The sequence below is a fragment of the Carcharhinus amblyrhynchos genome, unplaced genomic scaffold (genome assembly GCF_965287045.1).
Source record: "Carcharhinus amblyrhynchos unplaced genomic scaffold, sCarAmb.v2.hapA scaffold_474, whole genome shotgun sequence".
NCBI lineage: Eukaryota > Metazoa > Chordata > Chondrichthyes > Carcharhiniformes > Carcharhinidae > Carcharhinus > Carcharhinus amblyrhynchos.
The window spans coordinates 1-135493 of record NW_027650214.1 but is presented as its reverse complement, the minus strand read 5'-3'; the positions used below and the strand labels follow the sequence as shown (position 1 = coordinate 135493).

General features: G+C 48.5%; 3 protein-coding genes and 1 non-coding gene across 4 annotated transcripts; 3 read left to right on the top strand and 1 right to left on the bottom strand.

Moving 5' to 3' along the window:
* The first annotated feature begins 497 nt into the window (after positions 1–497).
* pex19 (peroxisomal biogenesis factor 19) lies at positions 498–11890 on the top strand. The gene is made up of 8 exons (XM_080183926.1): positions 498–592; positions 2927–3015; positions 3143–3308; positions 3496–3581; positions 3845–4024; positions 4997–5173; positions 7369–7410; positions 11361–11890. The coding sequence occupies exons 1-8, from the start codon at positions 541–543 to the stop codon at positions 11442–11444; spliced, it is 876 nt and encodes a 291-aa protein (XP_080040052.1). The 5' UTR covers positions 498–540; the 3' UTR covers positions 11445–11890.
* Positions 11891–18410: 6520 nt separating this feature from the next.
* On the top strand, positions 18411–49887 carry dcaf8 (DDB1 and CUL4 associated factor 8). Its single transcript, XM_080183927.1, has 15 exons — positions 18411–18662; positions 19133–19157; positions 19939–19962; positions 23436–23524; positions 23745–24445; positions 27550–27690; positions 27860–27954; positions 40592–40702; positions 40850–40922; positions 41110–41167; positions 41313–41420; positions 43364–43494; positions 44704–44823; positions 48370–48486; positions 49397–49887. Exons 4-15 carry the CDS (start codon positions 23476–23478, stop codon positions 49511–49513), a joined length of 1821 nt encoding a protein of 606 aa, XP_080040053.1. The 5' UTR covers positions 18411–18662; positions 19133–19157; positions 19939–19962; positions 23436–23475; the 3' UTR covers positions 49514–49887.
* Positions 49888–55984: 6097 nt separating this feature from the next.
* Positions 55985–132529, bottom strand: LOC145339458 (sodium/potassium-transporting ATPase subunit alpha-2). Its single transcript, XM_080183928.1, has 23 exons — positions 132510–132529; positions 127739–127834; positions 126933–126992; positions 103774–103977; positions 96505–96618; positions 95230–95364; positions 85761–85878; positions 84116–84384; positions 83821–84019; positions 80103–80212; positions 79132–79266; positions 77989–78181; positions 76973–77148; positions 76755–76891; positions 70959–71109; positions 70199–70367; positions 69514–69668; positions 63549–63672; positions 58519–58664; positions 58016–58146; positions 57404–57505; positions 56576–56667; positions 55985–56262 (listed from the first exon to the last, which is right to left on the bottom strand). Exons 2-23 carry the CDS (start codon positions 127766–127768, stop codon positions 56234–56236), a joined length of 2979 nt encoding a protein of 992 aa, XP_080040054.1. The 5' UTR covers positions 127769–127834; positions 132510–132529; the 3' UTR covers positions 55985–56233.
* On the top strand, positions 88184–88271 carry trnay-gua (transfer RNA tyrosine (anticodon GUA)). The gene is given in 2 exon segments: positions 88184–88220; positions 88236–88271. It is a non-coding gene; the product is annotated as a tRNA-Tyr (tRNA).
* Positions 132530–135493: the final 2964 nt, after the last annotated feature.

Sequence of the window (135493 nt, the reverse complement as noted above, 5' to 3'; positions counted from 1 at the left end):
ACAGCTAACCAGCACATCTTTTGGACTGTGGGCCACCCCGAGGAAACCCATGTAGACACGGGGGAGAATGTGCCGACTGCACAGACAGTAACCCAAACCAGGAATCAAAATCGGATTCCTGGTGCTGTGAGGCAGCAGTGCGAACCACTACGCCCACCTTCGGCAGTTATTCAAGTCAGGAGGAGGCCATTCAGTCCATCGAATCTGCACCCACAATGATTCCACCCAGGCCCTATCCCCATAACCCCACATATTAACCCTGCAGTGCTAACCGCCGTCATCGATATACCCTATGTCAATATACATAAATTGAGTAATTTGGTCCTGCAATTTGAGTCCATTTAAATTGAGGTGTGAAGTTCCTTTAAGAGACAGCAGAAAGTGCGGCGTTAACCTTTGATCCCCGCCCAAGATGCCGGCGTCGTCGTCGTCGGGTCGCAGTGAGGCTCGAAGCGGAAGTGAAGGCCGCAGGCGGCCCGGAAGCGGACCATCGCGGTAGGTCACAGTGGATGTGGTGACGTTTGTGGAGAAGGGGCGAAGATGGCGGCAGGAGGAGGGGAGGAAGATGAGGAACTGAGGGAGCTGCTGGAGAGTAAGAGCAGGAGAGGGTGTAGGGAGTGATCGACCCAGTCTGGCCCTCCATTTACAGCCCAGGGAAACCCCAATTATACTCTGCGACAGATGGGCGAGGCTATCAAAGGGCAGAGGTCAAGGGGAGAGATTGGGCCATGGTGATTGGTCAGTGTAGGTGATCAATATGGGGGTGGAAAATGTGATTGTTCAATGAGGGATTGGTTATTTTGAGAATGGTTAATGATAATTTGTCAATATGGGATTAGGGGAGCGGCGGGGATTGGGGGGGCGGGCATGGGGTTAGGGGGGTGGGGGTGGGGGTTAGGGGGGGGCGGGGCATGGGGTTAGGGGGGGTGGGGGTGGGGGTTAGGGGGGGTGGGGGTGGGGTTAGGGGGGGTGGGGGTTAGGGGGGGGGGGTGGGTTAGGGGGGGGTGGGGGGTGGGGTTAGGGGGGGTGGGGGTGGGGGGGCGGGCTTGGGGTTAGGGGGGTGGGGGGTGGGGGGGTAGGGGGGGGTGGGGGGGTGGGGGGTAGGGGGTTGGTGGGGGGATAAGGGACGGCGGGGTGGGGGGGATGGGGGCGGTGGGCATGTGGGGCGGCGGGGGTGGGGGGATAGTGGGCGGCGAGCATGGGGTTGGGGGGATAGTGGGCGGCGGCATGGGGGTGGGGGCATAGGGGTTGGGGGTCGGCGGGCATGGGGTGGGAGGGAAGGGGGCGGTGGGCATGGGGGTGGGAGGGAAGGGGGCGGCGGGCATGGGGTGGGAGGGAGGGGGCGCGGGCTGGGGGTGGAGGGAAGGGGGCGGCGGGCATGGGGGGTGGGAGGGAAGGGGCGGCGTTGGGGGTAGGGGGGACGCGGGGCGGCGGGGATAGGGGTGGGGGGACGCGGGGGTGGGGGATGGGAGGGCGGCGGGCATGGGGGTGGGGGGGATGGGAGGGGGCGGGCATGGGGGTGGGGGGGATGGGGCAGCAGGGGATGGAACAGCGGCGTGCATGGGGGGGCATGGGTGGTGGGGGGGATAGGGGGCGGGCTGTGTGTGCAGGAGATGGGAATAGAGGGCGGGGGGTTGGGGGGATGGGAATAGAGGCGGGGGTTGGGGGGGATGGGAATAGAGGGCGGGGGTTGGGGGGGATGGGAATAGAGAGCAAGGGTTGGGGGGATGGGTGTGTTGGGGGGGTGTTAGAAGGCGGGGTTTGGGGAGGGGAATCGCGGCGGGGTTGGAGGGATCGCGGCGGGGTTGGGGAGGGGAATCGCGGCGGGGTTGGGGAGGGGAATCGCGGCGGGGTTGGGGAGGGAATCGCGGCGGGGTTGGGGAGGGGGAATCGCGGCGGGGTTGGGGAGGGGGAAACGGGGGTGGAGCGGGGAGGGGAGGGGAAACGGGGGTGTGGAGCGGGGAGGGGAGGGGAAACCGGGGGTGGAGCGGGGAGGGGAGGGGAAACGGGGGTGGAGCGGGAGGGGAAACGGGGGGTGGAGCGGGGAGGGGAAACGGGGGTGGAGCGGGGAGGGGAAACGGGGTAGAGCGGGGAGGGGAAACGGGGGTGGAGCGGGGAGGGGAAGGGAAACGGGTGGGGTTGAGCAGGGTATGGGGGCAGTGGGGCGACGGGGGAGTGGGAGGGTCGGCCGTTGGAGGGTTTACGGGGGCAGTGGGGTCGGCCGGGGAGTTTACGGGGTTGGGGTGGTGGTGTCGGCCAGGAGGTGTATGGAGGTGGGGGGTTCAGCCGGGGAGGTGGATGGCGGGGGGGGGAGGTGGACGAGAGGGTGGGGGCGGTGACTGTTCAGTGGGTTGGGGGGGTTTCGGTGCTTTGTGGTGGTGTATCTATGAGGATTGTGGGGAGGGGGGTCAGTGTGGAAGTTGTGGGGGGTGGGATCGATGCGGAGATTGTTCAGTTTGGGTTGGGAGCTGATTAGCATGAGAAGGATTGAGTCTGTTTGGTGTTTGGGCCGTTGGGGGTCTATCTTGGGGGTGGGTGTTAGAGTTTTTCCGGGGGAGGCTGGATTTGGTCCGGGGAGGGGGTGGGGATGGGGTCAGTGTTTGCCTTTGGGGGGGGGGGGGGGGGTGGGGGGCGGATGGGGTAGAATTCGTCTGGAAGGGAGGGTGGTGGGCGGGAAGGGGAAGGAGCGGGCTAGAGATTGTCCAGATTAGATGTTGTCTGGGAAGCGGGGTAGAGAGGTCAACCAGAATGATTGGGGTGGGTGGTGGGAGTTAGAGGTCACCTAATAGCAAAGCAGTGAGAGCTATGGGAGATAGGAGGGGATGGAAGGGAGGATAAGGAGGGTTTGTTGACAGAGTGGGGGAGGGGGAATGGGGCAGAGTGACCAGTGTCTCTGTGTTGTAAACATCCGTTTTTCTTCTGCCAGGTGCCCTTGATGACTTTGACAAAACAAAACCAACGCCACAGCCCCCCAAGGCACCTGAGTCAGAGAAAGTTTCTGGAAAAACTTCTACGGTGTGTGTGCAAAATAATTGCCGTACCTGTCCAGGGAGTGTTTGATGGGGACAGTACAAAATGAGCTTTACTGTGTATCGAACCCCGTGTGGCAGATTTTAACATTACCTTCTCTCATGCCCCACAGGAACCACTGTTCGCTGCCCAGGATCGTTTTTTTCATGAGCTTTTTGACAGCGAGCTTGCAGCAGAAGCAACAAAGGAGTTTGACAAAGCCATGCAGGAGCTTGCTGAGCAGGAGCCACAGCTGGTTGAGCAGTTCCACAAACTGTCTGAGATTGCTGGCAAGGTCGGTGAGTACGACTGGGGCTGGCCGCACTCCAGGGGGGTTGCTGGGGTTTGTGGGGAATGGGTGGGAGCCAGTAAGACCTAACCTAAAACCCCTGCTGGGGGAGAAGGTTGGTGGGGGTGGTGGGAGTGGGGAGAGGGGTGTGAAAGGCTGGTGACTTTCCCCTCTCTGAACTCTGCTGTTCCTTCCAGGAAGTGACCCGGCCTCGAAGCAGGAGTTTACATCCTGTTTACAGCAGACGCTGTCGGGATTGGCCAAGAATGCAAGTGACCTTCAGGTAATGTAGGGTCAGAGGATTCAACACTCAAACAACTCTGCCTGACCTTATTCTCCACCCCCCTCACCTTGGTCTGTGCCACTATCTCCCCCCCACCCAAGTCCTTGCCCCTCTCTTCCCGCCCCGCCCCTTCCCCCCCCACCCCCGCCCCACCCCTTCCCCCCTTCCAGCAGTTTCCCCCGCACCCTTTCTTTCTCCCTCCACTGAACAGGAAGGAAGCGTGTCTAATTGCAGTCTGATCTCTATCACTCTCTCTGAGGTAGGGTACTGACACTACAGAGGAAGAGCTGAGCCAGGCAATGGGCAGCCTGGGAGTGGATCTGGGACTCAATGAGGCAGCTACAGAGACAGAGGGAGGCTTCCTCCCCATCATGCAGAGCATCATGCAGAACTTGTTATCCAAGGACATCCTGTACCCATCGCTGAAGGAGATCACCGAAAAGGTGAGTCACTAAAAGAGAAAGATTTGCCACAGCGGGGATGTGTTACCAGAATTAGGGACTGACTCGCTCACTTGCACTGGGACTCATGCGCTCACAGTCAGACACATTCCCCTTCACACAATTCCCCCTCACACTCTGCCCAATACACTCGCAAATTCACACTTTCACGCACATCTCACACACATGTACATGTGCACAGCCACTGCAGAGCGTATTGGGGAGGAGGAAGACCTCCTTGAGGCTCTGCTTGCAGGCCTGGCCAATCTGGCCATTAATAGATCCCAGGCAACTGGCAGTCCCAACACTCTGCCCCCTCTATCATGGCTGCATTCGCTGCCAGGTGTCCTTGGAGGCAGCTATGCTATACACACGTGCACATGCACACACTGTCAGACACAGACACTCTCAAACAGTACCTGAACAGACCCGGAGTGCAGTGACAAGGGGAATTTCACAGTAACTTCATTGCAGTGTTAATGTAAGCCTACTTGTGACACTAATAAATAAACTTTAAAGTCTGTCTCACTCTCACTCTTCCACACACACATGCACACTCACGCAGACACACACATTCATGCTTAAACTCACACTCATATATACACATGCACACATAAATTCTCTTTCACCCATGCACAGTTATACACATTCTATTACACACATTCTCACACACTTGTACACTCGCACAAATTCTCTTGTGCACACACTTACACACAAGCTATCTCACATCCTCATTCACACACTCATACATACAAAATGTCATATACACTCTCAAACACCATATCTCACTATTATGCTCGTGTACCTGCGCTTGCACACTCGCTCGGGTATGCACACTCACTTTCTCGTGTCTGTGCTCTTTTACACACACACACATTATCTGGTGAATCTGTAGTGGAGCAGGAAGATGGAGAATTTTCAAGCGCTGGTTTAATGAAATAATTTCTCCCCACCCTCTCCTCATTTCTGTCCCAGTACCCTGAATGGCTGGCAGCCCACCGCGATTCACTACCCGGGGAGCAGGTGCGGAGGTACGAACGGCAGCACCTCATCATGGGGCAGATCTGCGAGGAATTTGAAGCAGAGACCGCGGGCGAGCCTGAGCAGCGACAGCAAATCCGCTTTGAGACCATCCTGGACCTCATGCAGCAGGTAGGTGGAGGGAGAGGAGACATTCTGACCAGACTATGATGCCTCCTGCAGTCCAATAGCTGGCAGGGAGAGCGGTGGAAATGCAGGGTGTAATTGAACCAGGGGCATTGAATAATCACGGGTTTAATCCATTTGCGAGTGGAACTGCTTTGTGTGTTACAGAAAATGAGAAACTGCGCTTGTTAAACCGAGAGCCCCGGAGGAAGTAATTCAGCCCATTATATCTGCGCTGGCCATCTGAGAGCAACTCCGTCAGTCTCACTTTTTTCCTGCAATTTTTCATCGCACAAATCCATTGGAAAGCCTTGCTCAAACTGACCTCAGCCACACTCCCCACAGCCAAACCACTCACTGGGAGAAAGTTTCTCTCTTGTGTCTCTGTTACTTCTTTCACCTTCGGTCTCCACCCCTCTCGTCTCGATTCTTCCACCAACAGTTCGTCCCCATCTGTTTTGCCCAGACGCTTGATCCAGATCTCCTCTTGGCCTCCGCTTCTCCAAGGACAACAGGTCCCAACTTTTCCAATCTATCTCTGGAACTGAACCTTCCCACACTGGGACCTATTCTCCTGAATGGTTTTGGCACTCTCCCTAATGTCATCACATGTTTCCTCAATTGCGGCGCCCAGAACTGCACTCAGTACTCCAGCTGAGGCTGAACCGGTGTCATACACAAGCTTGGCACTGTCTGCCTCTATTGATAAAGATCAGAATACTGTACACTTTCCCCTTTCTCCAAAAGCTTTGCATAGAGTCTGGTCCTTCGGTCCAACCGGTCCATGCTGACCATAGTGCCCTCCTAGCCAGCCTCAATTACCCGCGTTTGACCCATATCCCTCTAATTCTTTCCCATCCATGTACTTAAATGTTGCTTTCATACCTACTTCTACCAATTTCACTGGCAGCTCAGTCCACATACACACCACCCTGTGCGTGAAGTTGCCCCTCAGGTCCCTTTTAAATCTTTCCCCTCTCACCTTAAACCTATACCATCTAGTTTCCAATTCCCCTTCCCTGGGAAAAAGACTATGCATACCCCTTGTGATTTTATACAGCTCAATAAGGTCACCCACTTTCTCTTATGTGACAAGGAATAATCCTAGCCTGGTCAACTTCTCCCTATAACTCAGGCCTACTAGTTCTGGCAACATCCTCATAAATCTTCTTTGCACTCTTTCCAGTTTATCAATGTCTTTCCTATAAAAGGGTGATCAAAACTGTACACAATATTCCAAGTGCCATCTCACTAATGACTGATACAATTGTAACAATATCCCAACTCCAATAGTCTGCCCTGAAAGATGAAGGCCAGTGCACTAAACGCCTTCTTCACCACTCTATCTGCTTCTTGCATTTACAAATGTACAGATCCACTTTTATTGATTTGTAGTGGGCAGCCTTATTTTGCAGAGATGCTTCTGAATGCAATAGGACATCACTTGCTTTGGATGTTTTCTCACTGACCAGCTCTTTGCAGTTGCATTCACTCATGTTTAACCTATTTCCAGATATTTCACAGGAGGTGCAGTTATTAACTTTATTTGTAATGATCTGAACACATCTCTCTCTCCCACTCTGACACCCTTATACATCTCCCTCCCCCTTTTGTCCCCACCCCCCCTTGCCTCCCTCGCTGCTGGCTGTCCAACACTCCCCCCCCCCCCACTGCTGTGTGCCCCCCTGCCCCCCGCTGCATGCCACCCTCCCTCTTCACCCTGCTGCATGCGCCCCCCCCCCCCACTGCATGCTGCACCGCCAATGCTGCGTCCCACCCTCACCCCCTCCCCCCACGCTGCGTGCTGCCGCCCCCCCCCCCCCCTGCCCCCGGCCTGCTCTCCCTCCCCCCACCCCTGACCTGATCTCCCTCTCTCCCCCCACCTGCTCTCCCCACCCCGCCCCACCTCGCTCTCCCCCTCCCCCCACCCTCGCTCTCCCCCTCCCCGGTCCCGGCCCGCTCTGCCCCACCTCGCTCTCCCCCTCGCCCTCCCCGGCCCGCTCTCCCCCTCGCCCTCCCCGGCCCGCTCTCCCCCTCGCCCTCCCCGGCCCGCTCTCCCCCTCGCCCTCCCCGGCCCGCTCTCCCCCTCACCCTCGTCCTCCCCGGCCCATTCTCCCTACCCTAACCCCGCTCTCTCCCCACCCTGCTCTCTCTCTCTCTCTGTCCTCTGCCCCTTCCCACCCATCCCCACCTCTCCTCAGCTCCAAGATCTCGGCGAACCACCAAAGGAGCTGGCAGACGTGGTGAGTACAAATTTCCAAATTCTGACGTTGATGGAGATTGTTTTTAAGAAAAGGGGCCTCTCTTGGAAGATTCTTTTATTCATTCACTGGATGTGGGTGTCTCTGGCTTGTCTGTTTACTGCTCATTCCAGACTGCCCTTAACCTGAGTGGCTCACTCGGTCATTTTGGAGTGAACCTTTTTGCTGTGGGTCTTGAGTCACATGTAGATCAGAACACGTAAAGATGGCAGATTTCCTTCCATAATGGACACGAGTGAACCAGATCGGTTTTTACAATAATTGGTGATCGAGTGCTGATTGGGTCAGTGTAGCGAGAGCGTTACTTGTGTCTAACTCCTGTACCTTTCATAGAATAATACAGTGCAGAACAAACCCTGCAGCACGTCAAGTCTGCACCAACATCTGAAAAACATCTGAACTCCTTCCTAATCCCATCTGCCAGCACTTGTCCCATAACCCTGAATGTTATGATGTGCCAAGTGCTCATCCAGGTACTTTTTAAAGGATGTGAGGAAACCCACTTCTACCACCCTTCCAGGAAAGTGCATTCCAAAGTATCATTACTCTCTGGGTAAGAATGTTTTTCCTCACCTACCTCTAAACCTCTTGCTCCTCACCTTGAACCTATGTCCCCTCGTGACTGACGAAGGGCAAACTATCCACTCTGTCGATAGGAACGTAAAAATTAGGAGTAAAAGTAGGCAAATTCAGCCCTTTCAGCCTTCTATTCAATCACATCATGGCTGATCTCTCCATGGTCTCAAATCCATCTCCCTACACTAATTCTTTGAGGAGGTAACTAAGTGTATGGACGAAGGTAGAGCAGTTGATGTCATATACATGGATTTTAGTAAGGCTTTTGATAAGGTTCCCCATGGTAGGCTCATGAAGATAGGGAGGTGTGGGATAGAAGGAAATTTGGCCGATTGGATAAGTAACTGGCTGTATCGTAGAAGATAGAGGATGGTGGTGGAAGGAAAATTTTCAGACTGGAGGCCAGTTACCAGCGGTGTACCACAGGGATCAGTGCTGGGTCCTCTGCTATTTGTGATTTTTATCAATGACTTGGAAGCGGGGGCTGAAATGTGGGTTAGTAAATTTGCTGACGACACCAAGATTGGTGGAGTAGTGGATGAGGTGGAAGGCTCTTGTAGGCTGCAAAGAGACATTGATAGGATGCAGAGCTGGGCCGAAAAGTGGCAGGTGGAGTTTAATCCTGATAAATGTGAGGATTCATTTTGGTAGGACAAACTTGAATGCGGATTACAGGGTCAATGTCAGGGTTCTGAGGAATGTGGAGGAACAGAGAGATCTTGGGGTTCATATCCACAGATCTCTGAACATTGCCACTCAAGTGGATAGAGCCATGAAGAAGTGTTTATTAACAGGGAGCTTGAGTTTAAGAGCTGTGGGGTTATGCTGTAACTATACCGGATGTTGGTGAGACCACATTTGGAATATTGTGTTCATTTCTGGTCACCTCACTATAAGAAGGATGTGGAAGCACTGGAGAGAGTTTAGAGGAGATTTACCAAGACGCTGCCTGGTTTGGAGGTTAGGTTTTATGAGGAAAGATTGAGGGAGCTGGGGCTTTTCTCTTTGGAGCGGAGGAGGATGAGAGGTGACTTAATAGAAGTTTATAAGATGGTGAGAGGGATTGATAGAGTGGATGTGCAGAGACTATTTCCTCAGGTGAATGTAGCTGTTACTAGGGGGCATAACTATAAGGTTCATGGTGGGAGATATAGGAGGGATATCCGAGGTAGATTCTTTACTCAGAAAGTGATTAGGGTGTGGAATACACTGCCTGCTGCGACAGTGGAGTCGGACACTTTAGGAGCTTTCAAGCAGTCATTGGATAGGCACATGGAGCACAACAGAATGATAGGGAGGGGATAGCTTGATCTTGGGATTGGACAAAGCTCGGCACAACATTGAGGGCCGAAGGGCCTGTACTGTGCCATAATGTTCTATGTTCTACCTATTCACCATATCCCCCTTTCTCTTTTTTTTATTATAAATACGTTGTTATTTCTTTCTTGGAATCATTCAACGATTCAGACTCCTCCACGCTATGGGACAGCATGTTCCACAAATTCACCACCCTCTGCAAGAAGCAGTCCCTCCTTATTTCAGGCAACACGGTAGCACAGTGGTTAGCACTGCTGCTTCATAGTGCCAGGGACCCGGGTTCAATTCCCAGCTTGGGTCACTGTCTATGGAGTTTGCACATTCTCCCCGTGTCTGCATGGGTTTCTTCCAGTTTCTCCGGTTCTCTCCCACAGTCCGAAGTTACACGGGTTAGGTTGATTGGCTGTGATAAATTGCACTTTAATGTTGGGGGCCAGCGGAATAAGTATGTGGGGTTAGCGCCTGGGTCGGTGCAGACTTGATGGGCCAAATGTCTGCCTTCTACACTGTTTAAATTCTATGAATTATCAACCCCTTTTAAAATGTTTTATACCGTTTTCAGATCCCCTCTCATCTTTTTGAACTCCAGCAAATCCATTCTCCTCAATCTTGTACAACTCAATTAGGTTGGCCCTTAGTCTTCTCTGCTCCAACAAAAACAACGCAAGCTTATCTAACTCTTTTTATAACTTAAATGTTCCCCCTCAGGTAGCATCTTGGTGAATCTCCTCTGCACCCTTCCGGTCCAATCACATTCTTCTTACAATGTCGTGACCAGAACTCCACACACAGTACTCTAGCTGTGGCCTCACCAAAGTTCTATGCAATCCCAACATCCCTGCTTTTTTAATTTATGCCGTGATTGATAAAGTGTCCCATATGCCTTTTTCACCACCCTACTAACATGCCCTCTGCCTTCAGAGATCTGTGGACAAACACACCAAGGTCCCTTCGTTCCACAGAACTTCCTGTGTCCTACCATTCATTGAGTATTTTCTTGTCAAATTACTCCTTCGTATATGTATTACCTCATACTTTTCAGGGTTAAATTCCATCTGCCGCTTATTTGCATATTTGACTATTCCATCTATATGTTCTTGTAGCCCAAGACACTCCACCACACTGTTAACCATCTGGCCAATCTTTGTGTCAACGCAAACTTACTAATCCTACCGCCCACATAGTCATCAATGTCATTTATATAAATGATGAATAATAGCGCACCCAAAACAGATCCCTATGGTACACCACTGGACATTGGCTTCCAGTCACCCAAGCATCTGTCATCACCTTCTGTCTCCTACAACTGAGCCAATTTTGAATCCACTTTATCAAATTAACCTTTATCCCATGTGAATTTACCTTCTTTATAAGTCTCCCATGTATCGACGTCAAAGGTTTTGCTGAAATCCATATAAACTGCATCAAGCCTCATCTACGCACCTGATCACCTCCTCAAAAAATTCAACCAAATTTGTTAAGGCAAGGCCTCCCTCGGATGAAGCCACGCTGACTATCCCTGATCAAGTTTTGCCTCTCCAAGTGGAAATAAATGGTCTCCTTCAGAAGTTTCTACAATAGTTTCTCTACCACTAACCTGAGACTCAGTGGTCTGTAGTTCCCAGGTTTATCTCTACAACCCTTCTTAAATAACAGAACCACATTAACTACTCTCCAGTCCTCTGGCATCTCCTGCAGAGGGGAATTAAAAATTTGGGTCAGAACCCCTAGCCTCCCACAGTAACCCGGGACAATAGTCATCCAAACCTAGAGATTTATGCACATATAAGTCTGCCACCACCTCCAATGCCTCGTCCTTCCCTATGTCAATTTGCTCAAGAACCTCACAGTCTCTCTCTTTGAATTCTATACCTTATTTCTCAACCTCTTGAGAGTTTTTGATGGGGACAGTGTAAAGGGAGCTTTACTCTATATCTAACACCATGCTGTGCTTGTCCTGGGAGTGTTTGATGGGGACAGTGCAGAAGGAACCAGAGTGTTGAAAACCAGTGTTTCATTTTCCTCTCTCCTCCCAACAGCCTCCTGGATTGAACTTTGACCTGGATGGGATGAATGCTCCAGAGAATGCAGCACTGGGTGGTGAGCAGTGTGCGGTCATGTGATGGAGCCTGGCAAATTCTGTTTTGGAATCTGACTCCCTCCCTCCCTTCCTTCCTTCCCTCTTTGAAATCTGCCCCAAAGCTGGATGAGAGGGGCAGTTCTGTTTCCGAGCAGGGTAATGGAGGGGCCCTGCTTTCCGTTTGCTGAGAGGGCTGTTGGACTTTGGTGGGAGAGTGGGGAGTGAGTGTGGTGTATGGATTGCAGCTGCACTGGACTCCTCTTTGCTCCTCACATTGGCGGTGGTGGGAGCCGGCTGCGTTGTCAGAGTTTGGGGGAGAGCTGGGCTTTCTGGGCACGGGGTGAGTGTTTTCTGCCTCCTCCTGTTCCTGCGTTACTCCAGCAACCTCACCTGTGTCTCTGTGATGGATTTTGTCACTTCTCCCCCACTCCTCCCTATATCATGGATGGCTGCTGTAATTAACTGATAAACATTAAAATGGAAATTTGATTTGGGGTCTTTCTTTTTTTTAAACATTCTGTTTAACCTGCCCTTAGCGCACCCAAAAAAATATACAAAATCCAGGCTTGAGCTGACAAGTGGCAAGTAACATCTCCAACAAGAAAGGATCTAACCATCTTCCCATGACATTCAATGGCATTGCCATCTCTGAATCCCCCACTATCGACACCCTGGGGTTACCATTGACCAGAAACTGAACTGGACTAGCCATATAAATATTGTGACTACAAGAGCAGATGAGAGCTAGGAATCCTATGGTATGGAACTCACCTGTGTCTCCAAAGCCTATTCACCATCTACAAGGCACAAGTCAGGAGTGTAATGAGATACTCTCCACTTATCTGGATGAGTGCAACTCCAGTAACACTCAAAAAGCTTCACACGGTGGTTAGCACTGCTGCCTCACAGTGCCAGGGACCTAGGTTCAGTACCAGTCATGGGCGACGGTAGAGTTTGAGTTTTCTCCCTGTGTCCATGTGGGTTTCCTCCGGGTGATCTGGTTTCCTCCCACAGTCGAAAGATGTACAGGTTAGGTGGATTGGCCATGATAAACTTCCCCTTAGTGTCCCAAGGTGAGTAGGTTGGATGTTTAGCGACATAAATGTGAGGAGTTACAGGGGTGGGGTGGGCATGGGTATGAAGCTCTATCTGAGAGTTGGTGCATAGTCAATGGACTGAATGGCCTCCTCCTGTGTGGATTCTACCATCCAGAACAAAACAGCCCACTTGATTGACACTCCCTCCATCACTGACACACAGTGGCAACCATGTACCATCTATAGTAACTTAGGCAGCACCTTCCAAATCATGACCCACTACCATTTACAGGACAAGGCAGCAGCTACCTGGGAACATCGACACCTGGAGGTTCTCATCCCAGTCACTCACCAGCCTGACTTGGAAATAATATTGCCATTCCTTCACTTCCTCTGGGTCACAATCCTAGAACTTCCTCCCTATCTGTGCGGTGGGTGTACTTACACCTCAGGGATGGCAGTGGTTCAAGAAGGCAGCTCAACACTACCTTCTCAATGGGCAATTAGCAATGGGCAATAAATGCTGACTTAGCCAGTGATCCCCCCCCCCCATCCTATTGATAAATTACACCCAAACTACTGTGAAAGATAAGGCTGAAGAATTTGCAGCAATCTTCAGCCACAAGGGCTGAGTGGATGATTCATCTTGTCCTCTTCCATAGGTCATCGTATCACAGATATTAGTCTTCAGCCAATTTGGTTCAGTCCATGAGATACAGAATCATAGAATCTCTACAGTGCAGAAGGAGGCCACTTGACTCATTGAGCCTGCATTGACATCAATCCTACCCAGGCCCAATTCCCGAAACCTTACATATTTACCCTGCTTATTCCCCTACTAATGTGCAATTTAACTTGGCAATCAACCTAACCTGCACATCTTTGGATATCAATAAACTGTTGAAGGTACAGAATATTGCATAGGCTATGAGTGTTGACAATATTCTGGCAATAGCCAAAGAATCCCTACAGTCAGAAGGAGGCCATTCAGCCCAAGCAGTCTGCATTGACGACAATCCCACCCAGGCACTATCCCCGTAACCCCACTTATTTACCCCACTAATCCCTCTAACCCTACGCATCCTGGGACACTGAAGTGCAATTTAGCATATCCAATCCACCTGACCCACACATCTTTGGACAGTGGGAGGAAACCGGAACACCCAGAGGAAACCCACGCAGCTATAAGGAGAACGTGCAGACTCTGCAAAGTGACCCAAGCCAAGAATTGAACCCTGGAGCTATGAGGCAGCAGTGCTAGCCACTTTGCCACCCCTAAAGAATTGTGTTGCAGATGATCCTGTCATTCAAGACTGGCGCTCTCCTAGTTGAGCTCTTCCAGTACAGTTACAACACTGGCATCTGCCCAGCAATGTGGAAAATTGCCCAGGTATGTCCTGTACACAAGACGCAGGAAAAATTACACCTTATCATAGAATCCCTACAGTGCAGAATCTACTCTTGATATCAGTAAAATAACGGAAGGTGTCATCAACAGTGCTATCAAGCGACACACATACTTAGCAATAACCTGCTCACGGATGCTCAGTTTGGGTTCTGCCAGTCATTCAGCTCCTGACCTCATTACGGAATTGGTTTAAAGATGGACAAAAGAGTAACTCCCGAGGTGAGGCGAGAGTGACTGCTTTTGATAGCAAAGCAGCATTTAACCAGGCATAGCATCAAGGAGCCCTAGTAAAACTATAGTCATGAAATCATACATGCAGAAGAACCCTTTGGTCCATTGAGTTGGCACCGATACTTCAGAAACATCAGAACTCCCACCTATTCCCTTCTACCAGCACTTGGCCCATAGCCCTGAATGTTACGATGTGCTAAGTGCTCATCCAGATCATTTTTAAAGGATGTGAAGCAACCCACCTCTACCACCCTCCCAGGTAACACATTATAGACTATAACCACTCTTCACATCCCTCTTACCTGCTCCTCACCTTGAACCAATGCCCCCTCCCTTAAACTAAGGAATAGCTGCTCCTTATCCACTCTGTTCATGTTTCTTACAATCTTATACACCTCAATCCGGGGGGGGGCGGGGGGCGGATGCTCCACTTGTGGGATTGATATCTGGCACAAAGGAAGACGGTTGCAATTGTTGGACGTCAATCATCTCCGCTCCAGGACATTATTGCAGGAGTTCCTCAGGATAGTATCCTAGGCCCAGCCATCTTGAGCTACTTTATCAATGACCTTCCTTCCATCATAAAGTTAGAAGTGGGGATGTTTGCTGATGACTGCATAATGTTCGGTATTATTTGCTACTCCTCAGATACTGAAGCAGTCCATGTCCAAATGCAGCAAGATTGGACAATATCCAGGCTTGGGTTTACAAGTGGCAGGCAATGACAATTTCCAACAAAAGAGGATCTAACCTTCATCCCTTAACATTACTGAGACTGAAGGCCCCCTCCCGCTATCAATATTCCTGGGGTTACCATTGATCAGAAACTGAACTGGACCAGCTGTACAAATACTGTGGCCACCAGAACAGATCAAAGGCTTGAAATCTGGCAGTGAGTAACTCACCTCCTGACTTCTCAAAGCCTTTCCACCTTCTAAAAGGTAGAAGTCAGGAGTGTGATGGAATACTCTCCACTTTTACAGGATGAGTGCAGCTCCATCACAATAGTTGAGAAAGCCCCCCAACGCCTCTACTTTCTCAGAAGACAGGAAATTTGGCATGTCAGTTCCGATTCTCACCAATTTTTACAGATGCACCATGGAAAGCATTATTTCAGGTTGTATCATAGCTTGGTATGGTTCCTGCTCTGCCCAAGACCGCAAGAAACTATAAAAGATAATGAATGTAGCCCAATCCATTATGTAAACCAGCTTTCTACCCATTCACTCTGTCTATACTTCCCACTGCCTCGGAAAAGCAGCCAGCATAATTAAGGACCCCGCTCCCCATGGACATTCTCTCTTCCATTGGCAAAAAGATTCAAATGTCTGAGGTCATGTACCAACCGCTGCCATCAGACTTTTGAATGGACCTACCTTGCATTAAGTTGATCTTTCTCCACACCCTAGCTATGACTGTAACACTACATTCTGCACTCTTGTTTCCTTCTCTATGAACAGTATGCTTTGTATAGCGTGCAAGAAACAATATTTTTCACTGTATGCTAATACATGTGACAATAATAAATAAAATCAAATCAACAACACTCAAGAAGCTCAACGCCATCCAGGACAAAGTAGCCTGCTTGATAGCTACTCCTTCCACAACCATTCAATGCCTTCACCACCAGTGCAAAGTGGCAGCAGTATGTACCATTTTCAAGATGCACTCAGGAACTCACCAAGGCTCCTTTAGCAGTACCTTCAAAATCCATGACCATCACCATTTAGAAGGGCAAATGCAGCAGATACATGGGAACACCTATCACATGTATGTTGTTAAGTACCACCCTCTTCACAATCTCTTCCCTACACTGTGAAAGGATGGGAATTGACAGGATTCATAGGGGAGGAGAGAAGGTGGTACGTGGGGGTGGGGAGGAAGGACTGCAGGTAGCAGGCAAGACAGGATGCAAGAGGCTGGAATGTGGAGAGGGCAGAATGGCAAGGGGGATGGGTAGATGGTGATCGTGGGCAGGTGGGTGAGAGAAGGAACAGGGGACAGAAGGTGCCATAGCCAAATCTGCAGATGACATTCAAATAGGTGGGATAGTAAGTTGCAATAAGGAAATAAGAAATTTACAAATGGATATTGATATGGGTATATTTGGAGAGTGTCCAAAATTTGGCAGATTGAATTTAATATGGATAAGTGTGAGGTTATCTATTTTGGTCAGAGACATAAAAAGGCAATTTATTAGCTAAATGGAGAGAAACTTCATTGCTTTGGCATAGTGTGGTCTGGGTATCCTTGTGCATAAGTCACCAAAAATGAGGGTGCAGGTACAGCAGGTAATAAAGAAGGCAAATTGTATTTTTGTGTTTATAGCTAAAGGAATAGAATATAGGTATAGGGAGCTGCTGTTGTAACTGCATAGGGCATTGGTGAGACTGCATCTGGATTACTGCACAATTTTGGTCCCGTTATTTGAAGATGTAGTTGCATTACAGGTGGTTCAGACAACGTTCACTAGATTGATTCCAGAGATGAGAGATTTGTCTACAAAGAAAGTTGTATATAGAGTTTAGAAGAATGGAAGTCCTAATTGAGACACATAAGCTGCTAAACGAGATTGACAAGGTAGATGTAGAGTGAATGTTTTCCCTTGTTGGACATTCTAGAACAATGGCCATAGTTTTAGGCTAAGGGGCAGCAGATTTAAAACAGAAATGAGGAGGAATTACTTCAAAGGGTTATGAATCTATGAAATTCTCTATCCCAGAGTGCAGTGGATGAAGACTCAAGAGGCTGAATGGCCTGCTCCTCATTCTTACGGGAGGGTTGCACAGTGACAAACTGTTGGCATGGGAGGCGGGGGGGAGATATTAGGGGAAAGAGAGGGTGAACAAAATCTAGAACAGTATCAAGGATGGTTGGCACTCATTACCTCCCCCTTAGTAGCAGAGAGAATGGGCTAGAGAGAGGGAGAGAGCCCAAACCTGAGCGGAAAGTCAGATTCATCCCTCACCAACTGTGCAACGAGCCTAGTAATAAAACATTGTTTGCAGTTTTGTTGCACTGGGGTCAGTTGCACACTTTGTTTGGAAGGAGAGAAAGTCAGGTGACAGTGAACCAATCACTTTGGGGTGAATGAATCTGCTCTCTGCTTAATTACCTTGAAGTTAAGACTGCAAGTCTGATGATAGTGTAAGCAGTGAATACGTAAGTGTTGAATTGTTTTGTCAGTTCTCTCCAACTTCCTTTGTCCCTATGAGCAGTAAGGATGTAATTCTCTGTACTTGGGACCTGGGATAGTTTTTTTTGCTTAATATAGGAGGTGTACTTTAATGGTCCCATTCTCAGACTCCTCACCCCCCACTCGAAATGGGAACAAGTGGGAGAACATCCAGGCTTTCGAGTCTAACATGTGCAACAGAAGTTGCCATTCGGCCCCTCTACAGTTTATATCATTGGGCACAGGACGGGGGATGGCGGTCATTCAGCCCTACTACGTGGCAACGTTTGCATTTATTTGGTCCTGGAAGAGGCTATTCAGCCCCTTAAAACCCAGTCTAATAATGTCTTACCCAATTCAATTGGACAATCAAAGATGGTGGAGTCCTGGCAGACAGGAAGTGACGTCAACTGGCAAGTGCTCTATCTGCCGTACGATTTAATTTCTGAATTCATGTGACAGCTGCAGAGAGTTTGAAAAGCCATTAGTTAGAAACAGTGTGTAAAGTGGTACGATTTGAACATCAATAATTTGAAAAAGGAATGGGATTTGTTTGTGTAAATAAAGTTGATTGATGATTGATGCTAGCCAAGATGGCGGCGACCAGTTGCCCTCAGCCAAGATGGCGGCGGGCTGTAGCCGCAGGATGTGACGCCAACACCGATTCCCTGGCAACAACACCGGGCTCGATTGCTATTAACATCAGAGCTTTGAAAACGACTTGTAATCTGCTGCGGTATTGAACACCGCGGGTCCGATTGCCATTTAAAAAAAATTAAAGAAAAAAATTAAAAGTGAAAATTGTGACCGGAAGTTCACGGAATGTTGGCTGAGGAGGGAGGGTGGGGGAAAAAGTTAAAGGATCTCTTTGCTATCCCCGCTTCCTCCCACCAATGGAACCGGTACAGAGTTTTTTTTTATTTTCGCTTGTGAGGCGGCATTCGGGAGGTGTCCAGAAATTCTATGTGTAAAAAAACTCAGGCGCACACCAGATGTGACGCAATGGTGACCATCTTAGTGCGGGGCAATTGCCCCGCGCCGCCTATGTTGCTGTTGGTCGCCGTCACTCAGCTTTATTGACAGCGCCGGTGGCGGTGGGCGGGGCCTACCCGTGCGGACCGGAGAGAGAAGGCGGTGGGGGAGGGTAGGGGGAAGAAGACGGGGCCCCAAAGCAAGATGGCGGCGGAGGGCAGGCAGACAACAACAAAAACAATAACAAGAGCTGCTGCTGGCCAGCCCTGAGGAACCTTCCAGAAACCAAACATAGCATTTAAATATCTATATCTATCTATATATATATACTATAACATATCTAACCTAACCTAGTCTGATTAACTTTAATTGGAGAAGTGGGGGAAAACAAGTAATTTCAAAACACAAAATGGGGCCATATCCACTTTAACAGGCTTGGTAAGTATTTTCTTTGGAGGTGGAGTGGTGTGGGGGGATTTGTCCTCAGCATTTTGGGTTGGGGGGATGTCAGTTGACATCTTTGGCAGAGGGTGATGCCTCCTACCTCCCCCTGAGAGTGTTGTCAGGAGATGGAACTGGCAGGAGTTGGATGTTTGCCCCCTTCTTGTCCTTATCCTGCCCCCAGCTGCTGTTCCAATCTCCTTGGGCTCCACCAGCTCAAGGATACTTTGCTGTCGCTGGGCAGAAGATGTTTGACTGGTATCTCTGAAATTCGGGCCTGACAGGATTGGGATGGAGAGAAGTGGTAGGAGGTTGGTGTGCTATTGATAGGGACACACTGATGGGAGTTGGAGGGGCAGCACAGAAGTGACCTTGGGCATAGGTGATTACTGTTTGAGCCTGTTGTATCTCGGAACTGTCTTTATTCTTTGCCCCTCTCGATAGTAACTTTTGTTTGTTTTTCTCAGGGAGAAGAATCCGCCAGAGTAACAGGTAAACATGGACCATTAAACCTGGCCCCTCCGTCTTGAATTTGCTTTTTTTTGCCAATTGCTGATCTGCATTGTGCTGTTTCTCCTTTCGCGCAAAGCCTTTATACCTGCTGGGCCAGTGTTTTTGTTTGTTGCTATGCCCATGACCAAACCCTTGGCTCTCTGTCCCATGATATCTTTTATAGTTTGAGAATAACGGGTAACCTTTTTAGAATTGAGGTGAGGAGAATTTTCTTCATCCAGAGGATGGTGAATCTCTAGAATTCACTACCACAGAAAATAGTTGAGACCAAAACATTGTCTGATTTCAAGAAGAAATTAGATTTAGCTCTTGGAGCTAAAGGGGCCAACAGATATGAGGGGAAAGAGGGATTAGGATATTTAACTTGACCTGCATGATCATAATGGCAGACCAAGCTTGAAGGGTCAACTGGCTTGCTCCTGCTTCTAGTTTCTATGATTTGATGTGTGCTACCCTCCAACTGATACCAAACCTACCCTTTTTTAATAATGCCCCCCTTTCAACAGCAAAACAAAATCAGATTTCCACCTTTCAGTTTTAAACAGCAGTCATACCTGACTCAAAATGTTATTTCTGTCTGTCTATTGTTTCTTTCCAGAACTTTCTGCTTATATTTAAAATTGTGAACACCCACAGCATTTTATCCTCATTACTATGTACTGTGATTTATTATATGCCCTGATGTGTGTTGCTTTTGCACAGAATGCCTTGAGCTTATTGCAACTCTTGGTAAATTCAACGCTTTCTGTTTATTTTGCAGGGAGAGGAGTCAGCGCAAGAGCAGGTAAATATTTGACTTCAGTGCGAGAAGACTGCGTACGTACCTTATTAAATTACTGAAGATTAAAGACATTGGATGGAAGGGCATTCAGGCTGAGGAAGTGGTTTGTAGTGGATTATGGTAAATTGTGTGTAGAACTTTCTAAGTTACAGTTGCAGTGATGTGGACAACTCTGCGAAAAAATGTGAAGTTTCTTGGGCAAGGTTACAGAGAAGCTTTACTGGAGATTTGGCAATGTCCGTTGGGATTCAGTGCTGTGCCTGTCCTGGGAGTGTTTGATGGGGACAATGTAGAGGGAACTTTACCTAGTATCTAACCCCATGCTGTACCTGTCCTGGGAGTGTTTGATGCAGACAGATTTATTCTCTCTAGTCCCCTGTTTCTACCCAGGAGCAGGAATGCGTGATACGTATTAAATTCATGCCTAATGGTGCAAAATGAGCATCAGATAATTTATCAGTTAGAGAAAATCATAGTTTTGGAGTGGTGACTCCTCCACCAAGTCTCCTTAGAGGCCCACTTTTTTCGAGCTGTTTATTCTCTATAGAGCACCTCTTTTTTAAAAATTAATACTTTTTAATATATTAAACCATTATCAAATTCCTCAAGCAACTTGGATGTCTTTTGTAATGAACTGTTGTGTCACACAAAATGGCGATCATGTTGCAGTCATTATATTGGAACTCGCCACGACCTCCCCTCATGATGAATGAGTGGGATATGGAGTCAGATTTCTTGCTGATGGTGCCAAGTTTGGAGTGGCAAACGGGACGTACGAGGGATTACGTCACGGTGATTTTTGGAAGGGGGTTGGATTGTGTCACAGTGACCCGAGTCTGGATGCTTTGGGACTTGGGAGGGGACCTTGCTGGTGGTGGCGTCCCCATGCAGGAGATCACGGCACAGAGTTAAAGTGATTAGTAAACGAGCAGTGGTGAGATGTAAAAAATCGTTTCAATGCAGCAAGTGGTTAGGATCTGGCATCCACTGTCTGAGAGTGAGGGGGAGGCAGTTTAATCATGGCTTCCAAATGGGAATTGACTTGATGTTGGAAAAAGAAAAATCTACAGTCAGAAAACATCAGAAAATGAGCAATTCGTTCAGTCCCACCTGGAGACCTGGTGTGGGCAGGATGAGCCAAAGAGCCTGGGATCTGCTTCCTAACAATTCTGTGATTCATTTGCATCTGTTTCCGGTCATCACATTTTAGGGAGGACAAGGATCTTTGTGAGGGGTGCAGAGGAGATTTACCAGTGAGGCTGCATTTAGAATGCTGTGTACAGTTTTGGCTCCCATATTTGAGGAAAGGTAGAATCATAGAATTCTGACAGTGCACAAGGAGGCCATTTGGCCCATCACATCTGCAGCAACTGTCCAAAAGGGTTGTGGAAAGAAGGCAAGAAAATAGATTGGTGAAGCAGGCTCAAAAGGACCTAATCCTGTTCCTATTTCTTACGGAATGGTTTGAACGATGAGTGGGATTTGGTACATGCTCAGTTTTGAAGAAGCTGGGATCTTTTTCCTTGGTGCCAGAGAGATTGAGGGGGGATTTTACCGAGTGGCACCAGGTTTGGTTAGGGGGTAGTGAGGGACAGCTGCTCCCATAGGCTGATGGTACAGGAAATAAGGGGATGGATGGGGCGTGAGGGCGAAGGGCACACATTGAAGAGTTTGGGTAAGAGATCTGACAAAGGGTCATCTAGACTTACAACATTGGCTCAATTCTCTCCCCACAGATGCTGTCAGATCTGCTCAGATTTTCCAGCATTTTCTGTTCTGTTTTGGATGAGGGGTAGAGGGCACAATATGAGAAAGTACCCTTTTAAAGCAATGAGCACTGACAAGCTGGAACCTGCTGCCCATGAACGGGGTTGGAAGCAGTGTGTGTCAACAATTTTAAAAGAAAATTGGAAAAGGTCACGAGGGGAATAAATGTGCCAGGCTACAGGGATGGAGCAGAAGGAATGGATTGGAACTGATTGGCTGCTTGACAAAGAGATAGAAGGGCAGAGTGTCCACCTCCTGTGTGCCACAACTGCAGTCTCACAATAAGGGCTGGACCATTTAGATTAAGATGAAGAGGGATTACGTCGCTGAGGGTAGTGACTCTCATGAAAGTCTTTACCCGAGAAGGCTGTGGAGTATCAGTCCCCGAACGCATTTGAGACTGAGGTTGATAGATTCCTGATGGGAAGGATTGCTTGGGATTGAGCAGAAATGGAAATATTACAAACTTCTATCCAAAGAAAAAGATTTATTCAAAAAAAGTTAGGCGAAAATTTGACATGCTGCAAACATACAGTGAGTTTTATTTTTCAACATGAAGTTTTTGGTTATAAGCATGAACTGTTGAAAAACCCAAGGCTAATTCCTTTAGAAATGGGATAGTTTCCCGGGGCGGGGGGGGGGGGGGGGGGGGTCGTTTGCGGTACAATTACAGAATATAAAGTTTGGATCAGGTCACTAATTTCTGATTAGCTATGAGGAGAGGTTGAGGGGTGACCTGATAGAGGTCTACTGTTGGCGGCATGGTAGCACAGTGGTTAGCAATGCTGCTTCACAGCTCCAGGGTTCTGGGTTCAATTCCCGGCTCGGGTCACTGTATGGAGTTTGTATATTCTCCTTGTGTCTGCTTGGGTTTCCTCCAGGTGCTCTGGTTTCCTCCCACAGCCCAAAGATGTGCGGGTTAGGTTGATTGGCCGTGCTAAGAAATTGCCCTTCAGTGTCCAGGGATGTGTAGGCTAGAGGGATTAGTGGGTAAAGTATGGGGATATTGGGGTAAGGCCTGGGTGGGATTGTGTTTGGTGCAGACTCGATGGGCTGAAGGGCCTCTCTGCATTGTAGGGCTCTGTGATTCTATGATAAGATTATGAGTGGCGTGGACAGAGTGGATAGTCAAATGCTTTTTCCTAGGATGGAAAAGTCAAGTACTAGGGAACATAGGTTAAAGGTGCATGGGGAAGAGTTTAGAGGAAGTGTGCGAGGCAATTTTTTTTTATATGCAGAAGGTGGTGAATGTCTGGAATACACTGTCCAGGGAGGTGGTGGGAACAGGTGTGATAATGGCATTTAAGGGGCATGTAGTCAAATACATGGATAGGATGAGAATGCAATGATAAGTACATACAGCTTTAGTTTAGGCTGGCACCATGATCAGCGCACGATTTGAAGGCCGAAGGGCTTCCTGTGCTGTGCTGTTCTTTAGAAACGTAGAAACATTTGTTCCTTGTTTTCTTTGCGCTCTCTTGCGGGATGTCTCAAAGGTGCACCTGACAGAGGGAGTGGAAGGTTGCAGTTAGGAACATTGGCTTAACTGTATGACTGTCAGTTTCGGAGGAGCCGTCACTTTGAACACTTGTTATTGGAAAGTTTGGGCCTTCTACAAGTAGTTTTAGAATGGGTGAGTGCAGAGGTGGGGCTGAATGGCTTCTTCCTGTTCTGCAGCACTTTGACTCTATACTGTTTTTGACTTTCAGACACTGATCAGCTGTGGATCATCTTCAAACACTTGACAAGATGGGGGATAGGAGTGGAGAGCTGGATCTGAAACCTGACTTTAGGAATGGTAAGTGATGTTTCTCCTTTTCCCCTGCCCCTTTCTCGGAGGGTCAGTACTGTGGGAGTGCTGCACTGTCTGGGGTCAATACAAAGGGAAGGCTGCGCTGTCAGATGGTCGGTACTGAGGAACCGCTGCACTGTCGAAGGCTTGGTACTGAGGGGATGCTGCACTGTCGGAGGGTCAGTACTGGGGGACTGCTGCACTACTTAACTTTCGCCTTTTACAGGCAGCCTAACCAGCAGTCCCGACGATACAGAGGAGGCTCGTGAGACGTCATCTGGCATTGAGGTGGAAGCGTCAGATTTGAGTTTGAGCCTGACAGGGGACGAACACATGGCGGAGGATGAGGAGGAGGTGGATCGTCGAGGCACTGGGGATGGAGGCAGACATGCTCCGGAGAAGGAGAGCTCAGACGAGCGAGACTCTGACTCGCTGGAGGACACTGGCACGTATTCCATTGTGGATGAGGAGGATGAGGAGGAGGATGAAGAGGAGGAGGACGATAGCAAGATGGAAGACGGTCGCCCAGAGACACCTGCTCGCCGGAGACGGGGGCCTAAGAGGGCCAGCGAGCCTGAGCGCGACTCATCAGAGGAGGAGGCGGCACTGGAACGCTGGGTCCACTCGGAGGTGGCAGCGTTGCCCCCGCCCACCTGGTGTGCTGCCCCCGCTTTGGGAGGCCGGGAGATTGGTCGTGATCCTCGTGCCTTCATGTATCGGGCATGCGGCGCCCGCACCTTCGTGGAACGCTTGCGGCTGCAGCATGGCCTGGAGCGTCACATTGGCTGTGTCAACACTCTCCACTTCAACCGCCGTGGTACGTGGCTCGCCAGCGGCAGCGATGACCTCAAGGTGGTTATCTGGGACTGGGCCCGTCGGAAGCCTGCCCTCGAGTTTGAAAGCGGGCACAAGAGCAACGTATTTCAGGTGAGGTGGACAGCTGTGTGGGCACAGTTCTGACTTCCCGCCATATGGCGGTACTGCAGAGACCCTGTTTTGTGGTGTGGAAGAGTATAGATAGTATAGATCACTCACTGTGTGACTGCACAGAGCCAGTGTTTATTCAGCAGGGTAAGGATCACTCACTGTGTAACTGCACAGAGCCAGTGTTTATTCAGCAGGGTAAGGATCACTGACTGTGTAACTGTACAGATATGGAGATGCCGGTATTGGACTGGGGTAAGCATAGTAAGAAGTCTCACAACACCAGGTTAAAGTCCAACAGATTTATTTGGTAGCAAAAGCCACTAGCTTTCAGAGTGCTGCCCCTTCGTGAGTGGAGAGAGCATTAAGCACAGGCTAAAGAAATGTGTTTTGTATCCAGATAGGACAGTTAGTGAGATTTTGCAAGCCCAGGCATGTCGTCGGGGTTACAAATAGTGTGACATGAACCCAAGATCCTGGTTGAGGCTGTCCTCGTGTGCGGAACTTGGCTATCAGTCTCTGCTCAGCAACTCTGCAGGAAAGGATGTCTTGCGGCATGGTATGTTGGGGAGACCATGCAGACACTACGACAACAGATGAATGAACACCGCCTGACAATCACAAGGCAAGAGTGTTCTCTTCCTATTGGGGAACACTTCAGCGGTCATGGCATTCGGCCTCTGTTCTTTGGGTAAATGTTCTCCAAGGCAAACTTCACGACACACAGTGCAGAGTTGCTGAGCAGAGACTGATAGTCAAATTCCGCACACATGAGGATGGCCTCAACCGAGATCTTGTGTTCATGTCACACTATCTGTAACCCCCACGACTTGCCTGGAGTTGCAGAATCCCACGAACTGTCCTGTCTGAAGATAATACACATTTCTTTAGACTGTGCTTAACGCTGTCTCCACTCACATTGTCTGTCCCTTTAAGACTTGATTTACTTGAGTAAAGACTCGCATTCCAATCATTATTTTGTAAATTGAGTTTGTGTCTTTATATGTCCTGTTTGTGAATAGAACTCCCACTCACTTGACAAAGGGGCAGCGCTCTGAAAGCTAGTGGCTTTTGCTACCAAATAAACCTGTTGGACTTTAACCTGATGTTGTGAGACTTCTAACTGTACAGAGTCAGTGTTTATTCAGCAAGGTAAAGATCACTTATTATGTGACTGTACAGAGTCAGTGTTTATTCAGCAGGCTGAGGATCAATCACTGGATGAGGGGGCCTGGGCAGAGGGATGGAATAGGGAGGGACAAAAGGGGAGTGAGAATTTGGATTGGAGAGTGGAAACGGAAGGGGGAGGTCGAAGTGTTACAGAAGGTGAGAGGAGAGATGACGCAGGATGTGTAGGAAGGGTAAGGGAGTACAAGGGAGTGAATGGGGCGGCACGGTAGCACAGTGGTTAGCACCGCTGCTTCACAGCTCCAGGGACCTGGGTTCGATTCCTGGCTTGGGTCACTATCTGTGTGGAGTTTGCACATTCTCCTCATGTCTGCGTGGGTTTCCTCTGGGTGCTTCGATTTCCTCCCACAGTCCAATGATGTGAAGGTTAGGTTGATTGGCCATGCTAAAATTGCCCTTGGTGTTCTGAGATGTGTAGGTTAGAGGGATTAGTGGGTAAATATATAGGGATATGGGGGTAGTTCCTGGTTGGGATTGTGGTTGGTGCAGACTCGATGAGCTGAATGGCCTCTCTCTGTACTGTAGTAATTCAATGATATTCTACTCTGTATGAGTTGGGAAGGGAGGATGGGGGGAGGGCAGGAAGAGTGAGGGAGGGTGGGGTGAGGACTGGGAGGCAGGGGGGGATGAGGATGGGAGGTGGGGAGAGAGAGGGAGGACTGGGAAGGGTTTGAGGAGGGGAAGGCAAATGATGGGGAGGGTGGTTTGAGGAGGGGGGAGGGAGGTAGGGATGGAGGATAGAAGAAGGAGAGAGAGAGTGAGAATTCCACAACTTACGACTTGGCGAGCTGAAGACACAGTGGTGGAGCGATGGGAAAGAGACTGCTCTTGGACACATGCAGAGAGTGTTATAGAGACTGTGGGAGGATTTGAGGTCTCAGTGGAATTGGGAAAGAAGTTGAGAATTCTGAATTTGAGATGTTGTTTAAGTGGGAGCTGGTGTAGGTCAGCGAGTGAATGGGACTCGCTGTGAGTTCAGGCACAGGCAGCAGAGGTTAAAGACCTCCAGCTCACAGCGGGTAGAATTTGGGACAGCAGCCAGGAGCCTGTTGGAAAGGTCAAATCTGGAGGCAATCAGCAGCAGAGAAGCAGCAGGTACCAAGCCTAGCAAAGGCTCCACACAGGGGAGGAGGGACAGGTTATCTTTGTCCCAGTCACTGAGAACCTCCAGTGAGGAGTTTGAACATTACAATAGGGATGATTGGAGAGATTCAGTAAAGAAAATCACAACACCAGGTTAAAGTCCAACAGGTTTATTTGGCAGCACTAGCTTTTGAAGCCTCAGGCTCCTTCATCAGGTCAGTGAAGATCTGTGTTTACAAACAGGGCATGTACAAACTCAATTCACAAGATAATGGTTGGAATGCGAGACTTTACAGGTGATCAAGTCTTAAAGTACAGACAATGTGAGTGGAGAGAGGGCCAAGCACATGTTAAAGAGATGTGTATTGTCTCCAGACAGGACAGTTAGTGAGATTTTGCAAGCCCAGGCAAGTTGTGGGGATTACAAATAGTGTGACATGAACATGTATGTTTAAGACTTGATTACCCGTAAGGACTCGCATTCCAACCATTATCTTGTAAATCGAGTATGTGTCTGTATATGCCCCGTTTGTGATCACAGCTCTTCACTCACCTGATGAAGGAGCCTGAGACTCCAAAAGCTAGTGCTGCTGAAGAAACCCGTTGGACTTTAACCAGGTGTTGTGAGACTTCTTACTATGCTTACCCCAGTCCAACGCTGGCATCTCCACATCATGGAGAGATTCATACGTGGGACTCCCAGGAAAGGTCCAGAGTCCAGGAGGGAGGGAGTTTGGAGGCTGGGTTGGTCATTTTGCCCCTCTGCTGGGTAGCATTCACTTGCTGTAACTGTGATTGATCTCGATTTTTCTCACTCTCTTGCCTGCCTACTCCAGGCCAAGTTCCTACCAAACAGCGGGGACTCCACGCTGGCGATGTGTGCCCGTGATGGCCAGATCCGGATTGCTGAGCTGTCAGCGACAGAGTGCTGCAAGTCAACCAAGAGGGTGGCTCAACACAAGGGTTCAGCTCACAAGGTAGGTGGTCAGACCTCGGTAGGGAAATGCTCGTGTCTCTCCATCCTTGCCGTTATGTTTTTCACTTCGCTTGTGCTCAGTGGCAATTTGGATGAGCTGTTAGACCACAGGAGGCATCGCGGTCCAATCCTCCGTGCCCCAGTTTCAATTCCTGCTCCTTTATTTGCAGCTGGCGCTGGAGCCTGACTCTCCCTGCACCTTCCTGTCTGCCGGTGAAGATGCCGTTGTTTTCGCCATTGACTTGCGACAGGAGAGACCAGCCTCGTGAGTATTTGAGCTGGGGAGGAGGAGGGAGGTCAGTGCCAAAGGAGAGTCGGGCTGATGGAGGGTCTGTGCCAAGGATGTACTGTGTTGTAGGAGGGAGTGCAGTTGGCATGCCGTGCTGTTGGAAGGAGGGCTGATGCCAAAAGTGCATCGCAGTCAGAGGGAATGCAACGCTGTGCAGTAGAACAATAGGTAGTGACTTTATTGAGACATATCAAATTCTCTGGGGGTTTGATAGGGTAGATGCTGAGAGGCTATTTCTTCCTGGGAGAGAGTCTAGGCCCAAAAGGCTTAATCTGAGTAAGGGGTCACCCATTTAAGACAGATGAGGAGGAATTTCATCCCTCTGAGAGTAGTGAATCTGTAGAATTCTTTACAGCAGAGTGCTGGACAGGCTGTGTTAAGTATGTTCAAGGCTGAGGGATAGACAGATATTTAATCAGTAAGGAAATCAAGGGTTATGAGAAAAAGGTGGGAAAGTGGAGATGAGGATTATCACATCAGATCAATCATGATCTCATTGAATGTCGGAGCAGACTCGACGGGCTCCTATGTCCTGTTCTTACGATGAGTAACTTAGGGACACTTGCAGTTGGCAATGTTCCCAAGTATCTGTTGCTCTTGTCTCTCTAGATGTGAAGGTGATGCCTAACGGGCCTTGATGAGTTCTGTAGTTGTTACACAAGGCTGCCTCTGTGCATCAGTGGTAGAGGGAATGAATGTTTGTGGGAGGGTTAGCAATCAAGTAGGGCTGCTTTGTCTTGGATTGTGTTGAGCTTCTTGAGTGTTGTTGAAGCTGCACTCATCCTGGCAAGTGGAGAATATTCCATTGAAACTAGTAGCAGAAATAGGCCATTCAGCCCTTTGAGTCTGCTCTGCCATTCATTTTGATGATCATGACTAATTATCAAATTCAATATACTGATTTTCACCCCCCCCATTCCCACATCCCTTGATCTTTTTACCCCCCAGGGCTATATCTAATTTCTTCTTGTAATCAGTTAACTATTTTCTATGTTAGTGAATTCCACACTTTCACCACCCTCTGGGTGAAGAAATTTTTCCTCACCTCAGTTCTAAAAGGTTTACCCCTTCTCAAACTATGACTCCTAGTTCTGGACTCCCCCACCAGCAGGAACATTCTTTCTGAATCTACTCTGTCTAACACTGGAATTTTATAAGTTTCTATGAGATCCATCTCACTCTTCTAAGTTCCAGTGACGATAATCCTAACTGAATTGGTCTCTCCTGATGTGACAGTCGTGCCATCCCAGGATTCAGCATAGTAAACCTTCACTGTACTCCCTGTATAGCAAGGACATCTTTCCTCAGATAAGGACACCAATACTGCACACGATACACCAATACAACCTCACCAATGCCCTACACAATTGCAGCAAAACATCCCTATCCCTATAATCAAATCCTCTTGCTATGAAGGCCTGCGTACCATTTGCCTTTTTTTGCTGCCTGCTGTACATGTGTGCACGCTTTCAGCAATGCAAAAGGACACCAAGGTCCTGCTGAGTGTCCGCCTCTCAATTTGCACCATTCAAGTAGTAATCTGTCTTCGTATTATTGCTACTAAAGTGGATAATCTCATGTTTATCCACATTTATTCTGCATCTGCCATGCACATGCCCACAGTCAGCCTGTCCAAATCACACTGAAGCATTTCTCCACCCTCCTCACAACTCACCTTCCCACCCAACTTTGTATCATCTGCAGATTTGGACATAATACATTCAACCCCCTCTTCCAAATCTTTAATATATAATGTGAACAGTTGGGTTCTTAGCACAGATCCCTGTGGAACTCCACTAGTCACTGAGTGCCAATCAGGAAAAGATCCATTTATGCCAACTCTTTGCTTCCTATCTGCTAACCAGCTTTCTATCCATCTCAAGACATTACTTGCAATCCCACGTGCTTTAACTTTACTGGTCGGTGCAACATCGAGGGCCGAAGAGCCTGTACTGCGCTGTAACGTTCTATGTTCTATAATAGTCTGTTATGCAAGACCTTGTCGAAAGCCTTCTGAAAATCTAAATAAACCAGGTCCACTCATTCTGATCGATCAATTCTACTAGTTACATTCTCAAAAGACTTCCGCAGGGCCTGTTCCTGTGCTATAACTTTTTGTTCTTTAGATTTGTCAAGGATGATTTCCCTTTTGTAATTCTGATTTATACTACACCTACCAAATGCTGTTATAAAATCTTTGATGATGGACTCCAGCAACTTCCCCAGTACGGACATTAGGTTCACTGGTCTATAGTTCCCTGTTTTCTCTCTACCTCCTTTTTTGAATAGTGGGCTTACATTAGCTACCCTTCAAGCTGTAGAAACCAGTCCAGAGTTCAAAAAATTTGAAAAATAACCGCCAATGGACCAACTATTTTCAGGGCCAGTTTCTTAAGTACTCTATTGCATTCTTGGGGGAGTCAGAAGATGAGTTATCCACCACAGGGTTCCCAGCCTCTGACCTGCTCTGAAAGACACGATGTTTATATGGCTAGCCCAGTTCAGTTTCTGGTCAATCGTAACCCCCAGGGATGTTGATAATGGGAGGAATTCAGTGATGGTAATGCCATTATTGAATGTCATGAGATGGTTAGATTCTCTCTCTTTTGAGATGGTCATTGCCTGGCGCTTGCGCGGCGTGAATGTTGCTTGCCACATTTTTAAATATATAGATGCCGACAGCATAACTAGGGAAAGAGTAGGGCTAATTAGGGACAATGTTGATAATCTGTGTATATGGACCTGACACAGGTTGTTAGTCCTTGATGAATACTTTGGAAACGGACGAAGCAGGGAGGAGGTCTGCGAAATATTAGAGGAATACAAAACAGATGGAGAGGAAGTAAAAGTAGATAAATAAACAGGCCCAGGTGTGATGTATCCCAGGCTTGAAGGAGGCAACGGAGGAGACATCATCAGGGGCACTGGCAGTAATTTTCAAATCCTCTCTGACCATGTGAGCTGGTAGACTGCTAACAATGGACTGCTAGCATTGTCCCATTATTAGAAAAACAGCTATAGGGATAGAACAGAAAATTATAGGCTAGTCAGTCTAATCTCAGTGATAGGGAAGTTACTAGAAAGAATTGTGAGGGGTAGAATGCATCTTCACTTGGATCAACACTGCTTAATCAGGGATAGTCAGCATGGATTTGTTAATGAGAAGTCATGTTTGACAAATCTCTTCCCTAATATTTTGAAGAGGATAAACAGGAGTGTTAATGGGGGTAATGCATATGATATGATCTATATGAACTTTAGCCAGGCTTTTGATAAGGTCCCTTATGGCAAACTGGTCAAGAAAGTATTGGCCTATGGGATCCAAGGCAAAGTGACACATTGGATCCAAACTGGCTGAGAGGCAGAAAGATAGGGTGATGGTAGAGGGATGTTTCTGTGGCCGGAAGTCTGTTTTTAGTAGAGTTTCACAGGGCTCGTTGCTGGGGCCCTCGCTATTTGTGGTATACATTAATGATTTGGATTTACTCCCTACATTTATGTTCAAGAAGTTTGCAGATGACCGAAAGTTGTTAAGAGTGGTAAATAGAAAGGAGGATATCAATGGACTAATCAGGTGGGCAGAGCAGCAGCAAATGGAATTAACCTGGAAAAGTGTGAGGTAATGAACTTGGGGGGGTTAACAAGGCAAAAGCTTACATCATGAATGTAACCCTGGAAAGTATTGAGGATCAGAGTGCATATCCACAGATCCCTGAAGACAACAGGATAGATTGATAAGGTGGTTAAGGCAGCAAAGGGCATACTTTTATTACCCACTGCATAGAATACAGAGCAAGGGAGGTCGTGATGGAGTTGTATAAAACACTGGTTAGGCCACAGCTGGAGTACTGTGTGCAGTTCTGGTCACCACATTATTTTGAAGGATGTGATTGCACTGGAGAGGGTACAGAGGAGATTCACCAGGATATTGGACTGGAGGGTCTGAGCTTTGAGGAAAGATTGCTTCGACTGGGGCTGTTTTCCTTGGAACAGCAAAGGTTGAAAGGGGACCTGAAAGAACTGTATAAAGTTATGAGGGGTGTGGACAGGAAGGCATGTTTTTCATTAATGAAAGGGTCAATAACCAAAGAGCATAGATTTAAGGTAAACTTAAAAATTGGCAAGTCATGTTGCAAGGTTTATAGAACCTTAGTTAGGCTGAACTTGGAACAAAGTGTTCCATTCTAGTCACCACTCTACCGGAAAGATGTGGAGGCTTTGGAGAAGGTACAGAAAAGATCTACCAGGATGTTGCATGGTATAAAGGACATTAGCTATGACGAGAAGTTGGAGAAACCCGATTTGTTCTTGCTGGAATGATGGAGATTGAGGGGTGACCTGATAGAAATCTACAGGATTATGAAGGGCATGGACAGAGAGGATAGTCAGAAACTTTTTCCCAGGGTGGAAGAGACAATTACTATGGGATATAGGTTTCAAGTGTGAGGGGCATGGTTTAAAGGAGATGTGTGAGGCAAGTTTTTTTTTACGTCAAGGATGTTGGGTGTCTGGAACACTCTGCTGGGGAGGTAATGGAAGCAGATACAATAGTGACTTTTAAGGGCATCCAGACAAATACATGAATAGGATGGAAATGGAAGGATGTGGTCCCCAGAAGAGTAGGGGATTTTAGTTCACATAGGTAGTAGTATGGTCGTTTCAGGCTTAAAGGGCTGAAGGGCCTGTTCCTGTGCTGTAATTTTCTTTAGCCTTTTACTTCTTGTAAAGAATAATCTTAGAATCCCCACAGTGCAGAATGAGGCCAATCGACCCATTGAGCCTGTACTGACAACAATCCCACCCTATAACCCCATGCTAATCCCCTGACAGTAAGGGGCAATTTAACATGACCAATCAACCTAATCTGCACATATCTGGACTGAGGAAACCAGAGCATTTGGAGGAAACCCACACACATGGGAAGAATGTGCAGACTCCGCACAGTCACCCAAGGTTGGAATCGAACCCGAGTCCCTGACGTTGTGAGGCAACAGTGCCACTGTGCTGCCCATAAAAGCGGAGTTGGGGGGAAACCTTTACACCCAGTGGGCAGTGGGAATCTGGACCTCGCTGTCTGAAAGCATGGTGGAGGTGGCAACCTTCATAACATTAAAGGAGCATTTAGATATTCACATGTGCTGCCATGACCATCAAGATCTATGGGCCAAGTGCTAGAAGTTGATATTAGTGTAATCAGATTTTTGTCAACCAGGTTGGTCATAATGGGCCGAGTGCTGGCGATGTCAGAATCTATGAAAAACTTTATCCAAAGGTACTGGATATGTAGGAAGAGCAGGCAAAAGGAAAATGAAGTGGGGCAACCTTGTCAGTACAGAATCATACAGTGCAGAAGAGGCCCTTTGGCCCATTGAGTCTGCACCAACACGCAAGTAGCATCTGAACTCTCACCTAATCCCATTTACCAGCACTTGACCATATCCTTGACTGCTATGATATGCCGAGTGCTTTTTCAGGTATTTCTTAGGCATGACCTCCCTCAGATGAAGCCATACTGACTATCCCTGATCAAATCTTGTCTCTCCAAGTGGAGACAGATGGTTTCTCCAGAAGTTTCTCCAATAGTTTCTCTACCACTGACACAAGATTCACGTGTTTGTAGTTTGCTGGGTTATTTTTTCCTATCTTATAAAAACGCTGACATTCTAATGGTAGCATTAAACTGAAATATGAGATTCAGTAACGAGGTTGTTACGGTAATCATGGTGATTTTAATTTACATATAGATGTGACAAATCAGATTGAACTTTGTACTGTGGCAGATAAATTCCTGAGAGTGAGTGAGTTTTTTTTTAAAACTACTATGGTATTTTAAGGTCAACTAGGCAGCGCTATTCTATATTTCGTATTGTGCAATGAGAAGGGGCTAATTACCTTGGTGGTGCAGGGTTTTTTAGAAAGCAGTAGCCATAACATAGAATTTTTCGATAGGGTGGAAATTGAGGAAGTCCGATCAGAAGCTAGTGTCCTATACCTAAACAAAGGAAACTACAAAAAAGAACGACATGGTGGTTAGCACTGCTGCTTCACGGCACCAGGGACCCGGGTTCAATTCCTGGCTTGGGTGACTGCCTGTGAGGAGTTTGCACGTTTTCCCCGTGTATGCATGTGTTTTGTCTAGGTGCTCTGGTTTCATCCCACATTCTGAAAGACATGCTGGTTAGATGCATTGACCCGAACAGGCGACGGATTGTGGCAACTAGGGGAATTTCACAGTAACATCATTGTAGTATTAATGTAATCCTTACTTGTGACTAATAAACTTTGAGTGTACGAAGTGTTTGCTGTGTAAAATCAGGTTCAAAATTCAGTGAAGGAAGATTAAGAGATTGAGTATCAGAGTAAACTTGCAAGTAACACAATCAGCCTGTAAAAGCTGAAAAAGTGATAAAAGTTGTTTCCTTTTCATTATTAAGTATTGTTCAACTGTTAATAGTTGAGCTGTTTCATTTGTTAGTTAGTTTTAAACTGTTATTAAATAAAGTTTGCTTTGCTATAAAAGATCCCTAATTTGTCAGTGAAACTACTGCTGGAGCAAAGCATCCTATCCTCTCATTTATGCCAAAATAGAAAAATTGTTGGGGTCTAGCCTGGCATCCTAAGGTAACTTGGGGTTCTGGTCCAGCACCCTAACTCTAGAAACATAGACAATAGGAGGAATGGATCTTCTGGCACCTCAGACCTGCTCTGTCATTCAATATGATTCAGGTTGATCCAGTACCTCAAAATCATACTACAGCTACTACTACCATTTCCCTTACTCCTTGACACCTCTAACTTCTAGAAATTTGTTTCCTCCTCAAATATATTCAGTGCCTTGACCAAAGCACAGTCCGAAAGACGTGCCGGTTCGATGCATTAGCCATGCTGAATGCTCCCTTAGTTTAACCGAACAGGCGCCAGAGTGTAGTAACAAGGGGATTTTCACACTAACTTTATTGCCATGTTAATATAAGCCTGCTTGTGACACTAATAAATAAACTTCAAAAACAAAAATATTACTGAGTCCGAATCCTATAAGTTTACAATAGGGAGCAAGGAAATGGCAGAGCAATTAAACAACTACTTTAGTTCCGTCTTCACAGAGGAAGACACAAATAACTTCCCGGAAATGCTAGATAACTAACAGTTTAATACGAAGGAGGAATTGAAGGAAATTAGTATTAATAGAAAAATAGTGCTGGAGAAGTTAATGGAACTGAAAGCCACTAAATACCCAAGAACTGGTAATCTATATCCCAGGGTACTAAAGGAATGGCTATGGAATTAGGCAAAATTAAAGTTGTCATAGTCCAAGATGATTAGAGATTGCATTCTACTTTGAGAGGAGAGCTGACAGTGATTTAGAGCATAGAGGTTTACAGCATGGAAACAGGCCCTTTAGCCCAACTTGTCCATGCCTCCCCCTTTTTTCAACCCCTAAGCTAGTCCCAACTGCCTGCGAGGGGCCCATATCCCTCTATACCCACCTTACCCATGTAACTGCTTAAACACTTTTTTTAAAAGACAAAATTGTACCTGCCTCTACTACTGCCTCTGGTAGCTCATTGCAGACATTCACCATCCTCTGAGTGAAAAAATTGCTCCTCTGGACCCTCTTGTATGTCTCCCTTCTCACCTTAAACCGAGCTTTAGACTCCCCTACTTTTGGAAAAAGTTGTTATCTACGCCCCTCATTATTTTATAGACCTCTATAAGATCCCCCCTAAGCCTCCTATGCTTTAGAGAGAAAAGTTCTAGTCTATTCGGCCTCTTCTTATAACTCAAACCATCAAGTACCGGTAGCATCCTAGTAAATCTTTTCTGCACTCTCTCTAGTTTAATAATTTTTTTCTATAAAAGGGTGACCAGAGCTGTACACAATGTCCCAGGTGCGGCCTTACACAACTTCAACAAGTCGTCCCAACTCCTGTATTCAATGTTCTGACCAATGAAACCAAGCATGCTGAATGCCTTTTTCACCACTCTGTCCACTTGTGACTCCGCTTTCAAGGAACTATGAACGTGTGCCCCTAGATCTCTTTGTTCTATAACTCTCCCCAGTGTCCTATCATTAACTGAGTAAGCCCTGCCCTGGTTCGATACACCAAAATGCATCACCTCACATTTATCTAAATAAAACTCCATCTGCCATTTGTCAACCCACTGGCCTAATTGGGCAAGATCCCGTTGCAATTGGACATGACCTTTTTTACTGTTCACTAAGCTATCAATCTTGGTGTCATCAGCAAACTTACTAACCATACCTACTAATTTGCATCCAAATCAATAATATAAATGACAAATAACAGTGGACCCAGCATTGATCCCTGAGGCACACCATGAATCACAGGTCTCCAGTTTGAAAAACAACCCTCTACGACGACCTCTATCTTCTGTCTTCAAGCCAATTTTGTATCCATTTTTCTATATCACTCTGGATCCTGTGAGATTTAGCTTTATGCAACAACCTACCATGCGGTACCTTGTCAAATGCCTTGCTAAAGGCCATGTCGACAACATCAATTACACTGCCCTCATCTAAGTTCTTGGTTACCCCTTCAAAATACTTGATCAAATTTGTGAGACGTGATTTTCCACTCTCAAAGCCCTAATCAGTCCTTGCGTCTCTAAATGCTTGGAGATCCTGTCTCTCAAAATACCTTCTAACAATTTATCCATTAGAGATGTGAAGTCACTGGCCTGTAGTTCCCAGGCTTTTTCCTGCAGCCCTTCTTAAACTAAGACACAACATTTGCCACCCTCCAATTTTCAGGCAACTCGCCCGTGACTATTGAAGATTCAAGTATCTCTGCTAAGGGACCCGTAATTTCCTCCCTAACATCCCACAACGTCTTGGTGTATACTTCACTGAGTCCTGGGGATTTATCTACTTTGATGCACTTAAGACTTCCAGCACCACTTCCTCTGTTATATGTACACTCCTCAAGACATCACTATTTATTTCTCTTAGTTCCCTAACATCCATGCTTTTCTCAACAGTGAATACTGATGAGAAATATTCATTTAGGACCTTACTCATCTCTTGTGGCTCTGCATATACATAGATGACCTTGTTGATCTTTAAGACGTCCTATTCTCTCCCTAGTTACTCTTTTGCCCTTTATGTATTTGTAGAAGCTCTTTGGATTCTCCTTTGCCTTATCTGCCAAAACAATCTTGCGCCCCCTTTTTGCCCTTTTGATTTCTCTCTCAACTCTGCTGCTACACCCTCTGTATTCTTCAAGGGATCCGCTTGATCCCAGTTGCCTATGCATGTCATGTGCCTCTTTCTTCATGACCAGGGCCTCAATATCCCAGGTCATCTAGGGTTCCCAACTTCTACCAGTCTTGCCCTTTACTCTTAAGATGAATGTGCTTGCCCTGAACACTGGTTAACACACTTTTGAAACCTCCCACTTACCATACGCCCCTTTGCCTTCCCACAGACTCCTCCAATTAACTGTTGAAAGTTCCTGCTTGATACCATCAAAATTGGCCTTGCCCCAATTTAGAATTCTAAGTTTTGGGCCAGACCTACCACTCTCCATAGCTATCTTAAAACTAATAGAATTATGGTCACTGGTTCCAAAGTGATCCCTCACTAACACTTCTGTCACCTGCCCTTATTTTCCAAAAGGAGGTCAAGTTTTGCCTCTGTCTAATTGGGCCATCCACATACTGAATGAGACATTTTTCCTGAATACAGTAATCAAATTTTTGACCATCCAAGCCTCCAATACTATGGCTGTCCCAGTCAATGTTGGGAAAGTTAAACTCCCGTACTGTTACCACCCTATTTTTCTTGGAGCTATTTGTAATCTCCTTGCATATTTGCTCCTCAATTTCTTGCCCACTATTTGGAAACCTATAGTACAACCATATCAGTGATTTCCCCCATCTAATTTCTCAGTTTTATCCATATAGACTCAGTGGGCAAACTCTTGGATATATCTCCCCTCAACACTGCTGTGCTGTTTTCCTTAATCGAAAGTGCAACTTCCCCTCCTCTCTTACCTCTGGTTCTATCTTTTCTATAGCATTTGTACCTTGGAACATTGAGCTGCCAGTCCTGTTCTTCCCTTAGTCATGTTTCAGTAATTGATATAATATCCCAGTAACATTTACCCCTCCATGCCCTGAGTTCATCTGCCTTGCCTGTCAGGCTTCTCGCACTGAAATAAATGCAGTTTATCTGGACTTAGTCTCTGTCTTGCTTTTGCCTGATCTGTCTGGCACGAGAATTACTGACACTGCCTTAACTATTTAATGTGCTGTCTTTAACTTCTGTGCTGTCCTCAACCTCCTCTTCTGTCTCCCTACTGCTTTGGTTCCCACCCCATTTAACCTGAGGATCACCTCAGGTGAGAAAAGAGGTTGACAATGCAGTGCCTTTGTGGATACCTGAAAGCACTGTTGGCATTACTTTGTGCTATTAACCAGCTGTCCAGTCAAATGAGCTAAACAGACACCCCCATGGGAATAGTGGATGTGTTGCAAAGGGATTAGCTGTCCAAGCCTGCAGTTGGGAAGGAAAATGGTATGTTGTCCTTCATTGAAAGAGGACCTGTGTATAGAAGCAGGGATGCCCTCCTGCAGCTATACAGGGCCTGGTGAGATCACGCTTAGAGTATTGTGTGTAGTTTGGGTCTCCTTATCTAAGAAAGGATATATCCTTGCCATAGAGGAAATGCAGTGAAAGTCCACCAGACTTGATTCCTGGAATGGCAGAATTGTTATGTGAGAAGAGGTTGGGTTGACTGAGCCCGTGTTCACCAGAATGAGAGGGGATCTCAAACACAAAGTTCTGATGGCGTTGAACGACCAGATGCTGGGATGTTGTTTCTGCTGGCTGGAGGGTCCAGATCAGGCTCACAGCACTGGTTAGACAGAGGAATAATACAATTCCTAAGTGGAAAAGGAGGCCATTCAGCCGGTGAGCCTGCACCGACTCCAAACAGAGCATCTTGTCAGTTCCATTACTCTCCTTATCCCCATAATCCCATTATCCCCCTAACCGGCAAATCTTTGGACTACATACATAGAACACTACAACACAAACAGGCCCTTCAGCCCACTAGTTGCGCCAATCACACCCCTACCTACCAGGCCTATCTATAGCCCTCAATCCCATTAAATCCCATGTACTCGTCCAGAAGTCTCTTAAAAGACCCCAACGATTTCGCCTCCACCACCACCGACGGCAGCCGATTCCACTCACCCACCACCCTCTGAGTAAAAAACTTATCCCTGACATCTCCCCTGTACCTCCTCCCCAGTACCTTTAGACCTGTGTTCTCTCGTAGTGACCATTTCAGCCCTGAGAAATAGCCTCCAAGAATGCACCCTATCTGTACCTCTCAACATCTTATAAACTTCTGTCAGATCGCCTCTCATCCTTCATCTGTCCAGGGAGAAAAGACCTAGCTCCCTCAACCTATCCTCATAAGGCATGCCACCCAATCCAGGCAACATCCTTGTAAATCTTCTCTGCACCCTTTCAATAGCTTCCACATCCTTGTAGTAAGGCGACCAGAACTGCGCACAGTACTCCAAGTGGGGTCTGACCAGGGTCTTATAAAGTTGCAGCATTATCTCCCGACTCCTAAACTCAATCCCTCGATTAATGAAGGCTAGTACACCATACGCCTTCTTGACCACATCCTCCACCTGCGAGGCTGATTTCAGAGTCCTGTGGACCCAGACCCCAATGTCCTTCTGTTCCTCTACACTTCTAAAAGTCCTACCCTTGATATTGTACTCCTTCATCCCATTGGACCTGCCAAAATGGACCACTACACATTTATCCGCGTTGAAGTCCATCTGCCGCTTCTCCGCCCAGTCTTGCATCCTATCTATGTCTCGCTGCAATTTCTGACATCCCTCCAGACTATCCACAACACCACCAACCTTCGTGTCATCAGTGAACTTACCAACCTATCCCTCCACTTCCTCATCCAGGCCATTTATGAAAATGACAAACAGCAATTGGGACAATGGGAGGAAACTGGAGCACCTGGAGGAAACCCACAGACACGGGGAGAATGTGCAAACTCCACACAGACACCCAAGGCTGGAATTGGACCCAGGTTCCTGGAGCTGTGAGGCAGCAGTGCTAACCACTGTGCTGCCCTCTGGAAATCAGAGGCTGTAGAGGTCAAGCTATTTAAGAAGGAAATAGATTTCTGGACATTAGAGATGTCAAAAGTAGTGGTAGTAGTAGCTGTATATTTATTTTGAGATAGATGATCAGCCATGATCAAATTGAATGGTGGAGCAGGCTTGAAGGGGAGCACTCTGAGTGGAAGCACTGAGGACGCTATGTTGTCGGGTGGCGAGCACTGGGGAGAGTTCAACACTGGGTGGTGTGCTGCACTACCAAAGGGCAAGCGTTTGGCAGCGGAGGGGGGAAGCACTGAGGGAATGCCATGTCGGAGGCTGCGGACCGTGGGAGGGTGAGCACTGAAAAAACGCTACATGGTCTAGGTCAATGTTGCTCTGCTGTCTGTGGGATCTCGCTGTGCATCAATGGTCTGCTCCACAGCTGTGAAACACTTCTGGGCTTCTTGTCCTGTTGGAGAGCTGTGTTTAGGATCCTCTGTCTTTCTTTCTCTAGGAAACTGGTTGTCACAAAGGAAAAGGACAAAAAGGTTGGCCTGTACACAATCTACATGAACCCCTCCAATACCCACCAGTTTGCTGTCGGAGGGAGAGATCAGTTTGTGAGGTGAGAGGCTCTCTTTCTTTTGCTGTGGGGCTGGGAGGAAGGCCCAATTATTATACCGCCAGACTGGTTGTTATAATCCAGACACGCGTCAACCATGCTCTGCTGCACTAGCGGGCATTAGTAAAAAGTCTGACTTTTTTATTGCAGAGTCTACGACCAACGGAAGATCAATGAGAATGAGAACAATGGTGTTCTGAAGAAATTCTGTCCACATCACTTGGTACGACAGAGGCACATGGGCTGAGCTTGGCTATGAATGTGTTTGCGCACTGTCTCGCTCCCCTCACTGCCCTCGCGCGTGCCACCCCCTCGCTGCCCTCGCACGCACCACCCTCCCCCCACAGTGTGTGTTTCTATGCATGAATGACCATTTCCAGCACTAATAGGGCTATCTTTCACTCTGGCAGATCAACAGTGAATCCAAAGCCAACATCACATGTCTGGTCTACAGCCATGATGGCTCAGGTGAGTGGAGTTGTGGGAATGGGATTCATGAGCTGGTGAGGCGAGAGCTTTAAGTGATGGCTCAGGGAGGCTGGTGTGAGACAGAATTTAATCTGCTTGCCACTCGGGTTTTTGTCTCAGTTTTCCCCCTCTGTCTCCAATGCAGACCTCTTAGCGAGTTACAATGATGAGGATATCTACCTGTTCAACTCGTCCCACAGCGATGGTGCCGATTATGTCAAGCGTTACAAGGGGCACCGCAACAATGCCACAGGTCAGCCTTCCCTGTATAATCCCTTTCCCTGTATAATCCCCTTCCCTGGTCACGAGGGGTGGGGGAATCTGTAGTCTGTAGAGATTCGGGGATGAGGATGGTTATAAACTAGCTCTAAATATAAAAAATGATAGCAAAAGTTTTTACAAATATATAAAGAAGAGACGGGCTAGAGTGAATGTTGGACCCTTGGAGGTCAAGAGGGGGGATTTAGCGGTGGGCGATGAGGAAATGGCTGAGGCTTTAAATAAGTTTTTTGTGTCGGTCTTCACGGAGGAGGACGCAAATAGCTTGCTGGATGTTAAAGATAGAAGGATGGTAGGAGATGAGGTCCTTAATGTGATTACTGTCACTAGAGAGGTAGTGCTTGATAGACTAACGGGACTGAAGGTAGACAAGTCCCCAGGGTTCTGAAAGAAATGGCAGAGGTGATGGTGGATGCCTTAGTAATTATTTACCAAAATTCGCTGGATTCCAGGGAAGTGCTGGAAGATTGGAAAATGGCTAATGTTATGCCGCTGTTTAAAAAAGGTAGCAGACAAAAGGCAGGGAATTATAGGCTGGTTAGTTTAACGTCTGTAGTTGGAAAAATGCTAGAATCCATCATCAAAGAAGAAATAGTGAGGCATCTAGAAAAGAATGGTTTGATCAAGCAGACGCAGCACGGATTCGTTAAGGGGAAGTCATGTTTAACGAATTTATTGGATTTCTATGAGGATGTGTCAGAGGGGAACCGGTGGATGTGGTGTTTTTAGATTTCCAGAAGGCAATTGATAAGGTGCCTCACAAAAGGTCAGGGTGCACGGAGATGGGGGTAAGATGTTAGCGTGGATAGAGGATTGGTTGCCTAATAGGAAGCAGAGAGTTGGAATCAAAGGGTGCTATTCTGGTTGGCAGTTGGTGATTAGTGGAGTGCTGCAGGGGTGCTGGGGCCTCAACTGTTTACATAGATGATCTGGAGGAGGGGGCTGAGTGTAGGGCAACAAAATTTGCTGATGACACAAAGATGAGTGGAAAAGCAAATTGCGTGGAGGGTGTGGAAAGTCTGCAGAGAGATCTGGATAGACTGAGTGTGTGGGCGAGGACCTGGCAGATGGAGTATAATGTTAGCAAATGTGAGGTTATCCACTTTGGTAGAAATAATAGTAGGAGGGATTATTATTTAAAAGGTGAAAAGCTGCAGCATGCTACGGTGCGGAGGGACCTGGGGGTCCTTGTTCACAAGTCGCAAAAATCCAGTCTGCAGGTGCAGCAGGTGATCAAGAAGGCGAATGGAATGCTGGCCTTTATAGTGAGGGGGATAGAATATAAAAGTAGGGGGGTCTTGCTGCAACTGTACAGGGTACTGGTGAGGCCGCAACTGGAGTACTGTGTGCAGTTTTGGTCACCGCATTTGCAGAAGGATACATTGGCCTTGGAGGGAGTGCAGAGAAGGTTCACTAGGCTGATACTGGAGATGAGGAGAGATTGAATAGACTGGGTCTGTACTCGTTGGAGTTTAGAAGGCTGATGGGGGATCTTATAGAGACATATAAGATGATGAAGGGGATGGATAGGGTAGAGGTAAAGAGATTCTTCCTGCTTAGAAAGGATAGCCGGACTAGAGGGCACAGCCTCAAAATAAGGTGGGGGGTGGTGCAATTTAAATCAGAGTTGAGGAGGAACTTCTTCACTCAAAGGGTGGTGAGTCTTTGGAATTTTCTGCCTGTTGAAGTGGTGGAGGCTACCTCGCTGAATATATTGAAATCACGGGTAGATACGTTTCTGATAGACAGGGGAATTAAGGGTTATGGGGAGAAAGCGGGAAAGTGAAACTGATCCACTTCAGATCAGCCATGATCTTGTTGAATGGCGGGGCAGGCTCGAAGGGCTAGATGGCCTACTCCTGCTCCTATTTCTTATGTTCTTATTGATCACTAGTTCCTTTCATTTTTTTTCCCTAGTTAAAGGGGTGAATTTCTATGGCCCCAAGAGTGAGTTTGTGGTGAGTGGCAGCGATTGCGGACACATCTTTCTCTGGGAGAAATCATCTTGTCAAATTGTTCAGTATATGGAGGGTGATAAAGGGGGAGTGGTGAGTATAAAACTGTTCCTGCAGTCATGAGAGTGTGTTATAGATTGTCGGCAGACATCCCTGATATGTGGGGTAGTACCCTTCCCAATGCAGCACAGGACAAGGAGACAGATTAACTAGGGTAGGCCTTAAATACAAACCTTTAGTGACAGGTGATGGCCAATTGCACAGGGAAGGGCAGTCAGTCCAGTGTACCTGTCTCAATGTTTTGAAAGGACTATCCACTTAATCCCATTCCCTGTTCCCTGGAAATATCTGCCCCTGTTTTAGTATTAACGTGATCCCTGAAAGTTGCGATTGAACCTGCAGCCACAGGTCCTGTGGCCTGGTTGATTCCAGATTTAATAGCTTGCCCTCTCTAAAGCCGTTCTCCACACCTTCCTGCAACAAGAAGTGAGATGGCTGAGGAGACATTACCTGACCGGGATCTATTATAACCCTGGCTAGATGCAGAGAGATTATAGGTGCATAAAATCGCAAAATTGCAGAAGGAAGCTGTTCGGCCCGTACAGTCACACTATCCTTTTCGCCCAACCTATCCCCGTAACCCCGTCCATTTACCATGGCTAACCCCTCTAACCTATACTTCTTTGGATACTAAGGGGCAATTTAGTATGGCCAATTCACCTAACCCACACATCTTTGGACTGTGGGAGCAAACCGGAGCACCTAGAGGAAACCCACACAGACGTGGAGAGAACGTGCAAACTCCACACGGCCAGTGACCCGAGCTGGGAATTGAACTCAAGTCTCTGGTGCTGTGAGGCAGCAGTGCTAAACACTGTGTCACTGCGCTTCCCTGTTTATCTTTCCACCCGCGAGAGAGTTTGGGTAATTGGAAAGAATGCAGAGTGTGTTGAGAATGTGAATTTGCTTCCTGCAGGGACTTGCTGAATGAATAGTGTCAAGGTATTTAAGGGGTGTTAAATAAAAGGCATTGCTTTTGAATTTCTGTAAATCATTACACTACCTCAGGATATCCCAAATTGATTTGCAGACCATATATTTTGAGATCCCAGCTGTAGAGTAGGAGCTTCAGCAGCTAATGAGTGTACAGCATTGAAATTGATCAGATCATCACCTGTTTCACTGATATTCCTTAAAGAATGAATATTCCCCGTCTGTTCTGAATCTGGTAATTCTGGATGATTATCCTGACACTGCTTTTCAATCTCTCTTCATTGCTCCTTCAATTTGCTTTGCACTCAGGTTAATTGTCTTGAACCACATCCTCATCTCCCTGTCCTAGCGACCAGCGGGCTAGATCACGATGTGAAGATCTGGACCCCAACCTCAGAAGCAGTCAATGGATTATCAGGATTAACAGAGGTGAGTTCCTAATGCATTCTGTGATCCCCATGTTCTGTTATTTCGGGTCTTCAATCAAAATAACTTTCCCATTTGTTAATTCATGGGAAGTTGTATCGTTGGCTAGGCCCAGCATTTATTACCAATCCTTAATTGAACATAAGAACATAAGAAATAGGAGCAGGAGTAGGCCATCCAGCCCTTCGAGCCTGCCCCGCCATTCAATAAGATCATGGCTGATCTGTCGCTGCTCAGTTCCACTTTCCCGCCCTCTCCCCATAACCCTTAATCCCCTCTCCTATCAAAAACCCATCAACCCGCGTCTTAAAAATATTTAGCGAGGCAGCCTCCACCACTTCAACGGGCAGAGAATTCCAGAGATTCACCACCCTTTGAGTGAAGAAGTTCCTCCTCAACTCCGTTCTAAACCGCCCCCCTTTTATCTTGAGGCTGTGCCCCCTAGTCCTACTGTCTTTTTTGAGCGGGAAGAGTCTTTCCACCTCTATCCTATCCATCCCATTCATCATCTTATACGTCTCAATGAGATCTCCCCTCATTCTTCTAAACTCCAATGAGTACAAGCCCAGTTTATTCAGCCTCTCCTCATAGCTCAACCCCCTCAACTCCGGTATCAGCCTAGTAAACCTCCTCTGCACTCCCTCCAAGGCCAAAATATCTTTGCGCAGGTGCGGCGCCCAAAAATGCACACAGTACTCCAGTTGCGGCCTCACCAATGCCCTATACAGCTGCAGCAAGACCTCCCTACTTTTTATATTCAATCCCCCTCGCTATGAAGGCCAGCATCCCATTCGCCTTCCTGACCACCTGTTGCACCTGCAAGCTGGGTTTTTGCGACTCATGCACAAGGACCCCGAGGTCCCTCTGCACCGTCGCCTGCTGCAGTTTTTCGCCCCGTAAGTAATAGTCCTTCCTACCATTCTTCCTACCAAAGTGGACCACCTCACACTTGCCAACATTAAATTCCATTTGCCATTTCCTGGCCCATTCGCCCAGCCTATCTAGATCCTTCTGCAGACTCTCCACACCCTCCGCACAATTTGCCTTTCCCCCAATCTTGGTGTCATCAGCAAATTTCGACACTCTACACTCGGTTCCCTTCTCCAGATCATCTATATAAATGGTAAAAATCTGAGGCCCCAGCACCGACCCCTGGGGCACTCCACTAGTCACCATCCGCCAATCCGAATAGCACCCGTTGACCCCCACTCTCTGCCTCCTATTTGACAACCAATCCTCTATCCACGCTAACACCCTACCCCCAACTCCATGTCCCTCGACCTTCTGCAATAACCTCTTGTGAGGCACTTTGTCAAACGCCTTCTGAAAATCTAGAAAGACCACATCCACCGGCTCTCCTCTATCCACCGCCCTAGACACATCCTCATAGAACTCCAGTAAATTTGTCAGACACAACTTCCCTTTAATGAAACCGTGCTGCGTCTGCTCTATCAAGCAATTCCCTTCAAGATGCCTCGCAATTTCCTCCTTAATGACAGATTCTAACATTTTACCTACCACAGACGTTAAACTAACCGGCCTATAATTCCCCGCCTTTTGCCTGGCACCCTTCTTAAACAACGGCGTAACATTAGCCGTTTTCCAATCATCCGGCACTTCCCCGGAATCCAGCGACGTTTGGAAAATAACCACCAAGGCATCCACTATCACCTCCGCCATTTCTTTCAGAACCCTCGGATGCATTCCATCTGGTCCTGGGGACTTGTCCACAATCAGCCCCTCCAGTCTGTCGAGCACCGCCTTTCTAGTAACAGTAATGTCATTAAGACCCTCCAGTCCTACCACCTTTCCATCGCTAACACCCGGCAAATTATTCACGTCCTCCTCCGTGAAGACAGAAACAAAAAAGTTATTCAATACCTTAGCCATATCCCCATCCCCTACCACTAGGTCCACTTTCTCATCCTCTAAAGGACCAACATTCACCCTAGCCAGCCTCTTCCTTTTTATATATTTATAAAAACTCTTGCTATCCTTTTTTATATTAAGCGCTAGCCCAGCTTCGTAGTTTCTCCTACCCTTCCTTATCAACTTCTTTGTCAATCTTTGTTGACATTTAAACCTCTCCCAATCCTCTTCTCGCCCACTACTCTTAGCTACTCTAAATTCCTCTGCTTTTAGTTTAACACTTTCCTTCACCTCCTTCGTTATCCACGGCTTATTACCTCTCCTCCTACTATCCTTTTTGACCATCGGAATAAATTTCCGTTGAGCACCAAGAAAGATCTCCTTAAAGATCCTCCACTGCTCCTCAACAGACCCTCCCTCCAACGCGCTCTCCCAGTCCACATTCGCCAATTCTTCTCTCATCCTTTGAGAAGGTGATGGTGTGCTGTATTCTTGAACTGCAGCAGTTCCTGAGGTGTCAGTACACCCACAGTGCTTTTAGGGAGGGAGTTCCAGGATTTTGGCCCAGTGACAGTGATGTATTTCCAAGTCAGGATGGTGAGTGACTTGGAGGGGAATTTCCAGGTGGTGGTGATCTGCTGCTCTTGTTCTTCTAGATGGTAGTGGTCGTGGGTTTGGAAGGTGCTGCCTAAGGAACCTTGGTGAGTTCCTGCAATGCATCTTGCAGATGGTGCATACGGCTGTCACTGTGTATCAGTGGTGGAGGGAGTGATTGTTTGTGGATTGAGTATTAATCAAGTGGGGCTGCTTTGTCCAGGATGATGTCAAGCTTCTTGTGTTGTTGGAGCTGCATCCATCCAAGCAAATGGAGAGCGTCCATTACACTCCTGACTTGTGCCTTGTAGATTTTGGGGAGGTCAGTCAGTGAGTTACTTGCCACAGGATTCTCATCCTGTGACCTGAAATAGCCACTTACTTCTGGTCAGTGGCAACCCCCAAGATGTTGATGGTGGGGGATTCAGTGACAGTAATCCCATTGAATGTCATGGGGAGATGCGGTTGTATAGGAGCTTGGTGACAGCTCAGCTGGAATACTATCTGAGGGTAGGGAAGGTCTCTGGTGTGGCAAGTCAGAAAGCCACAGGATGAAGGCATCACAAACAAGGATGATCTCTGTTCCACCATCCGATAGCGGACGTGAAACACTGTCAGGTTGGGAAGCTGACCTGCATCATGTAAAATCTGTTGAGTCAAGTTTACTTCTAATTTTCTCCTGCTCTTCCCTCACCCCTCCTGCTGTAAACTCACTCCTCCTGCTTCCCCCCACCACCCTGCTGTAAACTTACTCCTCCTGCTCTTCCCTCACCCCTCCTGCTCTGCCTCCCCCCCACCCTGCTATAAACTCACCCCTCCTGCTCCCCCCCCCCCCACCCCCTGCGTAAACTCACCCCTCCTGCTCTTCCCCCACCCCTCCTGCTCTGTCTTCCCCCCCCCAATCCTATTGTAAACTCACCCCTCCTGCCCTGCCTTCCCCCCCCTCCACCCTGCTATAAACTCTCCCCTCCTGCTTTCCCCCCCCACCCCCTGCGTAAACTTGCCCCTCCTGCTCTGCCTACCCCCCACCTCTCCTGCTCTGCCTACCCCCACCCTGCTGTAAACTCACCCCTCTTGCTGGTAAAGGTCATTAAGAAGAATAAGCGGGAAAGAGATGAGGATTGCCTGCGTCACACAGACCTCTTCGACAGCCACATGCTTTGGTTCCTCATGCACCACTTGCGCCAACGTAGGCATCGGCAGGTAGGCTGAATGGTGGGGAAGGGTAAACAAGGTTGTAGCAATGGGTGTGAATGGATCGGGGAGAGTGGTGGGCTGTGAGGGGCAGAAGGTGAGCGGCTTGGAGCAAGCAAGGGGGAAGAGTGCTAAATGTGGGAGAGGGAAGCAGGGCAAGAGAGAGGGGCAGAACAAATGAGTGTGGAAGGTATGAGAGTAGATGAAGTGAGTGATATTGTGGGGCTGAGAGGAGGGGATGGAGCACCGAGTGTGGCGGTTTTGATAGGAAGGGAGCAGTGATGGAGGGGAGAAACTGATGATGTGGAATGAGTGTGGAGGGGGGAAGGGGAGAGGCAGAGTCAGTGGGGATTGAGAGAAAGAGGGACAAAGTGAGTGATTATGGATTGGGGTTAAGAAAGTGGTGGAACGGATGAATGAGAGGAGTGAGAAAGAAAGGGACTGAGTGAATGGATGGGTTTAGAGAGAAGGCTGGAGAGTGTGTGGGAGTGGGGGGAAGGGGGGGTGTGTAAGACAGGGTGAATCTTTGGGGGCTGAGAGAGGGGCAGAGTCTGGGCGGGTTGTGAGGCGAGGAGCAGAATGTGCATGGGGCGTTTGAGAGAGAGGAACAGAGTATGTGTGTTGAGAGAGGGAACAGTGTGTGTTGGGGGGGCTATTGAGAGAGGGGCAGAGTGTGTGTGGTGGGGTAGGGGGAGCAGTTAAGAGTGGAAGGGGTGAGAGAATTCAGCCAATGAGTGTGGGGGTACAGAGAGTGGGATTGGGCAAGTGGGCGAAGAGACTGAGTGGTGGTGGGAGGAGGGAGGGAGCAAGGGGACGGAGGGAATGAGTATGGAGGGAGTGAGTGTGGGGACGGAGGGAGGGGATGGAATGACAGATATTTCCTCCAATTTGTAACTTCTGTTTGTCGATCCCTCCACAGCGGCCGAGGGATCCTGCGGCTGGGCCTGAGGAAGAATCGGAGGAGAGCACGAGTTCCTCAGAGTCAACAGATGAGGAAGGGGATGGTCCGGACCGGGTGCAGTGCATGCCTTCCTGAGCCGGAAGGAGGCAGGAGAAGGAGAAGGAGAAGCAGCCACACACACCAAAGGTTGAAGAGAGTGAGGTGCACACTGAGGGACAGACACATGAACTGATGCTCTTCACACAGCTGCAGCCTCGCACTCCACTGTCAGCTGGAAAATAGCCAGATGTGTTTACTTCAAACTCTTCCCCATCCCCGGACTCTGGGACTTATCCGAACACAGCAGAGATATTGGAATGTTTGGAGCCGGACGGGGATTGTGTGTGTGTGTGTGTCTGTCTAACTCATTTCTCCTCCTCCACAGTGCGCTCCCCTTTCCTCTTTTGCACTCTTTCTTCCTCTCATCTGATGTCCTCCCCCACTCCCCCTCCCTTCCCCCACCCCCGCTGCTCTCCCCCCCTCTCTCTTCCCCGCTCCCCCTCTTCCCCCCCCCCATCTCTCTGCCCCTCTGCCCCTCTCTGCACTGCTCCCCCTCTTTCCCCTCTGCCCCTCTGTGCACTGCTCCCCCTCTTTCCCCCCTCCCCCTCTCTGCACTGCTCCCCCTCTTTCCCCCCTCCCCCTCTCCCCTCTCTGCACTGCTCCCCCTCTTTCCCCCCTCCCCCTCTCTGCACTGCTCCCCCTCTCTCGGCCCCGCTCCCCGTCTCCGCCCTCCCCCTCTCTTGGCCCCCTCTTTCTGCCCCGCCCCCCTGCTCCCCGTCTCCGCCCTCCCCCTCTCTCGGCCCCCTCTTTCTGCCCCGCCCCCCCCTCTCCCCCCTTTCTCGGCCCCGCTCCCCGTCTCCCCCCCTCTCTCTCTCTCTCTCTGCCCCGGTCCCCAGCTCCCCCTCTTCCTTCCCTCTTCCAGCCCTCTCTCTGCCCCGCTCCCCCTCTTCCAGCCCTCTCTGTCTGACCCGCTCCCCCTCTTTCCCCCCCCCCCCCCCCCGCTCCCCCTGTTCCGTCCCTCTGTTGCCCCGCTTCCCCTCTTCCGCCCCCCTCTCTCTGCCCCTCTCCCCCGCCCCACTCCCCCCTCTCTCTGCCCCGCTCCCCCTCTTTCTCCCCCTCTCTGCCCTGCTCCCCCCCTGCCCTGCTCTCCCTTTTCTGCCCCTCTTTCTGCCCTGCTCCCCCCCTGCCCTGCTCTCCCTTTTCTGCCCCTCTTTCTGCCCTGCTTCCCCCCCGCCCTGCTCCCCCTTTTCCGCCCCTCTTCCCCTCCCTCCCTCTCTGCCCAGCTCCCTCTTCCCCCTCTTTCTGTGCTGATCCCCCTTCCCCTCCCCCAACCCCCCCTCTCTGTGCCCCCCCTCTCTCTCTGCCTCCCTAACTTTAATATGTGCAATTGCGAATATATTTTCAGATTGGTTGAGTTTCTAGTTCTGTAGAATCAGCGCCCAGCCTGTCACCAGCACAGCTTCTGTTAATTATGGTTTGGAAAAATATTGAAAATGACAAAAAAAAATTCAGACAAAAAGAAACTAGTTTCTTAAAAAAATACAAAAAAAGCCACCATTTCCTCCCCCCTCGTTCTCTCTCTCCCTCACTCCCTCCTGTAGAGCCCATTGGGAAGAAAGCGAACATGAAATTACCTGGCTATGGCAGTAGGGAGTGAGTGGGGGAAAGTCAAACAAAGTATTTGGAGAAGCTTGGAATATCTACTGCAGGTATCGCTTGTTGCTTTCCTCGTTTACCTCTTTATTTTTGACTGATTTTTGGAGATAGTTCCCAAATAAAGATCGCATTGAGTGACTTTAGTTTCCTGATCTTCCTGGCTCCCACGTACACGTGTTTCTGTTTCATTGACAGTCAAGATGTTAAATGTCGCAGAATAAGGATCAGTGCAGAAGGAGCGCCGCGCTGTGGGAGGGTCAGTGCAGAGGTCTAGGTCAAATTGCAGAAGTCTAGTTCCAGGTTCCTTTTTCAGGATTCACTTTGAGTTACTGTGCATTTTTAATAAACTATGATCTTGCAAAGTTCAGCACTGATGACAGAGGCGTGGCTGAGCGTTTCAGCAGTGGATGGACTGAGTCAGGGCTGGAGTCAGGTGATATTGCAGCAGGTGAGCAGAGTTAAAGAGAGGAGATTTGGACAATCTCTGCACTAGACACAAGCCATTTCTGATGATGTCACTGTGCCAGGAAATGAATTTTCTTAAGGTCGTTAGGCATAGTAATGTTCCTTTTAGTCAACAAGCTTCCTATCTCACCCTTGTGTTCAGAGCTTTTGCCTATAACATAACTAGAATACAACCATCCACTAGGCAGGGGTGTGATGGAATACTCTCCAATTGCTTGGATGGGTGCAGCTCAACACCACCCAGGACACAGGCAGCACCTTCAAACTCATTACCACATAAAAGACAAGAGCGGCAGATATCTGGGAACACCATGGCCGATGTTCTCCAGGTCTTACCATCTTGACTTGGATGTTGCCTGGTATGGAGGGCATTACCTATGAGGAGAGATGGGACAAACTTTGTTTGTTTTCACTTAGAACATAGGAAAACCACAGCACAAACAGGCCCTTCAGCCCACAAGTTGTGCCAAACATATCCCTACCTACTAGGCTTACCTATAACCCTCTATCTTACTAAGTCTCATATACTCATCCAAAAGTCTCTTAAAAGACCCTATTGAATCCGCCTCCACCACACTGCCGGTAGCCGATTCCATGCACCCACCACCCATGAGAGGTGACCTGAGAAAAGTCTATAAAATTGAGAGGAATGGAGAGTTGATGTCTTTTTCCCAGGGTAGAAATGACACTGGGGGATGTAGGCTTAAAATAGAGCAGGGAAAGTTTAAAAAAAAGTGATTTTTTTTAACAGAAGTTAAGTGCCTGGAAATGCCTTGTCAGAGGAGCTGGTAGGAGCAGATACAATAGCAATGTTTAAGAGGCATCACAGGCAGCAATATGGATGACGTGGAGGTGAAAGATCTTTAGAACATAGAACACTACAGCACAAACAGGCCCTTCGGCCCATGAGTTGCACCGATCACATCAACACCTACCAATCTATAGACCCCTATCTATAACCCCAATCCATTAAACCCCATATACTCATCCAGAAGTCTTTTAAAAGACCCCAGCGCGTTCGCCTCCACCACCACTGACGGCAGCCGATTCCATTCACTCACCACCCTCTGAGTGAAAAACTTACCCCTAACATCACTTCTGTACTTTCCTCCCTGCACCTTAAATCTGTTCCTCTCGTAGCGACAATTTCAACCCGGGGAAATAGCCTCTGAGAGTCCACCCTATCTATTCCTCTCAACATTTTATAAACTTCTATCAGGTCGCCTCTCAACCTTCGTCTCTCCAGGAAAAGAGTCCCAGCTCCCTCAACCTAACTTCATAAGGCATGCCTCCCAGTCCAGGCAACATCCTTGTAAATCTCCACTGTACCCTTTCAATAGCTTCTACGTCTTTCCTATAGTGAGGCGACCAGAACTGCGCACAGTACTCCAAATGAGGCCTGACAAGGGTCTTATGAAGTTGCAGCATTACCTCCCGACTCCTAAACTCAATCCGTCGATTAATGAAGGCCAGTACACCATACGCCTTGACCACATCCTCCACCTGCGAGGCCGATTTAAGAGTCCTGTGGACCCGGACCCCAAGATCCTTCTGCTCTTCAACACTACTAAGACTCCTGCCCTTGATAGTGTACTCGTTCATCCCGTTGGTTCTGCCAAAATGGACGACTACACATTTATCCGCGTTGAAGTCCATCTGCCACTTCTCCGCCCAGTCCTGCATCCTATTTATGTCCTGCTGCAACTTTTGACATCCTTCCAGACCATCCACAACACCACCGACCTTCGTGTCATCAGCAAACTTACTTACCCATCCCTCCATTTCCTCATCTAGGTCATTTATGAAAATGACAAACAGCAAGGGTCCTAGAACAGATCCCTGGGGCACTCCACTGGTGACTGGCCTCCATGCCGAAAAAGACCCATCCACAACCACTCTCTGCCTTCTGCAGGCAAGCCAGTTCTGAATCCACAAGGCCAAAGGCCCTTGGATCCCATGCCCTCTCACCTTCTCAAGAAGTCTTGCATGGGGGACCTTATCAAATGCCTTGCTGAAGTCCATGTACACCATGTCCACTGCACTTCCTTCGTCAATGTGTTCAGTCACATTATAGAAGAACTCAACTAGGCTCGTAAGGCACAACCTGCCCTTGACAAATCCATGCTATTTCTGATCATGTCAAACCTCTCCAAATGCTTGTAAATCTTGTCCCTCAGAAGCCTCTCCATCAGCTTGCCAACCACTGAGGTCAGACTCACTGGTCGGTAATTTCCCGGGCTATCTCTGTTCCCTTTCTTGAAAATAGGAACGCCATCCGCAATCCTCCAATCTTCCAGAACCTCTCCCGTCTCTATTGACGACGCAAAGATCATCGCCAGGGGCTCTACAATCACTTCCCTCGCCTCCCACAGTATCCTGGGGTACATCCCATCTGGACACAGATAGGATGCAGGACTGGGCGGAGAAGTGGCAGATGGACTTCAACGCGGATAAATGCGTAGTCGTCCATTTTGGCAGAACCAACGGGATGAACGAGTACACTATCAAGGGCAGAAGTCTGAGTAGTGTTGAGGAGCAGAAGGATCTTGGGGTCTGGGTCCACAGGACTCTTAAATCAGCCTCGCAGGTGGAGGAGGTGGTCAAGAAGGCGTATGGTGTACTGGCCTTCATTAATCGAGGGATTGAGTTTAGGAGTCGGGAGGTAATGCTGCAACTTTATAAGACCCTTGTCAGGCCTCATTTAGAGTATTGTGCGCAGTTCTGGTCGCCTCACTATAGGAAAGATGTAGAAGCTATTGAAAGGGTACAGAGGAGATTTACAAGGATGTTGCCTGGACTGGGAGGCATGCCTTATGAAGTTAGGTTGAGGGAGCTGGGACTCTTTTCCCTGGAGAGACGAAGGTTGAGAGGCAACCTGATAGAAGTTTACAAAATGTTGAGAGGAATAGATAGGGTGGACTCTCAGAGGCTATTTCCCCGGGTTGAAATGGTCGCTACGAGAGGACACAGATTTAAGGTGCGGGGAGGGAGGTTCAGAAGTGATGTTAGGGGTAAGTTTTTACTCAGAGGGTGGTGAGTGAATGGAATCGGCTGCCGTCAGTGGTGGTGGAGGCGAACTCGCTGGGGTCTTTTAAAAGACTCCTGGATGAGTATATGGGGTTTAATGAGATTGAGGGTTATAGATAGGTCTGTAGGTTGGTAGGTGATGATGTGATCGGCACAACTTGTGGGCCGAAGGGCCTGTTTGTGCTGTAGTGTTCTATGTTCTATGTCCCGGCGACTTATCTATCTTGATAGAGTTCAAAAGTTCTAACACATCCTCCTCCTTAATATCCACAAACATAATCTTTTCCATCTGCTGCAAATCCGTAGCAAACTCTCCCAGATCAGTTTCCCACTGTGAATACTGAGGCAAAGTACTCATTAAGCACCTCTGCCATTTCTTCTGGTTCCACACAGACCTTTCCCCCTTCACCTTTTATCGGTCCTATCCTTCTCATCCTTTTACCTTTCACATATTTATAGAAGGCCTTGGGATTCTCCTTAATCTTGCCTGCCAAGGTCTTCTCATGACCCCTTCTGGCTCTCCTAATTTCCCTTTTAAGCTCCTTTCTACAGTCCTTATACTCCTCAAGATCTTTAACATCTCCTAGTTCCCTGAACCTTTTGTACACCTTCCTTTTCCTCCTGACTAGGTTCACCACAGCCTTCATGCACCACGGTTCCCGCGACCTACCAAAACCCCCTTGTCTCATCGGAACGTTGTCATGCAGAGCTCCAAACATTCCTTGAATATCCGCCACCTTCCTTCGGTACTTTTCCCTAAGAACACCTCCTTCCAGTTTATTTGTCCAAGTAACTTCCTGAACTCTTCGTATCTCCCCTTACTCCAGACAAACACCTTCCTAGCCTGCCTGATCCTATCTCGTTCCAATGCAATTGTGAAGGAGATAGAATTATGGTCACCATTCCCAAGATGCTCTCCTACCGAGAGATCCATCACCTGCCCTGGTTCATTCGCCAGTACCAGGTCAAGTACAGCCTCTCCCCTCGTGGGCTTATCCACATACTGTGTCAGGAAACCTTCCTGAACACACCTAACAAACTCCTCCCCATCCAAACCCCTTACCCTAGGGATATTCCAGTCGATGTTTGGGAAATTGAAGTCTCCCATCACGACAACTCTGTTTAGAAAGGTGTCAAATGTTGGTGCAGGCTTGGTGGGCTGAAGGCCTGTTCTGTACTGTTTTTCATATTGCCATTCTTTTGTTGTTGCTGGGTCAAAATCCTGGAACTCCCTCCCTTACAGTACGGTGAATGTATTGACACCTCAGACTGCTGCAGCGCACCACCACGACCTTCTGAAGGGTAACTAGAGATGGGTGATAAATGCTGACCCAGCCAGTGACACCCATGTGCTCTTGGGAATTAATTTTAAACATGCTCAAATACACAGCTTTACACAAAGTGAAGCAGAGACCAAAGGACAGTCTTAGTGAGTGAGTCATTTTAATTGAAATGAGTAAAGATATTTCAGAAACTTCTCAGGCACTTCATTATCTTGGAGAGGAGGGTGGGGGGAGAGGGAAGAAAGATGGAGTGAGAGAATGGATGGGGGGAGGGTGGAAGAAGAGATGGTGGCAAAAGCACAATAAGATGAGCTGACTATTGCTGTGAGGATTCATGTGAAGGAAGCGAGTTGTCCAAGGCTCAGGAGAGAACATGACTGGGGCTTCAGTAATAAGTCTCCTGTTCAACCCAACCTATGGAATAAAAACAGACAGAAGTCAGCCTTCAAAAATTCATTGACTCCAACCCATCACCCCCACCCCCCCCCCAACCCCTCCCAGATCACATTACCACCCAAAACCGCACCCCCCACCCCTGCAGGTGTCATCCTGAGACTGGCACAAGTACAGGAGGCTACCATTCAGACGGTCAGACCCACTGTTCCTTCCACTAGGGAGCAGTTTCTACATGCACAAAAAGCCCCCACACACACCTCCTGGACCTCCCCCATTCTCCTTCTCCCCCACCTAACAGAATCCGGAGCAAATTTCCAGAAAGATTGCTCACCTCCAGGACGCCGGCGAAGGATGAATTTGCGAACTTCGTCATAGATGAAGATCAGGAGGCTGTACGGGAAAGCACAGAACCACCAGGGCAGCCTGCAGAGTGAGAGTATGGAGCATCATTTTTCAATTCTCATTGTTTTCCAAACCCTCTGTAACCTCCTTCAGTCGCTACAACTTCCGTAACCTCCTCCAGCCCCTACTCCCTGTCTGTATAACCTCCTCCGGCCTGTCCAGCCCATACAATCCTCCTTATCTCTAACCTCCAGCCCCTACAACACTCCCCATCTCTGCAACCTCATTCGCCCTGTACAACCCTCCCTAATCTCTAATCTCCTTCAGCTCCAACAACACTCCCTGTCTCCTCCAGCCTCCAAAACACCCTCCAGTCTTTCCAATTCTTGACCACTTGTGTTTCCTTGAATGTGCAATTGTCAACTTTAGTCATTGTTTGGCTGCAAGCTGAGCTCTGTATTCTCTCCCTAAACCTCTCCGTCTCCTGCTTTATTGCAATAAAAGAGGAGACAGGTAAAAGAGGAGACAGGGAGCTTTATTGCTCCTTTACTGCTCCCTTTACGATATCCCTGAAACATTCCCCTTGGAAAATTCTATCAGATTGAGACTCCTCGGGAGTTTAACGGTGCTAGATCACACCATAATGCAACCTGCAACCATCTCTGGTCAACATGCGCTGCCTGCCCCTCCCAGCTCAGCCACCACGTGCTCTCTTTCTTGCTTTTGGAGATTCCCACCCTTGCTGCAACGCTGCACTTGAGTTATGATTGGCATATCCGCCCACTATGTTGTGTCCTCACTTCCAATGAGTACTTACTTCAGTGGATACATACGCAGCGCCACATCCATGCCTGGGCAATACGAGAGAAATGCTGCCAAGGCTGTTTCTTCAAAGAGTCCGAAAATCAGGATCTTGTTCCTAGGTTTAACAGAAGAGAGACAGATGCAAAGAGAGATAAGACTTGGTTGTTAAGTAAGAATCCACGATTACACTCGAGCTACTCTCCCCCATTCTCTCTGCTTCCTCCCCAGGATTTAACAATTATATGTGAGCTATTCTTTCCACCCCCTTCGAGAGCCGCTTTGACAGTAGCTCTCGAACTTCTCCCCCATTTTTTTCTTTGCTCAATCCTGAGATTCAACAAGCATATTCAAGCTTCTCTCCCATAGTTTCTCTGCTTCCGCCCCAGACTTCAACAGATGGTCTCGAGCTACTCTCCCACTTTCTGCTCCCTCCCCAGATGCTGTTATTCTTTAATTTCTAGAACACTCCTGCCCTTTTGAGGGTCACAGACACCTGGTTTTCTTTCTGTGTCTTCTGCTCTCCCTTGCCAATCTCCCCCTGCACCCCAACCCCCAACACCTGTTGCCCTGTACCCTAACTTCCCCCTAATGCCCAATGCCCCATACCCCAACCATGATCACCTACTTCATCCCTTGTTGGAAGATGGAATTTCGACGGGTCTTGCAAATGAGCAGGTCGGCCCACTGCACCACCACAATACTGGCGAAGAAGGCTGTGTGACAAGTGAATTCCACAATCTTTCGTTGTTCGTAGGTCTGGGAGACGGAGAAAGGGAGAGAAGAAAGTGTTGATGTCAACATCTAGAAAACTAATATGTCACCAAAACTTTTGCCACACCCCAAGAAGTTCCTGTCTCCACAGTCTACCCTTGCTGAGAGATGGGACCAAGACATGCCTGTCTCCACTCTCCCCTCGGTGAGAAACGGGACTGAAAGACTCCTGTTTCCAGTCTCCCCTCAGTGACATTTGGGATCAAGAAGCTACTGTCTCCAGACTTTCCCATCCGTGAGAAATGGAATTGAGAGACTCCTGTTTACAGATTCTTCCCTTGGAGACAGACAGGACTGACAGCCTCTGTCTCCCAACATGTAGCTCTCTCTCTCTCTCTGTCCCAGTATCACTCTCACCCACTCCTGTCCGTAACTGTCCTCCAAGTCGTTTTTGGAGCGATCATCCCAATCGAGTCGGATGTTGAGGAGTCTGGATGGGAGGAATCCATTCTCAGCCAGAATAACAAAGTATGTGAAGAATCCACCAAGTGCCTGGATCATCCCTGTCGGAGAGAGGGAGGGAGAGAAGGGGTGGTGAGGTCAGGAGGGGGTGGTGGGGTAAGAGAGAGTTGAAGGGGGAAGAGAGGGGAAAGGGGGGAAGAGAGGGGGCAGGGAAAGGGGGGAAGATGGGGGAAGGGGCAAGAGGGGGGGCAGGGAAAGGGGGGAAGGGGCAAGAGAGGGGGCAGGGAAAGGGGGGGAAGAGGGAAGAGAGGGGGTAGGGAAAGGGGGAAAGAGGGGGGGAAGAGGAGGGAAGGGGGAAAAGAAGAGGGAAGGGAAGGGAGGGGGCAGGGAAGGGGGGGAAGAGGGAAGAGAGGGGGTAGGGAAAAGGGGGGAAGAGGAGGGAAGGGGGGAAGGGAAGGGGGAAGGGGGGGAAAAGGGGAGGGGGAAGGGGGGGAAAGGAGGGGGAAAAGAGGGGGGAAAGGGAAGGGGAGGGGGGAAAGGGGGAAGGGGAGGGGGGAAAGGAGGGGGAAAAGGGGGGAAAGATGAGGGGAAGGGAAGGGGAAGGAAGGGAGGAAGAGGGGGGAATGGGGTGATGAAGAGAGAGAGAGAGAAGGGGGAGGAACGAGATTGGGAGGAGAGAGAAGGGGGGGGGTGGAACAACAGGTTACAATGTGTCAGCGAAATCCACCCAGCCTCTTGCAGCACCACCATCATCACCACCACCATGCCCTAACTATCCATCACTTACCCAGTCGCTCTTCAAATTCCCGCTCTCCTGCACAGCCTCCCTCTGAGACCCTCTCACACTCCCTCCCTCTGAGACCCTCCCTCACACACACCCTGCTTCACACACCATCTCTCTCTTGGATATTAGAACATAGAACATTACCCTCAGCCTCTCCTCATAGGACCTCCTCTCCATACCAGGCAGCATCCTGGTAAACCTCCTCTGCACCCTCTCCAAAGCCTCCACATCCTTCCTGTAATGTGGGGACCAGAACTGCACACAGTACTCCAAGTGCGGCCGCACCAGAGTTGTGTACAGTTGCAACATGACGCTGCGACTCCTAAATTCAATCCCCCTACCAATTACAGCACAGTACAGGCCCTTCGGCCCTCAATGTTGTGCCGAGCTACGTCCAATCCCAAGGTCAAGCTATCCCCTCCCTATCATTCTGTTGTTCTCCATGTGCCTATCCAATAACCGCTTGAAAGTTCCTAAAGTGTCCGACTCCACTATCACAGCAGGCAGTGTATTCCACACCCCAACCACTCTCTGAGTAAAGAATCTACCCTGGACATCCCTCCTATATCTCCCACCATGAACCTTGTAGTTATGACCCCTAGTAACAGCTACATCCACCCGAGGAAACAGTCTCTGCACATCCACTCTATCTATCCCCCTCATCATCTTATAAACCTCTATTAAGTCGCCTCTCATCCTCCTCCGCTCTAAAGAGAAAAGCCCCAGCTCCCTCAACCTTTCCTCATAAGACCTACTCTCCAAACCAGGCAACATCCTGGTAAATCTCCTCTGCACTCTCTCTAGTCCTTCCACATCCTTCTTATAGTGAGGTGACCAGAACTGCACACAATATTCCAAATGTGGTCTCACCAAGGTCCTGTATAGTTGCAGCATAACCCCACGGCTCTTAAACTCAAACCCCCTGTTAATAAACACTAACACACTATAAGCTTTCTTCATGGCTCTATCCACGTGAGTGGCAACCTTCAGAGATCTGTGGATATGAACCCCAAGATCTCTCTGTTCCTCCACATTCCTCAGAACCCTGTCGTTGACCCTGTAATCCACATTCAAGTTTGTCCTACCAAAATGAATCACCTCGCATTTTATCAGGGTAAATTCTCTCTCTCTAACTCTTCTGCACTCCCCCTCACATTCCCTCTCTGAGTCCCTTTCTCATACTCTTCTCTCCCTTTGGCACTGTCTCAGACTCCCTCTGTTCCAACCTTCTGTCACGTTGACTTGCCAACACTCTGTCTGCCTCCCTTTCACCATCCCTCTCCCTCCGTGATCTGTCCATTTGCCATGCTGATCCTCCCACCCTATTCCTTGTTCCCAGCCTCTCTGTCACCCCCCCGAAATCTCCCCCCCAAAATCTCCCCCCGCCGAAATCTCCCCCCAAAATCTCCCCCCCGCCGAAATCTCCCCCCCAAACCCTCTCCTCGTCCCCCGCCCCGAACCCCCTCCTCGTCCCCCGCCCCGAAACCCCTCCTCGTCCCCCGCCCCGAAACCCCTCCTCGTCCCCCGCTCCGTACCCCCTCCTCGCCCCCCTCCGCCCCCTAAACCCCCTCCTCGCCCCCTCCGCCCCTCTCAAACTCCCCCTCCACCCTCCCCCAACCCTCCACCCCTCTCCCCCCTCTCTCACCTCCACCCCTCTCCCTCCTCCCCCCCACCCCTCACCCCCCATCCCACACCCCACACCCACTTCACCCCCTCACCCCACCCCCTCTTCACCGCTCACCCCACCCCCTCTTCCCCCCTCACCCCACCCCTCCTCACTCCGCCCCCTCCTCACCCCACCCCCTCTCCACGCCTCACCCCACTCCCTCTCCACCCCTCACCCCACCCCCTCTCCTCCCCTCACCCCACCCCCTCTCCTCCCCTCACCCCACCCCCTCTCCTCCCCTCACCCCACCCCCTCTCCTCCTCCCCCCTGGTATTCTGGTAGAATTCTTTGAGGAGGTGACAAAAACGGTTGACGAAGGACGAGCCGTTGATGTCGTCTATATGGATTTCAGTAAGGCGTTTGACAAAGTCCCTCATGGTAGGTTGGTACAGAAGATTAAAGCTCATGGGATATGTGGTCAGGTATCTAGATGGGTAGAGAACTGGTTTGGTAAGAGTAGTAGTGAAAGGGTCCTTTTCTAGCTGGAGGTCTGTCACTAGTGGTGTGCCGCAGGGCTCAGTACTTCTCTTTGTAGTATATATAAATGACTTGGAAGATGGAGTAAGTGGTGTGATCAGCAAATTTGCAGATGGCACTAAGAAGGCTGGATTGGCGTGCAGTGAGGAGCAGTGTCTGGCAATACAACCGGATATTGATAGGCTGGTATATTGGGCAGATATATGGCAAACGGAGTTTAATCGGGATAAATGTGAGGTGATGCATTTTGGCCGGAATAATGTAGGGGGTAGTTATATGATAAAGGGTAAGCCTATAAAGAGTATAGAAATGCAGCAGGACCTGGGGGTGCAAGTGCAGAAGTCTTTGAAGGTGGCAGTACAAGTGGAGAAGGTTGTGAAGAAAGCCTATGGTATGTTAGCCTTTATAGGAAGGGGTATAGAGTATAAGAGCTGGAGCCTAATGTTGCAGTTGTATAGAACGTTGGTTAGGCTGCATTTGGAGTACTGCGTCCAGTTCTGGTCGCCTTACTACTGGAAGGACGTGGAGACTCTGGAGAGAGTGCAGAAGAGGTTTACCAGGATGTTGCCTGGTATGGAAGGTCTGGGTTATGAAGAAAGATTGAGCAAATTGGGGCTGTTTTCCCTTGAAAGACGGCGACTGAGGGGGGATCTAATAGAGGTATATAAGATTATGAAGGGTATAGATAGAATAAACAGAGGTAAGCTATTTCCTATGTTAGAGACACACAGTACGAGGGGCCATGGGCTTAGGGTGAGGGGGGAGAGGTATAACACGGATATTGGGGGGAGGTTGTTCACACAGAGGGTAGTGGGGGTATGGAATGCTCTGCCAAATAAGGTGGTGGAGGCAGGCACGCTAGAGTTGTTTAAGAGTTACTTAGACAGGCACATGAATGGGTTGGAGATGGAGGGATATAGGAGATTGTTTTAAATAAGGTCAGTAGCCTTGGGATGTCCCTGGTAATGTATAAGGATGTGGAATGATACTAATGTTTTTCTCTTTAATTCACAGGTTTTAAGTCAGTCCACCTTGTTGTCCAACGAGGGGCATACACGCGATGGGTCGTGCGAGGGCTGCTCTTGGATGTTCGAGAGTGGCCTAGTGCTTCATGTCGTTAGTGTGTGCTTAAACTGGACCAGATGCTGGGCAACACGACAGCTCAGTGACTATCGCTGATTGCTGTACAGACACAAGGATTTGGGCCAGTGTCTGTGGGAGTTTGCACATTCTCCCCGTGCTTGCGTGGGTTTTCTCCGGGTGCTCCGGTTTCCTCCCACACCCCAAAGATGTGCTATTAGGCTGATTGGAGGTGATAAATTGTCCCTAAATTAGTTTCCCTCAATGTGGAATGCCATAAGCATAGATAAGGGTCATGGGTGGAGGGGGGACTGGTAATGTTAAAATGGCGGCGCGGGCTCGTTGGGCCGAAGGGCCTGTTTCCCGGGCTGTTTTTGTTCTTTGTCCCTCATCTACTCCCCCCTCATCCCCTCACCCTCTCCCCCCTTCTTCCCCCTCTCCCCACCTTCCCCCTCCCTACCTTCCCCCCTCCCGCTCCCCACCTTCCCCCCTCCCCACCTTCCCCCCTTCCCCTCCCCACCTTCCCCCCTTCCCCTCCCCCGTCTTCACCCCCCCTTCTTCCCCCTCCCCCTTCCCCCTTCTTCCCCCTCCCCCTCCCCACCTTCCCTCCCCTCCCCCTCTTCACCCCCTCCCCTCTTTCCCCCCTCTTCCCCCTCCCCCCTCTTCACCCCCCCTTCTTCCCCCTCCCCTCTTTCCCCCCTCTTCCCCCTCCCCCCTCTTCACCCCCCCTTCTTCCCCATCCCCCTCTTTCCCCCCTCTTCCCCCTCCCCCTTCTTCCCCGCCTCCCCTTCTTTCCCCCCTCCCCTTCTTTCCCCCCTCCCCCCTTCTTCCCCCTCCCCCCTTCCCCCTCTCCCCTTCCCCCTCTCCCCTTCTTCCCCCCCACCTGCCTTCCCCTTCCCCTCTACCGCCTGTCCCCCCCACTCCCCGTTCCCCCTTACCCCCTCACAGCCCCGTTCCCCCCACGCCCATCTCACTCACCAATCTGTCCGTACGCCATGCTGATCAGCTTTTCATTCACCAATTTATCAGTTTTTGGATTCCGAGGTTGTCTTTTCATGATGTCACTCTCGGCTGCTTCATAAGCCAATGAGATTGCAGGAACCTAGCGATTGTAGAATAGAGATTAGGAACATCCAATCGCAAGGCAGCACAGCCTCCCCTCCAATTCCTGATACTTGCACCAATTGAGGATAAGATCCCTTGAAGGCTGTTGAATGGATGGTGACTTGAGCACAGACAAAGAGAGACTGACATCAGAGCGGAGTTTCGAGATATTGGGCCCTATTTTGCCATTTTGATTCTGGGTGGACTTGAAACTGGGAGTGTTTCAGATCCGACTTTTAGTTCTATTCTGAGGCATCCCCACAGAAGCAATCTGCCTGCAAAAATATCTGCGATTCCGCATCACACTGCACATGCCTGTGGGTGGGGCTTAACACGTCCGAAACCCTGTAGTTCCGATCGGCATCTCCAACTGCGCACGCGCAGAAAAAAGTGATAGAATGCTAATCCTCTGCCACATCCCTCCCAGGCCGACATCCATTGCTCCACCCCCACATCACTGACCCCCTTAGTCCCATCCCACATCCTGACCACCCAGACCAATTGTGGCCCCTTCTCCCCACTTCCCTCCGTCGAGATCAGGCAGACTGATCCATCCTCCCTCTTCCCCCAAGTGATCTCAGGCAAAGTGACAGTGGACCCTCTTTCACCGCCACTGATCACACGTAGAGTGGCAGCCGACCACCACCCAGTCTGCAGGTGCAGCAGGTGATCAACAAGGTGAATGGGATGCTGGCCTTTACAGTGAGGGGGATAGAATATAAAAGCAGGGAGGTCTTGCTGCAACTGTACAGGGCACTGGTGAGGCCGCAGCTAGAGTACTGTGTGCAGTTTTGGTCACCGCACTTGTGCAACGATATTTTGGCCTTGGAGGGAGTGCAGAGGAGGTTCACTAGGCTGACACCAGGGATGAGGGGGTTGGACTATGAAGAGAGACTAAATAGACTGGGTCTGTACTCGTTGGAGTTTAGAAGGATGAGGAGGGATCTTATAGAGATGTATAAGATGATGAATGGGATGGATAGGGTAGAGGTAGCGATGTTCTTCCCGCTCAGAAAGGACAGCAGGACTAGAAGGCACAGCCTCAAGATAAGGGGGGGTGCAGTTTAGAACGGAGTTGAGGAGGAACTTCTTCACTCAAAGGGTGGTGAATCTCTGGAATTCTCTGCCCGTTGATGTGGTGGAGGCTACCTCGCTAAATATATTTAAGACATGGGTAGATAGGTTTTTGGTAGGCATGGGAATTAAGGGTTATGGGGAGAGAGCGGGAAAGGGAACTGATCCACTTCAGATCAGCCATGATCTTATTGAATGGCGGGGCAGGCTCCAAGGGCTAGATGGCCTACTCCTGCTCCTATTTCTTATGTTCTTAAGTTACCTCCCACCCCTTCACCCATGATCTCAAGCAGAAAGCCATTAAATGCTTGGCACTTCCCTCCTCACTGATGGAGCGCCCAAATTGGATTTTTGTAGCGCATGTCTGTTTTGTGCTGATTCCAGATGGGTGAACACGTTGGTAAAGGGGGAAGAGCCAGTAAGGTTGGGTGTGTAGCCCATTAGGTCAATTTAGATGTATTCAAATGGCTGTTGCACCTGTTTCGGGCGCGGTCCCAATCACAACCATTTTTGGGCCTTGGTAAAGAGGGAATTTGCACAGAGATGAGCAGGGATCGCATTACTCGTGTCATGCCCGATTTTACCGATATTTTGTGTTCAAAACCCAGCGCAAATGATGGGAAAATCAGGCCCATCATATCTGTAATATTTTACCTGTCAAGAAATCCATTCCTGGTAAACGTTGCCTCTGGTTTCTTCCTTTGACAATTGACTTATCAGGACTAAAACTAATCCCTCCCCTCCAATTAACCTCCCCTCCAAATCTGTCTCCTCATATCCCTATCCAATTCACTTCCCTGCACCTCCAACTGGAAGGGGACCCTCCAATTCCTTCCCTCTAAAATCTCTCCCTCCAATTCTAACCCTTTCAATTTTCTGTCTTCCAATTACCCATTCCTTCAAATATCCTTCAAATATTCCTTCAAATATGACAAAGTGCACAGAAGGGTGTGTTGTCTGCCTGGTGCTCGGTCCAGGATGTCGCATCTGGGCTGCAGAGGAACCTGGAGTGGGAGGGTGAGAACCCGGTCGTTGTGGTACATGTGGGTGCCAACGACGTAGGCAAAATGTGAACTGAGGATCTGGGGAGGGAGCTTGAAAAGCTGGGAATGGAATTAAAAAGTAGAACCGACAAGGTGGTTATCTCTGGATTACTGCCTGAACCGAGTGCAGACGAGAGTAGGGTTGATAAGATTAAGGAAGCGAATGGGTGGCTCAGGGATTGGTGTGGGAGGAATGGGTTTGAATTTATGGTGCATTGGCATCAGTATTGGGGTAGGTGGGACCTGTTCAGGTGGGATGGGGTTGGTCTGAACCGTGCTGGGACCAGAGTCCTGGCAAATCGTGTAAATAGGACTGTAGTTAGGGCTTTAAACTAATTGAGGCGGGGGAGGGTACGAGGGTAGGTGACATTACAGGGTCTAAAGTAAAGGAGAGGGTGCAGGTAAGGGGGGAGGCCAAGGATGTCCCAATAATAAAAGGGGTAGGGGGCGTGAGTATGGTTGGTGGCGTTCTGGCAAATAGGGTCCAGGTGAAGGCTGGGATGAAGGCACTTTATCTGAATGCACGAAGCATTCGAAATAAAGTGGATGAGCTGGTGGCGCAGATCAGCACAAATGGATATGATCTGGTGGCCATTACAGAGACGTGGCTGCAAGGTGACAGGGACTGGGAGCTGATTGTTCAGGGGTATCAAGTGTTTAGGAAGGATAGGAAGGAGGAAAAAGGGGGGGCGTAGTTCTGCTGATTAAGGATGGCATCAGGGTGGTAGTAAGGGATGATGTAGGAACCAAAGAGCAGAACGTGGAATCGTTGTGGGTGGAGATTAGTAACAGCAAAGGGAGGAAGGCGCTGGTGGGTGAAGTTTATAGGCCCCCGAATAATGATCTGGAGGTAGGGCGGGCTGTTAACGCGCAAATAAATGCGGCGTGCAGGATTGGAACGGCGGTAATTATGGGGGATTTCAATCTACATATTGATTGGTCAACCCATGTTGGACGCGGTGGGCTCGAGGAGGAGTTCTTGGAATGCTGCCGGGATAGTTTCCTCGAACAGTGTGTGTTGGAGCCGACGAGGGAGCGAGCTATCTTGGATCTGGTGTTATGTAATGAGGCGGGTAGAATTAGGGACCTTGTGGTGAAGGATCCTCTTGGGGAGAGTGATCATTGTATGGTGGAGTTTCTGATGCAGATGGAGGAGGAGAAAGTGGGCTCCCGGACATGTGTCCTTTGTTTGAACAGAGGGGAGTATGGTAGGATGAGAGAGGAATTGGCGAATGTTGATTGGGGGAGTGCGTTGGAAGGTAGGTCTGCTGAGGAACAGTGGAGGATCTTCAAGGAGATCTTTCTTGGTGCTCAGCAGAAATTTATTCCGATGGTTAAAAAGGATCGGAGGAGGAGAGATAATCAGCCGTGGATAACGAAGGAGATGAAGGAAAGTGTTAAATTAAAAGCGGATGCGTTTAGAGTAGCTAAGAGTAGTGGGCGAGAAGAGGATTGGGAGAGGTTTAAATGTCAACAAAGAATGACAAAGAAATTGATAAAGAAGGGTAGGATAAACTACGAAGCTGGGCTAGCGCTTAATATAAAAAAGGATAGTAAGAGTTTTTATAAATACATAAAAAGGAAGAGGCTGGCTAGGGTGAATGTTGGACCCTTAGAGGATGAGAGGGGCGACTTAGTGGTAGGGGATGGGGAAATGGCTGAGGCCCTGAATAACTTTTTTGTTTCGGTCTTCACGGAGGAGGACATGAGTAATTTGCCGGGTGTTAGCGATGGAAAGATGGTAGGACTGGAGGGCCTGAATGACATTATTGTTACTAGAGAGGCGGTGCTCGACAGACTGGAGGGACTGATTGTGGACATGTCCCCAGGACCGGATGGAATGCATCCGAGGGTCCTGAAAGAAATGGCGGAGGTGATAGTGGATGCCTTGGTGGTTATTTTCCAAATGTCGCTGGATTCCGGGGAAGTGCCAGAAGATTGGAAAATGGCTAATGTTACACCGTTGTTTAAGAAGGGTGGCAGGCAAAAGGCGGGGAATTATAGGCCGGTTAGTTTAACGTCTGTTGTAGGAAAAATGTTAGAATCCGTGATCAAGGAGAAAATAGCGAGGCATCTTGAGGAGAATTATTTGGTAGAGCAGACGCAGCACGGTTTTGTTAAGGGGAAGTCACGTCTGACGAACTTATTGGAGCTCTATGAGGATGTGTCTAGGGCGGTGGATAGAGGAGAGCCGGTGGATGTGGTCTTTCTTGATTTTCAGAAGGCGTTTGACAAGGTGCCTCACAAGAGGTTATTGCAGAAGGTCAGGGGGCATGGAGTTGGGCGTAGGGTGTTAGCGTGGATAGAAGATTGGCTGTCAAATAGGAGGCAGAGAGTGGGGGTCAATGGGTGCTATTTGGATTGGCGGTTGGTGACTAGTGGAGTGCCCCAGGGGTCGGTGCTGGGGCCTCAGCTATTCACCATTTATATAGATGATCTGGAGGAGGGAACCGAGTGTATGGTGTCGAAATTTGCTGATGACACCAAGATTGGTGGAACGGCAAATTGCGCGGAGGGTGTGGAGAGTCTGCAGAAGGATCTAGATAGGCTGGGCGAATGGGCCAGGAACTGGCAAATGGAATTTAATATTGGCAAATGTGAGGTTGTCCACTTTGGTAGGAATAATGGTAGGAAGGACTATTACTTACGTGGTGAAAAACTGCAGCATGTGACGGTACAGAGGGACCTCGGGGTCCTTGTGCATGAGTCGCAAAAACCCAGCTTGCAGGTGCAGCAGGTGGTCAGGAAGGCTAATGGGATGCTGGCCTTCATAGCGAGGGGGATTGAATATAAAAGTAGGGAGGTCTTGCTGCAGCTGTATAGGGCATTGGTGAGGCCGCAGCTGGAGTACTGTGTGCAGTTTTGGTTGCCGCACTTACGCAAGGATATTTTGGCCTTGGAGGGAGTGCAGAGGAGGTTTACTAGGCTGATTCTGGAGTTGAGGGGGTTGAACTATGAGGAGAGGCTGAATAAACTAGGCTTGTACTCGTTAGAGTTTAGAAGAATGAGGGGAGATCTCATTGAGACGTATAAGATGTTGAATGGGCAGAGGTGGAGAGGCTCTTCCTGCTCAGAAAGGACAGTAGAACTAGAGGGCACAGCCTCAGGATAAAGGGGGGGCGGTTTAGAAACGAGTTGAGGAGGAACTTCTTCACTCAAAGGGTGGTGAATCTCTGGAATTCTCTGCCCGTTGAAGTGGTGGAAGCTGCCTCGCTAAATGTTTTTAAGACGCGGGTTGATGGGTTTTTGATAAGCGAGGGGATTAAGGGTTATGGGGAGAGGGCGAGAATGTGGAACTGAACCACGACAGATCAGCCATGATCTTATTGAATGGCAGGGCAGGCTCGAGGGGCTAGATGGCCTACTCCTGCTCCTATTTCTTATCCCCTCTAATCCATCTTCCTTCCAATTGTTTCTCTCCCTCTGCCTGTTTCCCCCTTGTCTCTCTGCCCCCCCATCTGTCTCTCTCTCTCTCCCCCCCATCTGTCTCTGTCTCTCTCTCCTCCATCTGTCTGTCTGTCTCTGTTTCCTGCATCTCCCTCTCTTTCTCCTGACTCTCTCTCTCTCTCCCCCTTCCAGTCTCTCTCTCTCTCTCTCTCTCTCCTGTGTCTCCCTCTCTTTTTCCAGTCTCTCTCTCTCTCCTGCGTCTCCCTCTTTCTCCAGTCTCTCTGTCTCTCTCTCCTCCAGTCTCTCTCCATTTCTCTCTCACTCAAAACACTCACCATATCTGTGCCCAGGTCAATGCAGAGGATGGTGACGGTCCCCAGCGGGAGAGGGATATTTGCGACAATGAAGAGGAGGAAGGGTGTGATTTCTGGAATATTGCTGGTCAGGGTGTAAGCGATTGACTTCTTCAGGTTGTCGAATATCAGGCGTCCTGCAGGATTGACAAACCGCCACAATAAATCACCCCTCCTGAGGTTCTGAGCCAAAGAAAGCACAAGAAGATCCCAGGTCCACTAGGGAACCCTCCCTCCAGAGTCCATCTCCCAAGTGCGATACCGAACCTCACTCCAGGATAATGCCATCCCATCAGTGCCCCCCCTCTGATTTTCCCCCCTCATTTTCTCTCCCCCACTCCCCTCCCCCTTTCTCTCTGCTCTTCCCTACTCTCCTTCCCCCTTCCCCTCCTCCTTCCCTCCCCCCACTCTCCTCCCCCCCACTGCCCTCCCCACAACTCTCCTCCTCCTCCTTCCCTCCCCCCAACTCTCCTCCTCCTCCTCCTTCCCTCCCCCAACTCTCCTCCTCCTTCCCTCCCTCCTCTCCTCTCCCCCCATTCCATCCCCTCCCACTGCTCTCCTCCCCTTCTCTTCCTCCACTCCCCTCCCCCTTCCCCTCCTCCACTCCCCTCCCCCCCACTCTCCTCCCCTTCCCTCCCCCCTCCACTCCTCTCCCCTATTCCCCCACCTTCTTCCACCCCCGTCACGATGGAGGCGAAGTTGTCATCCAATAGGATCATGTCAGCAGCCTGTTTGGAAACGTCGGAGCCTGAGATTCCCATGGCAACGCCAATATCTGCCTTCTTCAAAGCGGGCGAGTCGTTGACACCATCACCCGTCACGGCCACAATGGCGCCCTGCGGTGGGGAGCAGAGAAACAGTCACGCCACCAATCAATAAGATGAAAATGCTCAGAGGACTGGGGGTGGCGTCCACTCCTCCCCCCGTGGAGGCTGCTTAGGACCCATGTAGTTAAATAACTGCACCCTTGTATCAGCCAGAGATCAATTGGCATGTCTACAACAATGAAAGATGATCGGAGTGGGGAGGAGTGGCAGAGAGACACCAGGAGGTTGCATGCTGCAGATCAGCACTTAGAAATATAGAAATAGAAACCCTACAGTGCAGAAAGAGGCCCTTCGGCCCACCGGGTCTGTACTGACCACAATCCCATCCAGGGCCTACCCGCAATACGTACATATTTTACCCACTAATCCTCTCTAACCTCGGCATCTATGGTCAATTTAGCATGGCCAATCAACCTAACCCGCACATCTTTGTTATTCAGCCGTCCAGGAGCGGCCAGGGTAGTTAGCAATCTCTCCTCAACCCAACACGTCACTGCGCGATGAAGAAAGCAGCTAGTCGGCCACGGACTGCAGGCTCTGGCCTGACAGTATTGGAGTGTGGACAGGGGATGTGTTCATGCCTTCCAGTATGAGACCCACCTGTCGCTGACATCCCTCTACGATAATCAGCTTCTGCTGGGGGGACGTGCGAGCAAAGACGATCTCCGTGTGATTGGCCAGAATCTGATCGAGCTGTTCTTCAACCATGTCCTTCAGGTCAGTGCCGTGGATCACACAGGCCTTGGCGTCCCTGGGTCAGGGGGCAACGGACACACAGCCAGGTCAAAAGTGGTCAAAGAGCTGCATGCACATCACCACCGCCCCCAAAACAATGGGATACTCCTCCCTGCAAATGATGCCAATGAAAAGGGAGCTTTACTCTGTATCTAACCCCGTGCTGTACCTGTCCAGCGAGTGTTTGAAGGGGACAGTGTAGAGGGAGCTTTACTCTGTATCTAACCCTATGTTGTACTTGTTCTGGGAGTGTTTGATGGTAGTCATGATGTGGAGATGCCAGCGTTGGACTGGGGTAAATACAGTAAGAAGTCTCACAACACCAGGTTAAAATCCAACCAGTTTATTTGATAGTAAACATAAGAACATAAGAAATAGGAGCAGGAGTAGGCCATCTAGCCCTTCGAGCCTGCCCCGCCATTCAATAAGATCATGGCTGATCTGTCGTGGCTCAGTTCCACATTCCCGCCCTCTCCCCATAACCCTTAATCCCCTCGCTTATCAAAAACCCATCAACCCGCGTCTTAAAAATATTTAGCGAGGCAGCCTCCACCACCTCTACGGGCAGAGAATTCCAGAGATTCACCACCCTTTGAGTGAAGAAGTTCCTCCTCAACTCCGTTCTAAACTGCCCCCCCCTTTATCTTGAGGCTGTGCCCCCTAGTCCTACTGTCCTTTCTGAGCGGGAAGAGCCTCTCCACCTCTATCCTATCCATCCCATTCATCATCTTATACGTCTCAATGAGATTCCCCTCATTCTTCTAAACTCTAACGAGTACAAGCCTAGTTTATTCAGCCTCTCCTCATAGCTCAACCCCCTCAACTCCAGTATCAGCCTAGTAAACTCCTCTGCACTCCCTCCAAGGCCAAAATATCCTTGCGTAAGTACGGCGACCAAAACTGCACACAGTACTCCAGCTGCGGCCTCACCAATGCCCTATACAGCCGCAGCAAGACCTCCCTACTTTTATATTCAATCCCCCTCGCTATGAAGGCCAGCATCCCATTACCCTTCCTGACCACCTGCTGCACCTGCAGGCTGGGTTTTTGCGACTCATGCACAAGGACCCCGAGGTCCCTCTGCACCGTCGCCTGCTGCAATTTTTCGCCCCGTATGTAATAGTCCTTCCTACCATTATTCCTACCAAAGTGGACCACCTCGTACTTGCCAACATTAAATTCCATTTGCCATTTCCTGGCCCATTCGCCCAGCCTATCTAGATCCTTCTGCAGACTCTCCACACCCTCCGTGCAATTTGCCGTTCCACCAATCTTGGTGTCATCAGCAAATTTCGACACCGTACACTCGGTTCCCTCCTCCAGATCATCTACATAAATGGTAAATAGCTGAGGCCCCAGCACTGACCCCTGGGGCACTCCACTAGTCACCAACCGCCAATCCGAATAGCACCCATTAATCCCCACTCTCTGCCTCCCATTTGACAACCAATCCTCTATCCACGCTAACACCCTACCCCCAACTCCATGTCCCCTGACCTTCTGCAATAACCTCTTGTGAGGCACCTTGTCAAACGCCTTCTGAAAGTCAAGAAACACCACATCCACCGGCTCTCCTCTATCCACCACCCTAGACACATCCTCATAGAACTCCAATAAATTTGTCAGACACGACTTCCCCTTAACGAAACCGTGCTGCGTCTGCTCTATCAAGCAATTCCCCTCAAGATGCCTCGCTATTTCCTCCTTGATGACGGATTCTAACATTTTACCTACTACAGACGTTAAACTAACCGGCCTATAATTCCCTGCCTTTTGCCTGACACCCTTCTTAAACAACGGCGTAACATTAGCCGCTTTCCAATCTTCCGGCACTTCCCCGGAATCCAGCGACGTCTGGAAAATAATCACCAAGGCATCCACTATCACCTCCGCCATTTCTTTCAGAACCCTCGGATGCATTCCATCCGGTCCTGGGGACTTGTCCACAATCAGTCCCTCCAGTCTGTCGAGCACCGCCTCTCTAGTAACAGTAATGTCATTGAGACCCTCCAGTCCTACCATCTTTCCATCGCTAACTCCCGGCAAATTATTCACGTCTTCCTCCGTGAAGACCGAAACAAAAAAGTTATTCAAGACCTCAGCCATTTCCCCATCCCCTACCACTCCCCCCTCTCATCCTCTAAGGGTCCAACGTTCACCCTAGGCAGCCTCTTCCTTTTTATGTATTTATAAAAGCTCTTGCTATCCTTTTTTATATTAAGCGCTCGCCCAGCTTCATAGTTTATCCTACCCTTCTTTATCAACTTCTTTGTCAATCTTTGTTGACATTTAAACCTCTCCCAATCCTCTTCTCGCCCACTACTCTTAGCTACTCTAAACGCATCTGCTTTTAATTTAACACTTTCCTTCACCTCCTTCGTTATCCACAGCTTATTACCTCTCCTCCTACGGTCCTTTTTAACCATCAGAATAAATTTCTGCTGAGCACCAAGAAAGATCTCCTTAAAGATCCTCCACTGCTCCTCAGCAGACCTGCCTTCCAACGCTCTCCCCCAGTCAACATTCGCCAATTCTTCTCTCATCCTACCGTACTCCCCTCTGTTCAAACAAAGGACGCGTGTCCGGGAACCCACTTTCTCCTCCTCCATCTGCACCAGAAACTCCACCATACAATGATCACTCTCCCCAAGAGGATCCTTCATCGCAAGGTCCCTAATTCTACCCGCCTCATTACATAACACCAGATCCAAGATAGCTCGCTCCCTCGTCGGCTCCAACACACACTGTTCAAGGAAACTATCCCGACAGCATTCCAAGAACTCCTCCTCGAGCCCACCGCGTCCAACATGGGTCGACCAATCAATATGCAGATTGAAATCCCCCATAATTATGGCCGTTCCATTCCTGCACGCCGCACTTATTTGCGCGTTAACAGCCCGCCCCACCTCCAGATCATTATTCGGGGGCCTATAGACGACACCCACCAGCGTCTTCCTCCCTTTGCTGTTCCTAATCTCCACCCACAACAATTCCACGTTCTGCTCTTTGGTTCCTATATCATCCCTTGCTACCACCCTGATGCTAACCTTAATCAGCAGAGCTACGCCCCCCCCCTTTTTCCTCTCGCCTATCCTTCCTAAACACTTGATACCCCTGGACATTCAGCTCCCAGTCCCTGTCACCTTGCAGCCACGTCTCTGTAATGGCCACCAGATCATATCCATTTGTGCTGATCTGCGCCACCAGCTCATCCACTTTATTCCGAATGCTTCGTGCATTCAGATAAAGTGCTTTCATCCCAGCCTTCACCTGGACCCTCTTTGTCAGAACACCACCAACCATACTCACGCTCCCTACTCCCTTTATTATTGGGACATCCTCGGCCTCTTCCCTTACCTGTACCGTCTCCTTAACTTTAGCCCCCGTAATGTCACCTACCCTCGCACCCTCCCCCCCGCAATTAGTTTAAAGCCCTGTCTACAGTCCTATTTACACGATTCGCCAGGACTCTGGTCCCAGCACGGTTCAGACCAACCCCATCCCACCCGAACAGGTCCCACCTACCCCAATACTGATGCCAATGCCCCATAAATTCAAACCCATTCCTCCCACACCAATCCCTGAGCCACCCATTCACTTCCTTAATCTTATCAACCCTACGCCCGCCTGCACTCGGTTCAGGCAGTAGCCCAGAGATGACCACCTTGTCGGTTCTACTTTTTAATTCCATTCCCAGCTTTTCATACTCCCTCCCCAGATCCTCAGTTCGCATTTTGCCTACGTCGTTGGCACCCACATGTACCACAACGACCGGATTCTCACCCTCCCACTCCAGGTTCCTCCGCAGCCCAGATGCGACATCCCCACAAGCTTTCGGGGTTTGCCCCTTCGTCAGGTGAGTGGACAGTTCTGGTCTCAGACAGAGCATATAAAAGTCACACACAGTTTACAGAATATTGATTAGAATGCGAGTCTTTACAGCTAACCTGCTATTGAAGTCTTAAAGATGCAGACAATGTGAGTGGAGATAGCATCAGGCACAGGTTAGAGAGATGTGTATTGTCTCCAGACTAGACAGTAAGTGAGATTTTACAAGTTCAGGCAAGTCATGGGGGTTACAGATAGTGTGACATGAACCCTGTGCGGAACTTGGCTATCAGTCTCTGCTCAGTGACTCTGCGTTGTTGTGTGTTGTGAAGGCCGCCTTGGAGAACGCTTGCCTGAACATAAGAACATAAGAAATAGGAGCAGGAGTAGGTCATCTAGCCCTTCGAGCCTGCCCCGCCATTCAATAAGATCATGGCTGATCTGAAGTGGCTCAGTTCCACTTTCCCGCTTTCTCCCCATAACCCTTAATTCCCTTGCCTACCAAAAACCTATCTACCCGCGTCTTAAATATATTTAGCGAGATAGCCTCCACCACTTCAACGGGCAGAGAATTCAATGGGCAGAGAAAGGTCAGAGGCCGAATGCCTCACTTTGCTCCACTTCTCCAGTTTCCACCCTAAACACATTAAAGAAGCCATCCCCTATGGACAAGCCCTCTGTATATACAGGATTTGCTCAGATGAGGATGATCACGACAGACACCGCCAGACGCTGAAAGATGCCCTCAGAAGAACGGGATATGGCGCTCGACTCATCGACAGTTCCGACGCACCACAGCGAAAAACTGCACCGACCTCCTCAGAAGGCAAACACGGGACACGATGGACAGAGTACCCTTCGTTGTCCAGTACTTCCCCGGAGCAGAGAAGCTACGACATCTTCTTTGAGCCTTCAACATGTCATTCAACATGATGAAGACGAACATCTCGCCAAGGCCAACTTCTTGCCTTCAAACAACCGCACAACCTCAAACAGCCCATTGTCCACAGCAAACTACCCAGCCTTCAGGAGAAGAGTGACCACAACACCACACAACCCTGTCACAGCAACCTCTGCAAGACATGCCAGATCATCGATACAGATGACATCATCTCACATGAGAACACCATCCACCAGGTACACGGTACATACTCTTGCAACTCGGCCAACGTTGTCTACCTATTACACTGCAGGAAAGGATGTCCCGAAGCATGGTACATTGGGGAGACCATGCAGACGCTACATCAACGGATGAATGAACATCGCTCAACAATCACCACGCAAGACTGTTCCCTTCCTGTTGGCGAACACTTCAGCAGTCACGGGCGTTCAGCCCCTGATCTTCGGGTAAGCATTCTCCAAGGCGGCCTTCACGACACACGACAGCACAGAGTCGCTGAGCAGAGACTGATAGCCAAGTTCCACACACATGAGGACGGTCTCAACAGGGATCTTGGGTTCATGTTGCACTATCTGTAACCCTCATGACTTGCCTGGGTTTGTAAAATCTCACTTACTGTCCTGTCTGGAGACAATACACATCTCTTTAGCCCGTGCCTGATGCTATCTCCACTCACATTGTCGGCATCTTTAAGATTTGAATAGCAGGTTAGTTGAAAAGACTCGCATTCTAATCAATATTCTGTAAACTGTGTGTGCTGTTATATGGTCTGTTTGAGACTAGAGTTCTCCAGTCACCTGATGAAGGGGCAAACCCCGAAAGTTTGTGGGTTTACTATCAAATAAACTGGTGTTGTGAGACTTCTTACTGTGTTTGATGGGGACAGTGTCGAGGGAGCTTTATTCTGTCTTTGTCATTTTCCCAGCTCATACCTGGGGTTAACCTGGCTGATGGGTATGTTTAACCGCTGGGCGATGTCCTCCACAGTCTCGTTGCCCTCCGAGATGATGCCAACTCCTTTTGCGATGGCCTTGGCTGTGATTGGATGATCCCCTGTCACCATGATGACCTGGGGTAAGATTGGATGACAAATTGAAGCCCTCTGACCTTTCACCCCCACCCTACCTCACCAATCTCAGGACTCGCTTACCTTAATGCCTGCACTTCGACACTTGCCCACAGCGTCTGGAACAGCCGCCCTTGGGGGGTCTATCATCGACATGAGGCCAACGAAGCAGAGATTCTCCGTGGGGAAGTTGAGATCATCTGTATCGAAACTGTAACCGGGGGGGAACTGCTCAACTGGGAGAGTGCTGTGGCAGAATCCTGGAGAGGCAGCGGGACACAGAGGGAGGGAGGGAGGGAGGGAGAGAGGGAGGGAAGGGGAGAGAAAGAGAAAGAGAGTTGGGGGGGGGGAAGAGAGGGAGAGACAGAGGGGGGGAGAGAGGGAGAAAGAGAGGGAGGCAGGGGGAGAGATATAGAGAGAGAGGGAGGGAGTGTGAGAGGTGGAGGGAGATAGGAAGAGAGAGAGGGAGAGGGAAAGGGGGATAGAAGAAGATAGAGGGTCATGGGAGAGAGGGGGTGGGAGAGAGGAGAAGAGTGAAGGAGGGAGGGAGGAAAGGAAGAGAGAGCGGGAGGGGGAAAGCGACAGGAGATAGAGGGGGAGGAAGCAAGTGAGGGAGAGCAGAGGGGGGTGCAGATGAAGGAGAGGGAGAGGAGGTTAGTAAGGGGGGAGAGAGAGAGGGACAGAGAGACAGGATGAGTGAGAGGTTGATGAGAAGAAGTAGGTGTGTGTGAAAGGTGGGAATGAGAGAAATGGAAGGATCAGAAAGAGTAGGGGATGGGAGAGAGAGAGAGTGAGGGGAAGAGAGAGAGAGAGATACAGGGAGAAGGAAGAGAGACAGAACGTGGGCAGAGAAAGAGAGAGGGTTTACATCACTGGGGTGGTTTCTGAGGCTGCGTGTGCACAGTAAGATCCCAGATTGCCCATCATTCCCATGTGCTCTCTTCAGCTCCCAATGCCCTGGCGACCCCAATGAGAGGGGGATGTTTGCTGGGACCTTGCTTTTCCAATGGGAAGCAAACATCCCCCTCCCAGTATGTTGCATTGTGTTAGCCACACAGACATATGTGCACAGTAAGATGCCACACTCACTCCTCACTCACCCAGTACACGTTCCCCGAGCCCCCCGAGTTCGAGGTAAGCATTCTGGAAGGCCTCTTTCATCTCAGCGTCAAGCGGGGTTTCCTTGCCATGGAGGAGAATGTTGGAGCAGCGATCCAGGATTCGTTCCGGGGCCCCCTTCATCACCAGCAGGTGGGATCTCTCCTCGCCACTGCCCGCCAAGTGGATGGACAGCTGCAGGGGGTTGTGGGGGGGGCAGTAAGTGAGAGGCATACAGTACTTCAGTTACACTCCCTCCCTCCTCCCCTCCACAGTCCTTCCCCCACCCACCTCCCACTTACCCGCCCTTCCTCTTGCCCCTTTCCCTTCACTTCCCCCATCCAGCCCCCCACTTACCCCCCTCCCTTCCCCTCACCTCCTCCCCTGCACTCACTCCTCCCCTTCCCCATCCACACCCCTCTTCCTCTCCCCCCTGTTCTCTTCCCTGCCCCTCCTGACACCCTTAAAGTGGGACTGTGGGACCATGTCCTCATGCCCCATTCCCACACTGATCCTCAGCCTTACTCCCTGACCCCTTCCGTCACTTGCTGCATCACCTCTAATCTGTGCTGAAAGACACAAAGAGAGAGAGAGAGAGAGACAGAGAGAGAGGGACAGAGAGAGAGAGAGACAGAGACAGAGAGAGGGAATGAGAGAGGGAGAGAGACACAGAGGGAGACAGAGGAGAGAGAGAGTGACAGAGAGAGAGAGTGATAGAGGGAGAGAGAGGAGAGGCACACACACAGTGTGACAGACAGAGAGAAGGAGAGACAGAGACAGAGTGAGTGACAGAGAGAGAGTGAGAGGGAGAGAGTGACAAACAGAGAGAGAGGTGAGACACACACACACACACACACACACACAGAGTGAGAGACAGAGAGAGAGAGAGAAACAAAGAGAAAGAGAGAAACAGAGGGAAAGGGACTAAAGATTCAGAGGGAGAGAGAGACCAGAAGAGATAGATAGAGAGAGAGAGAGAAAGAGACAGAGGAAGAGACGGAGACAAGATGAGAGAGGAAGAGAGAGATGGACAGACACACCGAGACAGAGTGTGAGCAGAGTGGACTGACTGCCTGTGAACTTTCCCCGGTCCTGAGGCCTGTTCTCTGGGCACCGTGTGCACGGCGCAGGATTCAATCACCAACCTGGTATTTGTTGGTGGAGTTGAAGGGGATCTCGGTCACTTTGGGACTCTTCTCTCTCATCTCGCGAACACTCCCACAGGACAGCTCAATGCACTTGAGTAGCGCTGACTCGGAGGCATCTCCGGCTGTTTCCCGCTGAAACGGGGAGAGAACCAGAGAGTTTAATTCATAAACCTTTCATTACCCAGCTTCACAGAGAGACAGAGAGAACGAGAGAGGGAGAGATAGAGAGAAAAATGATAGGGTGTGAGAAAGAGCGACACAGAGAACGAGAGGGAGATGGTGAGAGAGAAAGAGAGAGATGGAGAGAGGGTGATGGAGAGGGAGAGAGAGAGAGCAAGAGTTGGAGAGAGTGAGAGTCAGAAGGAGAGAAGAGATGGAGAATGAGAAAAGAGCAATGGAGAGATGAAAAGTGACAGATGAGAGAAAAAAGATAGATTGACGGAGAGATGAAAAGAGGGATAAAGAGAGAGGGACAGCGTGATAGAAAGAGGGAGCTTGATGGAGAGAGAAAGCGAGATAGAGAGAGAGACAGAGGAAGAATGAGAGACAGAGACAGAGAGACGGAGTGAGACAGAGTGAGACAGTGAGACAGAGTGAGACAGAGGGAGAGAGTGTCAGAAAGAGTCACAGAGAAAGAGAGAGATGGAGAGAGAGAGAGAGATATAGAGAGACAGAGAGAGAGCAAAAGAGGGAGAAAGAGAGCGAGATGGAGAGAGAGAGAAATGGAGAGAGAGGTGGGGAGCCAGAGACGGGGAGCGAGATGGCGAGAGAGAGAAAAAGCAAGGGAGGCAGACAGAATGAGACAGAGAGAAAGGCAGTTGGAGAGAAAAAGCGATGAAGAGATGGAAGGAGAGAGGGACAGGGAGAGAGTGATGGACAACAAGAGAGACAGATAGACCCACTGCTACCACCCGTGCCACCTGCCCTTCTTCCCGTCAATCCCTCCTCCCTTCACTTCCATCCTTCACCTTGGAGATGGAGATGTTTTCCTGTCCAGGTCGAAACACTGCCCTGTTACAGAGGGCAGCAATCCGTGAGAGAGCAGCCCACGTTGGTGATGTCTTATCAAAGGCTGTGCCTGGAAGAGTGGAGAGAATAGGTTACAGGCAGCCGGAGTGTCTGGGCAGCCCATCTCATAGCTTCACATCCAGCTGTTCGCACAGTGTGATCCCTGAAATTCTCCAACCAAGTAAACAAACACCAGTCCTGCTGTTACTGCCCCGAGTACGGTCTAACTGGGGGATATGGAGACCAGAACTCTGCACCCATTTAGTTGGACCACACACACACACACACACACACGCACACACACACACACACACACGCACACACACACACACGCTCTCCACTCACAAATACATGTGCGCTCTCACACAATGACTCACGCAAATCCTCCCACATGGTTCTCATGCACTCCCACAGGCTCTCATGTATGCACACACTTACAAACAAAAACACGTGCACTGAAACACGAATTCTAACACTGACAGACATACGCTGGACTGAATTTTAACTCCCCCCCAAAAAGGAATTTAACCACCTTGTGGGAGTTTCCTCCACCCTGCCCCTACTTCATCCCCCCTGGTCAGTTCTCCGAAGGGGATCTTCCTCTCAGTGCAGGGTGGAGAGTCCTCATTGGTGAGTTAAGTAGCTTTAGGCCAGGCAGTATCAGTGAGAATATGTTTGGAGTCTTGGGAAATCCCAACCCTACCATCCAAAATATCATGGCCACCGTTCCACCCTATTTGTATTTTAAAATGCAACCAGTCTGACTGAATAGTCAGGCTTTGTGTTGTCACATGACCAGGCCACATGGGGTCTGCCTCAGGGAGGGGAAGGTGGCGGGGGTTGGGTGGGGGGGGGGGCGTGGGGGGGTAGCAATATCTTGGTCATTCCAATAAAGCCCCTCACAGAAACAGGAATTAGTGAAGACTGCTGCCCTTGCGCCATGGTGGCAGGAGAGAGAGGCAAAAATATTGATTGTTGACACCAGCAGGAGCGGAGAAGACACAGAGAACTGAGGAACGCAGCAAGGCTCAAAATCTGCGAACAGCTGCTGAAAAGAACAAAGAGAAACAAAGACCCCCGGAAAAAGGGAGACAATATTCCAGCAAACAGTGAGACGGGTGCCAACTTTATCAGTTGCAATGAAATGCACGAGTGGAAGGTAAAAATTCCATGTTCCACAGGAAAATATTCACATCAGAGCTGAACTGGAAGAGTTGAGGACAGCACGGTGGCATAGTTTGATCTTTTCCCCCTAGAGAGACGAAGGATGAGAGGGGACCTGATGGAGGTGTATAAGATGATGAGAGGTATTGATCGGATGGACTACCAGAGCCTTTTCCCCAGGGCGGAAATGGCTGCCACAAGAGGACACAGGTTGAAGGTGCTGGGGAGTAGGTACAGAGGAGATGTCAGGGTAAGTTTTTCACTCAGAGGGCGGTGGGTGAGTGGAATCAGCTGCCATCGGTGATGGTGGAGGCAAACTCGATAGGGCCTTTTCAGAGACTTCTGGATGAGTACATGGGACTTAATAGGATTGAGGGTTATAGGTAAAACTAGTAGGTAGGGATATCATCGGCGCAATTTGTGGACTGAAGGGCCTGTTTGTGCTGTAGTTTTTCTATGATTCTATAGTGGTTAGCACTGCTGACTCTCAGTGCTAGAGACCTGGATTCAATTCCCGGCTTGGGTTATTGTCTGTGTGGAGTTTGCACATTCTCCCTGTGTCTGCGTGGGTTTCCTCCGGGTGCTCTGGCTTCCTCCCACAGTCTGAAGATGTGCTGGTTAGGTGCATTAGCCATGCTAAATTCTCCCTTGGTGTACCCGAACAGGCCCCAGAGTGTGGCAACTGGGGGATTTTTACAGTAACTTCATTGCAGTGTGAATCTAAGCATACTTGTGACTAATAAATAAACTTTAACTGAGGACAAGATTCCAACTGAGTGTATACCTTTCAAAATGCACAAGAAACTGGAGTCTTCAATGAACAAAGCTGTGCAAAGTCAATACAAACAAATTTCAGGGGCAACACAAAAGTACCAAGAGGAAAGAGAGACCCAGAATTTCAGTTTGGCAACTCAAAGCAGGAGTTGAAAAAATTCAACCAGACCTACAAGCGTAACTGCAGGTCTTACACTGCAACTGCAAACCTGTTGCTTCACAGCACTTAGGCAGCTGCGAATTAGAACACAGAACATAGAAAAACTATAGCACAAACAGGCCCTTCGGCCCACAAGTTGCGCCGATGATATCCATACCTACTAGGCTTACCTATAACCCTCAATTCTATTAAGTTCCATGTACTCATCCAGAAGTCTCTTAAAAGACCCTAACGAATTCGCCTCCACCACCACTGTCGGCAGCCGATTCCACTCACCCACCATCCTCTGAGTGCAAAACTTACCCCTGACATCTCCTCTGTATCTATTCCCCAGCACCTTAAACCTGTGTCCTCTCGTAGCAATCATTCCAGCCCTTGGAAAAATTCTCTGAGAATCCACTCGATTTACACCTCTCAACATCTTATACACTTCTATCAGGTCACCTCTCATCCTTCGTCTCTCTAAGGAGAAAAGACCGAGCTCCCTCAACCTATCCTCATAAGGCATGCCACCCAATCCAGGCAACATCCTTGTAAATCTCCACTGCACCCTTTCAATGGCTTCTACATCCTTCCTGTAATGAGGCGACCAGAACTGAGCACAGTACTCCAAGAGGAGTCTGACAAAGGTCTTATAAAGCTGCAGCATTATCTCCTGACTCCTAAACTCAATCCCTCGATTGATGAAGGCCAGTACACCATAGCCTTCTTAACCACATCCTGTACCTGTGAGGCCAACTTAAGAGTCCTATAGACCTGGACGCAAGGTCCTTCTGATCGTCTATACTGCTAAGAGTCTTACCCTTGATATTACACTCCTACATATCATTTGATCCTGCCAAAATGGACCACTACACATTTATCCGGGTTGAAGTCTATCTGCCACTTCTCTGCCCAGTCTTTGTATCCTATCTATGTATGTGGTAAGATTGACCAGCACACCAAACGGCCGTTGATGATTGGGATCAGTGGCTATATTGGAGGCAATAGGATCATAAAATGTGTCTTTTATTTGTGAGGGAAAAGGGGATGTTTGTACCTTTAGTTCAATATGAATGGGGGGGGGGGCAGGGGGGGGCGGTGTTTGTGTTTTGAAATGTAACAACTCTGATTAACACTTCAGGCTTTCCATAGCCTTGAGACCATGAAATGAGGCTGCCTGAAGACAGACACCTTGATATCAGTTCCATAAAGCCCCTCACAGAAATACATTAATGAAGATTACTGTCCTTAACTACAGACACACATACACACACATACACACACACACACACACTCCCCAACACACACACACACACCCCGACACACACACACACACACATACACACTCACACACACACACACTCACTCACACACACACACACACACTCACACACACACACCCCTACACACTCACACACACACCCCTACACATACACACACACACACCCCTACACATACACACACACACACCCCTACACATACACACACACACCCCTACACATACACACACACACACACACAAACACACCTACACAAACACACACACTATTTTCTCCCCCGTACACTCTCGCCCATTCGCTCTCTCCCACGTGTAATACCGGATTGATCCTCTGTTGTGTCAGCCTCGTGAACTTGGTTGTCGAACCACATGTGGGCAACAGTCATGCGGTTCTGGGTCAGGGTGCCAGTCTTGTCTGAGCAGATGGTTGAGGTGGAGCCCAGGGTCTCCACTGCCTCCAGATTCTTCACCAAGCAGTTTTTGCGAGCCATGCGCTTAGCAGTTAGAGTGAGGCAGACCTTAGAGAGAGAGAGAGAGAGAGAGACAGCACAGTCAGTCAATGCCAAAATTGTCACGTGGCCATCCACACAGGGTGAAAGGTCAGCGAAACTCACTGTGACAGTGGCGAGAAGACCCTCGGGGACATTGGCCACAATGATACCAATCAGGAAGATGACCGCCTCGAGCCAGGTGTAGCCAAGGATCAGCGACAGAACAAAGAAGGAGACACCGAGGAACACAGCCACACCAGTGATAATGTGGATGAAATGCTCAATCTCCAGGGAGATGGGGGTCTGACCTACTTCCAACCCTGAGGCCAAGGTCGCAATACGCCCCATGACAGTTCGATCCCCTGTGAAGATCACCAATCCCCGGGCAGTACCTATGGAGACACAGCACAGGGTTAGGTACAGAGTAAAACTCCCTCTACACTGTCCCCATCAGACACTCCCAGGACAGGTACAGCATGGGGTTAGATACAGAGTAAAGCTCCCACTACACTGTCCCCATCAAACACTCCCAGGACAGGTACAGCAAGGGGTGTGATAGAGAAAAGCTCCCTCTACATTGTCCCCATGAAACACTCCCAGGATAGGCACAGCACAGGGTTAAATGAATGCAGAATAATAATGATGTTCTTGTTCAGAAAGGGAGAAGGTAGAGAACAATAGACCAGTTAGTTTAAAATCTATTACTGGCAAGATGCTGGAATCAATAATCAAAGAGGAAATAGCTAATCATTTAGGAAGGCTGAATATAATCAAACTTCGTTAACATGGTTTCATGAAAGACAAATCATATTTGACAAATTTGCTCGAGTTATTTGAGGATGTAACAGACAGAATAGATTGAGGGGAACCTATAGATGTAATGTATTTAGATTTCCAAAATGCATTTGACAAGGTTCCACATAAAAGACTAGTGCATAAAGTAAAAGCCACTGGGGAGGCAATGGCCTAGTGGTATAATTACTGGACTATTAATCCAGAAACTCAGCTAATGTTCTAGGGGCCTGGGTTTGAATCCCATGAAGGATGGTGAAATTTGAATTCAATAAAAAATATCTGCAATTAAGATGATCAAGAAACCTTTATTGATTGTCAGAAATACACACCGGGTTCACTTATGTCCTTAGGGGTTTGAGTTTAAAAATAGAGAGGTTTTGTTGTAATTATACAGGGTGTTGGTGAGGCCTCACCTGGAATATTATGTACCATTTTGGTCCCCTTACCTTACAAAGGATATAGTGACACTGGAGGCAGTCCAAGGAGATTCACCAGGCTAATTTTTAGGATGAGGGGGCTGTCCTGGAAGATAGGCTAAATAGTCTGGGTCTGTATTCCTTGGAGTGAGGGGTGACTTTATTCAAACATATTGGATCCTGATGGGGATTGACAGGATAGACGCTGAGATGTTTTCACGAGTGAGAGAGTCTTGAAGAAGGGGACATTGCTCCAAGGTAAAGAGCTGCTCATTTAAAATTGAAGTGCATAGAAATTTCTTCTTGCAGAGGGTGGTGAATATCTGGAATTCTCTGTGCAAAGGGTGGTGGAGTCGCGATCATTAGAATCATTTAAAGTGGAGGTGGATAAATATTTGATAAATCGAGGAATCATGGGCTATGGGAAAAGGCACCGAAAAGGAGTTGAGTCTGCCAATGACCAGCCAGGATTGTACTGAATGGCAGAGCAGGCTTGAAGGGCCTGGTGGCCCACTCCTGCTTCTATTGCTTGTGTTCTTGTGTTGTGTGTGTATTACCTTCTACACAATTTGTTGAGAAAAAAGCAATATTTCGCGTCTCCAAAGGATTTTCGTTTGTAAATTCCGGAGATCGAGTCTGTGGCTCGGACTCCCCCGTGAGAGAGGAATTATCAACCTGTAGGATTAATATAAACAAACCTGTTAACATTTACAGGGAGTGTGTTAGTATTTACAAGGGGACACCGGGAGTGTGTTAATATTTAGTGTGGGTCTCCGGGAGTGTGTTAATATTTAGTGTGGGTCTCGGAGAGTGTATTAATATTTAGTGTGGGTCTCCGGGAGTGTATTAATATTTACCGTGGGTCTCCGGGAGTGTGTTAATATTTAGTGTGGGTCTCCGGGAGTGTGTTAATATTTAAAGCGGGTCTCCGGGAGTGTGTTAGTACCTACAGGGGTCTCCGGGAGTGTGTTAACATTTACAGGGATCTCTGGGAGTGTTTTAATATTTAGTGGAGACCCCAGGACTGTGTTAATATTTACATGGAGTCTCCAGGAGTGTGTTAATATTTACATGGAGTCTCCGGGAGTGTGTTAATATTTACATGGAGTCTCCGGGAGTGTATTAATATTTACAGGGGTCTGTGGGAGTGTGTTAATATTTACAGGGGTCTCCCAGAATGTGTTAATATTTACTGGGGGTCTCCAAGAGTGTGTTAATGTTTACAATGGATATCCAGGAATGTGTTAATATTTACTGGGGGTCTTTGGGAGTGTGTTAATATTTACAGGGGTCTCCAGGAGTATGTTAACATTTATAGGGATCTCTGGGAGTGTTTTAATATTTAGGGGAACCCCGGGAGGGTGTTAATATTTACATGGAGTCTCCAGGAGAGTGCTAATATTTACAGGGGGTCTCCAGGAGTGTGTTAATATTTAAAGCAGGTCTCCGGAGTGTGTTAGTATTTACAGGGTATCTCTTTGAGTGTGTTAATATTTACAGGGGGTCTCCAGGATGTGTTGATATTTACAGGGGGTCTCCAGGATGTGTTGATATTTACAGGGGGTCTCCAGGATGTGTTGATATTTACAGGGGGTCTCCAGGATGTGTTGATATTCACAGGGAGTCTCCAGGATGTGTTAATATTCACAGGGGGTCTCCAGGGGAGAGTATTAATATTCACAGTGGGTCTCCTGGAGTGTGTAAATATTTAGGGGAGACGCTGGGAGGAGCATGTTAATATTTACAGAGGGGTCTCCGTGAGTGTTTTAATGTGTACGGCGGTCTCCAGGAGTGTGTTAATATTTAGGGAAGACCCTGGGAGTGTGTTAATATTTACAGTGGATCTCCAGAAGTGTGTTATTATTTACAAGGAGTCCCCAGAAGTGTGTTAATATTTACAGAGGGGTCCCTGGATGTGTGTTAATATTCAGAGATTTCTCCAGGAGTGTGTTAATATTTACAGGGGGGTCTCCAGGAGTCTGTTAATATTTACAGGGGGGTCTCCAGGAGTGTGTTAATATTTACAGGGGGGTCTCCAGGAGTGTGTTAATATTTACAGGGGGGTCTCCAGGAGTGTGTTAATATTTACAGGGGGGTCTCCAGGAGTATGTAAACATTTACAGGGGAGTCTCCAGGAGTGTGTTAATATTTACAGAGGGATCTCCAGGAGCGTGTTAATATTTACAGGGGGGTCTCCGGGAGTGTGTAAACATTTACAGGGGGGGATCTCCAGGAGTGTGTTAATATTTACGGGGGCGGGGGGGGGGCGGTCTCCAGGAGTGTGTTAATATTTACAGGGGGATCTCCAGGAGTGTGTTAATATTTACAGGGGGGTCTCCAGGAGTATGTAAACATTTACAGGGGAGTCTCCAGGAGTGTGTTAATATTTACAGAGGGATCTCCAGGAGCGTGTTAATATTTACAGGGGGGTCTCCGGGAGTGTGTTAATATTTACAGAGGGATCTCCAGGAGCGTGTTAATATTTACAGGGGGGTCTCCGGGAGTGTGTAAACATTTACAGGGGGGGATCTCCAGGAGTGTGTTAATATTTACGGGGGCGGGGGGGGGGCGGTCTCCAGGAGTGTGTTAATATTTACAGGGGGATCTCCAGGAGTGTGTTAATATTTACAGGGGAGTCTCCAGGAGTGTGTAAACATTTACAGGGGGGGATCTCCAGGAGTGTGTTAATATTTACGGGGGCGGGGGGGGGGGGGGGGGCGGTCTCCAGGAGTGTGTTAATATTTACAGGGGGTCTCCGGAAGTGTGTTAATATTTACAGGGGGTGTCCAGGAGTGTGTTATTATTTACAGGGGTCTCTGGGAATGTGTTACTATTTAGGGAAGACCCTGGGATTGTGTTAATATTTACTGGAGGTCCCCGGGAGTGTGTTAATATTTACAGGAGGTTTTCAGGAGTGTGTTAATATTTACAGCGGGTCCCCAGGAGTGTGTTAACATTTAAAGGGGGGTCTAGGTGCTCCCCTTCGATAGCTCAGCTGGTAGAGCAGAGGGCTGTAAATGATTCAACCTGACACCCTTACGTCGCTGGTTCAATCCCGGCTTGAAAGAAGCCCAGAGTGTGTTAATATTTACAGGGGTCTCCACGACTGGGTTAATATTGAGGGAGACCCCGGGAGGGTGTTAATATTTAAAGGCAGTCTCCGGGAATGTGTGAACATTTTCGGTGGGGGTTGTCCTGGAGTGTGTTAATATTTATAAGGGATCTCCGGGAGTGTGTTAATATTCACAGGAGACCCAGGACTGTGTTAATATTTACAGGGGGCCTCCGAGAGTGTGTTAATATTTACATGGAGTCTCCGGGGCTGTGTTAATATTTACAGGGGACTTTGGGAGTGTGTTAATATTTACATGGAGTCTCCGGGAGTGTATTAATATTCACGGGAGAATCCAGGGTGTTTTAATAACCCGGTTGGATCTTGGGTTCATGTCACACTATTTGTAATCCCCATGACTTGCCTGGGCTTGCAACATCTCACTTATTGTCCTGTCTGGAGACAACACACATCTCTTTAACCTGTGTTTAATGCTATCTCCACTCACATTGTCTGCACCTTTAAGACTTGACTAGCTTAAAGACTCACATTAATATTCTGTAAACTGAGTGTGTCTTTACATGCCCTGTTTCTGATCAGAACTCCCCACTCACCTGACGAAGGAGCAGCGCTCTGAAAGCTAGTGGCGTTTGTTACCAAATAAACCTGTCGGACTTTAACCTGGTGTTGGGAGACTTCTTACAGTATTTACAGGGGTCTCTGGGAGTGTGTTAATAGTTACACGGGGTTTCCGGGAGTGTGTTAATATTCAGAGGGGTGTCCAGGAGTGTGTTAATATTACATGGGACCCTGGGAGTGTGTTAATATTTGAAGGGGGTCTCCGTGGATATGTTAATATTTACAGGGGGTCTCTGGGAGTGTGTTAATATTTACAGGGGGTCTCTGGGAGTGTGTTAATATTTACAGGGGGTCTCTGGGAGTGTGTTAATATTTACTGGTTTTGTCTGGGATTGTGTTAATATTTATAGGCAGTCTTGGGAGAGTCTCTCTGTGTCTTCTATTCCCTGTCTGTCACTCTCTTTCTCTCTGTCCCTCCCTCTTTCTGTCCTTCCTGTTCTGTCCTCTTCTCTATGTCACTCTGTCCCTTCATCTCACAGCCTCTCCATCTAATTCCCACTCTCTCTCATTACGTCACGCCCTCTCTCTTTTGCTCTCTCTGTCACTCCTGTCTGTCGCTCTCTCTCTCTCTGTCTGTCGCTCTCTCTCTCTCAGTCTGTTGCTCTGTCTCTCTCAGTCTGTCGCTCTGTCTCTCTCTTAATCTGTCGCTCTCTCTCTCTCTCAGTCTGTCGCTCTCTTTCTCGGTCTGTCGCTCTCTCTCTCTGTCTATCACTCTCTCTCGCTCTCTCTCTGTCGCTCTCTCTCTCTGACTGTCGCTCTCCCTCTTTCTCTCTGTCACTCTCTCTTTCTCTCTGTCTGTCGCTCTTTCTCTGTCTGTCGCTCTCTCTCTCTCTGTCTGTCACTCTCTATCTCTGTCTATTGCGCTCTCTCTTTCTGTCTGTCGCTCTCTCTCTGTCTGTTGCTCTCTCTCTGTCTGTCACTCTCTCTCTCTGTCTGTCGCTCTCTCCTCTCTCTCTCAGTCTGCTGCTCTCTCTGTCCATCGCTCTCTCTCTCTCTGTCGCTCCCTCTCTCTTTCTCTGTCTGTCGTTCTCTCTCTCTCTTTCTCTGTCTGTCACTCTCTCTGTCGCTCTCTCTCTCTTTCTGTCTGTTGCTCTCTCGCTCGCTGTCTGTTGCTCGCTCTCTCTCTGTCATTGTGTCTCTGTCTGTCACTCTCCCTCTCTGTCTGTCACTCTGTCTGTCGCTCTCTCTCTCTGTCGCTCTCTCCTCTCTCTCTCTGCCGCTCCCTCCCTCTCTCTCTGTCTGTCGCTCTCTCTCTCTTTCTGTCTGTCGCTCTCTCTCCCTCTCTCTGTCTGTCACTCTCGCTCTTTGTCTGTCGCTCCCTCTCTTTGTCTGTCGCTCCCTCTCTCTGTCTGTCGCTCTCTCTCTCTCTCTTTGTCTGTCGCTCTCTCTCTCTTTCTGTCTGTTGCTCTCTCGCTCTCTCTGTCGCTTGCTCTCTGTCGCTCACCCTCTCTGTCGCTCACTCTCTCTCTCTGTCTGTCGCTCTCTCTCTCTTTCTGTTTGTTGCTCTCTCGCTCTCTCTGTCGCTTGCTCTCTCTGTTGCTCACTCTCTCTGTCGCTCACTCTCTCTCTGTCGCTCTCTCTGTCTGCCGCTCTCTCTCTCTGTCTGCTGCTCTCTCTCTCTCTGTTGCTCTCTCTCTCTCTCTCTGTTGCTCTCTCTCTCTCTCTGTCTGTCTGTCGCTCTCTCTTTCTCTCTGTCTGTCACTCTCTCTCTCTGTCTGTCACGCTCTCTCTCTGTCTGTCACGCTCTCTCTGTCTGTCGCTCTCTCTCTGTCTGTCGTTCGCTCTCTCTCTGTCTGTCGCTCGCTCTCTCTCTGTCTGTCGCTCGCTCTCTCTCTGTCTGTCGTTCGCTCTCTCTCTGTCTGTCGCTCGCTCTCTCTCTGTCTGTCGTTCGCTCTCTCTCTGTCTGTCGTTCGCTCTCTCTCTGTCTGTCGTTCACTCTCTCTCTCTGTCTGTCACTCTCTCTCTCTGTCTGTCACTCTCTCTCTCTGTCTGTCACGCTCTCTCTGTCTGTCGCTCTCTCTCTGTCTGTCGTTCGCTCTCTCTCTGTCTGTTGCTCGCTCTCTCTCTGTCTGTCGCTCGCTCTCTCTCTCTGTCTGTTGCTCTCTCTGTCTGTCGCTCTCTCTCTCTGTCTGACGCTCTCTCTCTCTCTCAGTCTGTCGCTCTCTCTCTCTCCCTGACTGTTGCTCTCTCTCTCTGTCTGTTGCTCTCTCTCTCTGTCTGCCGCTCTGTCTCTCTCTCTCTGTCTGCCGCTCTGTCTCTCTCTGTCTGCCGCTCTCTCTCTCTCTGTCTGCTGCTCTCTCTGTCTCTGTTGCTCTCTCTCTCTGTCTGCCGCTCTCTCTCTCTCTCTCTCAGTCTGTCGCTCTCTCTCTCTCTGTCTGTCGCTCTCTCTGTCTGTCACTCTCTCTCTCTCTCTGTCTGTCGCTCTCTCTCTCTCTGTCGCTCTCTCTCTCGCTCTCTGTCGCTCTCTCTCCCTCTCTCTGTCCGTCACTCTCTCTCTCTGTCTGTCGCTCCCATTCTCTGTCTGTCGCTCTCTCTCTCTCTCAGTCTGTCGCTCTCTCTCTCTCTGTCTGTCGCTCTCTCTCAGTCGGTCACTCTCTCTCTCTGTCTGTCGCTCTCTCTCTCTGTCTGTCGCTCTCTCTCTCTCTGTCGCTCTCTCTCTCTCTGTCGCTCTGTCTCTCTCTCTCTGTCTGCCGCTCTCTCTCTCTCTGTCTGCCGCTCTCTCTCTCTCTGTCTGCTGCTCTCTCTCTCTCTGTTGCTCTCTCTCTGTCTTTTGCTCTCTCTCTCTCTCAGTCTGTCGCTCTCTCTCTCTCTCTCTGTCTGCCGCTCTCTCTCTCTCTGTCTGCTGCTCTCTCTCTCTCTGTTGCTCTCTCTCTGTCTTTTGCTCTCTCTCTCTGTCTGCCGCTCTCTCTCTCTCTCTGTCTGCCGCTCTCTCTCTCTCTCAGTCTGTCGCTCTCTCTCTCTCTCTCTGTCTGTTGCTCTCTCTCAGTCTGTCACTCTCTCTCTGTCTGTCGCTCTCTCTCTCGCTCTCTGTCGCTCTCTCTCCCTCTCTCTGTCCGTCACTCTCTCTCTCTGTCTGTCGCTCCCATTCTCTGTCTGTCGCTCTCTCTCTCTCTCTCTCAGTCTGTCGCTCTCTCTCTCTCTCAGTCTGTCGCTCTCTCTCTCTCTCAGTCTGTCGCTCTCTCTCAGTCGGTCACTCTCTCTCTCTGTCTGTCGCTCTCTCTCTCTGTCTGTCGCTCTCTCTCTCTCTGTCGCTCCCATTCTCTGTCTGTCGCTCTCTCTCTCCATCTGTCGCTCTCTCTCTCTCTTTCTCTGTCTGTCACTCTCTCTCTCTTTCTGTCTGTTGCTCTCTCTGTCGCTCTCTCTCTGTCTGTCACTCTCCATCTCTGTCTGTCACTCTCTCTCTGTCTATCGCTCTCTCTTTGTCTGTCGCTCTCTCTCTCTTTCTGTCTGTTGCTCTCTCGCTCTCTCTGTCCCTTGCTCTCTCTGTCGCTCACCCTCTCTGTCGCTCACTCTCTCTCTCTGTCTGTCGCTCTCTCTCTCTTTGTCTGTTGCTCTCTCGCTCTCTCTGTCGCTTGCTCTCTCTGTCGCTCACTCTCTCTCTGTCTGTCGCTCTCTCTGTCTGCCGCTCTCTCTCTCTGTCTGCTGCTCTCTCTCTCTCTGTTGCTCTCTCTCTCTCTGTCTGTCTGTCGCTCTCTCTTTCTCTCTGTCTGTCACTCTCTCTCTCTGTCTGTCACTCTCTCTCTCTGTCTGTCACGCTCTCTCTGTCTGTCGCTCTCTCTCTGTCTGTCGTTCGCTCTCTCTCTGTCTGTTGCTCGCTCTCTCTCTGTCTGTCGCTCGCTCTCTCTCTGTCTGTTGCTCTCTCTGTCTGTCGCTCTCTCTCTCTGTCTGCCGCTCTCTCTCTCTCTCAGTCTGTCGCTCTCTCTCTCTCCCCCTGACTGTTGCTCTCTCTCTCTGTCTGTTGCTCTCTCTCTCTGTCTGCCGCTCTGTCTCTCTCTCTCTGTCTGCCGCTCTCTCTCTCTCAGTCTGCCGCTCTCTCTCTCTCTGTCTGCTGCTCTCTCTGTCTCTGTCGCTCTCTCTCTGTCTTTTGCTCTCTCTCTCTGTCTGCCGCTCTCTCTCTCTCTCTGTCTGTCGCTCTCTCTCTCTCTGTCTGTCGCTCTCTCTGAGTCTGTCACTCTCTCTCTCTCTGTCTGTCGCTCTCTCTCTCTCTGTCGCTCTCTCTCTCGCTCTCTGTCGCTCTCTCTCCCTCTCTCTGTCCGTCACTCTCTCTCTCTGTCTGTCGCTCCCATTCTCTGTCTGTCGCTCTCTCTCTCTCTCAGTCTGTCGCTCTCTCTCTCTCTCTCAGTCTGTCGCTCTCTCTCTCTCTGTCTGTCGCTCTCTCTCAGTCGGTCACTCTCTCTCTCTGTCTGTCGCTCTCTCTCTCTGTCGCTCTCTCTCCCTTTCTCTGTCCGTCACTCTCTCTCTCTGTCTGTCGCTCCCATTCTCTGTCTGTCGCTCTCTCTCTCCATCTGTCGCTCTCTCTCTCTCTTTCTCTGTCTGTCACTCTCTCTCTCTTTCTGTCTGTTGCTCTCTCTGTCGCTCTCTCTCTGTCTGTCACTCTCCATCTCTGTCTGTCACTCTCTCTCTGTCTATCGCTCTCTCTCTGTCTGTTGCTCTCTCTCTCTCTGTTGCTCTCTCTCTCTCTGTTTGTCGCTCTCTCTCTCGTGTCTGTCGCTCTCTCTTTCTCTCTGTCTGTCACTCTCTCTTTCTCTCTGTCAAACTCTCTCTCTGTCTGTCACATGCTCTCTCTCTGTCTGTTGCTCTCTCTTTCTCTCTGTCTATCACACTCTCTCTCTCTGTCTGTCACATGCTCTCTCTCTGTCTGTCGTTCGCTCTCTCTCTCTGACTGTCGCTCTCTTTCTCTCTGTCTGTCGCTCTCTCTGTCTGTTGCTCTCTCTCTCTGTCTGTCGCTCTCTCTCTGTCTGTCGCTCTCTCTCTCTGTCTGTCGCTCTCTCTTTCTCTCTATCTGTCACACTCTCTCTCTCTGTCTGTCACACGCTCTCTCTGTCTGTCGTTCGCTCTCTCTCTGACTGTCGCTCTCTTTCTCTCTGTCTGTCGCTCTCTCTGTCTGTCGCTCTCTCTGTCTGTCGCTCTCTCTGTCTGTCGCTCTCTCTCTCTGTCTGTCGCTCTCTCTCTCTGTCTGTCGCTCTCTCTCTGTCGCTGTCTCTCTCTGTCTGTCGCTCTCTCTGTCAGTCGCTCTCTCTGTCAGTCGCTCTCTCTGTCAGTCGCTCTCTCTCTCTCTGTCTGCCGCTCTCTCTCTCTCTGTCTGTCGCTCTCTGTCTGTCGCTCTCTCTCTCTGTCTGTCACTCTCCGTCTCTGTCTGTCACTCTCTCTCTCTGTCTATCGCTCTCTCTCTGTCTGTTGCTCTCTCTCTCTGTTGCTCTCTCTCTCTCTGTTTGTCGCTCTCTCTCTCGTGTCTGTCGCTCTCTCTTTCTCTCTGTCTGTCACACTCTCTCTGTATGTCACGCGCTCTCTCTCTGTCTGTCACGCGCTCTCTCTCTCTCTCTGACTGTCGCTCTCTTTCTCTCTGTCTGTCGCTCTCTCTCTCTGTCTGTTGCTCTCTCTCTCTGTCTGTCGCTCTCTCTCTCTCTGTCTGTCGCTCTCTCTCTCTGTCTGCCGCGCTCTCTCAGTCTGTCGCTCTCTCTCTGTCCCTGACTGTTGGTCTCTCTTTCTGTCTGCTGCTCTCTCTCTCTCTGTCTGCCGCTCTCTCTCTGTCTGTTGCTCTCTCTCTCTCTGTCTTTTGCTCTCTCTGTCTGCTGCTCTCTGTCTGCCGCTCTCTTTCTCTCTCAGTCTGTTGCTCTCTCTCTCGCTGTCTGTCGCTCTCTCTCTATTGCTCTCTCTCTGTCTGCCGCTCTCTTTCTCTCTCAGTCTGTTGCTCTCTCTCTCTCAGTCTGTCGATCTCTCTCTCTCTCTCTCAGTCTGTCACTCTCTCTCTCTCAGTCTGAAACTCTCTCTCGCTGTCTGTCGCTCTCTCTCTGTTGCTCTCTCTCTGTCTGTTGCTCTCTCTTTCTCTCTCTCTCTGGCTGTCGCTCTCTCTCTCTCTCCCTGTCGCTCCCCCTCTCTCTCTCTGTTGCTCCCCCTCTCTTTCCGTCGCTCTCTCTGTGTCTGTCTCACTTTCTCTCTGTGACTCTCTCTCTGACTCTGTCTCTCTGTGTGTCTCTCTCACTCTCTCTCTGTCTCTTTCACGCTCTCTCTGTTCTCTCTCTGTCTCTCTCACTCTCTCTCTCTCTATCTCTCTTTGTGTCTCTCTCTGTGTCTCACTGTGTGTGTGTGCGTGTGTCTCTTTCTCTCTGTCTTACCTTGCAGCCATGAGAAGAGATGATGCGAAGGTCTGCTGGGATGCGATCTCCCCCCTTCACCTCCACCAGGTCACCAGTCACAACCTGCTCAGCATTGATCTGAATTTTCTCTCCTTCGCGAATCACCAAGGCTTGCTGTGTGAGGAAACAGCAGCGAAGAGACAAGGGGTGGAGGAGGGGAAGGAGAGGGGAAGTGGAGGGACAGGGGAGGTGGAGGCAGAGGGGAGGGACAGGGGAGGTTGAGGGAGGAGGAGGTGGAGGGCAGGGAGAGGGGAGGTAGAGGGGAGGTGGAGGCAGAGCGGAAGGAGAGGAAAGATGGATAGAGAGGGGCAGTGGAGGCAGAGGGGAGGTGGAGGCAGAGGGGAGGTGGAGGCAGAGGGGAGGGAGAGGAAAGATGGATGGAGAGGGGCGGTGGAGGCAGAGGGGCGGTGGAGGCAGAGGGGCGGTGGAGGCAGAGGGGCGGTGGAGGCAGAGGGGAGGTGGAGGCAGAGGGAGGTGGAGGCAGAGGGGAGGTGGAGGCAGAGGGGAGGTGGAGGCAGAGGGGAGGTGGAGGCAGAGGGGAGGTGGAGGCAGAGGGGAGGTGGAGGCAGAGGGGAGGTGGAGGCAGAGGGGAGGTGGAGGCAGAGGGGAGGTGGAGGCAGAGGGGAGGTGGAGGCAGAGGGGAGGTGGAGGCAGAGGGGAGGTGGAGGCAGAGGGGAGAGAGAGGAGGTAGATGGGAAGTGAAGGGAGAGGGGAGGTGGAGGGAGAGGGCAGGTGGAGGCAGAGGGGAAGGAAAGAGGAAGACGAGAGTTGCAGTGTCAGAGAAATGTTACCATGCTGACCCCCCCACCCCAAACTCACTTCCAAGTTCTTGACACAAGTCCCTTCCCCTCCATGTCCCTCACTCTGAGCCGCTTCCACTCCACCTCTCCCATCCTGAGCCCCTTCCCCTCCACCTCCCTCATCCTGAGACCCTCCCCCTCCTCCCTCATCCTGAGACCCTCCCCTCCTCCTCCCTCATGCTGAGACCCTCCCCTCCACCTCCATCATTCTAAGCCCCCTTCCACCTCCTTCACTCTGAGCCCTCCCACCTCTCCTTCTCCTGAGCTCCTTCACGCATATGCCCCACAGCCCATGACTTTCCTCTTCCCCTCACTGAACTGCCGCCCTGCCCAGCCTGAGGTCCCACCCTTCCCTTGACTAAATCCCCTGCCATCCCCCTCTCAGAGCCCTCCTCTGTTATTCCCACCTCCTTCAGGTTCTGAGCTGCCTCTGCCTTCACCTCCAAGCACCTACCTGAGGGACCATACTCTTAAAGGAATCCATAATTCGGGAACTCTTTGACTCTTGGTAATAGGAGAAACAGCCAGTGATCATCACGACCGCAGCCAGAACGACGCCCAGGTATAACTGCAGTTCAGAGAGACAGAGAGAGAGACAGAGAAAGAGAAAGAAGATACAGGCAGAGAGAGAGACAGAGAAAGATAAAAAGAGAGAGAGAGACAGCAGAGAGTGCAGATCCCAAACTTTCATTAGTATTAGCACAGTCCTGGGATCTCCCTGTGAAAATTAACATACTCCCGGAGAGCCCTATAAATATTAACACACTCCTGGAAACCGCTGTAAATATTAACCTCACTCCTGGAGACCCCTGTAAATAATAACACATTCCTGGGGACCCTCTGTAAATAATAACACATTCCTGGAAACCGCTGTAAATATTAACTCACTCCTGGAGATGCCTGTAATTAAAACATTCCTGGAGACCCCTGTAAATAATAACACATTCCTGAGGACCCCCAGTAAAAATTATTAACACACTCCCAGAGACCCTCTATAAATATTAACACACTCCCGGAGACCCCCCTGTAAATATTAACACACCTCTGGAGACGCCCAGTAAATAATAACACAATTCTGGAGACCCCTATAAATATTAGCACAGTCTAGGAAAACTCCTGTGAATATTTACACACTCCTGGTGACCCCTCCATGACTAACAAAGTCCTGGAAATATCTAAATATTAATGCATTCCCGGGGTCTCCCCTGAATATTAGCACTAGTTAGCGCTGCTGCCTCACAGTGCCAAAGACCCAGGTTCGATTCTGGCTTCGGCCTGTGTGGAGTCTGCACATTCTCCCCGTGTCTGCGTCGGTTTCCTCCGAGTGCTTCAGTTTCCTCCCACAGTCCAAAGATGTGCAGGAGAGGTGGATTGGCTTTGCTAAATTGCTCCTTAGTGTCAGGGGGGTGATCAAGGTAAATACATGGAGTTATTGGTATAGGCCCTAGATGGGAGTGTTGTTGGTGCAGGCTTGATGGGCTGAATGACCTGTAGGGATTCTATGATTTATATATGATTAACATACTTACGGGATCTTCTTGTGAATATTAACACTCTCCCCAGATCTAACTGTGAATATTAACCCACAGTCAGAGACCCTCTATAAATACTAACACACTGCTGGGTCTCTCTGTAAATATTAACACACTCCCTGGATATATCTGTAAATATTAACACACTTCTGGAGACCCCCTGTAAACATTAACATAGTAAAAAGTCTGACAACACCAGGTTTCAGTCCAACCGATTTATTTGATAGTAAATTCACTAGCTTTCGGGTAAACCTGGTGTTGTCAGACTTTTTACTGTGTTTACCCCAGTCCAACGCCGGCATATCCACATCACGAACATTAACACACTCCTGGAGATCCCCCCCCTGTAAATATTAACACACTCCTGGAGATCCCCCCCCTGTAAATATTAACACACTCCTGGAGACCCCCTGTAAATATTAACACACTCCTGGAGACACCCCTGTAAATATTAACACACTCCTGGAGACCCCCCTGTAAATATTAACATACTCCTGGAGACCCCCCTGTAAATATTAACATACTCCTGGAGACCCCCCTGTAAATATTAACACACTCCTGGAGACACCCCTCTAAATATTAACACACTCCTGGAGACACCCCTCTAAATATTAACACACCCCTGGAGATCCCCCCGTGTAAATATTAACACACTCCTGGAGATCCCCCTGTAAATATTAACACACTCCTGGAGATCCCCCTCTAAATATTAACACAATCCTGGAGATCCCCCCCTGTAAATATTAACACACTCCTGGAGACCCCCCTGTAAATATTAACACACTCCCAGAGACCCCCCTGTAAACATTAACACACTCCTGGAGACCGCACTGTAAATATTAACACACTCCTGGAGATCCCCCCCTGTAAATATTAACACACTCCTGGAGACTCCCCTGTAAATATTAACACACTCCTGGAGACCCCTCTGTAAACGTTAACACACTCGCAGAGACCCCCCTGTAAATATTAACACACTCCTGGAGACCCCCCTGTAAATATTAACACACTCCCAGAGACCCCCCTGTAAATATTAACACACTCCTGGAGACTCCCCTGTAAATATTAACACACTCCTGGAGACTCCCATGTAAATATTAACACACTCCCAGAGACCCCCCTGTAAACACTAACACACTCCTGGAGATCCCCCCCTGTAAATATTAACACGCTCCTGGAGACTCCCCTGTAAATATTAACACACTCCTGGAGATCCCCCCCTGTAAATATTAACACACACCTGGAGACCACCCTGTAAATATTAACATACTCCTGGAGACTCCCCTGTAAATATTAACACACTCCTGGAGACCCCCCTGTAAATATTAACACACTCCTGGAGACTCCCCTGTAAATATTAGCACACTCCTGGAGACCCCCCTGTAAATATTAACACACTCCTGGAGACCCCCCTGTAAATATTAACACACTTCTGGAGACTCCCCTGTAAATATTAACACACTCCTGGAGACCCCCCTGTAAATATTAACACACTCCTGGAGACTCCCCTGTAAATATTAACACACTGCTGGAGACTCCCCTGTAAATATTAACACACTCCTGGAGACTCCCCTGTAAATATTAACACACTCCTGGAGACCCCCCTGTAAATATTAACACACTCCTGGAGACTCCCCTGTAAATATTAACACACTGCTGGAGACTCCCCTGTAAATATTAACACACTCCTGGAGACTCCCCTGTAAATATTAACACATTCCTGGAGACCCCCCTGTAAATATTAAAACACTCCTGGAGACCCCCTGTAAATATTAACACACTCCTGGAGACCCCCCCCCCCCGTAAATATTAACACACTCCTGGAGACCACCCTGTAAATATTAACACACTCCTGGAGACCACCCGCCCCCCTGTAAATATTAACACACTCCTGGAGATCCCACCCTGCAAATATTAACACTCCTGGAGATCCCCCCCTGTAAATATTAACACACTCCTGGAGACTCCCCTGTAAATATTAACACACTCCTGGAGACTCCCCTGTAAATATTAACACACTCCTGGAGACCCCTCTGTAAATGTTAACACACTCGCAGAGACCCCCCTGTAAATATTAACACACTCCCAGATGCAACTGGGATGCAACTGTACACAACTCTGGTGCGGCCGCACTTGGAGTATTGTGTGCAGTTCTGGTCCCCACATTACAGGAAGGATGTAGAGGCTTTGGAGAGGGTGCAGAGGAGGTTTACCAGGATGTTGCCTGGTATGGAGGGGAGATCCTATGAGGAGAGACTGAGAGATTTGGGGTTGTTTTCGCTGGAAAGAAGGTGGCTAAGAGGGGACCTTATTGAAACATATAAGATGATTAGAGGTTTAGACAGGGTAGATAGTGATAGCCTTTTTCCTAGGATGGAGAAAGCTAGCACGAGGGGGCACGACTTTAAATTAAGGGGGGGTAGTTATAGGACTGATGTCAGGGGTAGGTTCTTTACCCAGAGGGTGGTGAGGGACTGGAATGCCCTGCCAGCTGCAGCTGTAAATGCGCCTAGTTTGGGGGCGTTTAAGAGATCTGTGGATAGACTGGTTTAGATTAGTGGGTTAGTGTTTTTTTTTAAAAAAGCTGGTCGGCGCAACATCATGGGCCGAAGGGCCTGTTCTGCGCTGTAATGTTCTATGTTCTACCCCCCTGTAAACACTAACACACTCCTGGAGATCCCCCCCTGTAAATATTAACACACTCCTGGAGACCCCCTGTAAATATTAACACACTCCTGGAGATCCCCCCCTGTAAATATTAACACACTCCTGGAGACCACCCTGTAAATATTAACACACTCCCAGAGACCCCCCTGTAAATATTAACACACTCCTGGAGACCCCCCCCCCGTAAATATTAACACACTCCTGGAGATCCCCCCCTGTAAATATTAACACACTCCTGAAGACCACCCTGTAAATATTAACACACTCCCAGAGACCCCCCTGTAAATATTAACACACTCCTGGAGACTCCCCTGTAAATATTAACACACTCCTGGAGACTCCCCTGCAAATATTAGCACACTCCTGGAGATCCCCTGTAAATATTAACACACTCCTGGAGACCCCCTGTAAATATTAACACACTCCTGGAGACTCCCCTGTAAATATTAACACACTCCCGGAGACTCCCCTGTAAATATTAACACACTCCTGGAGACTCCCCTGTAAATATTAACACACTCCTGGAGACTCCCCTGTAAATATTAACACACTCCTGGAGACTCCCCTGTAAATATTAACACACTCCTGGAGACCCCCCTGTAAATATTAACACACTCCTGGAAACTCCCCTGTAAATATTAACACACTCCTGGAGACCCCCCTGTAAATATTAACACACTCCTGGAGATCCCCCCCTGTAAATATTAAGACACTCCCAGAGACCACCCTGTACATATTAACACACTCCCGGAGATCCCCCTGTAAATATTAACACACTCCTGGAGACCGCCCCACCCACCCGTAAATATTAACACACTCCTGGAGATCCCCCGCTGTAAATATTAACACACTCCTGGAGACCCCCCTGTAAATATTAACACACTCCTGGAGACCCCCCTGTAAATATTAACACACTCCTGGAGATCCCCTGTAAATATTAACACACTCCTGGAGACTCCCCTGTAAATATTAACACACTCCTGGAGACCCCCCTGTAAATATTAACACACACCTGGAGATCCCCCCCTGTAAATATTAACACACTCCCAGAGACCACCCTGTACATATTAACACACTCCCGGAGATCCCCCTGTAAATATTAACACACTCCTGGAGACCGCCCCACACACCCGTAAATATTAACACACTCCTGGAGATCCCCCCCTGTAAATATTAACACGCTCCTGGAGACACCCCTGTAAATATTAACGCTCCTGGAGATCCCCCCCTGTAAATATTAACACACTCCTGGAGACCCCCTTGTAAATATTAACACACTCCTGGAGACCCCCCCTGTAAATATTAACACACTCCTGGAGACTCCCCTGTAAATATTAACATACTCCTGGAGACCCCCCCTGTAAATATTAACACACTCCTGGAGCCTCCCCTGTAAATATTAACACACTCCTGGAGACTCCCCTGTAAATATTAACACACTCCTGGAGACCACCCTGTAAATATTAACACACTCCTGGAGACCCCCCCCCGTAAATATTAACACACTCCTGGAGATCCCCCCCTGTAAATATTAACACACTCCTGAAGACCACCCTGTAAATATTAACACACTCCCAGAGACCCCCCTGTAAATATTAACACACTCCTGGAGACTCCCCTGTAAATATTAACACACTTCTGGAGCCCCCCGTGTAAATATTAACACACTCCTGGAGACCCCCCTGTAAATATTAACACACTCCTGGAGACCCCCCTGTAAATATTAACACACTCCTGGAGACCCCCCTGTAAATATTAACACACTCCTGGAGACCCCCCTGTAAATATTAACACACTCCTGGAGACCCCCCTGTAAATATTAACACACTCCTGGAGACCCACCTGTAAATATTAACACACTCCTGGAGACCCACCTGTAAATATTAACACACTCCTGGAGACTCCCCTGTAAATATTAACACACTCCTGGAGACCCCCTGTAAATATTAACACACTCCTGGAGATCCCCCCCTGTAAATATTAAGACACTCCCAGAGACCACCCTGTACATATTAGCACACTCCCGGAGATCCCCCTGTAAATATTAACACACTCCTGGAGATCCCCCCCTGTAAATATTAAGACACTCCCAGAGACCACCCTGTACATATTAGCACACTCCCGGAGATCCCCCTGTAAATATTAACACACTCCTGGAGACCGCCCCACCCACCCGTAAATATTAACACACTCCTGGAGATCCCCCCCTGTAAATATTAACACACTCCTGGAGATCCCCCCCTGTAAATATTAACACACTCCTGGAGACCCCCCTGTAAATATTAACACACTCCTGGAGACACCCCTGTAAATATTAACGCTCCTGGAGATCCCCCGCTGTAAATATTAACACACTCCTGGAGACCCCCCTGTAAATATTAACACACTCCTGGAGACCCCCCTGTAAATATTAACACACTCCTGGAGATCCCCTGTAAATATTAACACACTCCTGGAGACCCCCCTGTAAATATTAACACACACCTGGAGATCCCCCCCTGTAAATATTAACACACTCCCAGAGACCACCCTGTACATATTAACACACTCCCGGAGATCCCCCTGTAAATATTAACACACTCCTGGAGACCGCCCCACCCACCCGTAAATATTAACACACTCCTGGAGATCCCCCCCTGTAAATATTAACACACTCCTGGAGACACCCCTGTAAATATTAACGCTCCTGGAGATCCCCCCCTGTAAATATTAACACACTCCTGGAGACCCCCCTGTAAATATTAACACACTCCTGGAGACCCCCCCTGTAAATATTAACACACTCCTGGAGACTCCCCTGTAAATATTAACACACTCCTGGAGACTCCCCTGTAAATATTAACACACTCCTGGAGACTCCCCTGTAAATATTAACACACTCCTGGAGACTCCCCTGTAAATATTAACACACTCCTGGAGGCCCCCCGTGTAAATATTAACACACTCCTGGAGACTCCCCTGTAAATATTAACACACTCCTGGAGACTCCCCTGTAAATATTAACACACTCCTGGAGACTCCCCTGTAAATATTAACACACTCCTGGAGACCCCCCTGCAAATATTAACACACTCCTGGAGACCCCCCTGTAAATATTAACACACTCCTGGAGACCCCCTGTAAATATTAACACACTCCTGGAGACTCCCCTGTAAATATTAACACACTCCTGGAGATCCCCCTGTAAATATTAACACACTCCTGGAGATCCCCCCCTGTAAATATTAACACACTCCTGGAGATCCCCCTGTAAATATTAACACACTCCTGGAGACCCCCCCCTGTAAATATTAACACACTCCTGGAGACCCCCCTGTAAATATTAACACACTCCTGGAGACTCCCCTGTAAATATTAACACACTCCTGGAGACTCCCCTGTAAATATTAACACACTCCTGGAGACCCCCCTGTAAATATTAACACACTCCTGGAGACCCCCCTGTAAATATTAACACACTCCTGGAGACCCCCCTGTAAATATTAACACACTCACGTGAACTGATTTTTGGATTAGGGACTCACATTATCATTCGATGGTTCTTCCTCCATTGCTGCCTGGATACTGTAGGCCAGGAAGCAGAGAACAGCCCCAATCCACAGCAAGATGGAGAAGCCGCCAAATAATTGACGGCAGAATTTGACCCATTCTGGAGTGGTTGGAGGTGGGGTCAGGGCATTGGGGCCCTCCAAAGACAGAATCTCAGCTGCACGGGCAGATGTCAAACCCTGGGGGGTGAAAAGAGAGATTTATGAGATCAAGGGAGGGTTGGTCTGAGAGAAAGGGAGACATAAAGAGAACGAGTGTGTGTATGTGTGGGTAGGGGAGAATCGGAGAGCCTTGGGCAGAAAGATTGGTAGTTTCAGAGAGTAGGGGAGAATGTGAGAGACAGTAAGAGAGATAAGGGGAGAGAGGGAGGATTTACCAGAGAGAGTAAAGAATGGGCACATGAGAAAGGGAGACATAGAAAGTGGAATTGTGGAAGCGAAAGATAGACAGACAGCACGAGCAAGAAAAAAAGAGACAGGATGTGGATGTCATTGGCAATTTATTGCCCATCCCTAGCTGCCCTTGAGAAAGTGGCAGAGAGCTTTCTTCTTGAAGCCCTGCAGTTCACATGGTGTAGCAACATCCAGTACTGTTAGGGAGTGAGTTCCAGGATTTTGACTCAGTGATGCCTCAGGGGTCAGTGCTGAGGGTCCATTGCTATTTGTTTTATATATATATATATCAATGAATTGGATGAGAATGTACAAGGCAGGATCAGTAAGTTTGAAGATGACACTAAAATTGTAGACAGGAAGGTTATCAAAAATTGCAGCAGGATCTTGATCAGCTGGGAAGTGGGCCGAGAAATAGCAAATGGAGTTCAATACACGTCAAGTGTGAGGTATTGCATTTTGAAAAGGCAAATCAAGATAGGGCTTTCACGGTGAATGATAGGACCTGAGGGAGTATTATGGAAGAGGGACCTTGGACTTCAGGTGCACAGTTCTCTAAAAATGGAGTCACAGGGAGATAGGGCAGTGAAGAAGGCTTTTGGCATGCTGGCCTTCATTGATTAGGGCATTGAGTATAGAAGTTGGGAAGTTATGTTGCAGTTGTACAGACTTTGGTGAGGCCGCACCTGGAGTACTGTGTTCAGTTCTGGTCACCTTGCTATAGGAAAGATGTCATTAAACTGGAGACAGTGCAGAAGAGATTTACAAGGACTTTGCTAGGACTCAAGGGTCTGAGTTGTAGGGAGAACATAAGAACTAGAAGCAGGAGTAGGCCATCTGACCCGTCAAGCCTGCACCGCCATTCAATAAGATCATGGCTGATCTTTTTGTGGATTCAGCTCCAGTTACCCGCCTGCTCACCATAACCCTTAATTCCTTTACTGTTCAAAAATTTATCTATCCTTGCCTTAAAAACATTCAAAGAGGTAGCCTCAACTGGGCAGGGAATTCTACAGATTCATAACCCTTTGTGTGAAGAAGTTCCTCCTCAACTCAGTCTTAAATCTGCTTCCCCTTATTTTGAGGCTATGCCCCCTCATTCTGGTTTCACCCACCAGCGAAAACAACTTCCCTGCTTCTATCTTATCTATTCCCTTCATAATCTGATATGTTTTTATAATGTCTCCTCTCATTCTTTGAATTCCAATGAGTATAGCCCCAGTCTACTCAGTCTCTCAAGTCAGGGATCAACCGAGTGAATCTCCTCTGCAGCCCCTCCAGTGCCAGTATATCCTTTCTCAAATAAGGAGACCAAAACTGTATACAGTTCTCCAGGTATGGCTTCACCAGCACCTTATACAGCTGCAACATAACCTCGCTGTTTTTAAACTCCATCCCTCTAGCAATGAAGGACAAAATTCCATTTACCTTCTTAGTTACCTGCTGCACCTGCAAACCAACTCCTTCAGATTCCTCCTTGAGATTGGATAGGCTAGGACTTGTTTCTCTGGAGCGTTGGAGACTGAGGGATGATCTTATAGAGGTGTATAAGATCATGAGAGGCATGGATACGGTGAATGCACTCAGTCTTTTTCCCAGGTTTGGGGAATCGAGAACTAGTGGGCAAAGGTTTAAGAGGGAAAGAAATAATGGGAAACTGAGGAGCAATTTTATACACAGGGGGTGGAACGCATGTGGAATGAAGTGGTTGAGGCAGGGGCATTGATAACATCTAAAAGGCATTTGGACGCAAACATGGATAGGAAAGGTTTAGATGGATTATAGGCCAAATGAAGGCAAATGATAAAAGCTTAGATAAGCTTTTTGGTCAGCATGGACCAGTTTGAGCCGATGAGAATGTCTCCATGCTATAGATTCTATGATTTAGAAGGAATGGCTGATCCGCCAAGTGGAAGTATTTCCAGGGATCTGCTGCTCTCGTCCTTCTAGATGGTAGTGGTTGTGGGTTTGGAATGTGCTGTTCAAGGCTCCTTGGTGAGTTCCTGCAATGTAAATGGTATACATGGTTGCGACTAAGTGTGGTTGGTGGTGAAAGTGAATGATTATGGATAAGGGTGTCAGTCAAAAATTCTTGAGCTTCACTGGAGCTGCACTCATCCAGAAAAGAAACATAGAACAGTACAGCACAGTACAGGCCCTTCGGCCCTCAATGTTGTGCTATGTCCAGACCCAAGATCAAGCTATCCCACTCCCTATCATTCTGGTGTGCTCCATGTGCCTATCCAATAACCACTTGAAAATTCCTAAAGTGTCCGACTCCACTATCACAGCAGGCACCCCAACCACTCTCCGAGTAAAGAATCTACCTCAGACATCCCTCCTATATCTCCCACCATGAATCTTAAAGTTATGCCCCCTAGAAACAGCTACATCCACCCAAGGAAATAGTCTCTGCATGTCCACTCTATCTATCCCCCTCATCATCTTATAAACCTTTATTAAGTCACCTCTCATCCTCCTCCACTCTAAAGAGAAAAGCCCCAGCTCCCTCAACCTTTCCTCATAAGACCTACCCTCCAAACCAGGCAGCATCCTGGTAAATCTCCTCTGCACTCTCTCCAATGCTTCCACATCCTTCTTATAGTGAGGTGACCAGAACTGCACACAATATTCCAAATGTGGTCCGGTAAAAGTGGGGAGTATTCCATCACTCCTAACTAGTGCCTCGTAGATGCTGAACAGGCTTTGGGGAGTCAGGGGGTGAGTTATTTGCTACAGAATTCCTAGCTTCTGGCCTGCTGTTGTAGCTAGTGTCGTAGGCCCTCCCATCTTCAGCTGCTTCATCACGCGAGGGCCAGATTATTGGCCTGCTGTTGTAGCTACAGTATTTATATGGCTGGTCCAGTTCAATTTCTGGTCAATTGTAACCTCCAGGATGTTGAGAATAGGGGATACAACGATATCCCCTATTCTCAACATCATGAAATGTCATGGAGAGACGGTTAGATTCTCCTTCATTTGAGATGGCTGCTGTCTGGCCCTCGCGTGATGTGAATGTTACTTGCTGTTTGTCAGCTCAAGCCTGGATATTGTCCAGGTCTTGCTGCATTTGGACATGGACTACTTCACAAATCTGAGGAGTCGTGAATGGTGCGGAACATTGTACAATCAAGGGCAAACATCCCCACTTTTTGACCTTATGATGGTAGGAAGGTCATTGATGAAGCAGCTGAAGATGGGTGGGCCTAGGACACTACCCTGAGGAACTCCTACAGAAATGTCTTGGAGCTGAGATGATTGATCTCCAACCACCATAACCATTTTCCTTTGTGTCAGGTACAACTCGAATCAGCAGAGAGTTTTCTCTGATTCCCATTAATTCCAGTTTTGCCAGGGCTTCTTGGTACCAAACTTGGCCAAATTTTGTGTTGATTAGGGGCAATCACTCTCATCTCATCTCAGGCATTCCGCTCTTTTAGTTTGAACCAAAGCTTCGGCTCTGACGAAGAGTCATTCAGACTCAAAACATTGGCCCTATTCTCTCTCCACAGATATTGTCAGATCTGCTGAGATTTTCCAGCATTTTCTGTTTGTGCTTTAATGAGGTTAGGAGCTGAGTGACGTCAGTAACTAAACTGAGTGTTTGTGAACAGATTATTGGTGAATAAGTGCCACTTGATAGCGGGGTGATGACACTTTCCATCATTTTACTAATGGGTTGGCAATGGCTGGGTTTAATTTGTCCTGTTTCAAAGATACCAGGGCAATTTTCCACATTATTGGGTAGATGCCAGTGTTGAAACTGTACAGGAAGAGCTTGGCTAGGGGTGCAGCAAATTGTAGAGAACAAGTCTTCAGTATTATTGCCAGAATGTTGTCAGGGCCTATTGCCTTTGTAGTGTCCAGTGTTTTCAGCCATTTCCTGATACTAGATGGAGCGAATTGAATTGGCTGAAGAGTGACATCTGTGAAACTCCAGAGGAAGCCAATGTGTTGGAAGCAGTTCAGATAAGGTTTACTACACTAACACAAGGAATAGGTTGTTCTTTGAGGAATGGCTGGATAGGCTTGGCTTTTATCTGCTGGAGATTAGAAGATTTAAGAGGTAACTAAATTGAAACATAGAAGATTCTGAGGGAACTTAATTTAAAACAGAAAATGCTAGAAAAACTCAGGTCTGGCAGCATCTGTGGAGAGAGAAAGAGTTAAATTTGAGTCTGTGTGACTCCTCTTCAAAGCCCTTGAGGGGTATTGACACGGCGATGTGAAGAGGATGTTTCCTCTTGTGGGAGAATCTAGAACCAGGGGTCACTACTTAAAAATGAGGGGTCACTCATTTGAGACAGAGATGAGGAGAATTTTTGTTTTCTCTGAGAGTGGGGAGTCTCTGGAACTCTCTTCCTTAAGGCAATGGAAATAGAGATTTCTGGATATTTTTAAGGCAGAGCTGGATAGATTCTTGATTAACAAGGCGGGGGGCGCGGGGGAAGTGAGAGGTTATCGGGGGTCGGCAAGAACTTGGGGTTGGGGTGACAATCAGATTATTTGTGATCTTATTGAATGGGGTAGCAGGCTCGAGGGGCTGAGTGGCCTACTGTTTGATCATAATGACTTATGTTTTTGTCATGAGTACCTACCATGCCTGGGACAAAGGGCTGGGATTTCTCCTGTTCCCCACCCAGGACTCAGCCAACCAGCCCACTGGCTTCAGTTGCTTTGAATAGGTTTCTGAAGAGGAGGTGAGGGGGGCCCTGAGGCTAGTCGAGGAGCTGGGGACAAACCTTCCATGTTCGGTTACATATGTGTATTCTGGGAGTGGTCCTGGGAGAGTCTTACAACTTCACACACAGTCACAAAGAGATGAGCAGATATGCAGGACCAGGACCTCACCCTCACAGGGCAAACTGCTTAATGCCCCAGCTCAGTGGCCCACATAGAGTGGGCAAGACAATTGGCAAAGTGATTTATTTAATTAATAGCCCCTATTTATGTGTCCTCTGTGTCAAATCAAAAGGAGCAGAGCTGGGAGGAGAATAAGCAAACACAGCACTGTCAGGCAGTAAGGAAAGTAAGAAGTCTCACAACACCAGGTTAAAGTCCAACAGGTTTATTTGATAGTAAATGCCACTAGCGTTTATACCAAATAAACCTGTTGGACTTTAACCTGGTGTTGTGAGACTTCTTACTGTGTTTACCCCAGTCCAACGCTGGCATCTCCACATCAGGCAGTAAGGAAAGTCAACCATAGGGTGGAATTTTTCAGTCCCGCTGCCACGGGAATTGTAGCAAGCGGGGGTGGACCACGCAAAGGTTCATTGACCTTGGGTGGAAATTTGCAGACTTGGGGAAAGCGTGGCCAGAAAATCCCGCCCTTAGAGTTTTATAGCATCTCAAGAGGCCTTTTGGCCCATCTGTACCAGCCATCAAGCACCTATCCTAATCCCATTTTTCAGCACTTGGTCTGTAGCCTTGTGTCCTGTGGCATTTCAAATCCTCATCTAAATATTTCTTAAATGTTGTGACAGTTTCCACCTCTACACCCTTTCAGGTAGTGAGTCCCAGATTCCCAGCACCCTCTGGGTGAAAACATTTTTCCTCAAATCCCCTCTAAATCTACTGCCTCTTACTTTAAATCTGATTATTGACCCCTCTCCTCAAGGAAAACGTTTCTTTCCAACCACCCTATCTATGTTCCTCATCATTTTGTACATCTCGATGACACCCCCTTGCCACCAGCCACCACCACCCACTGAACCCTCCCCTCCCCCCCAACACCCACCCCTCCCCAGCCTTCTTTGCTCTGAGGAAAACAACCTCTATCCAGTCTCTTTTCATAGCCGAAACACTCCAGTCTAGGCAACGTCCTGGTGAATCTCCTCTGCACCCTGTCCAGTGCAATCACATTCTTCCTATAGTGTGACAACTAAAACTGCGTACAATACCCCAGTTGTGGCCTCCCGAATGTTTTCTACAGCTCCAACATTCCTCCTCTGATATTCTATGCCTAGGCTAATAAAGGCAAGTATTCCATCTACCTTATCTACCTTTTCTTCCCGTCTTCAAGGATCTATGGAGCTGCACCCCAAGGTCATCTGTACTTTCTAAGGTCCTACCATTCTTTGTAAATTCCCCTGCCTTGTTAATCAATCTGAAAAGCATCACCTCATTTGCAGAGTGTCCTCTGACCCAATTCCTTACTTGTATTTTTGAAAAGTTCATTCATGGGATGTGCTCATTGTTGGCAAAGCCTGTTTTTTTTTGCCTACCCTCTACTGCCCTGGAATTGACTGTAGAGGACAATTAGTGCCAACCATATTGCTGTGGACCCGGGGTCATAGGTCAATATGTCTGACCAGATTAGGACAACAGATTTGGCTTTGCTAAAAGGGAACTAATGAGTCAGATATATTTTTACGACAATCAACGACGTGTCATGGTCTCCACTATGGAGGAGGCAGTGACATTCTGGTCTTGTTATCCAGAAAGCCAGGGTAATGGCTTTCAGGACTAGAGGGCACAGCCTCAAGATAAGGGGGGGGGGGCAGTTTAGAACAGAGTTCTAGAACAGAGTTGAGGAGGAACTCCTTCACTCAAAGGGTGGTGAATCTCTGGAATTCTCTGCCTGTTGAAGTGGTGGAAGCTACCTCGCTAAATATATTTAAGTCACAGGTAGATAGGTTTTTGACAGACAAGGAAATTAAGGGTTATTGGGAAAAAGCGGAAAAGTGGAACTGAGCCACTTCAGATCAGCCATGATCTTATTGAATGGCGGGGCAGGCTCGAAGGGCGAGATGGCCTACTCCTGCTCCTATTTCTTATGTCCTTATGTAATGGTCTGGAAATCCGGTTCGAATCCCACCATGGTAGATGGTGAAATTTGATTTTAATTAAAAGAAGAAAAGTCTAATAATGACCATTGTCAATTGTCATAAAAGCTCGCCTGGTTCACTATTGTCCCTTTAGGGAAGGAAATCTGCCATCCTTACTCTGTCTGGCCTATATATGACTCCAAACCCACAGCAATTTGGTTTCCTCTTGAATGCCCTCTACAATGATTACCCAGTTCAAGGGTAATTGGAAGTGGCCAATAAATGCTGGCCCACTTAGCAATGTCCACGAAAGAATAAAAAAAGGTTGAGAATATTAATTTATAATCCAGATTTAAGCATCAGGTTAAAATTCCTGGTGTATTTGAACCCTTGGCATCCCCCCACCCCCTGGATCACTAATCCAGTGACACTACTGCTCTGTCACTGTCTCCCCCTGATGTGAGGGGGAGGGGGCCAGGGTAGGACGTAACACATTTATATCAAAATTGGACCTGTTAAAAAGGGATACTGGCAGGTTCCCTCGATACTCTGGGCTGGAGGAATTTCTGCCTTTGCCACCCCAGACAGTCTTTCCCAGTGCAGAGTTCTACTAACAAAATGCCAAAGCCACATTCCAGAAGCAAAATGATGCGGGTGCTGGGCGGGCTCCCTATCTGCGTGATGTACTGTTGATGTCTTGCTAACATCTTGTTGTGTCTTGATGACACAATGACACCTGGAGGGATCACCTGGAACTGCAGGAAGCAGGAGGATTGCAGCCAGCTGATGTTTGTGGTAAATCTCTCAAAGGGGCAGTTTGCAACAGTTTCGAGCCACAAACCCAGGGGGGCCTGCATTGCATCAGGGGCAAGTGTCACCAAGGACCCCGTCCCCAAACCTGAAGACCAAACAACCAGGGTTTGGGGGGGGGAGGTGGCACTACAGCCAACTCACTGGCAGACTTGTTACAAAGAAAAATAAATGAGAGTTGTGTGTTTGGCAGCATTCTTTGAAGAAGCTGAAAGCCATCTTGATCACTGTTGGCCATGCCCAACTTCAATCAGCTGTTCAAGTTAGCTGTTGATGCCAGTGACACAGGGAGAGGGCGGTAGATGCTATCCTGTCCCAAAAGAATGGGTCAGGCATAGCAGGTCCAGTGGAGTCCTTCTCCAAAAAGTTAAATTGGTACCAAAAGGGACACCCCACTGTGGAAAAGGAAAACCTCAGATTGTTACTGCCCCTTCAACACTTTGAAGTGCATGGCGCATTCCGGGAGACCTCATCATATATTGACCACAACATCCCTCCCCCAACCTGTGTGTGAAAATACTTACCTGACGAAGGAGCAGCGCTCTGAAAGCTAGTGACTTTTGCTACCAAATAAACCTGTTGGACTTTAACCTGGTGTTGTGAGACTTCTTACTGTGAAAATACAAACCAGCTGCATCAATAAAGGGTCACATGAAGGCTTTCTGTCTTGCACTCATCAGGACACTCGCATTAATACCAAAAGGGTGAGATAATGGCTCAGTAATTAGCACTACTGCCTCACAGCTCCAGGGACCCAGGCTTGGGTCACTGTCTGTAATGAGTCTGTACTTTCTCCCTGTGTTTGGGTGGGTTTCCTCTGGGTGCTCTGGTTTCCTCCCATGGTTGTATAGGTTGTATAAAACATAGCGTGCCACTGAAGAAGAGACATGTTGAAGCTTCCTGTTTTACTCTCATCAGGATGTTTGTAAGAATCCAAACGTGAATGAAACAACAATTTGTACTTCATGAGAAGAATAGCCATTTATACTAGGTGGAATCTCTTCCCATAAAATACAAATTGTTGTTGCATTTAAAATTTAGTTTTTATAAAGTTTATTTATCAGTGTCACAAGAAGGCTTACATTAACACTGCAATGAAGGTATTGTGAAAACCCCCCTGGTCTCCACACTACAGTGCCTGTTTGGGTACAATGACGGTGACACAGTGGTTAGTACTGAGGCCTCACAGCTCCAGGGACCTGGGTTTGATTCCCGGCTTGGGTGACTGCTACGTGGAGTTTGCATGTTCTTCCCGTGTCTGTGTGAGTTTCCTCCTGCAGTCTGAAAGACATACTGGTTAGGTGCATTGGTCATGCTAAATTCTCCCTCAGTGTACCTGAACAGGCGCCAGAGTGTGGCGACTAGGGGATTTTCAGAGTAACTTCATTGTAGTGTTAATGTAAGCCTACTTGCAATATAATAAACTTAAAAAAAAACTGAGGAAGAATTTAGCATGGCCAATGCACCTAACCAGCACATCTTTTGGACCATGGGAGGAAACCAGAGCACCCAGAGGAAACTCACCCAGACACAGGGAGAAGGTGCAGACTCCGCACAGACAGTGACTCAAGCCGGGAATCGAAACCAGGTTCCTGGAGCTGTCAGGTAGCAGTGCTAACCACTGTGCTACCATGTCACCCATTTGGTATTCTTGCGACTGTTCTGATGAGTGCAAGATGGAAAGCTTTGATGTGACCTCTATTTAGTGATAGCTGTATTAGAAGTGTGTGCATGTGTTTTTTTTTAATTTTTGTTTTGACACCTTGTAAAGGGGGGGAGGTTTAGAACGGAGTTGAGGAGGAACTTCTTCACTCAAAGGGTAGTGAATCTCTGGAATTCTCTGCCCGTTGAGGTGGTGGACGCTGCCTCGCTAAATATTTTTAAGACGCGGGTTGATGGGTTTTTGATAAGCGAGGGGATTAAGGATTATCGGGAGAGGGCAGGAATGTGGAACTGAGACACGACAGATCAGCCATGATCTTATTGAATGGCGGGGCAGGCTCGAAGGGCTGGATGGCCTACTCCTGCTCCTATTTCTTATGTTCTTATGTAAAGAAACATGTTTAGAAGTGACATTTCAATTCCTGTGAGGCAAAGGTGGTCACGAAGGTGTGCGATGTAGAATAATTTGTGATGTCATTGAACATTTTGTGTTTACGCTGGCCTATGGCAGCCATAAGCCATTTCATGGAGACATGAAATCAATGGAGCTCTCAGAGACAATGGTTAAAACAGGCCCCAGGATGAAAAGAGAGGGGTCAAGCGGCCCAGCTATTGAGTGTAAAAAGTGGGTAGGCCAGCATGCATTGCCCATCTCTAATTGTCCTGGAAGAGGTGATGGTGAGCTGCCTTCTGGGATGCTGCAGTTCATGTGGTGTAGGTATACCCACAGCACTGTTCCAGGATCTTGGGTGCGAAGGTTGGGTGGGGGATGTCTCCATAAGAATCTGGCAGTTGACTGTGCATCAACTGAAACCTGATTAGGGCCTCAAGAGGTGTGAGCACATAAGAATTTTATACTGGTGTGTGAGTCATCTCAGCTCACCTCAGCTGTATATAAGGCAGTGGTTTTAGCAAGCCAGTGAGCCTGCGCACACCAGTGAGAGAAAGAGACTGCAGCTGGAGTGAGATTCAGCCAGAGTGAGGGTACTGGGGATTTGGCACTCAGTTGGAATTCGGTGCTGAGGGGAAAGAGGTACTCATCTTCAGGAGGAGTGGCAAGGCAGACCTGCGAGGGGGACTCGAGGGCAAGTGGGAGGTAGAAAGAAATTGAACCGTGACGTCAAGCCAAGTGATTGGCTACTGACTAGTAAATAGTTTTCTTTTCTTGCTTCTCTTGGCATTGCAGTTGTCATTGTAAGTTAACTTCAGAGTTAAGTTATGGCAGGAGATCCCAGACCTGTGTCGTGCTCCTCTTGTGCGATGTGGGAATTCACAGATCCTTCCGGTGTCCCTGGCTCCTTCACGTGCAGGAAGTGTGCCCAGCTGCAGCTCCTGTTAGATCACGTGACAGTTCTAGAGCTGTGGATGGATTCACTTTACAGCATCCATGATGCTGAGGAGGTCATGGATAGCACGTTCAGTGAGGTGGTCACACCACAGATAAAAGTTACTGAGGGAGATCGGGAATGGGTGACCACTAGACAGAGGAAGAATACAAAGGCAGTGCAGGTGTCCCCTTCTGTCATGTCCCTCCAAAACCAACCTACCGTTCTGGATACTGTTGGGGGAGATAGCTCACCAGGGAAGGTCACAGTAGCCAGGTTACGGTATGTGGCTGGCTCTGCTGCGCAGGAGGGCAGGAAAAGAAGAGAATGGCAGAGGTATAATGATAGGGGACGTGATTGTAAGGGGAATAGACAGATGTTTCTATTGACGCAAATGAGACTCCAGGATGGTATGTTGCCTCCCTAGTGCAAGGGTCAAGGATGTCTCGGAGCAGCTGCAGAGCATTCTTGGGGGGGGGGAAGGGGGGAAACAGCCGCTGTCGTGGTGCATACAGGCACAAACAATATAGGTAAAAAACAGGATGAGATCCTACAAACTTAATTCAGGGAGTTAGGAGTTAAACTGAAAAGGACCACAAATGTAGTAATCTCAGGATTCCTACCAGTGCCATGTGTGACTCAGAGTAGGAATGTCAAGATGAATATGTGGCTTGAGGTATGGCACAAGAGGGTGGGATTCAAATTCCTGGGACATTGGAACTGGTTCTGAGGGAGGTGGGACCAGTACAAATCGGATGGTCTGCATCTGGACAGACCAATGTCCGAGGGGGCGTGTTTGCTAATGTTGCTAGGAAGGGCTTAAACTAAAATGGCAGGGGGGTGGGAACCAATGCAGGAAGTCAGAGGAAAGTAAACTGGGGACAGAAACAAAAAGCAATAAGGGGAAAAGTGAAAAGGAGAGAAACCAAAGACAAAAATCAAAAAAAGGCCACAGTGTAGACTGTGTACACAGTGTACAGAGACTATGAGAACTCAATGAATGGGTCCAGTAAGGCTAAAAGAAGTGAAACACAGGGAGTGTACAAAACATGACAGGCCAGATGGTCTGAGGTGTGTCTGCTTTAATGCAAGGAGCATGACAGGTAAGGCGATGAACTTGAAAGTGTGGATTACTACATGGATCTCCGATGTTGTGGCAATTACAGAGCCGTGGATGAAAGAAGAGCAGGACTGGCAGCTTAGCATTCCAGGATTTAGATACTTTAGGCAAGATAGAGAGGGTGACAAAAGAAGTGAGGGTGTTACTTTACTGATTAGGGAGAATGTCACAGCTATACAGAAGGAGGACACATTGGTGGAATCATGCAGTGAGGCTATATGGGTAGAACTTAGGAACAGGAGCAGGGCAATCACACTGTTGGGGTTGTACTACAGACTTCCCAACAACCAGCAAGAAGTGGCGGAACTGATATTTCAGAGGATTATGGGAAGATGTAAAAACAATAGAGTTGTTATGATGGGTGATTTTAACTTCCCATGGACTGTGAGGTGATGCGATTTGGAAGATCTACTGCAGAAGGAAATTATATAGTAAATGGCAGAGCCCTTAGACATATTAGCATACAGAGAGATCTAGGCATACAGATCCACAGTTCCTTAAAGGTGGCAACTCAGGTGGAAAAGGTGGTGAAGAAGGCTTATGGCATGCTGACCGACATCGGTTGAGGCGCTGAATATAGGAATTGAAAAATCATTTTGCACATGTATAAGTCTTTGGTTAGGCCACATTTGGGATATTGTGTAAAATTCTGGTTGCCACACAACCATTGATGCATTGGAAAGAGCGCAGAAGAGATTTACTAGGACGTTGCCCGGTTTGGAGGATATGAAGAAAGGTTGAACAAACAGCATCGGAGGATGAAGAGGGCCTGATAGACATTTGCAAGATTATGACAGGTCTGGATAGAGTGGAAAGTCAGAGTCTTTTTCCCATGGTCGAAGGATCAGTTACTCAGGGGCATAAGTTGAGAGTGAGAGGGGGTAAGTTTAAAAGAGATGTAAGGGGCAAATTTTTCACACAGATGGTGGTGAATGCCTGGAATGCACTGCCTGAGGTGGTAGTGGAAGCACTATAACAATGTTATAACAATGTTTATAACAATGTTCAAGAGGCATCTGGATAGATACAGGAATATGTATTTGCATGGTCTAAAAGGCTTAGGGCAGATGATGCCCTTGAAGAATATAAGGAATATAGAAAGGAACCTAAGAAAGGAGTTAAGAGAGCTAAAAGGGGTCATGAAAAGTCCTTGGCAAACGGGATTAAGGAAAATCCAAAGGCATTTTATATGTATGTAAAGAGCAAGAGGGTAGCCAGGGAAGGGGTTGGTCCAGGCAAGATAATGGAGGGAATCTATGGTTGGAACTAGAGGAAATGGGCGAGATACTAAATTAATACTTTGCTTCAGTATTCACCAGAGGGACTTGATGGATGAGGTGCCTAAGGTAGATATTCTGGGTCATTCTGAATCTTCACTGACTACAGGTGACGTTCCAGAAAACTGGAGGATAGCCAATGTTGTTCCATTGTTAAGAAGGGCAGCAGGGATAATTCAGGAAGTTATAGGCCAGTGAGCTTGACGTCAGTGGTAGGGAAATTATTGGAAAAGATTCTTAGGGACAGGATTTGGAAACAAGTGGACCTATTAGTGATAGACAGCATGGTTTTATGAAGGGGATGTTGTGTCTCACTAACTTGATTGAGTTTTTTGAGTAAGTGATGAAGATGATAGATGAGTTAAAGGCAGTGGATGTTGTATACATGACTTCAATAAAGCCTTTGACAAGGTGCCTCATGGTAAACTGGTACGAAAGGTGAAGTCACATGGGATCAGAGGAGGACTGGCAAGATGGATACAGAGCTGGCTTGGATTATCAGCCACTTCAGGTCTTGAACAGCAGGTTAGGTGTAAGGATTCACATTCTAATCAGTAATCTCTAAACTGTCTGCTTTATATGCTCTGTCTGAGGCCAGAACTCTCCATTCACCTGACGAAGGGGCTAACCCCGAAAGCTTGTGAGTATATTATCAAATAAATAGGTTGGACTAAAACCTGGTGTTGTCAGACTTTTTACTGTGTTTACGCCAGTCCAACGCCGGCATACCCACAACTTGGTTATAGAAGACATGATGTGGATATGCCGGTACTGGACTGGGGTAAACACAGTAAGAAGTCTTGTGCTACCAAATAAACCTGTTGGACTTTAACCTGGTGTCGTAAGAGTTCTTACTGTGTTTGGCCACAGAAGCTAGAGGGTGGCAGTGGAGGGGTGCTTTTCTGAATGGAAGGCTGGGACTAGTGGTATTCCACAGGGATTAGATTGGGTGATGGCTTTGCTGAGCACCTTTTGATTCATGCGCAATCAGGGCCCTGACCTTCTGGTTGCTTGCCATTTTAACACATGATCCTGCTCCCATGCTCACATGTCTGTCCTTGGCTTGCTGCAATGTTCCAGTGAAGCTCAACGCAAACTGGAGGAACAGCATCTGAAGGCACTTTACAGCCTTCCAGTCTCAACATAGAATTCAACAACTTCAGATGATTTGCTCTACCCCACCTTGACTCCTTTGTTTTCATTCTATTTTGTTTATTATTGTTCTCTACCTTTTCTTTCTTTATTGTCTTTCTTTTTCTTCCCTCCCCACTCTTTCCCCTTCCTTTATCCCCCTTCCCTTTTCTCCTCCTTTGCTTCTCTTTTTCTAAATCTTACCTCTTGTCCCAACCATTTTCCTCCCCCAACCCTTCAACTTCTTCATTTTAGCTTCTCTGCCGTGTGGCCAGTCACACCCTTTATTCTCTCTATGGACTGTCATTAGCAGTCTTTTCCCCTGATTTCTGTGGCTATGACTCATCTTTCATTCCCTCACCCTGCAGTATAAATATCTCCCACTTTCTACACCTTTTAGCTTTGACAAAGGGCCACCTGAACTTGAAACATCAACTCTTTCCTCTCCTTACAAATGCTGCCAGACCTGCTGAGACTTTTCAGCATTTTCTCTTTTGGTTTCAGATTATAGCATCTACACTAATTTGCTTTCATTTTGTTCTGGGACCTTTGTTGTTTGTAATATATATAAATGATTTGGAGGAAAACGTAGCCGGCCTAATTAGTAATTTTGCAGACGACACAAAAATTGATGGAGTTGTGGATAGTGAAGAAGATTATCAGAGGATACAGCAAGATATAGACCAGTTGGAGACTTGGGCAGGGAAATGACAGATGGAATTGAATCAGGGTAAGTGTGAGACAATGCATTTTGGAAGGTTCAGTGCAGGTAGGAATTTTACAATAAGTGCTAGAACCCTTAGGAGTATTGACAGGCAGAGAGATCTGGGCGTACATGTCCAGTGATCATTGGAAGTGGCAACGCAGGTGGATAAGATAATCAAGAAGGTGTGCAGCATGCTTGCCTTCATTGGTCAGGGCACTGAGTATAAAAATTGGCAAGTCATGCTGCAGCTGTACAGAACAGACAGAGTTTGAGGGGTGACCTGATAGAGGTTGACAAGATTATGAGCAGCATGGACAGAATAGATAGTCAGATGCTCTTTTCTAGGATAGAAAAGTCAAATACTAGGGAATATAGGTTTTAGATGCATGGGGAAAAGTTTAGAGGAGATGTGCGAGGCAAGTTTTTTTTTACACAGAGGGTGGTGAATTCTGGAATGCGCTGCCCGGGGAGGTAGTGGGAACAGATACAATAGTGGCATTTAGGAGGCAACGAGACAAATACATGAACATGATGGGAATGGAAGGATACGGACTCCATAAGTGCATACCGTTTTAGTTTAGGCAGACATCATGATTGGGGCAGGGTTGGAAGGCCAAAGGGCCTGTTCCTATGCTGTACTTTTCTTTGTTCTAATAGGTAGGAAATAGGGGGATATGCACCACATGAGAGGCAAGGAAATATTAGATGAGAAAGGCATCTGTGTTGGCACAGGCGTGGTGGGCTGAAGGGCCTATTCCTGTGCTGTATTTTTCTTTGCAGTTGTCCCTTTAAGGGTACCACAGGCCATGTGACCCTTACTCTGCTGTACAGGATGATTTCCCCTTTAAGGCCTTTTGACCTCCAACCTCCCTGGCCTATCCACTGATAACCTGATTATTCTTTGGCCTGGTGACCCCTTTCTCTTCAGTTCTCGGGCCACTGTGGCGCTGTCCCCGGAGGAGACGGCAGAACTGCTGGCCAACCTGATTGGCCGTGCTTACCAAGGCAGGGCTTCATCCCAAGTGAGGGGCAGAAGTCTCGCTTTGAGCCAGTCAACGCTGTCCAAGGCATAAAACAGCAGTGGGGGCTGTGGGAAACAGCAGCATCGTATTTCAGGCCAACGTCACATTTAAAAAAAAATTCAAACGGCATGGTAGCTCAGTGGTTAGCACTGCTGCCTCACAGCACCAAGGGTCCGGGTTCAATTCCCTGCTTGGATCACTGCCTGTGTGGAGTTTGTACATTCTCCCCATGTCTGCATTGGTTTCATAGAACATAGAACATTACAGCGCAGAACAGGCCCTTCGGCCCACGATGTTGCGCCGACCAATTAAGAAAAAAGCAATGACCCTCTAACCTAAACCAATCCCTTTCCATCCATAAACCTATCCACGGACCTCTTAAACGCCCCCAAACTAGGCGCATCTACAACTGCAGCAGGCAGGGCATTCCATTCCCCCACCACCCTCTGGGTAAGGAACCTACCTCTGACATCCGTCCTATAACTACCACCCCTTAATTTAAAGCTATGTCCCCTCGTGCTAGCTTTCTCCATCCGAGGAAAAAAGTTATCACTGTCCACCCTATCTAAACCTCTAATCATCTTGTATGTTTCAATAAGGTCTCCTCTTAGCCACCTTCTTTCCAACGAAAACAACCCCAAATCCCTCAGTCTCTCCTCATAGGACCTTCCCTCCATACCAGGCAACATCCTGGTAAACCTCCTCTGCACCCTCTCCAATGCCTCCACATCCTTCCTATAATGTGGGGACCAGAACTGTACACAATACTCCAAGTGCGGCCGCACCAGAGTTTTGTACAGTTGCAACATGACGTTGCGGCTCCTAATTCAATCCCCCTACCAATAAACGCCAAGACACCATATGCCTTCCTAATAACCTTATCGACTTGATTTCCAACTTTCAGGGATCTATGCACATATACACCTAGATCCCTCTGTTCGTCAACACTATTCAGAGTCCTACCGTTAGCCCCATACTCTACACATCTGTTATTCCTGCCAAAGTGAATTACCTCATACTTTTCCGCATTAAACTCCTCTGGGTGCTCGGATTTCCTCCCACACCCTAAAGATATACGGGTTAGGTTGATTGGCCATGCTAAATTGACTGAAGTGTTAGAGAGATTAGCAGGGTAAATGGGAATAGGGTTACGGGGATAAGGCTTGGCTGGGATTATTGTCGGTATAGACTCAATGGGCTGAATAGCCTCCTTCTGTACTGGAATTCTACGTTATAACCAACCCAGGAGAGGGATAAAAAGAGGTGTCAGCTCACTCCCATCGTAATCTGGTCACAACACAAAACAAAACTGTTCAACGTGATACTTTGGTTGTGCAGTACGAGATGAACAATACTGAGTGTGTTGATAGCTACACTAACATCAATTTAATATAACGAGCTGAGCTCGTAACCTGGCTCATTTATAGTTGCTAGAAGTGATATACATTCACATGCAGGGACCTGTATCTTTGAAAACAAGCCTCCCACCTTTTATCAGTTACCACGAGGAGCATGGGGAGCCTGTAGCTCCACATTGCTGTCTTCATGGTAATGACTCGTATTGACTTGCCAACTAATCCACAACCTTTTCCCCGAGGTACAAATTGTTGAGAGAGATGGATATTTGTCATTCTTGTGAATCCTGATGCGTGCAAGACAAAAAGAAACATAGAAGGTAGGAGCAAGAAGAGGCCATTTGGCTTTTCAAGCCTGCTTTGCCGTTCATTACGGTTATGGCTGATCATCCAACTCAATAGCCTAATCCAGCTTTCTCCCCATAACCTTTGATCCCATTTGCCCCAAGTGCTATATCCAGCTGCCTCTCTGAACGCGTTCAATGTTTTGGCATCAACTACTTCCTGTAGTAATGAATTCCATACGCGTATCACTCTTTGGGTGAAGAAATGTTTCCTCACCTCTGTCCTAAATGGTCTTCCCTGAATCCTCAGACTGTGGCCCCTGGTTCTGGACTCCCCCACCATTGACAACATCCTCCCTGCATCTATCCTGTCTAGATGTTTTGGAATTTTACAAGTTTCTATGAAATTCCCCCCTCTTTCATCTGAACTCCAGCAAAAACAATCCTAACTTAGTCAATCTCTCCTCATACATCAGTCCAGCCATCCCCAGAATCAACCTGGTAAACATTTGCTGCGCTCCCTCAAGAGCAAGAACATCCTTCCTCAGAAAAGGAGACCACAACTGGACACAATACTCCAGGTGTGGTCTCACCAAGGCCCTATATAGTTGCAACAACACATCCTTGCTCCTGTACTCAAAACCTCTCGCAATGAAGGCCAATGTGCCATTTGCCTTCTTTACTGCCTGCTGCACCTGCATGCTTACCTTCAGTGAACAGGTGCACAAGGACACCCAGGTCCCGCTGTACGCTTCCCTCTCCCAATTTACAGCCATTCAGGTAATAATCTGTCTTCTTGTTTTTGCTTCCAAAGTGAATAACCTCACACTTATCCAAATTATACTGCATCAGCCATTGATTCGCCCACTCACCCAACCTGTTCAGATCATTCTGCAGGATCCCTGCAGAATGATCCTTGTCACAGTTCACCCTCTCACCCAACTTGGTATCATCTGCCAACTTTTGAGATGTTGCATTTTGTTCCCTCATCCAAATTATTAATATATATTGTGAATAGCTGGGGTCCCACCACCAATCCGTGTGGCACCCCACTAGTTACTGCCTACTAATTTGAAAAGCACCATTAATTCCTATTCTACCAACCAGTTTTCTATCCATCTCATACATTTCCATCAATCTCACGTGCTTTAATCTTGCCAGATCATCTCTTGTGTGGGACTTAGTCAAACAATTTCTGCAAGTCCAAATATACCACATCTTCTGGTTCCCCCTTGTCAGCTCTACTAGTTACATCTTCAAAGAATTCCAACAGATTTGTCAAACATGATTTCCCCTTCATAAATTTATCCTTCATAAATCAGACTTTGTCTGATCCTGCCACCGCTTTCTAAATGCTCTGGTATAAAGTCCTTAGTAATGGATTTGAGAATTTTCCCCACTATCGATGTTAAGCTTCCTGGTCTATAATTCCCTGTTTTCTCTCTACCTCCCTTTTTGAATATTGGAGTGACATTAGCTATCTTCTAATCTGCAGGGATTATTCCAGAGTCTATAAAATCCTGGAAGATGACCACCAATGGATCCACTATTTCTACAGCCACTTCCTTAAGTACTCTGGGATGTAGATTATCAGGCCCTGGGGATTTATCCACCTTCAATGCTATCAATTTTCCCAGCACCATTTCTCAACTAATATTGATCTCCCTCAGTTTTTCACTCTCACTAAATCTTGCATTCTCCAACATTTCTGGCATCTGATTTGTGTCCTCTTTTGTGAAGACAGAACCAAAGTATGTATTCAGTTGCTCGGCCATTTCTGTGTCCCCTCTGATACATTCCCCCATTTCTGTCTGTCGAGGCCTATATTTGTCTTCACCAACCTCTTCCTCTTCTATAGAGACTCTTAGTGTCAGTCTTTATGTTCCCTGCTAGCTACTTTCATGTTGTATTTTCTTCTTCTTAACCAATCCCTTGGTCCTTCTTTGCTGAATTTTAAACTGCTCCCAATCTCAGACCTATTATTTTTCTTGGCCAATCTGTATGCTTAGATCAGATACTGTCTCTAATGTATGCTTCTTCCTTAGATCGGATACTCTCTCCAAGATTTGGCAATATGTGTCTCTTTTCAACAAAGGCCTAATGAAACTCAAAGTGGATTTAAAGCTTCATGACTGGACAGGGGGAGATGGTGGCACAGCTTAATGTCAACAGTAATCCAGAGACTCAGGCTACTGCTCTCATGGACATGGGTTCAAATCCCACCCTGGTAGATGGCAAGAATTGAAATTCAGTTTAAAATCTGAAATTGAAAGCTAGTCACAGTAATGGTGACCATGAAAACTATCATTAATTGTGGTTAAAAATCCATCTGGTTCACCACTGCCCCTTTAGGGAAGAAAATCTGCTGTCCTTATCTAGTCTGACCTACGTGCGACTCCAAACCCACAGCAATGTGGAGGATTCAACCATTCAGTTTACAGAATCCCTACAGACGGAGAAGTGTAGAAGGAGGCCATTCAGTCAGTCTATACTGACCTGCCAAAAGAACATTCTACCTAGCCCCACTCACCTGCATTACCCTGTAATACTGATCACAGCCATTTCATCTAATATCTTTGGACTGTGGGACGAAACTGGAGTACCCAGAGGAAAACCACACAGTCACCCAAAGCCAAAATTGAACCCGGATCCATGGTGCTATGAGGCAGGAGTGCTAACCACTGCACCACCACACTGCCTCTGTCTGAGGGATAGGAAATGAATGCTGGCTTTTGCTAGTGGTGTCCACATCCCATAAAAGAATTCCATGTGCTATAAAATAATCCAGGGAAAAGATCACTAAGGCACTACTATACAGAAAAACAGGTTCAGAAAAAAGGTGCTAGTGCTAAAGGAATGGCTAATGTAATCTCTATATTTAACAAAGAAAATAGAACACGTTCAGGAAACTATAGAGCAGTCAGTTTAACTTTGATACAAAAAAAAGGAAACCTGACTAAAAGTGAGACTGGAGAAATATCTATAAATGAGAAATGTAAAAATGAATAGCTTGGATTTCAGAAGAGGAAATCTTGCTTGATTGACCTTCTTGGAACTTTTGAAGAGGAAACTGAAGATAGATATGGGTAATATGGTAGATATAGTGTATCTATATTCTCAGAAGGTTTTCAGTAGGGCATCCCATTTATTGCCCATCCCTAATTGCACTTCAACTGAGTGGTTTGTTAGTCCGTTGTGCAGAGAGCATTCAACCACATTGCTGTGGCCCTGGAGTCATAAATTGGTCAGACTGGGTAAGGATGGCAGATTTCCTTCCCTAAAGGACATTAGTGAACCAGATGGGTTTTGATGACAAATCAACTATAGTTTCATAGTCATCAGTAGACCTTTAATTCCAGATATTTATTTAATTCAAATTTGTTATGCTGGGATTTGAGTCCAAGTCCGCACAGCATTACCCCAGGTCTCTGGATTATTAGTCCAGTGAAAATACCACTGTGCCATGCTTCAGGTGTGAAATGCACTGCCTGGAAGTGGTGGAGGCAGATTCAATCAGCACTAAGGAGGGTATGGGATGATTATTTGAATAGAAACAATGTTCAGGAGTATGGGCAAAAAGCAGGGGAATGGCACTAAGTCATGATGCTTATTTGCAGAGCTAGTACGGACACAATGGGCCAAATGTCCTCCTTCTGATCTGTAACAATTCTATGAAGTGGCAGAATGGATTTTTAAAAATCTGTCTGTGGGATGTGGGCGTCGCTGGCTGGTTATCTTTTATTGCTCATCCCTAATTGCTCTCGAGAAGATGGTGGATGAGCTTTCTTCTTGAACCACTGCAGTCCATGTGAAGTAGGTATCCCCACAGTGCTGTTAGGGAGGGAGTGGCAGCATTTTGACCCAACAGTAGTGAAGGAACGGCGATATATTTCTGAGTCACTTGGCAATATTTCTGGAGAAATAGAACCACAACGTAGCAAGATTGTGGCAAAGTTTGGTTAGTCCACCTTTAGACAGTAGTGCGTGTAGTCACTCTTTTATTGAAAAGATAGTGGGCCTGAACATCCTCACACTGGCAATCAGAGTAAGATTTTTTATAATTGTGCTGTATCACCCAACCCTCCAAATCAGGCTACAGGGGATCCGGACATGCAGTGCAACCCCAGTGCCTCGTGTTAAGGGCAGCTCAGTTGAATTTAAGCGAAAATGTTGCCTCTTTTTCAATCACACTGGCTGTCCTGAACCAACTAAGGTAAAGGTCCAGCTAAATTTAAGTGTCCTTAACAGGCCTGGAAGCAGCTAAGTGTATGAGGCAAGTGGATAATATTTAGTGGAGGGGAGAAATTATAAAATAGGGGAGGGTTGGTTGGGCTCGTGGGTCGGGTAGGACCCTAGAAGGAGTGGAGATGGAAGAGGGAGTATTGGTTCCTCTGGTGGGCGAAGAGTCAAGTCTGGTTTAGGCTGAGGGGGGATGAGGGGAGAATCAGGCCTGGTTTGAAGTGAGGGATAAAGTCAGGTTTAGTCTGAGGTCAGCGGGACAGACAAGCCTGGTCTGGGGTGAAGGACTGCATACGAAGTTGGTGGTGAGTGGGGTGGTCTGTACAACAGCTGGCCAAAAGTAGAAGAGGGAGATAGAGTGAGGAAGATCGAGAGAGCGAGCAAGCGAGCGAAAGGGAGGGGGGGAGTGAGTGAGCGAGTGGGAGGGAGAGAGCGAGAAGGTAGAAGAGAAAGGGGGAAATGACGCAGTTGCTCATACATTTTCTCTGCTTTTCCATCTTATCCTTCTGTCCCTACCCTCTCCTCCTCCTCTCCTCCACTCCCCTCTGTTCCCCTGTTCTTCCCTTCCTCCCTCTCTCCCCTCCTCCACTTCTCCCCTACCCTTCCTCTCCTTTCTCCTCCCCAGCACTTCCCTCCCCTCCTACCTTGGCCTCCTCTTCTTCCCCTTTGCTTCCCTTCTGCCTCCTTCCCTCATCTACACTTTCCCCTCCTCCACTCCCCTCCCTCCCCTTTCCCCTTCCGCTTCCCTCTCCTTTGCCCTCCCTCCATCATCTCCTCCACTTCATTTCCCTCTCCTCCCTCCAACGTCTCCTTCACCTTTTCCCTTTGCTTCTCTTTCTCCTCCATGCCCCTCACCCCTCTGCTACCCTCCTGCCTTCTGGGATGGGAGAGAGAGTGAGGGGGCAGACTGAAGGTGCGGAGGGAGAGTAAGAAGGAGGGAGCAAGTGGTGTAGAGGAAGGATAAGTGGTTGAGGGGTAATTGATAAGGGAGGATAATGAGAGACGGAGTAAGCTGGGATGGCGAGTGTGAGGTTCAATTACCCGGGTCAGATCCGTTCCATATTTGCGACTGAGTTCATCCAGACTCAACTTGTGGTCTTCCTGTGGGGGTAAAGGTGAAAGGTTAGAAGGTTGTTCCTCAATAGCTGAGCAGAAGCAGACCATTCAGCCTGTCAAGATTTCCAAAGGAACAGGAGAAGGCCATTCCGCTGCTCTCCACTGTTATCTAATAACCACCAATTTGGTTCTAATAGCATCGTTATTCTAAACCTCTGCTCACGTGCTTTTAGTGTGTCCGTGTATCAATATCAGTTTGTAAATTTGCGCTGTTGACATATGACGTGGAGATGTCGACGTTGGGGTGGGCAAGGTAAGAAGTCTCACAACACCAGCTTAAAGTTCAACAGGTTTATTTGGAATCACGAGCTTTCGGATCACTGCTCCTTCATCAGGTGAGTCATCGTTGGGCTTTAACCTGGTGTTAAGACTTGTCACTGTAACATATCATACCACAATACCACGACTGGTGGGGTGTTTTAACCGTTTGCGACTTTGTGACGTGAGGAATTCTGAGCTACAGTGTTGACAGAGGGATTTGAAGTGGGGATAATTGTCACAGGCAAATATCAAACAGGGTGAAAACATGGAGGCATTTCCATTCATGCCCAAGCCCGTATTTGACACACTGACCACCCCCCCACTTCAGGAAGTGCGGGTGGGTGGGGGGGGGTCAGAGAGGCGGGCGTGGGCGGAGTTGGGGGGGGATGGATGTGGGAGAGAATAAAGCTGTGAGGGGAGTGGTGAAGAGGAGAAGGGAGAGAGGAGGGAGAGGGATGATGGAGACTCACCATGGTCACTTCCTTCTTCAACTCATCCATATCCTTTTTAACCTTCTTCTTCTTGGCATTTTCCGATGTGTCGGTTGGAGTGTAATCCCGTCCATGCTGAATGGAAAAAAGGAAAGGATGTCAGGGGAATTACAACAAACCTTCCTCACCATGGATCACAAAGTCCTCATTCAGTCCCTAAGCTCCAGTTTCAGGTCTCGGCACTGAGGGAAAGCTGCACAGCGGGGGGCGTAGGGAGGGGGAGCCGGGGCGCAGGGAGAGGAGTACTAGTGGGCGGGGAAGGGAGAGCCAACAGGCGGTAAAGGAAGGGGAAAGCCAGCGGGCAGTAAAGGGAGGGGAGAGCCATGGGTGAAGAGGGGAGGGGAGAGCCAGGGGGCGGTGAGGGGAGGGGGGAGCAGGGGGATGTTGCAATGCTGAGTTTGTGAAGTTGGAATGTGATGTTGAGAAAAGCCTTCACTGATCATGCTACCCATCTGAACTAAAACCCCCTACTCTTCTGGGGACCATATCTCTCTATTCCCATCCGATTCACGTATTTGTCCTGATGCCCTTTAAAAGTCACTATTGTATCTGCTTCTACTGCCTTCCCCTGGCAGCGAGTTCCAGGCACCCATCACCCTCTGTGTAAAAAAACTTGCCTTATACATCTTCATAGAATCATAGAAACCCTACAGTACAGAAGGAGGCCATTCGGCCCATTGAGTCTGCACCGACAACAATTCCACTCTAGACCCGATCGCCACAACCCCACACATTTACCACACTAATCTCTCTAACCTACACATCCCAGGACACTAAGGGGCAATTTAGTATGGTCAATGCACCTAACCTGCACATTATTGGATTGTGGGAGGAAACCGGAGCACCTGGAGGAAACCCATGCAGACATGGGGTATAAAATAATATAACATAAAAGTATAATATAATATAATATAATATAAAAGTAGGGAGGTCTTGCTGCAGCTGTATAGGGCATTGGTGAGGCCGCAACTGGAGTACTGTGTGCATTTTTGGGCGCCGCACCTGCGCAAAGATATTTTGGCCTTGGAGAGAGTGCAGAGGAGGTTTACTAGGCTGATACCGGAGTTGAGGGGGTTGAGCTATGAGGAGAGGCTGAATAAACTAGGCTTGTACTCGTTAGAGTTTAGAAGAATGAGGGGAGATCTCATTGAGACGTATAAGATGATGAATGGGATGGATAGGATAGAGGTGGAAAGACTCTTCCCGCTCAAAAAAGACAGCAGGACTAGGGGGCACAGCCTCAAGATAAAAGGGGGGCGGTTTAGAACGGAGTTGAGGAGGAACTTCTTCACTCAAAGGGTGGTGAATCTCTGGAATTCTCTGCCCGTTGAAGTGGTGGAGGCTGCCTCGCTAAATATTTTTAAGACGCGGGTTGATGGGTTTTTGATAGGAGAGGGGATTAAGGGTTATGGGGAGAGGGCGGGAAAGTGGAACTGAGCCACGACAGATCAGCCATGATCTTATTGAATGGCGGGGCAGGCTCGAAGGGCTGGATGGCCTACTCCTGCTCCTATTTCTTACGTTCTTATGTTCTTATGGGGGGGAACGTGCAAACTCCACACAGATCTTGACTCAAGCAGAGAATCAAACCCAGGCCCCTGGAGCTGTGATTTTTTTTAAGCTTTGCCCCTTGCACCTTAAACATATGACCCCAGTAATTGACTCTTCCAGCCCAGCTATCCACTCTGTCCATGCCCTTACTATCTTCTCCAGCTGCATTGCCACTTTCAGTGACCTGTGTACCTGTACACCCAGATCCCTCTGCCTATCAATATTCTTAAGGGTTCTGCCATTTACTGTATATTTTCCAAAATGCATTACCTCACATTTGTCCGGATTAAACTCCATCTGCCATCTCTCCGCCCAAGTCTCCAACTGACCTATATCCTGCTGTATCCTCTGATGGTCCTCATCGCTATCCATGATTGCACCAATCTTTGTCTTGTCCGCAAACTTACCAATTAAACCCGTTACATTTTCCTCAAAATCATTATATATAAAAACAGCAAAGGTCCCTGCACCTATCTCTGAGGAACACCACTAGTCATAGCCCTCCATTCAGAAACACAGCCTTCCACTGCTACTCTCTGTCTTCTATGACTGAGTAAGAAGTCTCACAACACCAGGTTAAAGTCTACTTTAACCTGGTGTTGTGAGACTTCTCACTGTGCTTACTCCAGTCCAAAGTCGGCATCTGCACTTCTACGATCTGAATTTTGATGACAACAGCAAACCAATCCTCTTGTAGGAAAAGTGATAGGTCATCACAGGTTTAAAAGAAAGGGAAAGGGGATAAAACAGGAGTTAGCAACTGCCACATCTCAAGACTTGAGGAGAGAGCAGCTCTCCACCCTGCCAGCTTTATATATCATCCAACCAGCTGTTATGCAGCGGAGGTTGTTCCCCTCTCAGAGAACTAACACCTACCCACTCAAAGAGGAGTACCTCATCTCATAAACAAGTAAAGCGTGTGAGAAATAGTAATATCTACTCATCAGCAACTTCTAGTGGTTCAATCAAAATAACTATCTGAGACTCTCTCTGGAAAAGCAACAATAACACTTATCTCACATTTATCTAAGTAACAGTAAACAGGCTATCTAAACTATTAACAAACTGAATAAAATACTATTCCATTGGAATGCTGTTTAGATAAATACAATTCCCACTTACTAACAAAAAAATAGAACTTTTAGTCACTCTCTAAATTACAATCAGGGTCGTCATCTCCTGGAATATTAAGTTTTCTTTCTTCTTTGTTCTCTTCACTATCATAAGTAGTCTCACAACACCAGCTTAAAGTTCAACAGGTTTATTTGGTAGTACGAGCTTTTGGAGCATTGTCCCTTCTTCGGGTAAGTCTTCATCAGGTGAGTGAAGAGTTCAGTTCACAAACCGGGTATATTCTTCATCAAGTGAGTGACTTACCTGATGAAGGGCCAATGCTCCAAAAACTCACGCTACCAAATAAACTTGTTGGACCTTAACCTGGTGTTGTGAGACTACTTACTGTGTCTACCCCAGTCCAATACTGGCCACTCCACATCATGGCTCTTCACTATTGAGCTGAGGCTTTCTTTTAAGACATAAATGAGGACATGGGAGCCAGCAGTTCTCTCTCTCTGAGCTGTAAGTGGTGACAGGTGGCAGGTGCTCTCCCTGTTTGCCTCACTGCCCCCTTTGTACCTGTGATGACCTATCAATATATCCTCCAATATTATTGGTTCTCAGGTTTCCAAAACATCAATTTCAAATCTAATAGGTTACTGTAGCTAAGTGCCTAATTTAAACTGATTGAACAAAATTCAAACATTCAAATGCCTGAAGCCTGTTACCAAGGTAACCTTGCTGTTTGGCCTTTAGGACAATGTTTCAGTCTGTGTACTGGCACCATAGCACCTGCATTTTTTAAAACGTTCTAAGCACAGAAAACACGCTACCTTTTAAAGGGGCCATACAATTTTTTTTCCCTCCAGATCTTTAACAATTTATTTATAATTTTGCAATATTTATAGTATAAACATCAACTTTACAACACCAGCGAAAGGTACCAAGTCAAAAAGAACTCAGACAGAAAAATCAACCAAGAAACTCCAGAAGGTTCTGAAAAACACAAAACGTGGTTGTAGACTTTTTGGGAGTTACTAAATTCCATTTTTTTTTGGTTAATGAATTAGTATTGTATTTATTTGAACGGCATTCCAGCAGAATCTTATTTTATTTGGTACGTTACTTGTTTAGTTAACGTTCCCTGTTAGTTAAATAAATAAATTGTTAAGTGTTCATTTTAAAGTGAGTATCAGGTATTTCTGTTAGTTACCCATTAAGCATTACTGAAGAGCAGTTCACACCTTCCCACACACTTTTAACAAATTATGAGGCGAGATATTCCTCTTCGTGGGATTTGGCCTCATGTCTCAAAAGGGGAACAATCACTGCAACGAAACAGTGGGGAGAGGGAGAGAGAGCGGGGGGGGCAGGGGAGAGAGAGCGGGGGGGGCAGGGGAGAGAGAGCGGGGGGGGCAGGGGAGAGAGAGCGGGGGGGGCAGGGGAGAGAGAGCGGGGGGGGCAGGGGAGAGAGAGCGGGGGGGGGCAGGGGAGAGAGAGCGGGGGGGGGCAGGGGAGAGAGAGCGGGGGGGGGCAGGGGAGAGAGAGCGGGGGGGGCAGGGGAGAGAGAGCGGGGGGGGCAGGGGAGAGAGAGCGGGGGGGGCAGGGGAGAGAGAGCGGGGGGGCAGGGGAGAGAGAGCGGGGGGGCAGGGGAGAGAGAGCGGGGGGGGCAGGGGAGAGAGAGCGGGGGGGGCAGGGGAGAGAGAGCGGGGGGGGCAGGGGAGAGAGAGCGGGGGGGGGCAGGGGAGAGAGAGCGGGGGGGGCAGGGGAGAGAGAGCGGGGGGGGCAGGGGAGGGAGAGCGGGGGGGGCAGGGGAGAGAGAGCGGGGGGGGCAGGGGAGAGAGAGCGGGGGGTGCAGGGGAGAGAGAGCGGGAGGGGTGCAGGGGAGAGAGAGGTGGGGGAGATTTGGGCTGAATGTACCGATTGGTGGGAGAGTTAGGCTCCCCTGAGCTCTGCTGCTGTCATTGGACTCAGTGTAAACTGATTCACTGTCTCAGATTGGAGTTTAAAGTTTCTGGAGTAGTCAGTCTGACCTTGCAAATCCCTCCTGAGACTCGGAGTTGTGGGTGGAGGGGTGTTGGAGGGGGTGGGGGCCGTCCAGAGACTGTTAGCTCTGTCTGGATTATCCAAAGGTCCTGTTTACCTGTCAACACAGGTGCCCCGGCTGCTGGATGCAGTTTAAGCTGAAAGCGCAGTCAGGTGCCAGTGTGGTGGAAGCAGTTTAAGATTAAACAGTGCTGTTTATAGAGAATCCTCAGCTCTTGTTTCCCAAAACAGCCCTGGCTCACTTTCAACTCCAAGCTCCAGCTGCCACTCTGTCCACAATACCCAACTGCCCGTTTACCCTTCGCAAGGGCATTCACCCTGCCTCCCATTCCCAATCTCCATACACACCGCCTTTCCCTCTCCCTCCCCCTCTGGGAGTTAGTCCATCTTCTGATGGGAGAATGGGACAATTAATATCACTCTGTAAGCACTCTGTATCTCCAAATACCCCCTCCCCCCACCACTCTCCCTCTCCAAATACCCCCTCCCCCCACCGCTCTCCTCTTTAATTCCGTCTCACAGTCCAGGTTTAATTAGGAGAGGTCTTTGTCTATACTTGACTGATTAATCCGTCTCCCCTTTGTCTGCTCTCCTATTCACTGGCACAGCACTCTGGAGCGGACCATTTAATAATTCAGCAATCCCATCAATAGCATTCCTTTAAATACAAAATTGTTGGTGCACAATGGCAGGGTGGATGGGAGGTCTGTGCTGAGTCAGGGTTGGGGGGAGGTGTTGGGGGGGCTGTCTGTACAAGAAAGGGGGTCTGTGCTAGAAAGAGGGGGGCTCCGTACTAGGGGAATGTGGAGGCCACTCACTGCTCTACAGGTTAATCACTGTTACCAACAGAATAGCCCTATCCCTTTTGAATAAACACAGACTCTGTACAGTTACACAGTGAGTGATCCTTACCCTGCTGAATAAAAACTGGCTCTGTACAGTTACACAGTGAGTGATCCTTACCCTGCTGAATAAATAGTCATTATACAGTTACACAGTGAGTGATCCTTACCCTGCTGCAGAAACACTGGCTCTGTACATTTACACAGTGAATAATCCTTACCCTGCTGAATAAATACAGGCTCTGTACAGTTACCCTGTTTGTCTGTCTCTCGGATTCTGCCTATCTGTCACTCTGCCTCTGACTCGTTAGCTATCTGTCTGTCTGTCTCTCTCAGACTGTCAGTAGGTTTGTCTCTTTCTCTCGCTGACTGTCTGTCTGTCTCTTTCCCGCTCTCTCTCTCTCTGACTGACTGTCTCTGACTTTCTCTCTCTCTCTCTGACTGTCTGATGTCTCTCTCTCTCTCTGACTGTCTGATGTCTCTCTCTCTCTCTGACTGTCTGATGTCTCTCTCTCTCTGACTGTCTGATGTCTCTCTCTCTTCTCTGACTGCCTGTCTCTCTCTCTCTCTCTTCTGACTGTCTGATGTCTCTCTCTCTCTCCTCTGACCGACTGTCTCTCTCTCTCTCATTCTTCTGTCTGTCTGTCTGTCTCTCTTCTCTGACCATCTGTTTGTCTGTCTCTCTCTCTTTTCTCTGACCGTCTGTCTCTCTCTCTTCTCTGACCGTCTGTCTCTCTCTCTCTCTTCTCTGACCGTCTGTCTCTCTCTCTCTCTTCTCTGACCGTCTGTCTCTCTCTCTCTCTCTCTTCTCTGACCGTCTGTCTCTCTCTCTCTCTTCTCTGACCGTCTGTCTCTCTCTCTCTCTTCTCTGACCGTCTGTCTCTCTCTCTTCTCTGACCGTCTGTCTCTCTCTCTTCTCTGACCGTCTGTCTCTCTCTCTCTTCTCTGACCGTCTGTCTCTCTCTCTCTCTTCTCTGACCGTCTGTCTCTCTCTCTCTCTTCTCTGACCGTCTGTCTCTCTCTCTTCTCTGACCGTCTGTCTCTCTCTCTTCTCTGACCGTCTGTCTCTCTCTCTCTCTTCTCTGACCGTCTGTCTCTCTCTCTCTCTTCTCTGACCGCCTGTCTCTCTCTCTTCTCTGACCGCCTGTCTCTCTCTCTTCTCTGACCGTCTGTCTCTCTCTCTCTCTTCTCTGACCGCCTGTCTCTCTCTCTTCTCTGACCGCCTGTCTCTCTCTCTTCTCTGACCGTCTGTCTCTCTCTCTCTCTTCTCTGACCGTCTGTGTCTCTCTCTCTCTCTTCTCTGACCACCTGTCTCTCTCTCTCTCTTCTCTGACCATCTGCCTCTCTCTCTCTCTCTCTTCTCTGGATGTCTGTCTCTCTCTCTCTTCTCTGGACGTCTGTCTCTCTCTCTCTCTCTCTTCTCTGGACGTCTGTCTCTCTCTCTCTCTCTTCTCTGGACGTCTGTCTCTCTCTCTTTTCTCTAGCCGTCTGTCTCTCTCTCTCTCTTCTCTGACCGCCTGTCTCTCTCTCTCTCTCTGAGCGCCTGTCTGTCTCTCTGACTGCCTGTCTCTCTCTCTCTCTTCTCTGACCGTCTGTGTCTCTCTCTCTTCTCTGACCATCTGTCTCTCTCTCTCTCTCTTCTCTGACCATCTGCCTCTCTCTCTCTTTTCTCTGAGCGCCTGTCTCTCTCTCTCTCTCTGAGCGCCTGTCTGTCTCTCTCTCTCTGACTGCCTGTCTCTCTCTCTCTCTCTGACTGCCTGTCTCTCTCTCTCTGACTGCCTATCTCTCTCTCTCTGACTGCCTGACTCTCTCTCTCTGACTGCCTGACTCTCTCTCTCCCTCTTCTCTGACCGCCTGTCTCTCTCTCTTCTCTGACCGCCTGTCTCTCTCTCTTCTCTGACCGCCTGTCTCTCTCTCTTCTCTGACCGCCTGTCTCTCTCTCTCTTCTCTGACCGCCTGTCTCTCTCTCTTCTCTGACCACCTGTCTCTCTCTCTTCTCTGACCGCCTGTCTCTCTCTCTCTTCTCTGACCGCCTGTCTCTCTCTCTTCTCTGACCGCCTGTCTCTCTCTCTCTTCTCTGACCGCCTGTCTCTCTCTCTCTTCTCTGACCGCCTGTCTCTCTCTCTCTTCTCTGACCGCCTGTCTCTCTCTCTCTTCTCTGACCGCCTGTCTCTCTCTCTCTTCTCTGACCGCCTGTCTCTCTCTCTCTTCTCTGACCGCCTGTTCTCTCTCTTTTCTT

Bases quoted from the DNA above. Each gene is read 5' to 3' on its own strand.
- pex19 (XM_080183926.1), top strand. From the start codon at position 541: ATGGCGGCAGGAGGAGGGGAGGAAGATGAGGAACTGAGGGAGCTGCTG. The intron at 3,016-3,142 runs GTGTGTGTGCAA...CATGCCCCACAG, and splicing joins TTTCTGGAAAAACTTCTACG to GAACCACTGTTCGCTGCCCA. The intron at 4,025-4,996 runs GTGAGTCACTAA...TTTCTGTCCCAG, and splicing joins TGAAGGAGATCACCGAAAAG to TACCCTGAATGGCTGGCAGC.
- dcaf8 (XM_080183927.1), top strand. From the start codon at position 23,476: ATGGGGGATAGGAGTGGAGAGCTGGATCTGAAACCTGACTTTAGGAAT. The intron at 27,955-40,591 runs GTGAGTATTTGA...TTCTTTCTCTAG, and splicing joins CGACAGGAGAGACCAGCCTC to GAAACTGGTTGTCACAAAGG. The intron at 40,923-41,109 runs GTACGACAGAGG...TCACTCTGGCAG, and splicing joins AATTCTGTCCACATCACTTG to ATCAACAGTGAATCCAAAGC.
- LOC145339458 (XM_080183928.1), bottom strand. From the start codon at position 127,768: ATGGATGAGTTGAAGAAGGAAGTGACCATG. The intron at 95,365-96,504 runs GTAGGTGCTTGG...TTCCTCACACAG, and splicing joins TTAAGAGTATGGTCCCTCAG to CAAGCCTTGGTGATTCGCGA. The intron at 84,020-84,115 runs GTGAGTTTCGCT...TCTCTCTCTAAG, and splicing joins GTCTTCTCGCCACTGTCACA to GTCTGCCTCACTCTAACTGC.